This window comes from Garra rufa, chromosome 12, assembly GCF_049309525.1.
Source record: "Garra rufa chromosome 12, GarRuf1.0, whole genome shotgun sequence".
NCBI lineage: Eukaryota > Metazoa > Chordata > Actinopteri > Cypriniformes > Cyprinidae > Garra > Garra rufa.
Genome location: NC_133372.1, coordinates 25,202,263 through 25,343,732, shown reverse-complemented (window position 1 = coordinate 25,343,732; position 141,470 = coordinate 25,202,263). Strand labels below are relative to the sequence as shown.

The window sequence follows — 141,470 nt, the reverse complement described above, 5'->3', positions numbered from 1 at the left end:
AAGTGGGAAAGCAGTATAAGTGATCAAATAAAACTAAAATATTTTTATAAAATCATATCATTTACTCATGTAGCATTTATGAAAGTACAGATGGCGCTATGATACAAAGCACTTTTTCTTCACTTTGTAGGTTTTCATGTAGTAAAATGTGTTCACATGAATGTGTGTGTGTGTGTGTGTGTGTGTGTGTGTGTGTGTGTGTGTGTGTGTGTGTGTGTGTTGTTAAGTGGAGGAAACATTTTCCCGATGACCTGTGGAAGATTCAAGTTCAAGTATGTGATCTGTGCTCCTTTCAAGGTCATTTGTGGGAGGCAACAGAAGCAGAGAGGTGAACCCACCTACACCAAGCCTGTACACATGCACTGAGCCATAGAGTTTCAGTCTTTGAATAAGGTATTTGAGAATATGTCATTTCACTCTTTTTTTCTTTCTTGTAAATCATAGACAAGCTCCAACAAGTGTCTGTCTTTGCAGGTATTAATTCATGCAGACTGGGATTACTGGTTCTTGCTATGAGTTTGGGGTCTGTTTGATTAAAAAAACTCCATACATTACAGTTACATTTAGTTATAATTCAGGTAAATGTAATTATGAATGTGTAAGAACTACAAGAATGTGGTGTTTAAGCAATATATGTTTACATTGCAGCATCTCCTAATAAATCATCAGCAAATAGGTGCATGTATTGTTGTTGTGGGTGGGTGTGGAGCTACAAACATGTGCACACAAGTGCTTCAAATGGGCCAGTTGTAATCCATATAATTCCTTTCACTGCCATACATTTCATGACTGCTTTTGACGTAAAGCCCAAAGGACTTTCATTGAGAAAGAATAAATGCGTCATCACCGAACTTCTATTATAGCGGTAAAAGTGTGAATGAGCTGACATAATTGAAAGATTAATATAACTAACTTTTTTCCCAGACATTTACGTTTGAAAGAATAAGTTGACCAAAACCTGTGGGTCAACATGTCATCATCATGTAGGTCTACATTTTACGCATTTCTGTGTTCTGCAGAACACAAATGAAAATATTTAAAGAATGTTTCAACTGTTTTTGTCCATGCAATAGGGTCCAGGGTTATTATAGTTAACTAAAGACTTAGTAATTATTAAATAATAAAACAGTCAAAAGTTTACATACACCTTGCAGAATCTGCAAAATTATTTTATTTTACCAAAATAAGTGGAATAATACAAACTGCAAGAAATCTTTTATAAAGTACTGACCTGAATAAGATTTCACATGAAAGAGAAAATAATAGTAGAATTTTTAAAAATGACCCCATTCAAAAGTTTACATACACTTGATTCTTAATACTGGGTTTATACCTGAATGATCCACCGCTATAGTTGTTCATGAGTCCCTTGTTTGTCCTGAACAGTTAAACTGCCCACTGTTCTTCAGAAAAATCCTTCAGGTCCCACTTCAGGTCATTTTTTCATTGTTTCCATTTTATTACACTGAGAAATTCTAAGGGACTTATGTGCAACTATTACAGAAGGTTCAAATGCTTCAGTGATGTTTAAGACAAAAAAAATTATGCATTAAGAGCCAAGGGTTAAAAACTTTTTAAATTTGAAGATCAGGATAAATTTAACGTATTTTGTCTTCTGGGAAACATGTAAGTATCGTCTGTAGCTTCTGAAGGGTAGTATTAAATGAATAAAATATGATATTTAGGCAAAATAAGAAAAATGTACACATCTTTATTCTGTTCAAAAGTTTTCATCCCCCTGGCTCTTAGTTGCATATGAGTCCCTCAGTTAAAATAGAAAATAAAAAAATAGATATCAAAAACATACAGTCATTGTTGGAAAGAGTTCAAGTTCACAAAAAAAGCTGAAAAACCAACAAATTTATGGGACCCAAGGGATTTTTCTAAAGAACAGCAGACAGTTTAACTGTTCAGGACAAACAAGGGACTCATGAACAACTATTACAAAAAAAGCACAACTGTGGATCATTCAGGTAACAACTCAGTATTAAGAATCAAGTGTATGTAAACTTTTGAACAGAGTCATTTTTATAAATTCAACTATTGTTTTCTCGTGTGAATTACATGTAAATGTCTTTTATGTGAAATACCTTATTCAGGTCAGTACTAAATAAAAAATAACATGCATTATGTATAATCCCTCTTATTTTGGTAAAATAATCAACATTTTGCAGATTCTTCAAGGTGTATGTACACTTTTGATTCCAACTATGTTACTATACCTATACTATATACTACGCTATATTACTATGCTATACATAAAAAAAACGCACAACTAAATTTGTAAAACCTAAACTAAAATGAAAATGAAAATGGAAAATACACTAAAAAACTGTTTTTGTGCAAAAAGGTTTGGAATGGCATAAGTTAATGATGTGTACTTGAGAAGATAATTTACTTGACATAAACAAGTCCTGCTTTTGCTTCCTGGCTGGTACAAGGGAAAAGGCTCTGTATTTACATAGATCAGGCTATTGGCAAGTCCTCTGGGAGGTGCTGCATTCCAGTATAGGTTACTGATTGAATGTGGCATGCCCATGAACTGCCAGACCCCAGTTCATCAACAATGTCATACCTGTGCAGCGGCACGGAAAGATGGCAGCTTCTTGAACAGAAAGCAGACGTGCTCGTCTGTTCCCCTTCCCTTTGACACTAAGTAAACTCTGCCATTACTTTCAACTTCAAAACAACTCTTTCCAAGCTGAGGTGTAGATAGCGTGTTGAGCTGTTTGATGCCTAAACTATTCTTAGTTGTAGCTTTTTCTCAGTGCCCTTTCTCTCCCAGCCAGTGCATCATCGAGTACCAGGAGTGTTTACTTGATTTGTGTGGAACACAGTTGTGATCCAATTAAATATATCTAACCTGATAGTCTCAAAGGCTGCCAGGAGCTCTAGACGTTTTAAAAAGCAAGGCGTTTGTGGCCTCTTTTCTTTTTATCTTAGTAATGAGACTGGTTCACATTGCCAGTAGAGAGTATGGATGCTGATAAGGGTTTTTCCCCTGGCCTCTAATGTGCCTGGGATGGATATCTCTCAGCTGACAGAGGCGTGTACTACAGCGACAGCAGTGTCAAAATATAGTCATGTCGATGTAAGAGTTACAGTAAATAATTGTGATGGTGTTATTTGTGCTTATTAGTAGTCCAAGGAAATTAGCTGTCATGAGCTCAATAGTTATGGAATAAGAGAATTATTAAGACTCAAAAAAAATTTCTAAATTAAGCATACTTTTTAAATATACTTAGAATGATTCCTTTGGGTAAAACATTGCATCATGATTGTGTTTTGGTGGAGCGGTAGACTTCTCATACCACCTCTGTGTCATATTTACATAGAGCCTTTGCTCTGGAATGCAACTCCAGGCTGGAGAAGGAAACATTTTGTATAATCTAATGAATAAGAATAATAAAATGAAAATTTATCCTCTCAGGGTAACACATCTAAAGTGTTTAAGTCACTAGTTGCTCCACTGATGACTGATGAAACAATGAGAGGAATAAAAGTCTGAACTTTGTTGTGTTTTGTAACATTATAAATGTCTTTACTGTAACTTTTGATCAATTTAATTAATCCTTGTTGAATAAAAGTATTATTATTTTTATTATTATTATTATTTTTTTATTTTATTTTTTATTATTATTATTTAATCTTATTGACCCCAAACATTTGAACTTAGGACTAAAAGTATTTGTGTACCATAATGTCTTAAAGTACTGGCTTGTTTAATGAAGTCATTCGTTTATTTGTTCAGAACTGTGTCATTTATTCTGGGCTGCTTTATTTACTGCTGTGTGTTTCATCTGCAGCCACATTAGGACACAGTATGAGTTCAGCCCTGCAGCCAGGATGGCCTTTATAATGATTGATGTATGGAGAAGTAATGTACCCTATAATGTGCACGTACCAGTCTCTCTATACTGAAGTCCTCTAAAAACAAATTATACCTAATTTCTTTATGCATGAGCTGGACCAAAGTTGCTACTGCACATACAGGGTCCAGAGGCTTTAATCGGAAAGTCTGGGGTTCAAAATGGAAATAAAATAACGTTTTAGGATTTTAAAAAGAACAACAAACCCTTATGGGTTACAATTTAAACAAGAAATTTGTGTTAATTTGTAGATTAAATATGGAAGGTTGTTTCCAACACCAAAAAAAAATATGTAAAAATGTAACTGTGACTTTTTTCTCACAATTCTTTTTTTAGAGACTTGTGATATATAAAGTCAGAATTGTTAATTCACAACTCAAAACAATAAAATTGTATAGTCTAAGGCTGATGATACACTGGGCAACTTTTTGAGCAATGTCGCCGGGCAACTTTGGCAAATGTTGCCGTCAGTGGGCAACCAGGTGAGATACAGTGCCCACAATTGATCTAAATTATCCAGATAGAAATCTGTTACCCATTTTCAAAAAAAAAGTTGCCCGATAAAATTGCTCAAAAAGTTGCCCCGTGTATCATCAGCATAAGACCTGTCTGTGAAACCGGGCTTTAATCTCATAATTCTGACTTTTTTCTCATAATTCTGAATTTATATTTTGCAAGTCTCTGTTTTTTAGAATTCTGAGTTTATCCCCCGGTTTTACAGACAAGACTTAAGCCTAGTCCCAAACTAAAATGTAATTCTAAGCTGTTACAACTGAAAGAAACTTGCAATAATGTTTTTTTTCTAAGGCACGTTTATAAAAATTAAAATTAAATGTCCTAACTAAACTATGGCCTCACCCTGGCTTAGTCTAAGACCTGTCTGTGAAACCAGACCTTAATCTCATAATTCTCATTTTTTTCTCAAAATTCTGAATTTATAGCTTGCAAGACATTGTTTCTCAGAATTCTGAGTTTATAGCTCGCTAGTCAGACTTTCTCTATCTCAGAATTCTGAATTTATGTCTTGCAGGTCTTTGTTTCTCAGAATTTTGAGTTAATAGCTTGCAAGTCTGACTTTTCTATCTCAGAATTCTGATTTTATAGCTTGCAAGGCCTTGTTTTTCAGAATTCTGAGTTTATAGCTCACAAGTCTGACTTTTCGTATCTCGAATTCTGAATTTGGACCTCACAAGTCCTTGTTTCTCAGAATTCTAAACTTATATCTCACAATTTTTTTTTTTTTTTTTAGAATTCTGAGTTTATAGCTCGCAGGTCTGACTTTTTCTATCTCAGAATTCTAAGTTTATAGCTTGCAAGTCTGACTTTTCTATCTCAGAATTATGAATTTAGATCTCGCAAGACCTTATTTCTCAGAATTCTGAACTTATGGACCTTTTTCCTGAGTAAACGATAAGCACCGCCATTACGAATTCTAACGTCAGATTAAATGCTCCACTGTTCCGGTCTCCATAGGGACCCATTCAAATAGCGCCCATCTGTTTTAATGTAGCTAGCAAGTGATTGGTGCTATGGAGCCATGTGCTTTTTAAAAACATTTTAATTGGCTCAACATTAGATTATCAACTCGGAATATATGCTAATTTGACTAGAAACACTGGAGACAGGAAATGCAAAGCATTCTTCACATTAACAGTCTGGCGTGACTTCCGGCGTGTTCAGGAAAAACATCTATAGCTCACAAGTCTCAGAATTATGCATTTATACTCGCAAGTCCCTTTGCCTTAGAATTGTGAGCTTATAGTGAGATATAAACTCAGAATTGCAAGTATAAAAATCTGAATTGTAAGATATAATATCACAATTACAGGTTTATCCTTTGGCGAAAATGCTCTATAATTTACATTTTTTTAAATAGTTTTCAAATAAAAAATAAGTAAAATATATGTATACCAGTATTCTCACTGGTGATATAACACAACTAACACTGATGTTGTGCAAGCTGAGCATAGCAGGAAGCTTTTGGGTGCTATTAATGTAGATATAGTTTCTGTCACGTACATTTATTCTACTCTCTCGCCTCATGTTTCTGTCAGGTCTTACTGGAGCCAGCAGGTCAGCGGGGTGCCTGAACTCATCTCCCCAAACACAATTAGAGGAGAGATCTAGGTAGTGATGAAGAGACAGTCAACCCAGCGCAGGCTCCCAGGGAGGGACACAGCCCGAGGGAAGTGTGGGCCAGACTGACTGCATAATCAATATCCCTCCTGCTCCAAAAAAATAGCACGCTATTTGCTATTATGCGCTGAGCTGTGCTATTTGCATTCACTTATTTATAAATAATGTGTGCATTTATGTGTAAGTTTGCATTTGATGCTGATGCAATTAACCCTATGCTATTTGAATACATTGTGCCATGTAAATAGTCTACTGTAAAAGTATGCTTAAGGCTACTGTTGCAAATTAATCTGTGTTTGTAGTTATCTACGCATCTGAGCATAATGAAATGAGTTAAACTGAGAGAATATAAGCTAGTGTAACATCATATTAAGGGTGCATCAATTTCGTGAGCCGGTTATGAACGTTCAGTCACGTTGAATCAGAAAACCGGCACAAACTGTGTCACCACAAATCACTGGAAGCTAAACAAAAAAAATCTTCTCCTTTGGCTCACTTAACTTCACAGGCTGACAGGCTGCTCCACAGTGACATGTGAGAGAAACAAAAGTCAATATTGTGCTTTCAAAAGAGCTAGTAAAACGATTGGTCTTGGTGTGGAGGTAACCCACACCCCTCTGTGGTGCAACCCACCAATAGGAGGAGACCACATAAACCCCACCCTTGAAGGGTGGCTGTTTTAATGTTGTGCTGTAGTCACCCAGCCATGTGAGATTCCTAGTGATATGCTCACTAAAGATCAGTGAGAGAGAGGATAGCACAAGGTCATAGTAATCAATGGAGAGGAGTAAATGAAAGTGCATCTGAAAGACCGTTGCCAAATCTTTCAGCACTAAACCTAAATGGTGGTGATTAGTTCATATATTTCTAGAATTTATGAGATTTCATTGTAGGAGCATTAAGCATATATATATATATATATATACAGTCAAGCCAGAAATTATTCATACCCCATAAATTCAACCAGAAAGTTTTTTTTTTTTTTTTTTTTACTACCAGAAATGACACAGGCTTCTCCCAAAACATAATAAGATGATGTACAAGAGGCATCATTGTGGAAAAAAATATTACTCATCTTTTATTTACATTTGAACAAAAGGTGGCATGTCCAAAATTATTCATACCGATCTCAGTAATCAATAGAAAAGCCTTTATTGGCTATTACAGCAATCAAACGCTTCCTATTATTGCTGACCAGCTTTTTGCATGTCTCAACTGGTATTTTTGACCGTTCATCTTTAACGATGAGCTCCAACACTTTCAGGTTGGAGGGTCTCCTTGCCATCACCCTGATCTTTAGCTCCCTCCACAGATTCTCAATTGGATTTAAGTCAGGACTCTGGCTGGGCCACTGCAAAAACATTAATGTTTTTGTCTGCTAACCATTTTTTCACCACTTTTGCTGTGTGTTTTGGGTCGTTGTCGTGCTGAAATGTCCACTGGTGCCCAAGGCCAAGTTCCTCTGCAGACTGCCTGATGTTGTTGAGAATTTTGATGTATTGCTCCTTTTTCATGATGCCGTTTACTGTCGCAGATCCTCAGTGAGCTCCTTTGTCTTAGCCATGACTGTCCACAAACCAGCAGCAGGGAGCTTCTGTTTTCCACCTGTTGAGTTGATTAAAACAGCTGTTCCAAATGAATCAGGGTAATTAGGATGCTTTAGAACAGCTTGGACTATTTGGAATGGTATAGAACTTTGGATTTCCCCATAGACTGTGACAGTTTGCAAAGGGTATGAATAATTTTGGACATGCCACTTTTTGTTCAACTGTAAATAAAAGCTGAGAAATATTTTTTTCCACAATGATGCCTCTTGTATATCGTCTTATTATCTTTTGGAAGAAGCCCGAGTCATTTCCGGTCAAAAAAAAAAAAAAAACTTTAAAAATCTGGTTTAATAAAAGTAACTTTAAGTCAGAATTTGCCAGTGGTATGGACAATTTTGGGTTTGACTGTATGTATATATATATATATATATATATATATATATATACACACACACACACATATAATAATTGATGGAAAAACTGAACAAACATGGAAACCAACTGTTTGGTTACCAACCTGATCTCATGACGAAAGCGTACCTGTGGAAACTTTTTCGAAAGATGCGAAATATGTACCGCCATGTACATTTTGTGACATATGTGACCCTGGACCACAAACCCAGTCTTAAGTCGCTGGGGTATAATTGTAGCAATAGCCAAAAATACATTGTATAGGTCAAAATTATTGATTTTTCTTTTATGCCAAAAATCATTAGGAAATTCAGTAAAGATCATGTTCCATGAAGATTTTTTGTAAAATTCCTACTGTAAATATATCAAAATGTAATTTTTGATTAGAAATATGCATTGTTATGAACTTAATTTGGACAACTTTAAAGGTAATTTTCTCAGTATTTCGATTTTTTTGCACCCTCAGATTTCAGATTTTCAAATAGATGTATCTCGGCCAAATATTGTCCTATCCTAACAAACCATACATCAATAGAAAGCTTATTTATTGATGTATACATCTCAGTTTTGTAAAATTTAACCTTATGACTGGTTTTGTGGTCCAGGGTCACATATTTGATGTGAAATGTCCACTGAGTGGTGCTAAAAGAATGTTCAGTTTTTTCCCTGGAACAGATTAACGTACATATGGTACGTTTTATGTGACGTCGGTTTTGTACGTGTCACCGCAGTTCTGACTTGAACTGTCCATTGAGTGACGCTATAATACCAATGCTCCGTGACGTTTTAAAATAACATACCATCTGCACTACACCTAAACCTACTTGACTGTATGAACAAAAGCAAATGTGACGTAAAAACGCAATTGCACACATGCCGTTTTAGCATGTTTTCGATCTCTCATCTTTTAGTTCTTTCATCGTGAGTCTTGTTTTTGATAGGATTCGTAACCAAGAATTCCACATATTAAGTACAATTCTGTGCCAGCTGAGCTACTGAGAAAGCTTGTTATGTCCAGAAAGCCAAACATATGGAGCTGGAATCATAACTTTGTACAAAAAAGATTACAAATGCTGTTTTAAAGCCTTTATTGTTCATTTATATTGGAAACTCAGTTTATTTAAACTTACAATTATGTGATCATATCAGTACTTTTTTCTCCTCAGAACTGGACTTTGTAACTTGCAATTGTGAGTTTATATCTAAGTTAAGTTAGAATAGAGAGAGCAGACTTCCTTCCATCAAACTCACCATACGTCATTACTCTGTCTCACAATTCTGACCTTTTTTTTTAGAACTGTAAGATAAAACTGCACAATTGCGAGTTAAAAGTCAGAATTGCGGGATATAAACTCACAATTGCGAGAAGTTAAGTCAGAATTGCGAGTTTATATCTCGCAATTCAGACTTTTAACTAGTAAGCTTTGATAATGCTATCAGAAAAGCTCTCCACTAAAGCAAACAAATGTTATGTAGCTATTCTGTTCTACAAAAATAGCTGTACTACTTAAAAACCTATGAAGCTAGATCATGGGAGCAATAGTTAAGGTCAGATTTCAGTATGTGTTGAGCGAATGATAAAGTCGTAATTACCTTTTTTATTTTTTATTCAGTGTCGGAAACAGGCCTCCATAGGTTCAACCATAATTAGAATATTTTTGTGCCCAAGGAAAACAAAAATAACTACTTTGTTCACAGAGACAATAATCTTCTCTTTTTTGCAGCAAGTGTCTTGTTCTAAAAGGTTTTCTGAGTGGTAAAAGAAAGACAAATAAAAATGCTGGGAGCCTTCTAAAAGTCTTCTGAGGCGCGATTAGTTTCTCACCCATCATGGATTTCTCTCCCATTATTCCCCTGTCAAAGCAGTTTACAGTAAAATGCCCATCGCCTTCACCAAGGCTCTCGACACTTCTTCCGAGAAACCATGATCCATTGCTCTAATGAGTTGGGTGCCCTGGAGTCAGGCAAGCGTTTTTTGAAGAACCCTTTAATGCATGGTGGCCCTTTGACTCTTTCTTTAAATACATCAGTGAAGCTCCATTAATCAAAACAGGTCCTGAAGAAAAACAACCCCTTGAAACCGGCACTTCACTATTTGTTCTTACTGTACTTACACTAAATTCTTTACGGGAAGTTATAAATATTCATTTATATATACTTATATTCATTTCTGACATTTACCTTCATGACATGCTATTCGGTGCATATCATGACATGACACTGTTTCACATGACACTACAATCATTTCCTGTATTATGTAATGGGAGTTGAGTATTCAGAAACACGAGACTATGAAGTGGCCAAAACATTACATTTTACAATTTAGTGATCTCATAATAATATTTGTCAAACCTAGTAAGCTTTGATAATGCTATCAGAAAAGATCTCTAAAGCAAACGAGTGTTATGTAGCTATTCTGTTCTGCAAAAATAGCTGTACTACTTAAAAACCTATGAAGCTAGATCATGGAAGCAATAGTTAAGGTCAGATTTCAGCATGTGTTGAGCGAATGATAGAGTAATGACGTATGGTGAGTTTGCATAGATGAAAGGAAGTCTCTTATGCTCTCACAAGGCATTTAAAAGTTACAGTAAAGACTGTAATATTGTGAAATATTATTACGATTTAAAATCACTGTTTTCTATTTGGATATACTTGGCAAGACTGAATTTTCAGCAGCCATTGCTTCAGTCTTTAGTGTCATGTGATCCTTCAGAAATTTTAATATGCTGATTTGCTGCTCAAGAAATGTTGTGCTGCTAAATCTTTCTGTGGATACCATGGTATATTGTTTTCAGGATTCTCTGATGAAAAGAAAGTTTCGTGTTTATCAATATAATTTTTGAAAAAGTATTTTTTTTAAGTCTTACTTTAGTTGAAGTCAAAAGTTTACATACAGTACACCTTGTAGAATCTGCAAAATGTTAATTATTTTACCAAAATAAGAGGGATCATACAAAATGCATGTTATTTTTTTTATTTAGTACTGACCTGAATAAGATATTTCACATTTATATAAAGTCCACAAGAGACAATAATAGTTGAATTTATAAAAATGACCCCGTTCAAAAGTTTGCATACACTTGATTCCTAATACTGTGTTGTTACCTGATTCCTGAACGATCCACAGCTGTGTTTATTTTTTTTATTTTTTTATTTATTTTTTTTTTGTTTAGTGATTCTAGTTTTAGTTGTTCATTAGTCCCTTGTTTGTCCTGAACAGTTAAACTGCCTGCTGTTCTTCAGAAAAATCCTTCAGGTCCTACAAATTCTTTGGTTTTTCAGCATTTTTATGTGTTTGAACTCTTTCTAACAATGACTGTATGAATTTTAGATCCATCTTTTCACACTGAAGGACTCATATGCAACTATTACAGAAGATTCAAATACTGATGCTTCAGAAGGAAAAACGATGCCTTAAGTGCCAGGGGTGTAAACCTTTGAACAGAATAAAGATGTGTAAACGTTTCTTATTTTGCCTGAATATCATATATTTTTCATTTATTAATTCCCTTCAGAAGCTACAGAAGATACTTACATGTTTCCCAGAAGACAAAATAAGTTAAATTTACCCTGATCTTTAAATTCCAAAAGTTTTCACCCCCCCCCCCCCAGCTCTTAATGTTTGTGTGTCTTTTTAAAGCATCAGTAAGTGTTTGAATCTTCTGTAATAGTTGCATATGAGTCCCTCAGTTGTCCTCAGTGTGAAAAGATGGATCTCAGATTATACAGTCACTGTTGAAAAAGGGTTCAAACACACAAAAATGCTGAAAAAAACAGAATTTGTGAGACCTGAAAGATTTTTCTGAATAACACTGAGCAGGACAAATAAGGGACTCAAACATTTTTATAAATTCAACTATCATTTTACCTTGTGGACTATATATAAATGTCTTTAATGTGAAATATCTTATTCAGGTCAGTACTAAATTATAAATAACATGCATTTGGCATGATCCCTCTTATTTTGGTAAAATAACATTTTGCAGACTCTATAATAAAGATATATGGAGGCAGCATGTAAGCAGAAGTAGTGCTGGCATGTATTTGGGTCAAAGGGGTGGGGTGATTGTGTGCAGCCACACAGGAGGCTGTTTGCTCTTCCTGAAAGTGCGCCACTTAGGAGGCAGCTGTGTAGCGTATGATAACCACAAACACTCAAATTCAAAATGGCTATATGCAACCACAGGTTGTACACTGCTTGCAATATTGTGGCTGATGCTATCAGTAGCCAGAGTTTTGAGGTGCGCACGACAATTGTTGCAAAGAGAAATTATGCTTCAGTGGTGCAAATTATGATTTGCAGAGCCACAAATAATGCAGCTCTCAAGTGACAATGCAGCTTTGCTGTGAACAATAATATTTAAATTACTCGAGACATTATGTTCACACATCAATCCATTGAAAACTACAGTGCAGTTTGGCATATGGTAGCATATGGTGATCGGGCCTTCTCCATCACAGAACACTGGATTCTTATATTATACAACAAAGAAATCAACATTTTCATCTTTGAACATGTTTGTGCAAAAACTGATCAGTTATAAAACAGCATTTTGTTCAACACATCTGCACTTCAAGACTTAACAGACTGATATACTAAATAAAAATGCTTTTTCTAATAGATTTTGTATCATGACATTAAAACATCAAATTATAGCGTTATTTTTTCTTACATTTTTTCCAGATATCCTAATTTCCACTCGCCTGCAGATGTGCCATTCTCAAACACATTTGTTTTTTGAAACCTGCCCTATTTAAACAAGGGCAGACTATTTCATAGCCATGTTGCTTCAGTGATGTCCAAATAAAAAGCAGATGTGATCTGGCTTCCTTTAGTGTTGCAGGAAAAATTGTGGTTGGTGTTGTTAGTCGAGTTTGGATTTTGTGATTTTTCTAAATGATTTACTTTTTAAATGCGTTATATGTTGTGTGCAATAAATGAATACAGACTAGTGCGCAGCAAAACTACAGGACAAAAGAGCAAGAAAGAATCAATGAATGAACACTCACAAGTTTGCATTCCGCTGTCCCAAATAAAGGTGCTTTTTATGGAATGATCAATCTAAAAATACACATCTCTGTGATCTGCTCCATTTAAACTGATAAGAAACTCTACAAGATGTGACTCACACACTATTTTTGAACATGTGCAGTTATTTATTTTTGAGCTCTTTGAGAGTGGCACTTCTCCAAACAGATCAAAGTCACTGTGCCAGATGAGGACAGACAGAATTAATCTCTGCAACACAGATTTCAAGCATATTGTGGAGAAATACTTATTAATATTAATGTTTGCACACAAGGTGTCTCCACATATCACTGTAAAAATTCTGTATTTTAATAAAAACAGAATGCAAAAATGCTAGATACAAATGGTTACATGTTGGTTACCTTAGTACATTTAACAGACATTATAGGAATAGTTCATCCAAAAACGAAAATTTTTTAGCCTTATTATATAGAACCAGTCTGATACTATTGTTTCAGAGGATTATGTGCTATTTCCGAAGATTTCCGCAGGCCCTTAACAGCACATGTAAAGTGAATCTTATTATTTGTTACTTGAAATATACTTTACATGAGAGCTGCTGAAGAAGAAAGGGACTCTGAAAGTACATAAATTTCCTCTTGAAGTTGCTAGACTTGAACTCATGCTCTTAGACATGCAAAGCATGTGCTTTACCACTGAGCTACATTCCCCTACAGACCAGAAGTCCTTTACCACTACATTCTCTTTACTTGAATTACCTTATACCACCTCAAGTTATAGCCGATATCTTGGCCATAGTCACATCAAATAACATTGTGGTTATGATGATCAGCACTGTAAGACATTTTCAGTTATACCAATTATTTTTAAAGTGACTGTTGCATGTGATGATGCAGATTTCCCATTTATAAGGTCACAAATGCTTCTGCACATACTAAAAGCACTGTCAAGGCATGTGGATTACACAGTCCTTCAGGATCTCAGAAAATGTGTGCATGGCTTTGTGTGACTGATGTCTGATGACAAGATGTCCCCAACATTTGAGTAACCATTTGTCCACTTTTTCTTAGCTTGGATTTCTAAATTGTGGAAAATGTCCAAGTTTTGGCTTTGTTTTCCTTGTTTTCACACTTGCTGAAGGTAGTTTCTGAAAAGTAGTTTGACCAGTAGCGTGCAGATATTGTACTTAATCAACAAATCATGGGGTGCTAGAAGGTGGGATCAGAGAACGGGCAAAGCAATGCAGATATGTGTACATATAAAGTAGGAGTGTAGAGAGCATGTAAATAGGAAAACACAGCAAAAAAAAGTGGACATTTAGGGCACTTTAGCAGTCAGAAATGTAAAAATAGAAAAAAGGGATTTGGGGAATTTCAGCATAAACCCTTATAATTAAATAAACAGCACAATTAAAAATATATACTTTTTATTATTTATTATTTCATAAAAATATTTTTGGAAAATGTAAAAAAAAAAAAAAAAAAAATGAACAAGAAAAATACTGGAGCTATTTAACCATTTCTATACTAAAGCAGGAAGCCCCAATAAGCTGTGGTTTACAGTGAATTCATAACAGCTAAGGGGCGTTGTTAGACACGACCCTTAGCCGTTATAAATTCACTGTAAACCGTGGCTTCACTGGGCTTATTTCTTTAATAAAACAGTTATTCCATAAATGTAGTAAGGTTTCGCAAAATAAAACAGAGCAAATAAAGTGTAATTATAAACAATAAACAATGCCGTTCCTCAGAAACAGTTGTGGTTTCAACAAAGTGGTTGCCGAGCAACACACAAATGTAAACAAAGATGTAGGTTTGTACAGAGCCATTGGTTTGTAGAGTAATTTACAACAGCTTAGAATGCAGCTCAACCAATCAGAATCAAGGATCAGAACTGTTTTATGTTATTTTTGGTCTGTTGTATAATAATTTTTTTGAAAATGAAAAAATAAATAAATTAAAAATAACAGTGAAAAAGAAACAATAAAAAATAAAAGAAAAAAAATGGAGCTATTTAACCATTTCTATGCTGTAAAAAATATACCATAAAAAGTCTGAAATGGGATTTAAAAAAAAAGGTACTTAACCAATCGTGGGGGGCAATAAGGTGGGATCTACAGAGAACGGTCAAAGCAATCCAAATATGTGTACATATAAAGTATGTGTCACACCATGCAGGGAGAGGAGCCAGGGAAAACACAGGAAACAAGATATAAACAAAAACACTGATTTATTCGAAATAAACAAACAAAATCCAATGGCAGACAGAAAACGCGACGTAACGCTATCGATGGACAATAAAACTGAGAAAACAAACGACTTAAATAGGAGTGGCAGGGGGTGTAGTAAATTAACAAGACAGGTGAACCAAATCAAAGCTAATGGGAATAAACCAATAAACACCCCCCCCTCCCCGAAGGCCATGGCAGATCAAACAGTCCAGGAGGCCATGGCGGATCAGGGGGCTCAGGAAGCCATGGTCAGGTAAACAGTCCAGGAGGCCATGGCGGATCAGGGGGCTCAGGAAGCCATGGTCAGGTAAACAGTCCAGGAGGCCATGGCGGATCTGGGGGCTCAGGAAGCCATGGCCAGGCAAACAGTCCAGGAGGCCATGGCAGATCTGGGGGCTCAGGAAGCCATGGCCGGGCAAACAGTCCAATTTTCTTGGGGGAACCCAGGACGTAGCCTGCCCCGGAGAGCACGGAAGGGCGTGCTGGAGGTGTTGACTCTGGAAGGCGTGCTGGAGGGCGTGCTGGAGGAGGCGTCAGCTCTGGACGGCGCTCTTGAGGAGCGGGCTCTGGAGGGCTGGGCGTCTCCAGCAGAGACTCTGGAAGAGCAGGCTCTGGGCGAGCGGTCACTGGAGGGCGCTCTGGTGGAACCAGACTTAACTCAGGAGGTGCTGCTTGACTTGACTGAGCAGGAACAACAGCTGAGACTTGACTGTGCAGGAACAGCAGCTGTGACTTGACTTGACTGAGCAACGGCAGCCATCTTGGGTGCAGATTCTGACTTGGCAGCCATCTTGGGTGCAGACTCTGGCTTGGCGGCCATCTTGGCCGGGGACTCAGGAACGGCGGCCATCTTGGCCAGGGCTTCAGGCTTGATGGCCATCTTGGCCAGGGATTCAGGCTTGACGGCCATCTTGGCCAGGAACTCAGGAACGGAGGCCATCTTGCGTACAGACTCCGGCGTGGCAGCCATCTTACGTACAGACTTTGGCATGGCAGTCATCTTGCATGTAGACTCTGGCGTTGCAGCCATCTTGTGAGTTGACGCGGCGGCCATCTTATGAGCTGATGCGGCGGCCATCTTGTGAGCTGACGCTGGCGGGGCGGTAGACGGGCTTGAACGTGGAGAGGAAGCCGGCGGGCATGAGCGCTGGGCGGCGTAGGGGCATCGGGGGATGGACAGCGGCGGAACTTTGGAGGATGACTGGGGGATGGGGACTGGGCTGAAACGGTATGTGGAGGTTCTCGGCTTATGGAAGGCTGGCACGATGTGCTGTGTTTGCGAGGGGACTGGAAGATGAGACCGACCAGGATTTGAAAATTCTTCAACTTCAAAATCAGATCCGTTTAAATATAGAATCAAGTTGATTCAAGAGGAGGGGTCCTGTCATGAGTCTGGGCTGCGGGTTTTCCCTCCTCCACTTGAGGTCACTGTCTCCCTTCCTCCCGCACTCCACTCCTCTAATTGTACACACCTGTCTTGTTACACACACCGTCACACTCATTACACCCACAGCTGTTCCCCATTATCACAGACTATATAGTCTCCCCTCTCCCTACACTCTGTCTGGTTGGATTGTATTCTGAAGTCTGTCTTTCTTGCTTCTCGTGTCTTGCTGTGCTGTGTTGGTTTTTGTTTGCTGTTTTGAGAAGTGTATGTTAGTTTGTCTCTATTTGAAGTCTGTCTTGTCTTGTTGTGCCATGTTGGCCTTTTGTTTAAATTAAAGCACCTTTCCTGCATTTTGGACCCTGACCTCATCTCTCAGCGTGACAGCCGTGGTTTACAGTGAATTTATAACAGCTAAGAGCCTAACAACGCCCCTTTGCTGTTATAAATTCACTGTAAACCACGGCTTCACAGGGCTTATTGCTTTTATAAAACAGTTATTCCTTTGATGTAGTAAGGTTTCACAAAATAAAACAGAGAAAATAAAGTGTAATGATATAAATAAAAACATTATTCTTCCACCAACAATGTAGTTCCTCAAAAACAGTTGTGTTTTCAAGAAAGTGGTTGGCGAACAACACATGCAACACAAACGTAAACAAACAGCTTAGAACACAGCTCAACCAATCAGAATCCAGGACCAGAACTACCTGGTTCAGAGCCATTTCTAAACATTTCTAAATTTTTAATGTTATTTTATAAAAATAACAGTGAAACAGTGTTGTATAATTAAAAAAAAAAAAAAAAAAAAAAAAAAAAAAAACTGAAAAATAAACATTTATGAATCAATAAGCTTTCTATTAATGTGTGGTTTGTTAGGATAGGACAATATTTGTCCGAGATACAACTGTTTGAAAATCTGCAATCTAAGGGTATAAAACAGCCTTTAAAGTTGTCCAAACAAAATTCTTAGAAAAGCATATTACTAATCAAAAATTAAGTTTTGATGTATTTACGGTATGAAATTTACTCAATATCCCCATGGAACATGATCTTTACTTAATATCCTAATGATTTTTGGAATTAAAGAAATATCAATAATTTTAACACATAAAATTTATTTTTGGCTATTTTTCACAAATATACCCATGTTACTTAAGACTGGTTTTGTTGTCCAGGGTCACATATAATATAATATAATATAATATAATATAATATAATATAATATAATATAATATAATATAATATAATATAATATAATATAATATAATATAACAGCGGTTCCCAACCGGGGGGTCGCGACCCACTAGGGGGCCTCAGTGATCCTCCAGGGGGGCCACGAGATATTTTAAAATTAATGTAAATATTATCCTATAATTGTTTAATTTCATTATTAATGCGCTAATGAGAATAATAAAAGCACAGCCTCTCTCGTGTTCTGTGATTGATTGCTTCAGACTCGGCGCAGCAAGCCTCATCGCACTGTTAAATACAGACTGAATGGCGGCTCAAAACTTCCAAATGCTGTACGCAAACTAATGTTACATCTCTCGGCTGCACGCATGAAGCAAACCGTCGTAAAGGTAAAAGGTAAAAACGATTAGTGTCATAATAACGAACTTGCGCGTGCCTAATGTCTCGTGTAAATCAGAGTCGTGCATGAGACACGCATAAGTCTGCTATTGATTCACAAACTGTGCGCGCTCTCGGGGCTCTGATCCCTATCATATTTTTGCGTGAAATTACAAACATTTGCCTAGTTGTCCAAATTAATGTGAGTGTTTTATAATAGATGCTCACCCATAGAAGAGGAGTGAGGCTCGGTGTTTATGAGCATCAGGCGCGCACTGACAGAGTTCACTGATCCCGTCTTCATGATCAAGCCTTCACATCGATGTGTTTCAACAGATTTAGAATGTATTTGCTGTAGTTTGAATTCGTGTATTATTTTTTTAATGGATACAAACAGTAGCTATTCGGTCAGTCAAGTTCAAAGGGATGGGTTTAGTGGTCTTTTGGTATCTCCCTGTTGTAGAGCAGGTTCACTTATTTAAGAAAAAGTACTCTTAAGTTGTAAAGAATGTCTGAAGTAAAATAATTTTAAAAGTTAGAATTGAGCAGAGGTTTTCTTTAAAGATTATAAGGTATATTTGAAGTTTTAATTTAAATTTTATTTGAATTTTGAGTTTTTTTTTATAACATGCAGTAGAAGAATAATTAAGGCAAAACAAATGTTTTGGTTAATAAAAAAGTTTTTAAAATAAATTATTTTTTCTTTACTGTGGAAGTACAGTATAAGATGACATGTCAGGCATAGGGGGGCCTTGCAAAATTGGCTGGAAAAGGAGGGGGGCCCCGGAGTAAAAAAGGTTGGGAACCCCTGTAATATAATATAATATAATATAATATAATATAATTGTCACCTGAGGCTTCACGTCTTTTGCCTTTGTTTTGCACTGTTTGTCATTTGGTTTCTCCCTCTGTCTTCCCCCGTCTGTTTGTGATCATTTGGTTTAGTCCTTGGTTAATCATTATCTGTATCACCTGTGTTTCTTGATTAGTTTGCCTTTATAAGTCTGTCTTTGAGTTGAGTCCTTTGTCGGTCAATGAATGTGTATGTAGCACGTGTGTGGCAATCTCCTGTCTTTCCTTTGAAGATCACGATTAGAAGTATTTATTATTTGAGTTTTGGCTTCCGTCTCGTCAAACCAGCACCAGTCTATGACAGAATGACCGACCTTAACATGACGGCTGATGAGCGGCTGTGGAGTTTGCGTCAGGGTGGTCGGGAGTTGGAGAGGTATGTGGCTGATTTTGCCGAGCTATACCATCTGATGAGCTGGCCCGATGCTTCAATCAGCGTCGTGTTTCTGTTGGGGCCGGACAAGGATATTATCCGTAGCGACATATCCGTTCAGGATCTTCCGTTTATTGAATATGTCAACGTCATTCTTCTTTTGAACGGCTCTAACTTCGAGCTCGCCGAAATTGGTCCTGATCCTTGTCCAGTCCCCTCAGATGCACGTCGCGTCGCGCCAGCTCATCCAAAGCCGGCGGTCTCCATGTGCTTCGCCAACTGCTCAGACCACCTGCCGCGCCCCGAACGCCCTGTCCTACTCCTAAGCTCCATAGTCTCACTCAGCCCAGTACCGCCGGTGGCCGCAAAGGCTGCATCACCCAAATCTGCACGCAAGATGGATGCTATGCCCGAGTCTGCATGCAAAATGGCTGCACCGCTCAAATCTGCACACAAGATGGCTGCAATGCCCGAGTTTGCACACAAGACGGCTGCAACGCCACCGACTGTATGCAAGATGGCCACCGTTCCTGATCTCCCGGTCGAGGTGACCGCAATTCCTGATTTCCCGGCCGAGATGGCCACAGTTCCTGATTTCCCTGTCAAGATGGCCACAATTCCTAATTTCCCGGCCAAGATGGCCGATGTTCCTGATTTTCCGGTCAAGATGACCGCTGTTCCTGAGTTCTTGACCGAAATGGCCACAGTTTCTGATTTCCCTGTCAAGATGGCCACAATTCCTAATTTCCCGGCCAAGATGGCCGATGTTCCTGATTTCCCGGTCACGATGGCCGCTGTTCCTGAGTTCCGGACCGAAATGGCCGCTGTTCCAGATTTCCCGGCCAAGATGGCCGCTGTTCCTGATTTCCCGGCCGAGATGGCCATAATTCCTGAGTTCCTGGCCGAGATGGCCTTAATTCCTGAGTTCCCAGCCAAAATGACTGCCAAACCCGAGTCTCCAGACAAGATGGAGATCATTAACATGATGGACATGGCGATTCCTATGGAGTTCACTGCCCCAATCCTCTCTCCTGGATCTCCGCTGGTTCCGCCCAGCCTTCCTGAACCCCCGCTGGTCCCGTCCAGCCTTCCTGAAACCCAGTTGGTTCCACCCAGCCTTCCTGAATCTTCGCTGGCTCCGCCCAGTCCTCCAGTGACTGCGCCGCCAGAGCGCCCTCCAGTGACTGCGCCGCCAGAGCGCCCTCCAGTGACTGCGCCGCCAGAGCGCCCTCCAGTGACTGCGCCGCCAGAGCGCCCTCCAGTGACTGCGCCGCCAGAGCGCCCTCCAGTGACTGCGCCGCCAGAGCGCCCTCCAGTGACTGCGCCGCCAGAGCGCCCTCCAGTGACTGCGCCGCCAGAGCGCCCTCCAGTGACTGCGCCGCCAGAGCGCCCTCCAGTGACTGCGCCGCCAGAGCGCCCTCCAGTGACCGCGCCGCCAGAGCGCCCTCCAGTGACCGCTCGCCCAGAGCTAGCTCCTTCAGTGCCTCCGCTGGAGACGCCCAGCCCTCCTGAATCTCCGCTGGGGTCGTCCCAGCCTTCCAGAGCCTCTGCTGGTCCAACTCAGCCTTCCAGAGCGCCCTCCGAATGAACCTCTAAATTTCCCCAAGAAAATTTTTTGGGGGGGGCTACATACCCCTAGCCAACGTGGCCGGGCCGAGGACTGAGGCCAAGGCCACGGGGGCTGTCCAGCCATGGCTCCTTGAACTGTCTGCACGGCCATGGCTTCCCAACCCGCCATGTTATTATGAACTGTCTGTCCAGCCATGGCCCCCTGACCCGCCATGGCTCCTTGAACTGTCTGCACGGCCATGGCCCCCTGACCCGCCATGGCTCCTTGAACTCCCTGACCCGCCATGGCCTCCAGAACTGTCTCCCCGGCCATGGCTTCCCGAACTCCCTGACCCGCCATGGCCTCCAGAACTGTCTGCCTGGCCATGGCCGCCTGAACTCCCCGATCCACCATGGCTCTCGGATCCGCCCTGGAGGCTTTCCCTGACCACCACGTTCCAGTCCCGTTTCAGCCTCCAGGGCGCCCGCCCTCCCTCCCCGGTAGTATTGTTACGGCGCGAGACGCGCCTACCGGGAGGGGGGTGTACTGTCACATGTCACCTGAGGCTTCACGTCTTTTGCCTTTGTTTTGCACTGTTTGTCATTTGGTTTCTCCCTCTGTCTTCCCCCGTCTGTTTGTGATCATTTGGTTTAGTCCTTGGTTAATCATTATCTGTATCACCTGTGTTTCTTGATTAGTTTGCCTTTATAAGTCTGTCTTTGAGTTGAGTCCTTTGTCGGTCATTGAATGTGTATGTAGCACGTGTGTGGCAATCTCCTGTCTTTCCTTTGAAGATCACAATTAAAAGTATTTATTATTTGAGTTTTGGCTTCCGTCTCGTCAAACCAGCACCAGTCTATGACAATAATATAATAATTGGGTTTTCTGCACCATGTCCAATTTCCATTATATATTGTGTTATAATATGCAAAACTACCATATTATAACAAGCAATATTGAAAAATGAACAAGAACCAAGAAAAATACTGGAGCTATTTAACCATTTCTATACTGTTATTATTTGTCAGTTGTATTTTAATATAATATACCAGTAATAAGATATACAGGTAATATAATATAATATACCAGTAAAATAATATTTTGATTTTCTGCACCATGTCCAATTTCCACTATATATTATGTTCTAATATGCAATATTGCAACAGGCAATATTGAAGAATAAACAATAAAGAAGAAAAACAGTGGAGCTATTTAACCATTTCTATACTGTTATTATTGGTCTGTTGTATAATATAATATAATTAAAAAGATAATAGAATAGAATAGAACAGGGGTTTTCAAACCTGTCCTGGAGCCTCCCCTGCCCTGCACATTTTGTATGTCTCCCTTATTAGGCACACCCAATTCAGGTCTTGCAGTCTCTACTAATGAGCTGATGATTTGAATCAGGTGTATTAGATGAGAGAGACAAGCAAAATGTGCAGGGCAGGGGAGGCTCCAGGACAGGTTTGAAAACCCCTGGAATAGAATAATTTGGCTCTCTGCACCATGTCCAATTTCCACTATGTAAATATGTTCTACTAAGCAATATTGCAACAGTGTAGTTATACTGTCAATATTTGTTGTAATAACTAGTAATAACTTCTAGTTTGATTTTTTTTATATTCCAAAATGTCAACTATAGCACAGCTCAGTGATATACTGTGAAGCGATATGCTGTATACCAGCAAATCTTGCCTATATCATGGTTTAAATGATCACAAAATGTTACTTAATATAATACACTTTTTGGTTCTCTGCACCACATCCCATTTCCCCCATATATTGTGGTCTGAAAAACAATATTGCAACAGTATATTTATCCTGTCAATATTTGTTGTAATAACTTCTACCATTCTCCTGGACTGTTTTATGTTACATGTCTGCTTTGGGTGCAGTCTTGCATGTTTGCACAGTGGTTTATATGAAAAAGCATGTAGTTTCCTCCTGTATAATGTAAATATATTGACTTTGACTTTGGCTTCGGTCTTCAACTGTTCATTGACTCAACTTGCCTATGGCTTTGTAGCTCTGTTAGTCGCTATGGCTAGTACAAAGTTTGCTTTGCATCCAATCATTGATAAGAGAAGTTAATGTTTAAACAGAACACTATGATAACTTAAAGATCTCTGCAGAAGCCTTAAGCTCTGATTGACATATGAACTCCAGAGATAAATGTTTGTGTTTTACAAGACTGCGCCTAAGACTTATCTTCGAGATAAAGTTTTAGGGGATCAAAGGCATCTGATGTGGCCTGACATACTAAACAATCTGTTTTTATTGATACTAAATATTACATACAGCGATATATTTGGATTTTAAAAGTGAAGGGGAGGACGAAATGCAATGAAACTGCAATATAAAAGTGCTGATCCAGCAGCGGATTGAGCTGAAAACACACACATACACAAAGTTCCTCTGACATTAGTGACCTTGAGTAACTTGTGAATCAGAGGTCACTACAAGTACTCCTCTTTCTAAAGGGTTATTGCTATTTAATATTAACATACTCTGTTGTTCCAGGTTAAAATTTCAATTGCTGCCTTCAAGGCCTAGGGCAAGTTTTGCTGGTGTAACTTAATGTATTTAGGTTGATTCAGAGATGTTAAAATAACATTTTTGACTTGATTAAGAGCTTGTTTATTTAAAAAAAAATTCTAATGTAGTAATTTATATTAAATACTTTTATGTGTGCGTAAAAGGTTTCATGTTGTAACATCTAAATTAACTGGGTCATTTCAACAGATAAATGAGGTAGAAATAGCTTTATAATAGGTCAGAGATATATCTTTGTGGGTGGTACAGTGGTTTAGTGGGTAGATCTGTGGCCTCGCAGTAAGAAGGTTCCTGGTTTGAGGCCATGAGACCTTTCTGGGTGGAGTTTGCATGTTTTTCCAAGGGTTCCTGTGGGTGCTCTGTCTTTACCCCACAACTAAATTGCTTGATTGTTTGTATTGCCGCAAAATGTAAACAGCTATATATTTAAAGTTAGAATTATAGTAATGGGAATCTGTATCGCAAAATGTAAACAAGCTCTCACATAACCTATTGAGAACAAATTGTTTTATTACTACATTTTTGTTACTAAATTTCTCAAAATCTGTTCCAATGGAGAGTTAATTTTCAGCAAATTTTGGACTCTTTTAACATGGCTACATTTATCTGAATACATTTGTCTGTAAACTACCAGTAAAAGTAATTCTTAAAGGGATAGTTCACCCAAAAATGAAAATTACCCCATGATTTTTTATAAAAGCAAAACAAAACACCAGTCATGAATTAGAAGTACAAAACTAGCATTTGTAAAGAAGTCCAGAGGAGACTGGTTTTCCTTTGGTTTTCAGCTTATTTTCATTTTTGGGTAAACTCTTCTAGCACACTCAAAATTAAAGGTGCTTCACGATGCCATAGAAGAACCTTTTTTGTCTAAATGGTTCCATAAAGAACCTTTAAAATCTGAATAACCTTTCTGTTTCACAAAAGGTTCTTTGTGGCGAAAGAAGGTTCTTCAGGTTATAAAAAGGTAAGAAAGAAATGGTTCTTTATGAACCTTTGACTGAATGGTTCTTTGTGGAACCAAAAATGGTTATTTTATGGCATCGCTGTGAGGAACCTTTCAAAGCACCTTTAATTTTAAGAGTGCATGGCTACATTAATTTAAATAAATTTGTCTGTAAACTACCAATGAAAGTAATTCTTAAAAGGATAGTTCACCCAAAAATGAAAATTACCCTATGATTTTTTTTTAGAAAGCAAAACACAACACTAGTCATGAATTAGAAATACAAATTGAGCATTTGTAAAGAAAAATGTTGAAGGATTTTGATATAAGCCAAGAGGAGACTGGTTTTCCTTTGGTTTTCAGCCAGTTTTAATTTTTGGGTGAACTCTTCTAACATGGCTACAGTAATCTGAATACATTTGTCTGTAAACTACCAATTAAAGTAAATCTTAAAAGGGATATTTCACCCAAAAATGAAAATTACCCCATGATATTTTTTTAGAAAGCAAAACAAAACACCAGTCATGAATTACAACTACAAACAAGCATTTGTAAAGAAAAATGTTGAAGGATTTCGATATAAGCCAAGAGGAGATAATATTATAATACATTTAAACTCTTTGTAAATTTGTTATTACATTTATTATCGAATAGATCTTTCATTTATAAAGAAGGAAGAGAAACTACAGGCCTAGATAATAGATCAGAAAAACTACCAGTGGGTGTAGCATTGCATACTTTATCATAGCCTTTTACTGTAAATCTAACGCCATATTTATTACTGAAGTCATTATAAGATAAACACCAATTTACATCTAATTAATCATCTAATAAATCAATAAATCAATTACCCCATGATTTACTCACCCTCAAGCCATCTTAGGTGTATATGACTCTTCCAAGCTTTATAATGGCTGTGAATGGCTGTTGAGATTCAATAGTCAAATAAAGTGCATCCATTAATCATAAAAAGTACTCACAGCTCCACAGCATTAATAAAGGTTATCTGAAGCAAATCGATGCGTTTTTGTAAGAAAAATATCCATATTCATAACTTTATAAACTGTAATCTCTAGCTTCTGCTAACCATCATATGTGCGTTAGCAAAAGAGTGGTGTTCCAGTGGATGACGTAGGACGAAGTCAAGTTACAAATTAGAAGTACAAAATAGGGGGATTTTGATATAAGCCAAGAGGAGGCTGGTTTTATTTGCTTTAAACAAAATAGTGTATTTTCACTTTTCACTTGTCATAAATCATCCGTTGAAATATCACTTGTTTGTGAACACGTTACGACAGTTAGCAGAAGCTACAAATTATGGTTTCTAAAGTTTTAAATATGGACATTATTCTTACACAAATGAATCGAGGAGGCCTTTATGATGGATAGACACACTTTATTGGACTTCTATTGGACTATTGAATCTCAACAGCCATTCACTGCCATTCTAAAGCTGGGAAGAGCCAGGACATTTTTTATATATATATTTTTATATATAACTCCGATTTGATTAATCTGAAAGAAGAAAGTCATATACACCTGGCTTGAGAGTGAGAAAATCATACAGTAATTTTTATTTTTGGGTGAACTATCCCTTTAAGAATTAGATCACCTAGAAATACTTGAGGTAACAACTGGCCGTATTCACATTTGATAGTGCATTTTATTAAAATGAACTCATTTTCTCACCCCAAATGTTATTTCCTGGGAAAGCACTTCATTTCATTGCAATGTTTAACACAGTGAATGATAGATTGAAAATAAACTCATTCTGTTTACATAAATCTTTGGCCTCAAAGTGAGATTTCTCTTTAAAAAAAATCTAGCTCAGGGTCTACGGCACAGTCTGGGAGGAGGCTGGAAACATCCTCCTTAACAATACAAAAAAAGGTTCAATCTCTGACCATAACCATCTGCTCATGGTGAAAATTATCACCCCTGGATCCGGACACAGAACATCTGGACAGCACATCCCAGAGAGCATTTAAGACGGAGGAAGCATTGAGAAGTTTCACAGAGTTTGACTTCAGGATGAGCTCAGCACATGTTCTGCAGGCTCTGTGCCTGCTGATGGTTTTCTTCACAGTCAACGCTCAGTACGGCTACATGTATGATACCGGTGAGGAGTGGGTGAATACCTGGCGCCAGGGCTTCAACTTTCAGTGTCCCCACGGTGAGGTCTTAGTGGCAGTCAGGAGCTACTTTAGTGAGAAGGAAGGCTCTGACCGCCTGTGGAACTATGAGTGCCAGAGGACTCCCTATGACTGGGGAGAACCCAACGAATGCTGGTGGGACGATATCAACAGAGCCGGGATGGAATGGTATGTCTGTATGTATGCAGGGGCTGTTAAACACAGGTTCATGTCTTTTTTATATGTCTCATATAATACAAAACACATTTGTGAGTATGTTTTATATCATGACATTTACTTTAATATAAATGACCATGAAATGAAACCTTGATTGAAACATTGCAAGAATGCACATTTTATAATTACTTTTTTAGGACTTTGCAGTTTTGAGGTGTCTAATCAATGCACATAAATAAATGAAAGATAAGAAATTTCACATTTTTGGACAGTTTGCAAAAAATAATTTTTGATACGACACAGAAAAAATCCACAAATGTGCGGAAAATATATTTTGTATGAAAAAAACAACATGAAATGACACCCTATACAATTAAAAAGTCTGTTTAATATGTACAGATACATAGAGAATAGAGAACATGGAAATAAACATGTCGTTTTTATTTATTTATTATTAATTTTATAACTTTCCACAGTTTTATTTCTCCACTGAACACACATCCATGCAATATCAGGTTTTTGGACAGATATTTGGAAATATTTATTTGACGTAACACAGGCATCCCTTGTGTTTTGAATATTTTTCTACTAACCATGGCTAAAAATGTTTGATGTTTGTATGCTTGTTTCAGACTAAGTAAAGCTCTCATGCATGTATGATTAGACTCAGATGTGAATGTTTACTGAAAGCACTAACTAAGGCTAGCTTTCAGAGCTGAGTGCTTGCTTTGACAACATCATGTTAATTTGTTTGTCAAGAGAAAAACAATGAAAGTTTCTTAAATTGGACTGGAGAAACACAAGCAGATGTTTTAGGCCAATCCAGATCATAAGTGTCATTTAATCCTTGCCTCAGGTCGGCTGTTCTCAGTAAGCCACAAGCCACAGAAGAGATATAATGGCAACATTTAAGTTTAAGAGCCTTGTTTACTGCTAAAATAAAACTTTAACAAGCAGCCACAAATGTACCTCAGACATGTCTGATTCCACATTTGCGAAACATTTCAGTTCTGTGATATTCTATTAAGAACATTGACGGTTGGACTTGTTAAAAGGTTTTGCAATGTTCGTTCCAATTACAGCAGAACATCTTAGTCCCATCTAGGTTTGACATGTTATTAATTCTTCTTTTTTGTTGAAGTAATGTGGTCCTGGATTCACGCTAAGCTGCAGTTCCAAATTTCCAACACATTTCTGAGATTATCTATAGTTATTATAAAAGTTATTCATTAAAGGAACCGTATGTAGGATTGTGGCCAAAACTGGTACTGCAATCACTTTCAAAATACTGTGGAACAGTGTATCCCCTCCCGCTCCCCCATGACTCGAGGTTGCCAGCTAAGCTGCAGGAACGTAGGCTTCTACAAGGAGCTTCCGATGGCAAGTGACGAGTCCTACACAGTAATTTTTTTTTCTTCTGTTAAATATGTTTATGCTTCACAAGAGATGTTTTGCGAAGTAATTATGTATCGCAAAAATTTACTAATGGCGATTAGCCAAATATTTCGTAAGGATGTACTGTAATACCACATTTCAGTCGGAACACAGATTGAGTGGTGCGATATAAAGCTTTTTATGAACGCATTTAGCACGGGCGACCATGGAAAATCCACTGTGTACGGAAGCAAAGTTAGCCAAACATAGATGAATCTTACCTGTCCAGGAGACAATCAGCAACGTTGGCGTCTGTCTTCAAATTCTTCTCCGTTTTCAGCCGTCTCCATCTTTCATATCCTATACAAATCCTTGTTTTATTTCGAACTTTGTCACGTCTTATTTCGGATTCATAATGAGGTCTTTTAGGTTTCGTAAAGTTATACATGTTTTATCCGACACATTCGTAGCTGCAGCTGGAACAGAGCTGGCAACCCGGATCACAAAACTCTACTGACTTCGTGATTGGTAGATAGCTGGAGGGTGGAGCCTCAGACAAAACACAAAATGACAACAATAACATCAGTTGTGGGCTGCAACTCTCACTTTTAAATGACAATATCCTGGCCGGATCACTGTTGTCAGTGATGTAAGTATTTGAAATGAACATGATTTCTTAATGTCTAGTGACATGTCAGGGCCATTTTATGATTAACTGACATAAATTTCTTACATACAGTACCTTTAAATTATTTATGTATTTCTGCATGCAACATAAGAAAACCATGCTTAACTGCTTAACACCTACTGATACTCTCTAATGACAGAAAGAAGGCAAAACAAGTCAACATGAAAAAATTTGTCCACTTAGTCAATCCAACAATAATGAGTCATCACAGTTTAAGGATGCCAGACAGTCTTTCCAGAGAGAGACTGCAAAATAACTTTTAACCAAACAGAAATTAATGTTTTTATCTGTTATCTAACATTTTAACAGCTTCTCAAGTTGCATTAAAGTCTATGTAAAGGAAGGAAGAAAAGGCAAGGACTCTGCATTTAATCCATCCAAATGCTAAAACCAGCCTGACCAGCCTGGTAGACCAGCTAAAACCAGCCGCTTCCAGCTTAAACCAGCTAAGACCAGCCAACCAGCCTAGGCTGGTATTGGCTGTTTTTTTCAGCAGGGCAGTTGGAGGTTCGGTGCCTTGCTCAATGGTCTCCTCTTAGTCATGGTATTGAGGGTGGAGAGAGCGCTGATTTTTTACTTCGCCCATGGACAATCCCTACTGGACCTGAGACCTCCAACCAATTACGCCACATTTTGATCCGTTACCCGGATATGTGGCCATACTGGTGATATTCGGATTGTAAACAACAGCATGGATTGCATGTTTAATGTACTGTATTACTGTATACATTGTTCTGCTAATTTATGCTGTCTAAACCACAAAAAAAGCATGTGGAACCTGCTAAATTCTATAGAGATAGACTTAGTAAACAGGAAAGAGCAAGATATTTTGACGAACTAAAGTTAATAGGTGGTAAAGATATGTACAAGCAGTATTAATTAAGATATTAGCTAGGGTGACCATATATATATATATATATATATATATATATATATATATATTTTTTTTTTTTTTTTTTAAAGAGGAATGGGGTGGGGGGGGGTGTTCTAGTTTTGGTATTAAAATATGTATTTTCCATACCAAAACTACCAAAACTACATATTTTACAGTCACCATTATGCAGATTGAACACAGCTAAAAAGCTTCCTACCACAGTAGCCATCCTTTACAAAACTAATATCTACCACAGTTTTATCACAGGCAGAATGCAAAATGTTTCAAAACAAGCATTTCAGTCAAATGGAATTTCTGTAATATTTCAAACTTGTAACCCACGGGAGAATATGACAAGAAAAAAAGCCCAATTCCTTGGAAAAAATGCGGATTTGGCAACCCTACATCCAACACAAGCTGCATCCAAAACGATTTAAATACTAAGCATATTGATAGCGACTTTGCGATGCATGAAAATTATATTCAATATTAAAATGTTTGCGGAAGGGGGATTAAGAAAACAGTCACACGCAAGGCTTTAAAACAAAAATGCACACAATTAGAAAGCAAAAGCGGAATGCCGCCCTGCTGAAAAAACTGGTTAGGTTGGTTTTGATGCTGGTTTATGCTGGTCCTTAGCTGGGCAGACATTTTGGGCAATTTAGGTATCCAGCCCGGACACATTTTTTTAAGTCCAAAAAGAGGACGTATGGTCACCCTATATTAGCCTAATATTTCATCTTGAGCAGAAATGATAAGAACAAACATGAATGTTTTCAAGATTCTTGCCCTGGAAATCGTGGTTCAATTTGGCAAACCTCATACGCTTTTGTTCCTCAGACAGTTTTTTGCACTCTTCTGCTTGATTTGTTATAACTTTTAGTAGTCTAGACTCTATAATACTCCAGATGTTGTTGCCTGTTTGACCGATTAGTACAGCCCAAACCATGACAATAGTTGACCATTTTCAGCAGCAATACAACCTGAATGGATGTTCGAGCTGTTTTGTTAATTTTCGCAACCAGGTAATATGCACCTACATGAGGAAGGCATAGCTAGCTAGCAAACTGTAGGCTGTAGTAGCTATCAGTAATAGTGATTGAGGGGGTAAAGTTATTAATGGTCTAACTCCACAATTAAGTGCTTCATAGTTCACAGTCTTTGTAACATGTTTTCAACAATACATTTATAACATTTATAATGTGTTTAGAAACAATTCTCTAAATTGCCTTTACACAGACTTTAAAAGCTAGTATACATTGTAATGATGTGAGTGCTATAGGATGACCAGTCTTACCTATCTATGAAAATATTTCTGTTCAAAACTTCTGTACACTGGACATTTTCAAAACATATAAAAATGCCTGTCCTGCACTTCAGAAAAAGTGGAGAAGAATGACCTACTTAGCTTATTATCAATATTTTGAACAGGCTCTTTATTGCTGTTTAAGGAGGTGTTGAGAATTTTCTGATCTCCACATTTCCAAAGCTAAATCATGCACTCATCATCTTCAAACTGCATCTGCAGTTCTGGTAAGAGTTTTATAAAATGTAGAGGAAGCTGACAAACAAACAACAAACAAACTTAAAAAGGGAGTTTTTGAAAGACTTCCAAAAGGTGCAAAGGTCAATTTGGTTTACTGGTATAAACAACAACAACAACAACAACATTCTAAACTGTCATCTGCATGTAAATAAAGTAAATTAAAAAGCATTTAAATTCAATGAAAAGTAAATACACTACCAGTCAAAAGTTTTTGAACAGTAAGATTAATGTTTTTTATAGAAGTCTATTCTGCTCACCAAGTCTGCATTTATTTGATCTGAAGCACAGTGAAAACAGTAAAAATCTGATATATTTTTACTATTTAAAATAATTGTTTTCTATTTGAATGTATTTTAAAATGTAATTCATTGCAAAGCTGAATTTTTAGCATCATGACTCTAGTCACACAATCATTCAGAAATCATTCTAATATTCTGATTTGCCGCTCAAAAACATTTGTTACTATGTTGATAATAAGTAGAAGCTGGGTAGAATTTGTTTAGGTTTCTTTGATGAAAAAGTTCAGATGAAATATAAATCTTTGTAACATTATAAATGTCTTTATCATCAACTTTGATCAATTTAAAGCATCCTTGATAAATACAATTGTTTTTTATAATATAATTAAATGAGTACATTTAAAAACTGTGTATGTTTAGTAGCCTCTATAATGCTCTTATTATATGTGATTAAACTGACACAAAAGCATTACGGTGGAAATTGAGGGTTGACTTATCATTTAACTTCTTAAGGTTAAATTAACATAAATGAGACTACTAAAATATTTAGTCCACAGAACGCAACCATTATTAAAATTTATTGTGATGATCAACAGCAATTTCGATATTTTTGTTGTATAAACATGGGCTTCACAGCTCTGTCACGTTTATCCTAAAATAAAATTGAGGATATTGAAAACAGAACAATTACATCACAGTCTCCCATTCAGTTCTGACAATCAGTTACAACGAAATGAGTGAAATCTGACCAATTAAAGGCTTATGAGACATGCTTGAACTGCGTTGCACAGTATAAGCTTTGTTGTTTTGAACACATTGAGCATTACACTTTTCCTGGAATAACAAGCTCATTCTATACTTACAGGCCTACAATGCCAGGACACTCTGTGATATTTTTTCGTTTACCTTCAGTTATAAACATAATGTTCAAACTGAAGGTAAATTACAATAAGCAAAAGCATACTGTGCACTGGTTTAAACATTATACTGGCTGCTTTCTTTGTAACGCTCACCTTTGGCATGATCACTCAGGAATACTAAGGCACTATTTTTTGTAAAGCTGCTTTGGAACAACAAACCTTATGAAAAGAGCTATTCATCTAAAACTGACTTTCGTGTTCAACAATAAAATAGTCTTTCCTGCATCTAGACTCCGGTTGTCCACAGGAACGTGAATGTTTGCCCAGAATAGTCCGACATGAAAATTCATAGCCCTCTCACAATTTTTTCCCTCTACAATGAATGTAATGTCTTTATGTGAGATGATTGCCTTGTTTCCTTCCTCCTTTTTCTAACACCACAATTTTTTCACCACATTTTTTATTTTGCACAAAGACATATCTTTATGCAATACCCTTAAGATGACTTACAGTCTGTGTGATTCTCATGACAAAAGTGACCTTATTTTACCAGTTCTTCAGCTTGTTAGAACAGGAAAAGTCTGGTTGCTGCGATCAGTCTCTGAGGGCATAAGTAACAGCGCCAAGGGCCATTCAGTGTTCCGTCAAGTTTTCTCCACCCACTCCAACAGCACTGGGGGAGATTTTCCAGTGGGTTAATTTGACTCTGTATAGTTTTCCCTGATCTACTGCCCACTTTGTGAGATTTGCTTAGAGCCAGTGCCAGTGACCTCAACCCCTGTCTGCTAGAGCTTTGTGAGGGAATACTGCCTGCTGCAAACTTACAATTAAGAAATCATATTATGCAGTCTTATGCTCTTTGGATCAGTTTTGACAATTTGTGGACTGATTTAAAATATTACAATAACATGTACTTATGTACTTTTTTTTTTGGAAAGCTGTAGCTTTTTATATTTCTCAATATAGTTTTTCACATATTTCGGTCACACTTTAGTTTGGGGACCAGTATTACTAATAAAGGGATATTCTACTAGCCTGGAAAAATCCAGACCCTAATCTATTAAGATTAAGGGTCTGGCATCGAGCAATGAAAAGTGCCTAACTCGAGGGGCGGCACCAAGCATGCATTTGAAACTCTGACTGCACGCAATTGGATAACGCCACGACCAATCACCAAGTTTTCACTAAGCCCCATACGCTTAGCTACCAGCGGAGCTAACTGATAGATTAAACTCTTGTCAAATCCAGTCGGCAAAACAGCAAAAAAGTCCTTCTTACAAAGGAACGATTTGAGCGCAGTTTTCTGTTCCTCTTTTATATGAAAAGCCAAGTCTAACTTGTTTATTGTAGCGGCCAAAGCCGTTTCTAACAACTGGTGTTCATCTGTTTACTAAATGATTCCGGACGTCGGAGTGCTGTCGTCATCAGTTTAGCTCGCCTCTGGCCCGCCTACATCAGATACACCGATTTGATTGGTTCCCAGAACTGCTTACGTAATGCAGTAATGTGGATCATTGCTCGATGCCAGAGTGTCTTGCAGAGACAATTCAAAGTGTGCTCTCGCGAGACCTCTGGATTTCCAGGGTAATATTCTACACAGAAATGAAGACTTTTTTCACACAATTCTGACTTTTTTCAGATATAAACTTGCAATTGCGAGTTACAAAGTGAGAATTGCAAAATAAAACTCACAATTCAGACTTCTTTTCTCAGAATTGCGTAATGAACTCACAATTGCGAGAAATTAATTCAGAATTAGAATAAAAAAACCTCTGTAATTTAAAAACAATTCTGACTTTTTTCACAAGTAGGAGTTTGTATCTCGCAATTCTGACTTTATTCACGCAATTCTGTCTTTTTTGTTAGAATTGTGATATACAATCTTGCAATATTGTGTTATAAAGTCCAATTTTGAGGGGAAAAATACTGATATGTTCTCAGAATTGCGAGTCTCTATCTTACAATTCTGACTTAATAACTTTATTTCCCTGAATTGTGACTTTTTTTTCTCAGAATTGCGAGTTTATATCACGCAATTCTGAAAAAAGTCAGATTTACAAGTTTATGGCCCGGTTTCACAGACAGGGTTTAGACTAAGCCAGGATTAGGCCATAGTTCAATTAGGACACTTAAGTAATTTTTATAAATGTGCTTAGAAAAAACATGTACTGGTTTGCATCTTGAGACAAAATAAAGCAACACTACCACGTTCAAGGCTCAGAAAGGTAGTAAGGACATTGTTAAAATAGTCAATGTGACATCAGTGGTTCAACCTTAAAAGTAACGTCTTTATTCAACAATTTCTTCACTTCCGTGTCAGTCTTTCATGCGCATTCACAAGTGTCCTTGAACTGTGCTGCTTACCAAATATATTTAGATAATATTTTATAAAAATATACATGTCTGCCATATTGAAAGTATGTGCCCTTTGCATTTAGACATTCATTTTATTGGAGAATCATGAACTCGTAATTTGAATATACGCCCCCACCTAAATAAATGGTTGTCTTTTCAGAGGATCTTCTTTCTGTCTTCACATTATAAGAACAGTCTCTCTGATTTTGCACTACGGCATAGATGACATTCCACTGGGAGAAGGCCCTGGCCTACTTCCTATTGGTGGAATAGTTGCCCATAGCCTTAGTGTTGCTATGACAAAAGTCTGGCACTGCTGGTGGCTGGGGAGCAGTGCAGAACTCACGATTGTTTCCCTGTTGTGATGACAACAGTTTGTATGGGCCACAAACAAGCAGAAACCCTAAATAAACCTGTGTTTACAGAAAACCTTAAAAACTACTGCCAGTTTCAGACAGCCACCAGAGGTGACATTTGCTGGCTTAAAAAAAAAAAAAAAAAATCCTGTATGAAAAACAACTTCTCTGTCTTATAATTGTTGACTGGATAAAGCAATTTAAAATTATTGCAATGATGTTAAAACTTTTTTTTGTGCACTAGTTATGAAAGGGGAAACCCCTTCCTGCTTTAACGAACATGAATATTTAGCTATTTATGGTAAGTTTATCATACTGGCGGAAGTTTAATTGCATGTGGGGGATTATGACAGTTAGTTGCAGTCCTAATAAGTCTTAATACAGGACCCCAAAGTACTGGGTTGTTCACTGTATCACTCTATGGATTCCTTCAGATTACATGGTTTTGCCAACAGTGGGTAGCAAGTGACTGTCATTAAGAGTGAGTCATTGAACAATGTTACGTAATCAATTCATTTCACCATACTGCTTCATTAAGGTACAAAACAAGAGATTTGTCCAAATGCATGAGTAATTGAAACATTCACTCAACCAATTCATTCAACAAAGCTGATTTATTCAGGAATGAAATAATTGAACTTTTTGAGCAAGTAATTGAATCTTCTGTTTCACATTAAATCATTCATTCACTTGACAATCTTTTTGTTTAACAATTCTGATGCTTTCTGGAAATTAACCAGCCTATAATTGTCTATATGAATGAGTCATTGAATAATTCACTCAACTGATTCATGGAAGCCCGATTCGGCCACTGAGTTATTGCAAATTTTTATCTCTTACTGTTTTTTTCCTCAGAATTGCATGATACAGTTCTGTATTTGCAATTCTAACTTTTGCAGTTAGAATTGTGAGTTAAAAACTCTGAACTCTAAAAACAATTTTGGTAACACTTTAGAATAGGTAACACTTATTCACTATTAACTACGACTTTTCCCTTAATAAATTCCTAATTTGCTGCTTATTAATAGTTAGTAAGGTAGTTGCTAGGTTTAGGTATTGGGTAGGATTAGGAATGTAGAATAAGGTCATGTAGAATAAGGCATTAATATGTGCTTAATTAGTACTAATAAATGGCTAATATTCTAGTAATATGCATGCTAATAAGTCGTAGTTAATAGTGAATAAGTGTTACCTATTCTAAAGTGTTAGAATAACTTTTTTCTAACAAATGTGATTTTGTATCTCACATTTGAGACTTTTTTCACAGAATTCTGACTTTTTTTCTCAGAATTGTGAGACATTAACTTGCAATTGTGAGTTACAAAGTCAGAATTGCATGATAAAAACTCACAATTCCGACTTTTTTCTTAGAATTGTGAGATATAAACTCGCAACTGCTAGCTCTAAAGTCAGAATTGCAAGATAAAAACTTTTTCTCAGAATTGCGTAATAAACTCACAATTGCAAGAAAGAAATTTAGAATAGTGATAGATTAAAAAACTCTGAACTCTAAAAACAATCCTGACTTTTTTCTAACAAATGCGAGTTTGTATCTCACATTTGAGACTTTATTCATGCAAATCTAAGAATTTTTCTCAGAATTGTGAGATACAAATTCAAGTATACAAATGTGAGTTATAAAGTCCAATTTTAATGGGAAAAAATACTGATATGTTCTCAGAATTGCAAGTCTATTTCTCACAATTCTGATTTAAAACTTTATTTCTCAGAATTGTGATTTTTTTTTTTTCAAATTGCGAGTTTATGTCCTGCAATTCTGACTTTATAACTCGCAATTGTGAGTTTATATCACGCAATTCTGAAAAAAGGTCACATTTGCAAGTTTAAATCTCGCAATTCTGACACGTTTATACCACGCAATTCTTACTTTATTTCTCAGAATTGTGTGTTTATATCTCACAATTCGCAAATGCAAGTTTATATCACAATTCTCACTTTTTTCTCACAATCGCAAGAATTACAAGATAAAAATTCACAGCTTTTTTCAGTAATACCTTACTTAAAATTGTGCTGTTTTTTTCAATATATCTGCACTACCTGTGGTCAAATGACACTGATATTCAGTAACAATTTGTGAAAAATCCAAAATTGCCCTACAATGCTTAATGAAACTAATAGCGTCAGACAAAAAGGACAGAACTAGTACTGTGTTAATGCAAGTGTGTCAGGCATACGTTCCTCCTGCTGTTTTAGTCAGCCCTTTGGTATAAACAGGAAGATGCACACAATACAAGGTCAATAGCTAAAGGCAAGCACACCTCACATGACCACATGCCACATGTGAGACCCTCCCAATACAATATTCCAAGGCTTTGTTTTGAAAGATTCATATTCATTTAACAAACAAATAACAGATGTTTATTGTTCAACCTATTATAAAAGCTATATTTGTACTGTTTACAGGGACTCAGTTTGCACTAACAATGGGCTGGTTGCTGGTGTGCAAAGTAAGTACTTTGAATCGGTTCTGGATCGAGAATGGCAGTTCTACTGCTGCCGATATGCCCGTAGGTGCCCGTATTCCTGCTGGTGAGTATTTAACTAGATTAAAACTGTGCAACAGGGTGTTTTGTCACATTATTTGGAATATTTCCTTTAATTGCATTTTCATGATTTATGCACAGGAAGACGAATGATGTTCCAGAGTACTTCAAAGAAGAGGGAGAGATGGTAGTCCCCAGTTACGGCTACTTCATAAGGGGGGCTCAAACTACTTTCAGTGGTGTACTGAGGTCTGTACAAACACTTCCACTTCCTTTACAGAGGTTTTAGAGGTTTTGCCTCTAATGCATTAATGTAAAAAATAACATGTTTTATTACAGACAGATACATTAATGTAATTGCTTCAGTTGCTGTTAATGGCTTCTTTGGTGGGAGATAACAGTCTGCTTTTTTTAATGCTTTGCAGGGATCGGCAGTGGAAGTACACCTTGTGCAGAATGACAGACTTTGATTGTCAGTTTGAAAACTTCTAGACTGCATTCACACTTCAATGCTAAAAGAGCACCTGTACGTCACCACATAATAATAGCACTCACTGAAAACTCCCATTTTTTGATTAACTTTACAGCTTACAAATGTTTGGTTTGCTCTGTATAAGCCTGCATGGATTGCCATGTTGTCATATTTTGCAGTAAGTTCTGTTTTACAAGTTTTTTGTAATCATTTTTAAAATATAAAGGACACAAAAAGGGACAAAACCATTTTTTTATATTTTTGTGTATTATGAATATGCTCCACATGCATTTATGTCATACAACCATGTAATAAACAGCATAATGTTTGAACACTTTGAGTATCACTCAACACTTATACATCAGTACTTTTGCTGACCAATTCAAATTTGAATATGGTTGTTGAAAAGTCCAAAATATTCCTTTTGTGTATTTTTTTAAAAATCCAAGTCTCAAATACTCAGATGGAGTAACAAAACATGCTGAATTCTTTGAGAAAAATGGGCAGAACTAATATAACAGAGTTTTCTCCCACAGTCTGCTTGTTTTTCTGCATTGTGCAACACACAACGGCTGTTTACCTCTTCATCCATTCTCCATCTGTTTTCTGCTTTGCTTGAACAAGTGACTTATTTCTCAGACTTTATTGAGCGGATGTGGTCAGATTACATCTGATCTCTGTGTATATGTGTAAATATGCACAGATGTATTTTTGGGTGTTTATAAATACTGACATCATCAACAGTGCAGTTTCTACAGAATAATATTATACTGTATATGTTACATTTAAAGTATGCTGAATATATACAAACAATATACATTTTAAAGTATTTTTAATAAAAAAAGAATAAAATTTTAACTATTTTACCAAGAGGGATCATACAAAATGCATGTTATTTTTTATTTAGTACTGACCTGAATAAGATATTTCACATAAAAGATGTTTACATATAGTCCACAAGAGAAAATACTAGTTGAATTTATAAAAATGACCTTGTTCAAAAGTTTACATGCACTTGATTCTTAATACTGTGTTGTTACCTGAATGATCCACACCTTTTTGTTTGTTTGTTTTTGTTTAGTGATAGTTGCTCATGAGTTTCTTGTTTGTCCTGAATGAGGGTGTGTACATTTTTCTTATTTTGCCTAAATATCATAGTTTATTTCATTTATTACATGCTCCCCAGAAGACAAAATAAGTTACATTTACCCTGATCTTCAAATTCAAACAGTTTTAACCCCCTGGCTCATCATGCATTGTTTTTTCCTTCTGAAGCATCAGTGAGCATTTGAAACTTCTGTAATAGTTGCATATGAGTCCCTCAGTTGTCAGTGTGAAAAGATGGATCTCAAATAATACAGTCATTGTTGGAAAGGGTTCAAATACACAAAAATGCAGAAAAACCAAAGAATTTATGGGACCTGAAGGACTTTTCTAAAGTACAGTGGACAGTTTAACTGTTCAGGACAAACAAGAGACTCATGAACAACTATCACTAAACAAAAAAACAAAAACAAACAAACAAACAAACAAACAAACAAAAAACAATCAAGTGTATGTAAACTAGTCATTTTTATAAATTCAACTAGTATTTTTTTCTTGTTGACTATATGTAATCATGTGAAATATCGTATTCAGGTCAGTACTAAATAAAAAAATAACATGCATTTTGTATGAACCCTCTTATTTTGGTAAAATTATGAACATTTTGCAGATTCTGCAAGGTGTATGAAAACTTTTGACTTCAACTGTATAAGTAATCAGTGTTGGGAAGGCTACTTTGGAAATGTAGGTTACAGATTTACAAGTTACCCTATTCAAAATGTAATAACTATTTCAATTGCCTTATTTAAGTAATGTTACATTTGATTACTTTCTAATGAATGTCTTCAGCTGTCTTCAACTTTTAATTTTAAAGCACAGCCACCACAAATTCAGACTTTAGCACCTTTTTTTTTACTCTGAGATCATTCTAAGGTAACACTGTTTTTGCATTAAGCCTGTAAGGAAACAGTAGAAATTTCCAGCCGTTTTGTCATAGTACGTGGCCTTTGTATTACATCACAGATTGCACACAATTCAAACGCACAAAGATTATTTTTCTCTTAGGTTTCCCTGTTTGAAGATCCCTCTCTTCTGAAAAGTGTTGCGGGAAGCAGTCATATGTGTTTGTCTGGTCTGGGCGTGTCTTTCTCAATGAGTGAGACAATTATAGGTTGGATGAGGGTGTTAGGGATTTAAATAGCATCCAAGACAGTTTAAATAGAGAAAACACGTTCCTTTTTATTGTCTTTCTTTATATTCCTCTTTATTGTCTACATTGTCTTTTCAAACATTTTGAATTGCAGTATATTTGTAAACATGGTGTACTGTGGTTTTCACATGTCTATGTTTTGTTAGAAGCCAGAAGCCTTTTTATGAAATATAGAATTGATAGCATTTTTGGATTTCCTTATGTTTATGTTTTCTTTTCCTTCTTCCTTTTGCTCTTAGTGAGCATTTTTCAGCCATTTTGGTTATGCACTTAAATGAATGAGGTTAAGGAGAGGGTCACTGCCTCCAGTGCAGAGCCAGATTCTGTCTAGTAGTCTTTCTGCTCCCCTCTAGTGTAGACGTGGTTGGGTGTAAGCCAGTGGCTCTCAACACTGTTTATTTATGGCAGCTGCCGACTTGAGGCATGGAGCCAAGCATCACAAAATGACATGGCTGTACCCAAGTCTCTGGGGACAGCCGACACACTGTCCTTGACTTACTGCGCACTCCTGCTGGAACTGACCACTGCGGAGGGTTCAGCAGGTCAGGCCACACGTTCATTCAGCTGCTCTGCCGGTTTCTTCCACCTTCTGTTTTTGTGAGTTTTAATTATGCAGGCTTACATGCATTATCAATAGCCAAATTCTGTTTGAATGGCAATGTTGTAATTATGGTTGTTTGCGGGAACGAGAATAAAACTTTGTTAGCGTCGTGATGGGTTTTGGAACCTGCGCAAAGCTGCAATTATGGGATAAATACGATGAGACGCTACATTTAAGAGCAGGAGAAAATAGACAGATGCTAAATCCGATGAAAGCTCTTGAAAAATGTCAACTGAGAGGGTTTACTTAAGACAAACAGATTTAGCCAATAGCATGTTTGAGAAGAAGTTAGGCTAACATTTAGTGTATTCGCCTTTGTGTACTGTAAATTGAAATGCAGGTTCTGAAAGAAATTTTTAGGAAAACAAAAACAAAGATAGGAACTTTCTGACCCTCTTTTCATTATGCCATAAACTTCAGAATATCATCATCAAAGAAAAAACAAACATACAGAGCCTTGCGAAAGTATTCATACCCCTTCATTTTTTTCACATTTTATGTTACTGCCTTGTTCAACTGTTTTAAATAACTTCTTTTCCCATATCAGTCTACACTCCACACACCATAATGGCAAAGCAAATAACAGGTTTTTAACTTCTTTGCAAATGTATTAAAAATAAAAAACTGAAATTATTCCATTGCACCCTTATCTGGGACAGTTGAAATTTAGCTCAGGAGCATTCATATTGCTTGTAGATGTTACTACACTTTGAGTGGAGGGAACCTGTGGCAAATTCAATTGAATAGGTGTGATTTTGGAAAGACAAACATCTTAATAAAAAGGTCTAACAGCTGTAAATGCATATCAGAGCAAATACCAAGCCCTGAGGTCGAAAAAACTGCCTGTAGAGCTCAGAGACTCTGCAGAGGATTGCATCAAGCCACAGATCTGTGGAACAGTTCAGAAAAAGTTCTGCTGCATTGAAGGTTCACAGAAGCATGTAGTCTCCGTTTTCCCCATAATCAAAGAGGTTTGAAACAACTTGGACTCTTCCTAGAGCTGGCCTCCTGGCCAAACTGAGCAATTGATAGAGAAGAGCTTTGTTAGACTGGTGACCAAGATCCTGATGGTCACTCTAGTTGAGCTCCATGATCATATGTGGAGATGTGGAGAAATCTACAAACATCAATGCAACACTCCACCGATCTGGGCTTTATGGCAGTGTGGCAAGACTCAATTCTCTCCTCAGTGAAGAAACACAGTTGGAATTTGAAAAAAAAGCATCTAAGGGTGCTTTCACACCTGCCTTGTTTAGTTCGGTTGAATCGCACTAGAGTTCGTTTTCCCTCTTGGTGCGGTTCGTTTGGGCAGGTGTGAATGTAGCAATCGCACTCGAGTGCGCACCAAAAGCGGACCAAAAAAAGCGTACCGAGACCTCCTTGAAGAGGTGGTCTCGGTACGCTTTCAAATGAACACTGGAGCGGTTAGTTTGTGGTGAGAACATGAACCGAACTAGAACAGACCCAACCGCAAAAAGTACTGCGCCTTTTTGGACTAATCCAGCTGCCGTAGTCCGCTGCGCTGTTCATTATGGGATGAGGACAAATATTTGTTGACAGTTAGTGCTTTAGCAACATAGCCCCATGACAGCTCCCGGACAAAGTTGTGAGGAGGTGCGGAGCTTCATAAATTTGGTCTGATGATCATATAGGTCCCAACTTTCGAAAACTCACAAGAACATCACAAAAAACGTGCGTGTCGTGACCGCGTCGCTTCCATTCTGAGCGCGCATACCACGCGTCTACATTTGAAATAATGAGATTGAGCGTGCAAAAGACGCGACATGTGAATGGCCCCTAACAGTTTAGAAAATACGTTCAATATACTGATCTGTATAATTCTCTATTATAGATCAGTGGTTCAATGACACGATCTGGCCAACGAGTGATGTGGATGTTGTCACATGACTGCATTTTGGTTCGTTTCAACTGGTTCGGACCAGAGCAATCAGTGTGATGTGAAAAGGACCCAAAACAGCAGAAAAATGCTACAATGTATCATTTGTTGCCCTTGGTCCGGACCAAATGAACCGAACCACAGATGTGAAAGCACCCAAAAGGACCCTCAGACTGTGAGAAACAAGCTATTCTGGTCTGTTGAACCTCAATTCCGAGCATCATGTTTGGAGGAAACCAGGCACTGTTCATCACCTGGAGAGTACCATCCCAAAAGTAAAGTGTGCTGGTAGCAGCCTCATGCTGTGGGGCTGTTCTTCAGAAGCAGGGACAGAGGGACTCACCAGAGTAGAAGAAAAGCTCAACACAGCAAAATATAGCCTTAATGAAAACCCAGTCCAGAGCATTCAGAACCTCAGACTGGGCAGCAGGTTCACCTTCCAACATGATAATGACCTTAAACACACAGTAAGAGTGGGTTATAGACAACTCTGTGAATGTCCTTGAGTGGTCCAGCCAGAGACTGGGCTTGAACCCAATCAAACATTTCTGGAGAAACCTGAAAATGTGCGTCTGTCCTCATCCAACCTGACAGCTTGAGAGGTGATGAGGTGAGGTGAGGTGAAGAATGGCAGATAATTGCAAATGCTGATGTGCAAAGCTTATCACATCATACTAAAAAAAGACTTGAGGTTGTGAAGGTGCTTCAGCTAAGTTTAGCTCTTTTCAGCTTCAGCTTTTGCTTTGTCATTATAGTGTATGGAGTGTAGATTGATGTCATGAAGTCATTTAAAGCAGTTAAAGGTAAAGCCACATAAAGCTGTAACATAACAAAACGTGAAAAAAATGAAGGGGTATGAATACTTTCGCAAGGGACTGCATAGGTTATCCAAAGGTTGATTGAAGCAATTTTAATGTTTTGTTAAATATTTGTGCTGAGAAAACATTCAGATAACTAGATGCAAATAAATACATTCCTGAAAACTGTAAAAATGTTCCAGTAAAATCCAGTTAACTGCACAGTAAGCTAAGCTGAAACTATACAGTAAATAATTGTAAATAGTTTAACTAGTCACATTATATCCTTTGGTTAAAAAGTATATAAATTTGTATTTTTCGTAGAAAATGACTAATTGTTTTACTAGATAAGACCCTTATTCCTCGGCTGGGATCAAGTTGAGCCATGTGAAGCTGAGTTGAAACTTAAATTTGGACCTTCAACCCGCTGATTCCTATTGAAGTCCACTTTATAGAGAAAAATTCTAGAATGTTTTCTTCAAAAACCATAATTTCTTCTCGATTTAAGAAAGACATGAACATATTGGATGACATGGGGGAGAGCAAATTATCAGATAATTTTCATTCTGGAAGTGAACTTCTCCTTTAATATACACATATGAAATATTTAACAGTGAATTTCTGGTAACCACGCCTGCATGTTTTTACTATAAATTTAACAGAACATTTTTTACAGTGCTATAAACGGCATACCTTTTTATGTGTTCCACGTAAGAAAAAAACTACGGTATGGAATGCCATGAGGATGAGCAAACAATGACAGAACGCTTTAACCTCATCCGCTAGCTAAGCACAGGTTGATCCTGCCTCTTTTCCTCTGTTGTTCACCAGAAAGAAAAAAAAAAGATCTAAATGGCTGAAGAGAAAACAGGACCTTTCCAAACTCCTACTGTGGTATAAGTCAGAATAAATACCACCATCCCATTCTTTCTGCAGGAGTATATATCCTCTTACAACTCTGAGGGTCTAGGTTACCTATTAAAAATACTACACCCCTAACCACTTCAATGTGTGAACACTTGCATAAACACACTGCACACTGCTAAAGTGTAAGTGGCTTCCACTCCAAAGATTTGACAACGACCTCTGCCTGGACAATGATAATGTTTCACTCAGAGAAAAAAAGCATTATTGAGATTATTGAGAGGCTGGGCCCTGAGAATTGACCTTAGTGACCTCTTTGGTAACCTCTAAGGTTAACAGTGGGAGCAAAGTGGACGCCTGAGTCACTTGCGTTAATGGTTATAAAGCAGATTTCAGCTCAACCAGGAAACCTGACTCTGCTGACCTTACATACTCCACGACCTGCTTGTTCCCTCCTCTTTCCTCCTTTCTGTCCTCCCTCCTTCCTCTACTCACCTCCTTACTCCATTGTTCTTTGTGTCCAGTCACAAGACAACTCAGTACAGGAAAGGTGAAAGCTGGAATCCTGCCTGATAATGTCTCATTTCCAAACTGTCATCAGGTTTTCATTGCCTTACGCTCATACCTGTACAACAACACAAAGATACATGCTGAGTACAGAAGAACACGCCACACAAAACAGTGACCTCTGCATTTCAAGGTGACACAAGAATCACTGTTTCTGATCTTTGCTCTTGTCATTTTCCTCCTTCACTCAGTCAAAATGTACATTTTTGTGTTTTTGATCACATCAGTGAGCTAAGTCCTTGACAAAGTTCACTGACTTCAAGGCACGTTCTGTACCTCAAGGCGCGTGTTCACGAGAGTAGGCAGGACTAACAGGTGAATGAACCATTTCTGAGAAATCTTTCATCATTCCTAGTAGAATACACTGAGAGTCTCCAGGAATTGCGTTCTCCTTGAATGCAAGGTTATTTTCTGTGAACGGCGTATTTGAATTTTATTGCAGCCTATTTACGATGTTTCAAAGGGAACGGAACACGCAAAGTATGTTGATTTCAGCCTCTGATAGAGCTTTGCATATCAATAGCTTGTTTCCAAATGAGTGGTTTGTGAATGTTTTATTCACCATCACATCTATCTAAGCAAAGTCAGCATTAGGTCACATCTATTGTGGACCTTCGGGAAGCAGCCTGCTGATGCATTCTGGGAAACAGAGAGGCCCCTAGTTATAAGATGAACCAGTACCGCCTGTTTGCTCTCAGTGTGATTTGAGAATCAGCTGACAAAGGGCTTATTATTAGAGGCTGCATTGTGTAGTAGTGACTGCCTGGTTGCTAGATTGAAGTGCATGAATCACAGTTTTACAGCCTGTGATGGCACAACCAAATGAGATGCTGGGACGGGCCCCAAACTAATCTTTATTACCCCAGTTTAGCTATTGTGTTGCCACTAAACAGAATAACTGGAGAAGACGGTGATACCCCCTGATTTATATTATGTTGTTGGATTTAAATAGCATGTATTTATGTGTGTATTTAGTTTTAGTTGTGTATCAGTTTAACGTCTTAACTTAATTAGTTCTGAAAAAATAATGCGATTAAAATATTTTAACGCAGTTAATGCACTGGCCCCGTTGACTGATGCAGTTATGCCCCTAAAATTCAAGATTTTGGGGTAAAAATGTCCCTGTATGAGTTTTTGCCTCATTTTAATATCATATGATAAGGTATATTACATGAGCCGCAAGAGCGATATCACACAAGTGCTGTTTTGTCACGAATATCACAAGTTTAAATGTGATTTTATTCAACAGTTCAGTAAAAAAACGTAATAGTGTTGTATTTTAACTGTTTTGCTCTATTTTGCAGAGAAAATATTACCTTTAAAGCCCCCACAGACCTGAATTTGCGTCTGTGAGCAACACGTAGTTGTTTAGTTTCTGAATGAATCTGCATTTTGAACGAATCCAATTATTCAATAGCCTATTCATAAACAGAGCCATTTACTTAATTCCTGAACGAATCAGCAGTTTAAACGAAGCAAATGAATTATAAAGACATTTGCCGCCACCTGCTGGCAGTTTTAGTTTCTTACTTGGAATTAAAAAACTGAAAAATAAGACTGTTTTGGACTTCCTATAGATGTTTCTCAAATTATCTTCTATGTTCTATAGTTTAGGTTTGACCGTTGTAGCCTAAATGTTTGTGTGTAATAGATTTTATGTTGAATCAAATAAAATAGTTCTCTCTAAAGCTACTATTTGAAATGTCTACTTGATACTTTCTCATTCAACACAATAATGGCTTTAAATAATCTTCTGTCTGTAATTTAAGCCAAATTTAATTTGCGATTAATTAGATGAATTATTCGACACATCGTAATTATTTACATTAAATATTTAAAAAGGTGTTTATTTAGAGTGAATGTGATATTGTAGTAAAAGTATGTTGAATGTTGAATTTATTTCCAGTTCAGTGCCACATAATCCTTTAGAAATCATTTTAATATCCTGATTTGGGGCTCAAGAAATATTTCTTATATTTTTATGTAAGCCGTGATACATTTTCCCCAGGATTCTTTGATGAGTATAAAGTTCAAAAGAACAGCATTAGTAGCCTAAATGTTTGTGTGTAATAGATTTTATGTTGAATCAAATAAATATGTCTCTCTAAAGCTACTATTTGTAATGTCTACTTGATACTTTCTTATTCAACACAATAATGGCTTTAAAAAACAAAAACAAAAAAAAACTGTTGAATGACAATAATATTCCATTTATTTTGTATTTTATCTTATTCTGTTGCATTTTTAGCTCTGTTTTTTTAGCTCTTGTTGACTCCTGTTTGAAAACACCTGTACATTAGTTATGAGAGACAGTGATGTCAATGGAAACAGTAGTGGTACTTTGATCCTGCAACACTTTATGAAATCTCAGCTCTCAAGGCATGGGAGTCCATGACTGGCTTGCGTAATGGAGTATAGGGGGGGTGCGGGGTAATTTCAGGGTGTTACTAATCCTATGCTTTGGCTATGAGCCCGTGGAAAGAGAGCATCTCCATTTTCCCAGCATGGTCTTCAACTAAACTCATCCCTGTTCTCTTACCAACTCTCCCTGTTTCCCAAAGCAGCATAAATTATTCTGACCAAACCACCAACAAAAGAAACCATTAATAGAGTCCATGTGTCTGTTTTAGTTTTATTATACACATCTTAAGTTCTGTTATATAAGTATTAGGTTACACAAGTGCAGTTTATATTTTGACATAAAATTGTTTTTTAACGCAAAGATAAAAAACTAGTTATTTGTGTTAATGATTATTTTAAGTGTGATTAGTCAGTTGTATGGGTTGAATATCATAAACATGCTTTCAGGAGGTTTCACTGGTCTTTCAAGGTTACTTACAGGCTCGTAAACTCCTGGTGCCTCTGTGATTTTTCCAGGAGTTCAGAAAGTCACCTTGTAGCATACATCGTCCTCTTCTGGACACAGTTTGTACAGGACACTTCTTCACATGACCTTTTGCACCCTTTAAATGCAGTCTGAGACAGATAGATATTGTTACTGTCTATCACTTTAAGCAGCTTTGCCAGCATGAATGCTGTGCAAAAACATTTGAGGAAGCTTTTATACTATTCAAGAACTTAAAGTTTTGATCAACTGACATATCTGGAGAGCTGGACACTTAAAAAGCCTACATTTTATAAGCTGAAATGAACTTCTGGTGAACATCATGGTTGGATGTGTTGATTCAAGACCCCAGTTCAGACTGTACTTCCTCTGAAAGAGTTTACAGTTTGTCTTCCTGTGTGACCTCAAGGAAACCTCATATCCTTTTACTTCCTCACAGGAAAGGAGAAACCAAATTATCATCTATTGTGCCCTGACTTTAAAGAATATACTGGATTTAGTAAAAGTATTTACAGGTTTGAACCCTTTCCAACAATGACTGTATGATTTTGAGATCCATCTTTTTACACTGAGGACAACTGAGGGACTCACATCCAATGGTACTCTAAAAGGAGACACGATAAGAGCCGGGGGGTGAAAACTTTTTGAAATTGAAGTTCAGGGTAAATGTAACTTATTTTGTCTTCTGGGGAACATGTATTTATCTTTTGTAGCTTCTGAAGGGCAGTACTGAATGAAAAAAAAATGATACTTAGGCAAAATAAAAAAAAATGTACATTTTCATTCCATTCAAAAGTTTACACACCTGGCTCTTAACGCATTGTTTTTCCTTCTGAAGGATCAGTGAGTGTTTTAACCTTTTGTAATAGTTGCATATGAGTCCCTTAGTTGTCCTCAGTATGAAAAGATGGATCTCAAAATCATACAGTCATTGTTGGAAAGGGTTCAAACACACAAAAATGCTGCAAAACCAAAGAATCTGTGGGAGCCAAAGGACTTTTCTGAAGAACAGCGGACAGTTTAACTGTTCAGGACAAACAAAGAACTCAGTAACAATTATCACTAAACAAAAAAACACAGCTGTGGATCATTCAGGTAAAAACTTATTAAGAATCAAGTGTATGCAAACTTTTGAACAAGGTCACTTCTTATAAATTCAAGTATTATTTTCTCATGTGGACTATATGGAACATCTTTTATGTGAAATATCTTATTCAGGTCAGTACTAAATAAAAATAACATGCATTTTGTATGAACCCTCTTATATAGGTAAAATAATTAAGTGTAAACCTTTGACTTGAACTGTATATATAAAGGTAGCACTTTATTTTACAGTCCTGTTCCGTGTGTACATACTATTTTACAATTACAATAACTGGGTAATAACTGGGTACTAACCGAAACCTACCCCTAAACATAACCTTAACCCATAGTTTCTTATAATACAGTACTTTCTTGGGTAAGTACACTTTAAGTACACTGTAAGAACACATACTGTAAATTAAAGTGTAACCAGAAAAGTAGCTGTGTGTTATATGTAACATTTCTGTACTAATATGTGCCCTTGTGAATGAATGGAATGTATCAGAACGTTCTGGCACCCACACACTGTCTGTAGCATTAGAGACACTGTGACGTCTATAATGTTCTGAACACAAGAGCAAACACAGACGCATATTCAAGCAGACTTTAAACTGCTACATACAGTACGTTTATCTCTGTCCCTGAATGACATAATAGTCCATGTCATACTCTTCCACTTTCTGCTGGTCTGCCCAGAGAGAATACATGCATGTCTTATAAATAGGTTCTCTGATTACAGAGAGAGAAATCTAAGCAGATGCTCTCTCTCTCTCTCTCTCTCTCTCTCTCTCTCTCTCTCTCTCCCAGGTGACCCCTGATGGAAAACTACGTCTGCTCAGCCAGACATACTCAGCCTTGTTTGATCCCATAGGAAAGAAATGTGACGTAATGAGACCTCTTTAGAAGTAAGGGGAAATATCTGAGACCTTTGTTTCCGGGTAAACTGACATGTATCTATTTGTTTCTGTTGTGTCTTTTTTAAAGTTAGCTTTGAATAATATTCAATCCTGTTGACTTTGACGTTGACCGTATGTAAACACACTTGTTTGGAATGTCATAAGCATTAGAATCTAGATTTTTGGGTGAACTATCCCTTTAAATGAAACTGAACTCAGTCTCCCAAGCTATAAGAGAGCAACATCCATTCACTTTGTCTTCTACATTGTCCTTCATTCAGGCTTCCAGGAAGAAGATTAATTCATTCATCCCTGTCAGTGCTTAGTCTTTAATTTGTAATCAATGCAGCTCCTCTCTGGTATCTTATGCCTGTTTTTGGCTCGCTGAAGCTGGGGAAATACGGAGTCTGAGCCTGAACCAGTTCATTCCAGTGAAAGGAAGTGTTAGTCACATACCCGGTATTTATTGCAAGCCACTTCACTTTACAAACAAACATAAAGTGCTGTGGCTATGGCTAATTCAAAGGTAAAGTGTATAATTTCTATGCCACTAACATTGCCGAAGGTGTTACAAAAACAATCTTATTAGGGGTTCAAGCCTGTAGCGCTGAAACCCTATTGTAATTGTTAGAGTGGCCAAGGTTTAGCAATCTCCACATAAAACTGATCAGGCAGACCAAATCGTAAGTTGTAGAGACTTGAAACTTGGAGGGATGGTAGTACTTCTACCGTCTACAACCTCTCCAAGGCTCGCCTGATGGGAGCACTACAGATCAAAAGTATGAAATCGCTTATAACTCCTTAACTGTTTGTCGCAGGCTCAAGTGTCTTAATCCATAATCACATTTTTTTAAAGATGTAAAAGATTGTATATTGCGTGGTTTTTCACACATATGCACGTCAATAATTATTATTATTTATAAAAAATAAAAAAAGCCCTTTGGCAAAGGGCCTGTCCAAATATACCCAAAAGCCTATAAAGCCAAAACAAAAACTCAAAACTTCACAAAACCTGGTGGGTATGCAACGGATGATTCTAAACAAGCATGCAAAGTTAGGGAGATCGGACCACAGCTGGTGCTGTAACAGTCATAAATGTTCAAAAACATCATATTTCTGTGGTAAATAACCAGGATTTGATTGGTTTAGGTGGTTACAGTCTGGCTAAATATGTCTTTTAGTCATGTCTTTTTTTTTTGCAGCTACTATATTTAAATCTTGAAAAAAAAGTTATACACTTGAGCTTTAATATTGCTACATACAACATTGCTATTTCCCACAGTGAATCAGTAGGATATGATGAATTTTGCACTAGCTGTCCAGCAACTGTGAACATGTGTTTACCCTACATACAGTAAGCGTACAAGTATAATGTTAATAACATGATATGATTAAAAAAAAAGTGGTCCAGACATGGTCATAGATAACCAAAACAATTGTCATTATTACTGCTATTATTTTCACCATAATCAATATAATTATTGAATTAATTAATTATAAATAACTAAATAAATAAACAAGTAAATAGTATTTCTTTTTAATTATTTTCTAAAAACTATTTTTACCATCAAAATCCAGAATCAATTTCCATAGACATCTACATCTGGGTGTGAGAAAGTCAGACAAACATTTTCACAGCTCAATTATTGTTAATTTGGAGCCAGAGAGACAAAGCAGCCTCTGTTTTTAAGAGAACATGGAGGATTTTCCACCACACCAAACTGCTGTGAATTGGCCTTGGTGTTTTTTTCCACATTATAAGTTGCAATTTGTTTCATGTGTGTTTTATAAATCAGAAAAGGCTGGCATAAATAGTCATAAATCTCAGATTATACATTAGTCAATACATATAACATAAACATCCCTGAATCCATTCATATAGGTGAAATATATGTTTACATTATACATCTTAAAGTCATCCAAGTGACTCCCAGGTGCCATTACTAGCTGCCAGGTGCTGACACAAATGTCTTCCTTTTTCTACTTTCCCTCTTTTACATTTAAAATGACACTTAGGAGTCAGTCATTTATAATGTACTTCTGTTTTTTTCTTCTCTATGTACTTCTCTCTGCTCTGTATCAGCACTCCAGGTTCGAATGTTTGCTGTATAGGCTATATCAGTGCAGCCGTACTATAAATCCACAGCAAATATGCTTTATATTTCACAACCCTGTATATTAGTGGAATGACCTTTCCAGCTCCATAACAATTCTACCCTATTTTTCAAATAAAGTGTAATAAAAAATGTGGAAAATGCATATTTAATAAAGGTGCACAGGAGGCTGGTGGTGAAAAATTTAGTCTTGTCCAAGGTAATATTTCATGCGTAGAGCACAAACGTAGGCTTACCATAAAAACATGGCAAAAAAGAGTGAGCTAGGGCGTTCTAGGTGGTTTAAGTGTTGCCAAGTTGTTTCGTGGGTATTTTAGCTAGCTAGCTTGTTAGATTACTAAGTGAGAACAAGCAACATGTTATTCTATGAATCCATAGATATGTTATTGCCTTTATTTTTTTGTGTTTACCGCTATATGATTCATGTCAGCATCCCATGTGAAAAAGTTCAAAAGTTTACACACACCTTGCAGAATCTGCAAAATGTTAATTATTTGGCCAAAATAAGAGGGATAATACAAAATACATGTTATTTTTTTAAATCTTAATCCAAAAGAGAAAATAATAGATGAATGTATAAAAATGACCCTGTGCAAAAGTTTACATACACTTGATTCTTAATACTGTGTTCTTACCGGAATAATCCACAGCTGTTTTTTTTTTTTTTTTTTTTAGTAATAGTTGTTTATGAGTCCCTTGTTTGTCCTGAAGAGTTAAACTGCCCTCCGTTCTTCAGAAAAATCATTTAGGTCCCACAAATTCTTTGTTATTTTTAGCATTTTTGTGTATTTGAACCCTTTCCAACAATGACTGTATGGGACTCATATGCAACTATTACAGAAGGTTCAAACGCTCACTGATGCTTCAGAAGGAAAAACAATGCATTATGAGCCAGGGGGTGTAAACTTTTGAACAAAATGAAGATCTTCAAATTCAAAAAGTTTTCACCCCCTGGCTCTTAATGCATTGTGTTTTCTTTTGAAGTATCAGTAAGTGTTTGAAACTTCTGTAATAGTTGCATATGAGTCCCATACAGTCATTGTTGGAAAGGGTTCAAATACACAAAAATGCTGAAAAACCAAAGAATTTGTGAGACCGGAGGGCAGTTTAACTGTTCAGGACAAACAAGGGACTCATGAATAACTATCACTAAATAAAAACAAATGAAAACAAACAGCTGTGGATAATTCAGGTAACAGCACAGTATTAAGAATCAAGTTTGTGTGTGTAAACTTTTGAACAGGGTAATTTTTATAAATTCAACTATTATTTTCTCTTGTGGACTAAATGTAAACATCTTTTATGTGAAATATCTTATTCAGGTCAGTACTAAATAAAAAAAAATGTATGTACGATTCCTCTTATTTTGGTAAAATAAGTAATGTTTGGCAGATTCTGCAAGGTGTATGTAAACTTTTGACCTTAATTGTATGTGTATTTCAGTCATTATGAAGTGCTACTTTATCAGTTCAGCAGGTCCGAAATGTGCATGGCGACTATGGGTCTTCTCAATGGAAGGAATGTATCAGTGATAAGGACGGACGAATGGGCTGTGGACAAACTGATGCTGCTCACAAGCCTTCACTGAAGAGAAGGTGATGAGTCATTTTGGTTGCCTGGCAACCCGCTACAGAGGTGCTGGCTTTTCACTTATCTCTGTCAGACGGTGTTCCAGCTGCTCTAGAGAGAGAGAGAGAGAAAGAGAGGCTGAGGGATAAAATACTAAATCTCACAATCCATTTCATGTGAAGTTACAGCTTTGCTCAATGCAACCACCTGTATGATTATTATATGGATAAAAAAAGATTCAAATTTAGGTTGTGTCTATTTACATTAAATGCAAATCACCAAACAGGTTGACAATGGCTGTTTTTGCTAACCATCTACTACTGCTTAGACAATTTACCCACTGCACATTTTATGTGAGTAGCATGTATAAGTTTGGTGTAAACTAGATGCTGTTTGTTGCTATTTACACTTGTTTGACAATATTTGGCAGAGGTAGAATTATTTGAAAATCTGAAATCTGAGAGTGCAAAAAACCCAAATATTGAGAAAATCACTTTTAAAGTTGTTCAAATGACGTTCAATGCATATTACTAATAAAAAAATGTGATATATTTAAGGTAGGAAATTTACAAAATGTCTTCATGGAACATGATATTTACTTAATATACTAATGATTTTTGGCATAAAATAAAAAATGATAATTTTGATCCATACAATGTATTTTTGGATATTGCTACAAATATACCCATGCTACTTAAGACTGGTTTGTGGTCCAGGGTCACAAATAGTGAATATATATTTAATTTCTTAATAGTTCATCAAGAAAATATGTAGGCTAGCTCACTACAACTAACAGCTTTTGCCTATTACTATGGAAGAAGGGAGGGGAATGAAATGAATTAATGAATAAATGGTTATGTTATTAAATAAAAAGCATAAATCCTTATTTTTATTGTAAATGTACACTTTAAGTTATTATTCCAGTAAGAATTTACAATAAGTTGCCACTTGTTAACATTAGCTTAACGTATTGACTAACATGAAATAACAATAAACAATACATTTATTACACTATGAAACAATCTTTGTTAATGTTAATAAAAATAAAGTTGTTCATTGTTAGTTCACAGAGCATTATTTAATGTTAACACACACAACTTGTGATTTTGGTAACACTTTACAATAAGGTTCATTATTTAACATTAGTTAGCTACATTGATTAACATTAACTAAGAATAAACAATACTTTTACAGCGTTTATTAATCTTAGTTAATGTTAATTTCAGCATTTACAGATGCAGATAAAATCACAAGTTGTGTTTGTTAACATTGGTCAACGCAATATAAACTAACATGAAGAAACAATGAACAACTGTATTTTTATTAATACATAGTGTAATAAATGTATTGTTCTTTATCCGTTTATGTTAGAGTTACCAAATGTTTAGTAAAATGATCTTACTGGTAAGCAGCGCTCTCTGCTGTTACCATGACCGTCCTACACGTGAAGTGCTCATCGCTGCTTCCGCCATTTCAAACGCAACATCCGGTTGTGCAGCAGCCATTTTGTCTGTTCAGGCAAGTCCACCCCACACGGTCAAGAACTGACGTTCCCCCTTGGAAAATATTTCTGAAATATTACCCTCGATACTTTTCCGTGTCATCTATGGAAGTGGAAACGGGCTGAAAAAATACCTAATTGAATTCTACGCTTGAGAATACCTCTCACTGGCTGATGTGTGCTGTTTCTGTTGAGTGAGCTTCATTAATCGGTGTTATGTCGAGCGAGGAGAGCTACTTAGCCATCCAGCGCTACTTGACTGATGAACGTGAGCCTTACGCACCGGGCACGCACGGTAACACCAAGAGAAAGATCCGTAAGGCGGCTGCTTGTTACATAGTGCGCAATGGGATTCTTTATTATCAGAGGAGGCAGAAAGGCCTGGATGAATTCACGGAGCTTGAAGTGGTGCTGCAGGCCGAGAGACGGAAGGAACTCATCACGGAGGCGCACATCACGTCCGGAGGGGAACACCTCAACCAGCAGCAAACATGGGAAATCATCTCCCAGAAGTACTGGTGGAGAGGTACACTAATCACAGCTTTAATGACAGTAGAGCTTTCCAGACCAAGTTAATGTGACACAGCTTTACGCAGTGTCACCGCTGGAAACGCTTAAATATTTCTTGTCAGTATGATGAGAAGCTACAGTTGAATTCTGCCTCTAATAAACGTATTTATAAACATATGCATACATATGTTATGAACATATAGGTAATATTTCATTATTACGGCTTTTTACCAGCATTTACTTTACATCTTCAATCTTCTTCATACTACTTTAGTTTAGTCTCTATGAATGTTGTTTATAAAACATCTATATATTCAGTTGAATTCAAAAGTTACATACACCTTGCAGAATCTACAAAGTGTTAACTATTTTACCAAAATAAGAGGGTTCATACAAAATGCATGATATTTTTTATTTAGTACTAACCTGAATAAGATATTTCACATAAAATACATTTCCATACAGTCCACAACAGAAAATAATAGGTGAATTTATAAAAATGACCCCATTCAAAAATGTACACACTTGATTCCTAATACTGAGCTGTTACCTGGATGATCCACAGCGGTGTTTTTTTGTTTAGTGATAGTTGTTCATTAGTTCCTTGTTTGTCCTGAACAGTTAAACTGCCCACTATTCTTCAGAAAAATCCTTCAGGTCCCACAATTTTTTAGTTTTTTTTGTTTTTTGAGCATTTTTGTGTTTTTTAAACCCTTTCCAACCATGACTGTATGATCCATCACTGAGGACGACTGAAAAACTCAAATGCATATATTACATAAGGTTCAAATGCTCACTTTTTCATTTTTGGTCTGCCTTTTAGAAGCTACAGAAGATACTTACATGTTTCCCAGAAGTTTTACCCTGATCTTCACTTTCAAAAAGTTTTCACCCTCTGGCTCTTAATGCTTGTTTTTCCTTCTGGAGCATCAGTGAGCGTTTGAACCTTCTGTAATAGTTGAGCATGAGTCCCTCAGTTGTCCTCAGTGTGAAAAGATGGGTCTCAATATAATGCAGTCATTTTTGGAAAGGGTTCAAATACATAAAAAATGCTGAAAAACCGAAGAATTTAACAGTTTAACTGGGGACTCATGAACAACTATCACTAAGAAAAAACAAAACAAAACAGAGCAATGAATGAAGTGTATGTAAACTTTTGAACAGGGTCACTTTTTATAAATTCAACTATTATTTTCTCTTGTGGACTATGTAAACATCTTTAATGTAAAAAATAACATACATTTCGTATGATCCCTCTTATTTTGGTAAAATAATGAACATTATGCAGATTCTGCAAGGTGTATGTAAACTTTTGACTTTAACTGTATATATTTATATGTGTGTGACAGACTATGCAAGCAGTATATAAAAAAAATAAGTGGATCATCATACTCAGAATAGCTTTTTATTTTCTAAGTACGATTGTGTATGAATTTAACATGGCAGTTTCTGAGATTGAACAGGTGATAAGAATCCTCATATATTGAAATAGGTGGAACTTATTGTTTTTAAAAACAGTCTGTTATTATATGTAGTCTAAACCTAATTGTCTTATGACAGGTGTGCTGAAGCAGGTGAAGGATTGCATCAGAGAGTGCAGTTACTGCCAAAGCAAGCAGGAGAAGGGAAGAGGCAATTCTGAAGATACCACAAAACAAGCGGCTGCCCGACAAGCGAAACGGAAGACCTCGGCCTGTGCCAGTGAGGAAGAGGACGATGAGGCAAATGATGATTTGGATCCGGAGCAGTCCAGTGCAGTTGATAAACACGAATTGGTGTTTGTAAGTATAGTATACCATTTCAGTGTCACTAAATCAAAATTGGTTCACTAAACATTTACATTTCTTGATATTAAAAGATGTTAATAAATAGTATTTATTTTAAATTACAATTAATATAAACACAAGTATTATATTTTATGTTTTATACAAATGTATCTAATAATGATATTATATTCCCCTGTATGCATGCTTATAGGTGGACAGTAAGGGAATTGTCAAGCAGTTCTTACCGAAGCATGGCCAGACGATGCTGGACAAGTTGAACCAGCAGCGACTGAATAATGAGTTCTGTGATATCACCCTGCTTATTGAGGGTGAGGAGTATCGCGCGCACAAAGCTATCCTGGCCTCCTGCAGTGATTATTTCTACGAGCTCTTTGTGGAAAAGGGTGCTATGTCCAGTCATGAAGCTGTCGTTGACCTCTCTGGTGAGAAAAATGCAGCATGCTGTTTACTCAAATAATCAAGCAAACTGAAAGGCAAACCAATTCAAGGATTTATGTTTAATAATATGAATAATATAAAGGTACAGTTAACCCAAAAGTGAAAATTCAGTCATCATTTACTCACCCTCATGTCGTTCCAGAGCTGTATGACTGACTTCAAAGTTCAAAGTGACTTCTGTGGAACATAAAAGACAATAATTTTTTGCTATGGTACCTAAACTTTTTTTTATGACCACGTTTTAGTGGGCAGTAATCGCAATAATTTTGTGATTTGCTGCTTTTATATTACACAGCTCAGCTTTCAAATTCTGTCAGTTTTACCATGAAATACAAATTATAGATGTGTTTTTCCTCTTTATTTCAATTTTATAGCATGATATAAACATGAAGAAACATCATAAGGAATGGAAAAACAATAGGTAGCCTAATTTAATGAAAATAATGCCTCACTGTAATGGGAAAAGAAAACAAGTTGCTTAAACAGAGGCAAATACAGTGATTTTGTCACGCCACATTAAAGAGCGTGAAAACACATTATTGTAGTAGACATATTTTTTGTATTTCGCTATGAAACTGACAGATTTTGAAAGCTGAGACTTTGGAATATGTTGCGGTGCTCCCAATCCGGGCCATTTGCATGCGCAATAGGCTAAAATTGGCTATCAAAGTATAGCTTTAATCTCGTAATTTTTGCTACAAATTAATTCTCGTAATTTCGACTTTATTCTCAAAACATTTTGATTTTATTCTAATATTTTTTACTTTATTGTCGAAATATTTTGACTTTATTCTCAAAATATTTCGACTTTATTCTTGAAATATTTTGACTTCATTCTCTTTAATTTTGAAATCTTAGATTTCTTTTTTTTCTTTTTCTTTTTTAATGTGGCATTAAAATGCCGTCCTACTGTTTGGGTACCAGCATTCTTTAAAAAAAAACTGTTATGTTCAACAGTAGAAAGTCATTACAGGTTTGGAACACCATGAGGGTAAATAAACTATAACAGAATTTTCATTTGAGGGTGAACTTTGCCTTTAAAATATAATCTCTGTTTTAAACGTCATAGTTCATAGACAACATCTAAACCAAAATATGACCTTGAAGTGACTATAAGTGACTATGAATATGAAACTCTATTCATGGGCAGCAACTCTGTTAACACTTTGAGAATGGTTCATATACAGTGGGGATCGAAAGTTTGGGCACCCCAGGTAAAAATTTGTATTAATGTGCATAAAGAAGCCAAGGAAAGATGGAAAAATCTCCAAAAGGCATCAAATTACAGATTAGAAATTCTTATAATATGTCAAAAAAAGTTAGATTTTATTTCCATCATTTACACTTTCAAAATAACAGAAAACAAAAAAAGGCGTCTGCAAAAGTTTGGGCACCCTGCAGAGTTTATAGCATGCACTGCCCCCTTTGAAAAGCTGAGACCTGACAGTGTCATGAATTGTTCTCAGTCATCGTCTGGAAAGACCAGGTGATGTCAATCTCAAAGGTTTTAAATGCCCAGACTCATCTGACCTTGCCCCAACAATCAGCACCATGGGTTCTTCTAAGCAGTTGTCTAGAAAACTCAAACTGAAAATAGTTGACACTCACAAAGCAGGAGAAGGATATAAGATGATAGCAAAGCGTTTTCAGATGCCAATATCCTCTGTTCGGAATGTAATTAAGAAATGGCAGTCATCAGGAACAGTGGAAGTTAAAGCAAGATCTGGAAGACCAAGAAAAATATCAGACAGAACAGCTCGCAGGATTGTGAGAAAAGTAAGTCAAAACCCACGTTTGACTGCACGATCCCTCCAGAAAGATCTGGCAGACACTTGAGTTGTGGTACACTATTCCACTATAAAGAGATACTTGTACAAATATGGTCTTCATGGAAGAGTCATCAGAAGAAAACCTCTTCTACGTCCTCACCACAAAAATCAGCGTTTGAACTTTGCAAATGAACATGTAGACAAGCCTGATGCATTTTGGATACAAGTTCTGTGGACCAATGAGGTTAAAATATAACTTTTTGGCCGGAATGAGCAAAGGTACGTTTGGAGAAGAAAGGAAAAGAATTTTATGAAAAGAACCTCTGTCCAACTGTCAAGCATGGGGGTGGATCAGTCATGCTTTGGGGTTGTATTGCAGCAAGTGGCACAGGGAACATTTCACGAGTAGAAGGAAAAATGGATTCAATAAAATTTCAGCAAATTTTGGATGCCATCTGTGAAAAAGCTGAAGTTAAAGAGAGGAAGGCTTCTACAAATGGATAATGATCCTAAACACACCTCAAAATCCATGGTGGATTACATCAAGAGGCGTAAACTGAAGGTTTTGCCATGGCCTTCACAATCTCCTGACCTCAACATAATTGAAAACCTGTGGATAGACCTTAAAAGAGCAGTGTGCGACAGACAGCCCAGAAATCTCAAAGAACTGGAAGACTTTTGTGAGGAAGAATGGGCAAAGATACCTCAAACAAAAATTGAAAGACTCTTGGCTGGCTACAAAAAGCGTTTACAAGCTGTGATACTTGCCATAGGGGGCAGTACAAGATATTAACTCTGCAGGGTGCCCAAACTTTTGCAGACGCCATTTGTTTTCTGTTATTTTGAAAGTGTAAATGATGGAAATAAAATCTAACTTTTTTTGACATATTATAAGAATGTGTAATCTGTAATTTGATGCCTTTTGGAGATTTTTCCATCTTTCCTTGGCTTCTTTATGCACATTAATACAAAATTTTACCTGGGGTGCCCAAACTTTCGATCCCACTGTAATATGCATAAAATATATTGCACATACACAATTTAGTGAGATGGGTACTATTGTTCTTTTTAATACTATTCTTTTTTTTTTTAACAATTTTATTCAGCCTCATCTGCCATCATGGATTCAACTTCTTACTGAGCAAATTGTTAGGAAAACGTTTTTTTCTGTTAAGTTGATAAGTGGTGGAAGCAGGACTTTTATTTTGAAAGCACATCAACATAGACACACAGTAGCGCCCTTGTCTTTATTAGTTTACTGTCTAATAGATAATTAGACATATTTGATATTCAGCAAATATGGATTTACATCATTTAAAGGGAAAGTTCACCCAAAAATGCAAATTCTGTCATTAATTACTCATCCTTATTTCATTCCAAAACTATAAGACCTTTGTTTATCTTCAAAGCACAAATTAAGTTATTTTTGATATAACCCAAAAACCCCTGATCCTGCATAGACAGCAACGCAACTGACACGTTCAAGGCCCAAAAAGGTAGTAAGGACATCATTAAAATAGTCCATGTGACATCAATAGTTCAACTTTAATTTTATGAAGCTACGAGAATACGTTTTGTGTGCAAAGTAAACAAAAGAACGACTTTATTCAACAATTTCGTCTCTTCCGTGTCGGTCTTTGATGCGTGTTCATGAGTACCACATTGCATTTGGTGAATCCTTTTAAATAAGTGTTTTTACATATTTAATTCCACAGACCTCGCAAACGATAGTGAATCCAGCGGTTAAATCCTCAGATTTATCCCTACTTTGTGGAAATACTATAATAGGATCACAAAATTAAGAAAACTGCTGTCTAAAGTAAAAGTCTGTTTATTTTATAGACTGACAATGGCTATTAAAAACTACATTAGTCAACCACTATTGTGTTAAATGATGCCTAGATAGAAATGCTCCCTAACTAGTTCGTAATTAGAACATTAACCATTTAATTTATTGATGTGTTATTTGAGAATATTGTATGTATTTGAATTGCCTTTGTTTCTTTTGTGTTGTTTTTCCTGCCAGGCTTCAGCAAGGCCAGTTTTCTGCCGTTATTGGATTTTGCCTACACCTCCAACCTGACCTTCAACTTTTGCGTGATGGCAGAGGTAGCCACTCTGGCACGGCATTTATTGATGGCGGAAGTGCTTCAGATCTGTGAGTCCGTGCATAAGAAAGTGGAAGAGCAGAAGCTGATGGTCTACCAGAGAGGAGACATTCACACTGTGGTATCCAGCCAACCCGCACCCCCTCAGCCAGTCACACCCACCGCTTCTGAAACATATGTGGTGACTATGCAGAGTGAAGGCACATCTGAAGAAGGACAGTCTCTTGCTGTCATCACAAGTGAAATCGGGACAGCTGAATCGCTGGCGTTGCTTGCTGGTGCGACCGTAGATGGTGAAACTATGACTGTAGTCACTCATAGCGGACAGGCTGGCTCAGCTGAGTCTCTTGCCATGGTCGCCCACAGCGGCCAGGCTGAAGAGGGCGAGACCATGACTCTGGTCACTCACTCTGGACAGGCAGGTTCAGGTGAGTCCCTGGCTGTAGTACAGGCTTGTTGGTCTGTAGAGGAGCCACAGCTTGGTGACACACCTGTCGCAGAAAGCATGCAGACAGGAGCCTTTCTCATTAGTGTGGATCCTGGCAAAACAGATGCTTCTGAGATTGTGCATTTAGCTGCAGCAGCACCGCCTGCTGTGCAGGATGAGCCCCAGGCGGCTGAACCAACACGCCAGCCTGAGCCTGCCGCAGCAGCACCACAGCCAGCTCCTGCACCAGTAAAAAGGAGGCCAGGAAGACCACCTAAAGTGAAGCAACAGGAACCTCCTCCTTCTCTTCCTTCAGAAGAAGAACCCATAGAAATGGAGGGTGTTGAGGATGGATCCTCTGCCGATGGAGAGAAAAAAGAAGAGGAATGCGTAGATCCCAACAAGAGATACCTGAGAAAACGATCTGTGAAGGAAGGAGGGTACATTCGTCTTCATATGGGACTTGAGACAGAGGAGGAGGAGAAAAGCACCTCGCCTCCTGCGAAGGTACGCAGCTCTCATTCACTCGACATACGATTCATTTGTAAATGTGACGATGGCCTTGTCCCAAATGGTGCCCTTTTGGACTTGGCATGTCTGTGAGGCCCACAAGACCGCAGGGGTGGCCCATCTGTCATTTTATAGCTTAAAAGGGTGCTCAGGAGTGCCCCCTATGTGGCCTTGATTCACCTTTTTGCAAAGCCTCTACTGGTGTCCTGATGTCATGTCTTAAAATCATTATGAGGAAACAAACTTCATTAAAATAATAGAATGTTTTAAATGAAAACCTTAAGTAATTAACACATTAACAGTAACAAATAATAATACTAAAAATGGGCATATTCAAATTTATTAAAAAATATATATATTTTCAGTCAAGTCTTTGATGTGCCAACTTGTGGAAACTTAAAAAATGTAATATTTTTGTATGAATAATAATTGTTAAAAACAAAACGCTTTGCCTTAAAAAGTATGTTTTGAAACCATTAAAACAATTTAGATCTGACTTAAAATAAACTTAAAATAAATGTATTTATTATTTCTTGGAAAAATGTACACTACCAGTCAAAAGTTTTTGAACAGAAATGTTTTTTTTAAATAAGTCTCTTCTGCTCACCGAGCCTGAATTTATTTGATCCAAGTACAGCAAAACAGTAATTTTTTAAAATATTTTTACTATTTAAAATAACTGTTTTCTATCTGAATATATTTTAAAATGTAATGTATTCCTGTTCAAAGCTGAATTTTCATTACTCTAGTATCTAATAATATTCTGATTTGCTGTTAAAAATACATGCATTATTATTATTATTATGTTGTAAACAACAGAGTAGAATTTTTTTCAGCTTACTCTGATGAATAGAGAGAACAGCATTCTATTTCAGCATTTATCTGAAATAGAAATCTTTTGTAGCAATTTATAATTTATAATAATCTTTGATCGATTTAAAGCATCCTTGCTAAATAGAAGTATTCATTTCTATCACTTCTTTCACAAAAAAATTAAAACAAATAAAAAAACATTATACTGTCACCAAGATTTTGAATGGTATAGTGTTTAATGTTACAAAACTTCTTAATTTCAGATAAATGCTGATTTTTGCATCTTTCTATTGATCAAAGAATCCTGAAAAAAATGTACTTGACTGTTTTAAATATTGATAATGATAATAATAATAATAATGTTCCTTGAACAGCAAATCAGCATATTAGAATGATTTCTGAAGAATCATGTGACACTGAAAACTGGAGTAATGATGCTGATAATTTAGCTTTGATCACGGAAATAAATTACATTTTAAAATACATTTAAATAGAAAGTAGTTATTTTAAATAGTAAAAATATTTCACAATATTACTGCTTTTGCTGTATTTTTTAATCAAATAAATGCAGACTTGGTGAGCAGAAAAGAATTCTTTAAAAAACATAAACTCTTACTGTTCAAAAACTTTTGACTGGTAATCTGCTTCACCGCTTATTAATATTTGAAAAACCATTATATGCCAAGTCATGCAGAAACACAAGCTTGCGAGGAAAAAAGTCATTAATTATATTTATAATCAGAAAGTAATCTTTAAAAAATATTAGATAAATTAGATAAATAAACTGCTTTTAAAATATTTAGATGTTTACATTCTTATTTATTATTTAAGGTAAAATGTTATTTTGTATTTTTAAATGTTGCATATTTTCATCAGATTCATTAGATTTAAACTTTTCTTAAAAATGGCATAAATATATTTTTTTTAAAACACAAAATTGAAATGAAAACATTCAAATATAAACATTAATAGTTAAACTTGGGACATGCATTTTAAACTAGATTTTAGATTTTATTTAATTTATTTATGTTTTAAATCCTTATCATAGACACTGTTATTTGTTATTGACCCCAGTATTATGATGTTGTTCAGTGAGCCAAGGATTAGGACAGAAACCAAAAAAAATGCACTCAAAGGCAGGCAGTCAGCCAGATTGTCTTATTAGAATCACACTGTGTCCACAGACACCTCAGAAATTTGCCAGAAGAGGCCGACCGGTTCAGTCTGCGAAGAAGAATCCTGATGAGTTTTTAGAGCTAAACCTGGAGGCTGCTTCTGAAGCCGAAGCTGCGTTAGCAGAGGAACCGGAGCCTGTTGCAGACCAGCCAGAGACTGTGGAGGAGGGCACACTACAGGGAGAGCCAGGAGGAGCTGCGGAGGGAGAACACGCATGTAATGAGTGTGGCATGGTGTTCCAAAGGCGGTACGCCCTCATTATGCACGCTCTGAAACATGAGAAGACTCGCAGCTTCAAGTGCAGTGTATGTACCCCTGGGCTTAATTAACATTAACAATTCTATCCTAATCATTAAACATTTTGGTTATTATTTCAACTTTTATTTTAACCTTATAGATTTGCAATAAGGAGTTCCAATACGCAGCTTCACTCCGTGCGCATTTGGCCCGTCACAAGCATCAGAAGACCCAGAGAGCCAGTATGACACGAGCCATGGCCGCAGAAGAGTCTCAGGGGTCAGAAGACCAGTCGAGGTTTCGCACCAAACGGGAGTTTGTGTGCGACATCTGTGGCAAGACTCTGCCCAAGCTGTACTCCCTACGCATTCATATGCTGAACCACACAGGGGTGAGGCCACACACCTGCAAGGTTTGCGGGAAGAGCTTTGCCACAAAGCACAGCCTGAAGATGCACAGGGCTCTGCACGACTCCCTCAAGAGATTTCAGTGCACTGTCTGTGAGAAGTCTTTCGTCACCAAGAGAAGCCTGGAGGAGCATACAAGCATTCATACAGGTAAACACACACACACTCCTTTCACCCTCATGTCATACAAACCCGTAAGACCTTTGTTCATCTTCAGAACACAAATTAAGATATTTTTGATGAAATCCAAGAGCTTTCTGAGGCTGCATAGAGCGCAACGCAACTGACACGTTTAAGGCCCAGAAAGGTAGTAAGGACATCTGTAAAATAGTCCATGTGGCATCAGTGGTTTAACTGTAAGCTACAAGAATACTTTTTGTGCGCAAAGAAGACAGAAACAAGAATTGCTTCTCTTCCATGTCAGTCTCTGCTGCACAAGAGTACCACAACACAGCCAGCGTTCTGACTCTTGTAATTTAAGTGTTTTTTTTTTGTTTTTTGTTTTATTCAGTTAAAATTGAATTGATCAAAAGTGACAGTAAAGACATTTATAATGTTACAAACGTTTTCCATTTTAAATTAATTCTGTTTTTAAATTTAATCAAAGAATCCTGAAAAATTGTATCATGGTTTCCAGATACAATGGTTTGCAAAATATCAAGAAGCTTAAACTGTAATAATATTTCACAATATTACTGTTTTTACTGTATTCTTGATCAGTTAAATGCAGTGATGTGGACCATATTAGACTTTTTTAAATGTGTTCACACTTGTAGTTTGGTTTGTTTGGTTCATTTGGTCTAGACCAAAAAGGTCAATTATATATTTGGTCCTGGTGTGCTTAGCATTCACACTGGCATTTTTTAAAAGTGAACCTAAAGATATCGAACCTAAAGGCATAGTGAAACATTTACAACCTGATTGGTCGGGTTGAATGACGTATATTTTGTGACGTAACTCACAGAACACTCCAAATAAAAGGAAAATGTGCGTTCCGTGCTTTAAGTCGAATAAACCTAATGCCGTCTGCTGGACTAAGATTTAAAAGACAGCATTTATTCAAAACAAAAATGTTTTCTTACAATACAGCTCTTCACTATCACTTTTCATGAATTTAACATATCCTTGCTAAATAGAAGTATTCATTTCATTCAGAAAAAGAAAGAAAACTAAATACTGACCTCAAACTTTTAAATGGTAGTGTATGTTGTTGCAAAAGATTTCTACTTTAAAGTAAATCCTGTTCTTTTTTTAATAATTTTATTCATCAAAGAATCCTAAAAAATTTTTCAAAGGTTCCGAAAACTATTAAGCAGCACAATTGTTTCCAACCAAAATGATTTCTGAAGGCTCATATGACACCAAGGACTCGAATGGTGGCTGATAAAAATTAAGCTTTGCATCACTAAAAATAAATTGTATTTTATTGTATATTAAAATAGAAAAAAAAAATCTATTGTAAGACTATTTCACAATATTAATGGTTATTTCTGTATTTTTGATTAAATAAATGCAGGCTTGAGCATTACAAACTTATTTAAAAACAGTAAAACCTTACTAATCCCAAACGTTTGGCAGTGTATACAGTATATAATTGTTTTGCTAAATTATCTTTTCAAGAGCCAAACACATGTATTTTTGTAAATAATAATAAAGCATAATGGTCTTTTTTTTTTTGAAAATGAGATTTATACATCATCTTAAAGCTGAATAAAATAAAAATAAATAAATAAGCTTTCCATTGATGTATGGTTGGTTAAGATATAATATGTATGGTTGGTAATATTTGGCCAAGTTGCAACTATTTGAAGATCTGAGGGTGCAAAAAATTTGAAAAATCGGAAAGGTACACGATTTTATTTTCACCACCTGCAAACTCACAAAGAGCTCATAAAAGGCCTCCTCATTGCTCCACGTTTGCCCTCTGCTCATTTTGTTTTGGATACACCCCTTGTTCCTTTAGTGAAATCACGTCGCATAGCGTCGCATCTTGTCATTACTTCCTGTTTTTGGTTCGTTTAGAAGTATTTGGTCTGTGTTGCATTCATATTTCGATCGAACTGCACCAGAATTTGTTTGGACCATCTTTTTAGTGGTCTTAGTCCGCTTGTTTGGTGCACACCAGAGTTTGGATGGCAGCATTCACACTTAATAAACTGCACTACCAGAGCAATCGCACCAGAGTTCATTTTAATCTAACCAAACATGAAAAGTTTAAACACATCCTTAGAAACGTAAAAAAAAAAAATCTTGCTAACCCTAAATTTTCAGAACAGATTTCTCACACAATGATAATGTAAAGCAAGCAAAATAGAAACTTAAAATTAAAAAGTAAAATACAGATAAAAACCAAAAATAAAAGAAAATGGTTAAAAGACATGCCAAAAAGCTGAATAAATTCTGTAAATAAAATATTAAGTGTTCTTAGTTTTAATGATCTAAAAATGTTGATTCCATCAAAAATATGTTTTCTGATATGCGTTAATTTGTGTTTCGAAGATGAATGAAGGTCTTATGGTTTGGAATGATATGAGGGTGAGTTAGCAATGACAGGATTTTTATTTGTGGGTGAACTATCGCTTTTCAGTCAAAGTATTGTCTGAGCAAATATTTAATGTAGTTATTACACTGTTTGTAACATTACGATAAATGCTAAATGTGTTAACAGGTGAATCAAAGTACTTATGCACAACCTGTGGAGCATCTTTTCACCGTGCATCCGGACTGAGCAAACACCTCAAGAAACATCAACCCAAACCTGAGGTCCGCTCATTCCACTGTTCTCAGTAAGTGCCTTATTCTTTGACACATGACAGCTTCCTGCAAACACCCGATTAGACTATTAATCTACTTATTTTTCACTATAATGGTTTTGTTCTTTCTTTTGTTCCTTTTGTTCCCTCATTATAGCTGTGATAAGAGTTTCTTTGAAGCAAAAGACCTACAGCAGCACATGAATAAGCACTTAGGCTTAAAGCCCTTCCAGTGCCAGGTCTGCGGCAAATGCTACAGCTGGAAGAAGGACTGGTACTCGCACGTCAAATCGCACACCGTTGCAGAACCTTTCAGGTGAGAGAAAAGGGGCTTTGAAAAGATTAAATTTTTTTGTCCTAAGAAGAAGAAAATAGATTAAATAGATTTCCATTTATCTGTAAAGATCAAGTTTTTTACACTGAAACATACATGACATGGCCTTATATCTGAAAAGGACCTGTCATGGAAATGAAATTCTGTATTCTATAATATCTGAACTCTAGAGAGACTCAAGTCAACCTAAGGTAGACGTCAAACTAAATTGTATGTTTTGTCCTTTTGGCAGGTGTAATGTGTGTGGGAAGGAGTTCTTTGAGAAGGCCCTGTTCAGACGGCATGTCAAGAAAGCCACTCATGGAAAGAAGGGCAGAGTGAAGCAAAACTTGGAGAGAGAGTGTGAACACTGTGGGAGGAAGTTCACACAGCTCAGAGAGTACCGTCGTCACATGAATAATCACCAGGGTGAGTGGAGAATCACACGTAAACTTATGGTTTGTAGAATGATAATAAATCATTTATAGGCAGATTTATGAACGGTTTCGTTCAAAACAAACCAAAAATGTATATATACACTGCTGTTCAATAAGTAAGATTTGTAATGTTCTTTAAAGAAGTCTAGAATGCTCATCAAGGCTGCATTTATTTGACCAAAAATACAGAAAAAAAACGGTAATATTGTGAAATATTATTACAATTTAAAATAGTGGTTTTATATTTTAATAAACTTTAAAATATAATTTATTTCTGTAATGTAAAGCTGTTTTTTTTATCAGCCATTAGTCCATTCTTTATCCAATCCTTAGTGTCACATGATCCTTCAGAAATTATTCTAATATGCTGATTTATTATCAATGTTGGAAACAGTTGTGCTTCGTAATATTTTTGAAAAATGTCATCCTTTTTTCCCCAGGATTCTTTGACGAGTAAAGCTTTTAAAAGAACAGCATTTATTCAAAACATAAATATTTTCTTACAATACAGGTCTTCACTATCACTTTTCATGAATTTAACATGTCCTTGCTGAATAGAAGTATTCATTTCATTCAGAAAAATGAAAGAAAACAATACTGACCCCAAACTTTTAAATGCTAGTGTATGTTGTTGCCAAAGATTTCTACTTTAAAATAAATCCTGTTCTTTTTTAATCATTTTATTCATCAGAGAACCCTAAAAAAGGTTCCAGAAAAATATTAAGTAGTACAAATGTTTATGATAATAAATCAGCATATTAGAATGATTTCTGAAGGATCATGTGACACAGAGGACTCAAATGGTGGCTGATGAAAATTTAGCTTTGCATCACAGAATTAAATTATAATTTAAAATGTATTAAAATATAAAACCATTATTTTAAATTGTAAAAATATTTCACAATATTCCTGGTTACTTCTGTATTTTTGACAAAATAAATGCAGCCTTTTGCATTAGAAATGTTCTATAAAAAACATTAAAAACCTTAAAAACAGCAGTGTTAGATTGTTTTGCAAAAAAATTTTTTGTTTGCTTTGTGAACATTCAGGATCCAAACAAATGTATTTTTGTAAATAATAATAATAATACCAGTCATAAGGGTACTTTTTTTTAAATTGAGATTAATACATAAGCTTTCTATTGATCTATGGTTTATTAGAATAAGACAGTATTTGGCCGAGATACAACTGTTTGAAAATCTGGAATCTGAGAATGGAAAAAAAATCGAAATATGGAGAATATCGCCATTAAAGTTGTCCAAATGAAGTTCTTAGCAATGCATATTACTAATCAAAAATTAAGTTTTGATATATTTTCGGTAGAAAATAGACATAGAACATGATCTTTACTTAATATCCTAATTAATTTTCGCATAAAAGAAAAAAATGATAATTTTGACCTGTACTACTTAAGACTGTTTTTTTGTTTTTTTTGATCCAGGGTCATGTATATAAAACATTTTATATTATTATTTATATTTTTATATTTTCTGTGTACTCCACAAAATGCCTTTTTGCCACTAAATTCTAAAAGTACAATTTATTTATTTATTAGCATTTTTTAATTTACTTGTTTGTTTATTGATTTATTTATTTTTGCAAAAATATACATTGTTTTACACGTCACTCAAAGCAAATTATGATTTGCTTTTAATGAAAAGATTCTCTACTCTGTACATCTGCAATGCCTCTGTAGATGGCACTGCAAGTCTCTGTACAGTCCCGGCAAACAGGAAATAATCAACGTGAGTCATTATTGGGATTCAGTCATCATCCTGTTGAGATGTTCAGTCTAATCAGACATCCTACACACTTTCAGGCTTGTTTGTGGCAATTTTACAGTCAGCTGACATTTTGCTTTGGGTGTCAGCCACTTGAAATGCTTATAAAAAGCCGAGCATAACAGATGTCATGCTGCTGTTTTTTTTTAAGGAGTGAAGCCCTTTGAGTGTCTAACCTGTGGGGTTGCATGGGCCGATGCTCGTTCACTGAAGCGCCACGTTCGCACTCACACGGGCGAGCGCCCTTACGTCTGCCCATTGTGCCAGGAGGCCCACATAGATGCCAGAACACTCCGGAAGCACATAACAAAGTTCCACGGAGATCAGTTGCCCGGTAAGATCATGCTGGAAAAAGACACTCTTCAGTTTCACAACCAAGGTACGCAGGTGGAGCACGCCGTCAGCATTCTCAGTTCCGAGCTGCCGCCTGAACTCCAACCTCCACAGCCTCCCACCACAGAGGAGATCGAGACCGTGCTCATCACAGAAGAAACCGTGGAGGCCGTTCAGGCTGTGAGCGAGGGAGCCGTGGCCACGTTGTCCGATCAGAGTATTATGCAGGTGGTGAACTACGTCCTGGCACAGCAGGCTGCAGTCAAAGTGGAAGACACACCAGAAATCATCCAGACCATGGAAGTGGAGGTGGCCCATGTGGCAGAGGTGGAATGAGACACAAGTACTCAGATCTGGCATCTCATTAACCACCTCAACAGAACCTGACTTGTCAGAGCAGGTTTATTCTTTTTCTGTTGTCATATAAATCCTGTGTGATAATGTAAAAAGTGCTCATTTATTTTTGTTGTAAATGTAAATTAAACTAAGCTCAAAGGACTCTTGAGTTCGCAGACGTCAGCCTTGCCACAGCTGGAGTGTGAGTGTGTTTATGTGTGAATCAGTGCATGATGTGGATGTGTGAATATGCTTGATTTGCATTGTAGTACTTGTGTACATGTGTACATAAACAGAATAATTTGCATTGTAATACAGTCACAATCAAGCATAGGACAAACAAATAAATTCCAATATAAACACATTTGGCTTTTTTGTAACTAGGCTTATATTATTCGTCATTATTAAGGCTGTTTTTTCTTTCGATTCTTTGTAAAGCTGAGATATAAGCTCTAACAGTCTTATCAAAATGGCCATAGGCTCTTGTCTGTTGTATAATGCGGTGCCTCTCGGTCTCAGCTGAGTACTATGTATAGCAGCAGAAATGACAACCAAATAAAAAAACTCCCTGTCTGCAGGGATGCACCATGCGCTATATTTCTTTGCTGTTTTTCATTTTATGTGTCTTGAAGTGTAAAAATTTGTAAATGCACTACCACCAGAATCCTAAAATTTGTAAGAGCTCATAGTAAAAATGTACTATGGTTTCTATTCTAGTGTTAGCTGTTGGCGGACATTTTGTAAAATAAGATTAAATCTATTGGTGTTCCGACTGCCGTTTTTCTTAAAAGATTAGTTCACTTCCAGAATTAACATTTCCGGATCATTTACTAACCCCTATGTCATCCAAGATGTTCATGTCTTTCTTTCTTCAGTTGAAAAGAAATTAAGTGTTTTGAGGAAAACATTCCAGAATTTTTCTCCATATAGCGGACTTCAATGTTAGCCAACGGGTCGAAGGTCCAAATTGTAGTTTCAATGCAGCTTCAAAGGGCTCTACCTGATCCCAGCCAAGGAATAAGGGTCTTACCTATCAAAATGATTGGTCTTTTTATTTATAAAAAGAAAGAACAATTCTACACATTTTAACCACAAATGCTCATTTTGCACTAGATCTGTGATGCACATGCATGTCAGGGTTGCCAGGTTTTCATAACAAAATCCGCCTAATTTTTACTCCAAACTATCGTTTCAAGTGGGGTCCCCAGTTAAAAATCGTGATCTGGGGGATAAAATACATGCTTTTTGTCGGGTTCTCCTGGTGAAAGTTGTATTCCAGGGGCTAAATATCACATTATTGAGGTTGCAGCAACAATAAAACCGTGGATTTGGCAACACTGATTTGTGTCTTCACGCATTATGTAATCATGTTGGGAAAAGTCACGTGCGGTTAGTTCTTCGTCTGTTTTTTTGGTTCAAAAAGGTAGGGCATGGCAAAAAAACTCCACCTCATTTCTTCAAAATCATCCAACATCTTTGTTTCACCTTTTTTCTAAAGGGCGTTTGACTTTTTGCGTTGTAAACACTGGGCCGGTAGTTCCGCCTACATGATTAAGTAATGCGTGAGGTCGAGCTAGTGCAAGACCAGCATTTGTGGGTAAAAAGTATAGAAATTGTCATTCTTTTTAGAAAATGACCAATCATTTCACTAGATAAGACCGTGTAGAGTGTCCTTTGAAGCTGCATTGAAACTGCAATTTGGACCTTCAACCAGTTAGCCACCATTGAAGTCCACTATATCCTCAAAAACCTAATTTCTTTTCAACTGAATAGACCATAGATGTATGTAATGTTATAGACATTAAAAAAAAAAATCATTAATACAGCAAATCGTGCCCTATTTGTACGGATTTTGTAATAGTGTAAAGTAAAATTGTTTTAGCCACCCATGATTTTAGCTATGCACTGCAAAAAATAGTTTTTTTTATGTTAAATTGATGGTAAATGATGTGGTCCACATTTGATGTTACAAGTATTTCCAGTGTATTTTATTCATCTACGTCATTAAATTTGGAAACTTTTCCAAAAATTCCCGAAAGATTCCCAAAAATCTCAAAGCTATTATTATAAATTTATTGCTAATAACTAATTAGTTGAGTAACTCCTTTTTATAAAAATACTAATCTATTTTATGGGGTAGTGGTTATTTACTACCATAATTTACACAAGTAGTTACACAATTATTATCTTTTTTTTTTTTCATAGTGTGTGACCACCAGAGCTGGGTAGTAATTGAATACATTACATGATCATATTCAAAAAATTAAGTACTTTAGATTAGAGTACATTACATTTTAAAATACTCACAATCAGAATACAGTTACTTTTGTATGGATTACATGATTACATATGATTTACACAATAGTAATAAATTATACAGAATTTATTGATTCTCCCTAATTCCTCTGTTTCATCTTTTAAATTTTCTTTTAAATTCTAAAATAGCTTCCTGCTTATATACATTCAGAAACTCCTCAAGTTTTGCGGACATTCACACAAAGATCATTCATTAGGCAGTTGGCGACACAGCATTTGACCACTGGATTTACAAAACTCATTTCAGGTTTAAGAAGTGTTTTAATATTGCATCCACTACTGATGAACACAATGATTTTTATTTGAATTATCACTCTATAGGTTGTTATTTCTATGTCTAAGCCTTTTGTCTTTCAAACACATTTAAATACACAAAGTCACAATCTTTTTTTGTCATCTGATTTTCTTTCAATTATATATTTAATATATTTACTTGATTCTAAAATATATTTAAGTATCACTTTTTATGTTCTTTTTAGTTATTTGGCATTGGTTATGGTCATGCAGGTAAACAAATAAAATATTTATTTTTTAGTAAGTTTTTTTACTAAAAATTATTATGATTAAATTAATTATTAGTTTTTCATTGAAGTCATAAATAAATCCCCTACATTTCCTTCACAAATACCAGTTTGGAGAAACATTGACTTAATATAATATTTAATGCACTTCATCTTGTTAATAACAACAAATTAAATATGTTTTCTTACTTTTTGTATTTTAACATTATTATGGTACAAGATTATCCTATTTAAGCCAATGTGAAAAACGAGTTAGGACAAAAGTAATCTAAAAGTAATCTGATTATATTAACTAAAATGTGTAATGTAATGGATCACGTTACATTTCTGACTTTTTCAAAAATTCCCGAAATATTAAAAAAAAACAGTTTGGGAAACATTGACGTAATATAATATTTAATGCACCTAATCCTGTTAATAACAAAAAATTTAATGTTTTCTTATGTATTTTTACACCATTATGGTACAAGATTATCATGTTTAAACTAATGTAATAAGTGAGTTAGGACAAAAGTAATCTAAAGGTAATCTGATTATATTAACTAAAATGTGTTGTGTAATGTAATGTATTACGTTACTTTTCTGACTTTTCCAAAAATTCCTGAAATATTCCCCAAAAATCTTTTTTTTAATTAATTAATTTATTTATTTATTATTTTTTAAATTATTTGTAAGTAATCTACCCAGCTCATGGTGACCACTAATTCATAAAATATGCTATAATCACGTATTTATTTCAACTCGTGTTTATTTGTTCTTAAATGTTTAGGAAGGCGAGATTTTTGTTCAATAAACATTTTCACACACTGGTCTGACCTTATTTGGAGAAAAATATTGACCACATTAGCCCACCTGCGTGAAATTTCATATCCGGATGTTTATTTTATATACTTAATTTTAATTTTTTTTTTTTCAATCGACACTGATATCACCAAAGCCCTATAAATGTGCACAAACTTCCTCAGACTTCATCTGGTTGTCAAAAATGAGGCTAGTTCGCGTGGTCTCTCGTGTTGATGAACGCAAGCTCATCCAGTGGATGTAAGCGCAGATGTTGCTCGTCGCGCGTGAGGTGCGGCGCCTGAGGAGCCTCACACACTCTTCATCCTCCTCTCTCCCCATGGCGAGAAAGACCTTGGCTTGGTAAAGGACACTGCTTGTTACAATTTGTGTTTTGTCATTATTTAAACAGCTTTCACCGAACACTAATGATGTATCTGTGGTAGGTTAGTGCTGTGAAATGTGGTGTTTCAATCATGGCACGGGGTCTGATACCGTGGATCTGGCTGAAGCGACCCGTCTATATCCAGGTAAGACGCGAAACCAGCATCGCATGTAACGTTAGCTAACGTTAACTTGTTCATAAATCGTACCAAGTATTTCGCTTTAATAGCCATCCGTGTACTTGGAATAATTTGTGTGAGATTTGAATGAACGAGGCGGGGACGCTGTTATCCCGTTTGGACTCTGAAGTTTTTGAAGCCTTCATCTCTTCCTAAAGCTTCACTCCATCTAACTAGCTTTAGTGCAACGACTGAATGCGTCGTGCGGCTCTTTTCAACCATTTTTCGACCCATGAGCCTCATTTTAATATTTTATCCTACTGAAAATACCGAAATGGCATGTTCGCAACTGTATCCGTTGCTTTCCTCCTGTGGATTTCATAGATGTGATGGATGAAACTGATGTTGCTGCGTTTTATACATCGTCGGGTCAGTCGTTGCTGTAGCAACCGCGCTGCTGTATAACATTTTTATAGTCCTGCTGAAAACATTTCTCTTGCCTATCAAGAATGTATTGCAAAATATAAACCACGAATTCCCAAACTCGTCGGGGCGCTGTGTGTTCATGATGTGCGTCAAAGATTGACGACCTCATTTTACACTTCTATTAATACTGAGCAACGTCAATAGAAGCTCATATGTATTTAACTCAAGAGAATAATACACCTAGTTGCATTGCGAAAGTCTTTTCAGGGACATCTAGCCTACTTGTCTGAGTCTTTATTAGACTTCTGCAGAGTTTTGCTAATGATTTAATGTCATATTGCATTGAAATATTAAATTAAGAATAAAAAAAAAAGAATACATTTAAACACATAGGCTAAGAGTAGCTAAGAAGGTGCAGACTGATGTTATTGCAGAACTGTTTGTACAGAGCCCATGTGTCTGTAGGATGTGATATTAAGTGCTTTTACTATTTCCACCCTTGACGTGGAAAGTTTGAGAAACTTGGACTCTACTAATTGCACATAAATTGGTCTGACAAAACCACAGCTCCTTCTTTTTCATTTTAACGTGAGCACTGAATGAGTGTTTTTTACCAGTACTTATGAAACATTCACGGCATCATAAAAACCAACTTGTTTATGCTTATATTAATATCTTTTATAGTTTAATGGCAAATTATTAAGGCTTTTAAACCATAGATATAGACCATTCTACACAATTGATGCAAACTGCTGTCCCACAATCAAAAAACACATTTAAAAAGCATCTCAAATCTTAAATGTTTACTAGGATCCTGCTATTATCTAACCTACAATAATATTTAACATGTCAGTAAGCTTAATATATATATATAAAAAAAATCATCATTTATTGGGTACTTTCATTTGGAAGGTGGCTGTCCCGAACCCTAACTCCTAGATTTCTTAAGGAAATTATATTTAAATATTTTTTGTATTTTTACCATTGTTGTTTTTAAATGTATCTTTTTATTATTGTTTTTTTATATTTTTAATATTTGTTTAAATATTTGTTTTATATTTTCTTTGTTATAAATTATAAAATTTATTTTTTTGACAATTAAGCACACTTTTTTGGTAGTTATTCCATGATAGTTTTTATATATGCACAACTGATTTAAAAACTAGATTCAAATTGTCACAAAACAGTTGCGACCGAAACAGTTTCGGTAGTGACATCTTTTTTTTTTTTTGGGTGTTATCCAATAAAATTGTCAAGACCGTAACATGTCATCATTGTTTTGGTAGTGGCAAAAGGGAACACTTTTTTCGGGGAAAATAAGCAAAATTTTAGTGCAGTTATTAATTTATTTTAGCATTTTAGTATGTTTTAGTAGTTTGGGTTAAAACCGAAAATATAGTCCCGACCAAAACATGATGTTTTGTCAAAAATAAAGTATACCGAATTAGCAACTAAGATGTTATGATAGCTTTTGGTTCAATGCATATTCAAACTAATAAATCATTAAGTTTGAAATCAGTATAATCAACTTTTTTGCCTTTACAAAGAAAAAAAAAATGATTAAAAATAAAACAAATCTCATAAATCCTACTTGAAATATTGTTAAAATTGTAACTGTTATTGATTTGCCTCTAAAAACCTTTAATAAAATAGCAAAAATATATTTACAAGGTAAATGTAAACAAAATCTTAATATGTCAATATAACCCTTCTAAATAAATTATTAATACTGCGTTTCGATCGTGAAAAATTTGGGGAGAGGACAAAATATATATATATATATATATATATATATATATATAAAAAAAGCATACATACAAATTTTTGGAAAAAAAATTTTTTTTCAAGATGTTTTCAACTCTGACTTTGAACTAATTCTATAGAATGGCCCATATAAGCATATATTTACAAATATTTATTATTGTTTTACTTTCTTATTCTTTGGATTTCTTTGCTCTATGTGAATAGCTCATAATTCACCCAGTTGTTCTACACTATGAAAATGAATAAATAAATAATTAAAAATAAAATAAATGGGCATTATCTATTCATTTTTCTAAATAATTCAAAATACAGGTAAAACACAATGTATGGAAAATTCTTTTATATTACTACAGTACATTGTGACCCATTTTTTTTACAGATTTTTTATTTTTCAGTGTGTGTTTTCTGTGTGAAATAAACACTTTTTTTAGCCGAAGAAGTCTTGTGCTACAAGGTAAAACCTGGTAATCCATTATGGAAATACAGTTATTGTAGTATTTTACGTCCCTCAAAATGAAGAAAATGGCGTCGTCGTTGTGGCGTGAGGGCTGAGCGGTTCAGACACTAGGACGTCAGCGCTCCTTTAAGCATTTTGTTTATTTTCTGAAGACCGTAATCCTGCATGCTTTCAGCAGCTTACTGAGACTTCCTCAGCTCTCACTGTCCTCACACCCAGAGTCTGGCTTGCTGTCTGGTGTTTGCTTGCCCAAGTAAAAGATTGATGGAGAGTGTGAACATGAATGTGAGGTATGTGCTTTTTTTGTGAGCAAAATTAATCTTAGAGGCAGAAAGTCTTGCTTTGCACTGGTCATTGCACACTATATCAGTTTAAAGCAATGGTGGCTGCACCCTGTGAATAAGACTTAGATTTAATTTGAAATATTATACAAAGTACAGCCTCTCTCTTAAATCCCGATGCTCCCTGAGCAGATTTCAGTTTGTATAGAAAATGTAGGAGCTATATTATATTATAAATCTGTTTATATGGCCTAAGCATCTGCCGTGATATTTTGGCCTCTGGAGCTGTACTGTCCTCTCTAAATGGATGAACTCTGAATACAATGCTTTATTTTATCTACATAAGGCATTCTGTTTAGAGGTCATGCGCTCAGAGAATTTATTATAACAGCTTTATGCTCTCAAACATTATATGGAAGGAATTAGCTTGCCTTATAAAATTCACGAGGTTACTGAGACTAAATGCTTCAGGACACAATAGTACTTGTTCAGGAGGTGAGTTTTTCTGGTCTACGTTTCTCTCAGTCAAAGGCATATATTTCAGATACAAAAAGCTGCAGTGAGATCCAGCTTAATATAGTATATGTGAACACAGGTTTATGCTTTGCTTTTCATTCGTCTTCTCAAGTTAACAGAAACATATTACAGAATGATATTCGTTACAAATTGATAATTGATTTTTTTTGTCCAATTTTATTAATCTATTTAGAAATACATTCAAATTATAAAATGACTTAAATACACTACCAGTCAAAAGTTTTTGAACAGTAAGATTTGTAATGTTTTTTTTTAAAGAAGTCTGCATTTATTTGATTCAAAGCAAAAACAGTACAATTAAAATAACTGTTTTCTATTTGAATGTATTTTAAAATATAATTTATTCCTGTAGCATTACTCCAGTCACTTGCTCCTTCAGAAATTATTCTAATATTCTGATTTGCTGCTCAAAAACCATGTATTATTATTATTATGTTGAAAACAGCTAAGTAGAATTTTTTCAGGTTTGTTTGATGAATAGAAAGTTCAGAAGAACAGCATTTATGTGAAATAGAAATCTTTTGTAACATTATAAATGTCTTTATCATCACCCCAAATGCTGATCTATTCATCAAAGAATCCTGAAAAAATTACTCAACTGTTTTAAATATTGATAATAATACATTTTCTTGAACAGCAAATCAGCATATTAGAATGATTTCTGAAGGATCATGTGAAACTAAAGACTGGAGTAATGATGCTGAAAATGTAGCTTTGATCACAGGAATAAATTACATTTTAAAATATATTCAAATAGAAAACAGTTATTTTAAATGGTAAAAATATTTCACAATATTACTGTTTCTGCTGTATTTTGGATCAAATAAATGCAGGCTTGGTGAGCAGAAGATAATTCTTTAAAAAACATTAAAAATCCTACTGTCCAAAAACTTTTCAGTGGTAGGGTTGATCTATTTTATAATGAACATATTTTAATTTAAAAAAAATTTTAAATACATTTTTAAATTATGTGGGGTGCATAACATTAAAACATTAAACATTTTAGAGTAACAGACACGGTCTTGATACCATATTGGAGAAAAACAAAATCAAAGTCAAACAACATGCATTGAAAGAATCATAAAACAGGAATTGATAGCATGGAGAAGGAGCACAATACCTACATAACTCTGTAAAATATCAGATTATTTGACCTTTTTATGATACGGAAAAGTTAGATTTGGTTGTAAAAAATATTGTAGAGCCCCCAAAAACATGATAATGATATTAATAAATTAATAATTTGTGCTTTCAACAATATTTAAAAGCTTTTTAGCTTTTTATGACTTATAATTGGCTTTTTACTTAATGGTTATACCAAGTCATTTAATTTAAATTATTGGTGTTAAACGATTAATCGTGATTAATCGCAATTAATCGTGATTAATCGCATTCAAAATAAAAAATTTTGTATAAATATGTGTGTGTATACTGTGTATATTATGTATATATAAACGCACAGCACTTACAGTCTATATTTTGAAAACATTTACATTTAATTGATATTATATGTAAATATTTCTAATATTTAAACAACATTTTCTTAAATATATACATGCAAGCGTGTGTATTTATATATACGTAAAAAATTTTTGGATGGATTTGGACGTTTGGACATATTTCGGATGCGATTAATCACGATTAATCGTTTGACAGCACTAGTTAAAATTTTAGTTTTAACAAATCCACATGAAGCCACCTTAACAATTGTTAATAGTTTTTCCTTTTTTTGGACAGCCTTTTTTTTATAGACCCAGATGTCAAAAGTCTTCTGTGACAGGCTACTCTTGTGCAGGTTTCCCGAGACCTTAAAATCCTTTTTGCAAAGGCTGGGGACTAAAACACTGTGACCACCCAGCCATGAGGGAAAGAGGACATTCAGAAAAGTCTCCACAGGGAACCTTCAGACAACAAGTCCAGACAAACTTTCAGTTATCAAGGACAAGAGGGCAAGTAATATGAGCAGTGACACAGTTACTCCATTGCAGTGTATTGTAGACTTCCTGGACTCCGGTCCCATAGGATGGAACATTTCTTCACTCAATTCTCACCCTGGATTAGTTTCATTACACTTTTCATACGCAAGTGTATGACAAAGTATCAGCTGTTTGGTGTTAGTCATTATAGAGTCCAAATATACTGCATTGCAGTTCCATGCATTGCAAGCAGTGATTTGTGGAAACTGAGAGAAATGTTTGAAGATATGTCCATGTTTCTTACTCGACTGACTCACTATGACTCAAAATCCATACAGTGCTCTTTTAGTCAACAGCAGTCGATTACTTCATGGTAATATCATGGTGTGGTATGAGCAGAGGATTGCTATATCTAGATATCATCTGATGAAACAAGATCTTAGATGCTTTTAAAAAAGAGTGCCTCTAGGCTTAAAGGATTTTAGTGCATCAGAAAAGAGCTTGAAAATTTCATGTGCCTACTTAGATCTGTGCCTACTCAGTTTCTGTGCACACTGTTTTAATTCCTCTGTTATCCTACCTGGTTGTTTCTTGTGTAGTTAACCTAGTATTTTTTAGAGTTTAACCTAATATTAGATACACCAGTTTTTTTCGTAAACAAGAAACCTGGTCCTCATTTCCGCCATATTTCAGCATTGTTTAGGGTTCTGTCACAGTCAGACGGCCATTCTCCTCCATTTTGTTCTTGTGGGAATAAAAAACCAGTGCTGCGTCCTAATTCGCCTACTTATACTATGCTCTTTTTGTAAAGAAAAAGTACATACTTTTGAGTATGTAGCAGAATAGTAGGCAAGCTTTGGGACATACTACTTCATCATAACTGTCTTTAACGGACGCTCTGTTGCTTAGTTACCTGAATCCTGTCACTGTTTAAACTGCCCTGTCAATCATCACAGTTAACATTATCTACATTTCGTTTAATTTGTTTTCCTACCGTATTAGAGAGAAATGAAGAGGCATGTTCTTTCACGAGTCTTTCATGTTGAGAACTCTGCTCTTGTGTTTGCATAATGAAGCATTTAAACATTAATGACCAAACATATCATTATAAAAGTTCATAATGTTGCTGCACATGAAATATAACGCGGATAACATAAAATAAATATTTTTATCAGGTTACACATTGATTATTTATCACTCAAACCCCTTTCTCTACCTGTCCGTTGGTCGCGCATGTCCTCCATGTTTGTAGTTTTTTTAACACTTTTTATGCGTGTTTGTAGTTCTTATCGAATCCTCGTTCACCGCGCAATGTGTTGTGGGCAATATTAGCCGTTAGAGTGTGCATTCATCCGCACTTCGAATTCTGAAGTTAAGTAGTAGACCATCCGGGAATCTTTGGAATACTTTTTTAAACATACTACGATTTGGGACATACTAATTCTATTTTCGAATACTATTTAGGACGGATAGTATGCAAATTGGGACGCAGCACAGGTCTCCTATGAGTGTCAGGCTGGCTCTCTTTGCTTCCAGTGCAGCCCAGAGGAACTGTGTCACACACTAAATGAGGTCATATTTAAATATATCAAATATATATTATGAGGACAGCAGGAAGACAGTTTGGGTGTGTAATATATTATTTTGGTGAATTATTTTAGACTCTTAAAACTGAAATTCTTGATCATTTGTAGATTAAATTTACAAAATATACTACAATGTATTTCAAATGAGACCAAATTTCTGATTCAGATATATCTATCTATCTATCTATATTCAGTGGGGATCAAAATGAGAGAGCAACCTATAATTTCCTAAATTTCAAGGACACTGCTTAGTTCTCTTCAAAATGATCCTAACAGGAGTAGACAAGCAGTTTTTAAGCATATTTCCTAAATTAATCGTATAAAACTTAAATGGGATATTTGAATAAGAACTTTGATGAAAATTAGAGAACACTTACAGATACCTCCAAGATTTTTTGTGTTAATCTGGCACCTGGTGCTAATTTCCTTAATTATATGACAAATCCTATTTAACTGAGAGCATTCTTCCAATTTTCATTGAGATTGCAATTTGGCAGGCCGCTCTAAGGTCACTAAAACCCTGTGACCCTGTGATTCTTTCAGCCAATGCAAGAGAAGTTGGTCATTCCAAATCTGTGATTTCTGGAATATTGCAGGTTTACAGTGACATTAATTCATTCAAGTCTTCCAAAAAGGCTGGTAATCCACGCAAATGCACGAGCAGACAGGATAATGCAGTGACTCTCAATGGGGAATCGGTTCAACACTGCAGCTGGAATTGCTAGCCAGTTCAGTGCTGAACAAGGTAAGGATTTGTTTAAGAGAAGTCAGACTGAAAGTGCACTCCGCAGTGACCAAGCTCCAGTGATTATCCTACACTCTTAAAAATAAAGGTGCTTTAAAAGGTTCATCACAGCGATGCCATAGAATAACCATTTTTGTTCCATAAAGAACCATTCAGTCAAAGGTTCTTTAAAAAAGCATCTCTTTCTTACCTTTTTATAATCTGAAGAACCTTCTTTCACCACAAAGAACCGTTTGTGAAACAGAAAGGTTCTTCAGATGATTAGGGTTCTTTATGGAAACATTTAGGCAAAAAAGTTCTTTCTATGGCATCGTGAAGCACCTTTATTTTTAAGAGTGTATGGGCCATTCTACAGAATTGGTTCAAAGTCAAGAGTTTGAAACTTGTGTTGTTTTCAACGATGACGATGACGAAATCATTTTGTTGACGCCACTTTGTTTTTCATGACGATGACGAGATAAAAATGGCTCGTTGATGACTAAAACATGACGAGACGTGTGAGTTTTCGTTGACGAGACGAGAATAGACGAAAATGTTAGTGGGTGGTCCGTCAGACATTTAAAATGCATGACATTTCTGCTTATTGTGCTATACCAATTAAAACCGAAAAAGTATCTGCCGCTATGGCAATCCGTTTTAGCATTAAATACTCTTTGCCATATTAGTATGGCAAGCCGTTTTAGCATTCTATCCTTGTTTGGTTACGCTCAACACGTCACATTGTTGTCACACAGACAGACAGACGATTAACCATGATGGCGGCAGTTTGCACACAGGGTGGTCGCAAACGGTGAGAGGACCTATGGGTGTATTTCAAATATATGTCTTTTATGTCTAAAACCATTCCTTCATTATTGTATTTATTGGTGAAAATAGTCGATCCGGAAGCTCGCATTGTGTTGAACTATAGATCTGCTATTTTCACAACTTATAAATGACTCAACAGCAAAATACTTACTGACCTACATTAATTTGTTAAAAGACTTTTTCCCCTTTTTTGACTAAAACTAGACTAAAACCTTTTTGACTTTTCATCGACTAAAATTGGACTAAAACTATCACATTTAGAAGTGACTAAAATTTGACTAAAACTAATAAGCATTTTAGTCCAAATGACTAAGACTAAGGCTAAATCTAAGATGGTTGTCAAAAACAACACTGTTTGAAACATCTTGAAAAAATGTACTTTTTCTACAAATTTTGTTTGTATGCAAATAGTATAATATCCAAGATACACATTTCTAGTAACTGTGCAGTTAATTCTCATATTGTATGTTCACAAACTTTGGAATTTTCTCTTCCCAAATTTGTCACTACCGAAACACAGTAATATATAATTACTATAATTATAACAATTGCAATTAACAATATTTCAAGTGTGATTTATGAGATTTTTTGTATTTTGAATCCAATTCTTCTTTTGTAAAAGGCAAAAAGTTGATCATACTGATTTCAAACATAAGGATTCATTAGTTTGAATATACATTGAACCAAAAAATAACATAACATCTTAGTTGATTATTCAGTTTATGTGTTCCCTTTTGTCACTACCAAAACAATAATGGCATGTTTCAGTCATGACTGTTATGGTAGGGACAATTTTATGAGATAACACCCCAGAAAACAAAGATGTCACTACCAAAACCTCACTAAATGTTTCGGTAGTGACAATTTTAGATGCTTCTGAACCTTGTTCAAAGATGCTTATTAGCACAGTTTTAAACAGTTGTACAGATATAAAAACTAATGTAATGGGATAACTCACAAAAACGTGTGGTTAATTCTAGTTAATTGTAGAAAAATAATGTTCATAGTGACATTCTTTAAAGATACACACAGATTTTTTAGACTTTTGAACACATTTACCTCAAAATGATGGGGCCTATCTACTCACCATGTACAGTAGCTATGAGAGTGAGGGACCAAATCAGTCTCAGCCAAAGGACTAAAACATACAATGTTTCCGTAGTGACATGAAAATGTGGGACACATTTTTTTTTTTTTTTTACATAAGATTTCATAATTTACAAAGAAAATCTAAAAGATATTTTTAAAAACAAGAATGGCATAAAATGCAATAATTATTTCAATATCATTTTCAGGGTTAGGGTTCGGGACAGCCACCTCCCAATAGAAAGTACCAAATAATTGATCTAGATCTAGTAAACATCTAATATTTGAATACTCAAATGCTTTTAGTTATTTCTGAGAATTATTCAGATTTAAAATATATTTAATCTGATCCCGAGCATGTGGAAAAAACAAAACAAACATTTGTGACGTAAGTCTTTCCGTCTCTTAAAAGAGCAGCTGCTTTGAAATGACAGCTTGTGATACAGTGAGCAAGATGTTGCTGTGTCTAGATTATTTGTTGCTGTTGGAGTCACATCACTGCGCAGCGGAACAAGGAGCAACTGATCGTCATTGCACATTAATCTTGTGTTTTGTTTTTTTTTCATGTGAATCTGGACTGCTTTAGTCACCCTGAATCACAACCTTTCCTGAGCTCCAGCGGTTAGGTTGATGTAAACATTTTGGACTGTTGCAGTGTTGAGTCAGTGTGTAGACGGATGTGTCCCATGGGGCAACAGGAGTGAGAGCAACGGGATGGGGTGCCTGATTGCTGGTTGTTCTCAGAGAGATGAGTCAAATTAGACCTGCAGTGCCTGTGTGACGTCTGCTTCCATCAGAACGCCGCCGCTTGGGAGGAGAGAAACGGAGAGAGAGGGAGAGCGGGAACTAACACTATCTCCCATCACACTTATAATGCACCAGAGAAGCCTTTTCTTGTTCTTCATGCCATGTATTTCCTTTAGAGAGAGAATATTCTTGTAAATGTTTTCTCCACAGTCCAGGTCATCAAAAAGCCTTTTTGTTTTTGAGGTCACGCCTGACAACAGCCATCTTCCTCGCACTCTCTGTCTGTCTTTGTCACTTTTCCTTGCTCTTTTTGGTGCTTTTTTCCATCTATCCGTCATTCATTGGTCTAAAAGGGAGGGGGGCATTAGGGAGAAGGCAGCAAGAAATCGCTTTATGATCATGAATTATGGATGAGTAGAGAGCAAGCTATGAAAACAAGTGTCAGTGCAAAAATTCTCCCCCACTTGATCCGCTTCTTCCGTCCTATCATCTCTCACAAGCCACTGAGGGGTTTGAGGATTAAAAGCAACAGACATGCTCCATATTCCTATTATGTATGGCAGAGTACCTGAAATCGAAGGCTAGGCTTTTAGAGAGCGAAGAGTAATGTTTGAAGCTGTGGGCACTAGGATGTTGATTACATAGTAAGCTTCTGAAGACCTATCAACTGTTGGTCCCTCTGCGGTTAGTCTCATATGGAATAGAGACACTGCTGTCAAACCAAACAAGCTGTCAAAGCCTTAGGGGAGACAGCGTAATCTTTTCCGCTCACATTTACATTTCTGCCTTTGGCAGATTTAATCTTCAGTCAGATTCCAGAAACCACATGATTTATTGCTTATTCAGAAGATTCCTGAAAACAACAGATAGCAGATCCATTTACGTCAGTTTTGTAATACGTCTGCGTAAATGGTTAAAGGGCCCCTTCAGATATCATGTTTCCTTGTTATATCCTTCAAATTAAAAAGTTTCAAAACTCAAAACATCTTGTCCCACTCCAAATAGACCATCTATTGAAACCAAACTGCTAGAATGGCTTGTAACTTTAATAACTTTCTGACGTCAGCTAGATGAATACATTAACATGTGACTGCCCACATTTGCATGTGAGTTATGCCTGTTTGGTATTCAGAAACCTGACCTGCACAGTCACAATGAAGCAAGGTGAATTGTATTATTAATTTCTGTATTTTTGGTAACACATTAACTAAGGGAGCATGCTTATTTGCATTATTAGTACTTATGAAGCACATATTAGTGCCTAATTCTGCATGACCGTATGTGACCCTGGACCACAAAACCAGTCTTAGTTGGCCAAAGTATTTTTGTAAGCCCAAAATGCATTATATAGGTCAAAATGATACATTTTTCTTGAGGATATTAGGTAAAGATCATGTTCCATGAAGATATTTTGTACATTTCCTACAGTAAATATATCAAAACTTACTTTTTAAGTAGTAAAATACATTGCTAAGAACTTCATTTGGACAACTTTAAAGGTGATTTTCTCAGTACTTGCACCCTCAGATTCCAGATTTTTAAATAGTTGTGTCTTGACCAAATATTGTTCTAACAAACATCAATGGAAATCTTATTTACTCATCTTTCAGATGATATACAAATCTTAATTTCATAAAATTGACCCGTATGACTGGTTTTGTGGTCCAGAAATGCATCCATACTGAGTAAAATAATTTCCTTTGAAACAAAAAAGGTTATACGTGACCACATATAACCTTTTTTTGTTTCAAAGGAAATTATTTTACTCGGTATGGATGCATTTCTGAAGGATTGTGTGACAATGAAGACTCACGTAGTGGCTACTGAAAATTCAGCTTTGCCATCACAGGAATAAATGACATTTCAAATATATTAAAATAGAAAACAATGTCTTTATTGCAATAGTATTTCATAATATAACTGTATTTTTTAACGAATAAATGCAGCTTTATTGAGCATAAGAGATTTTTTTTTTCAAAAATATAAAAAAAATGTTACAGACCTAAACCTTTAAACAATACTGTCTATAGAGTACAGATAAAAATAAACTGCACCATAAATCGGTACTAAAAGATGCAGAAAAATACATAGTAAAAGAAAATAGTAAAGCCAAAAGAATGACTAAGATTTTGATTGATATATTTTGATAGATGAATGAAATTTTCTTTTCTATAACACTCTTTTTTTTAAAACCTTCTTTTGTATATCATCCTGAATATTCACAACATAAAAATAACTTCCTAAGGTTTATTTTTAACGAGGTCCTTGATCATTTCATTCTAACCTAAACTCTAACAGTTTTTCTAGCACATTTCAAAGCTTTTATCCTGTCACGATGTTATGCGTGCATTGCAAAGGACTGTTTTTGATTGTCCTACAATATTGGACATCAAACTCACAAAAAAATGTATTCTCAGGGTCAGAGCGAGTGTGAAGAGTAAAAATGGAAAAACTCAATTATCAAACTAAAATCTTGACTAGTATTATAAGAAGTTGAATGTAAGGTAGACTCTCTCACTTAACACTCACTCCGTTTGCCTGTAAGTCTTTACCACATTTCTGATTAAAATGTTAGATGAAAGCCTTTGAGGGTCATTGGGATACCACTGTTTCTGCCCACCTTTTCCACAACCGCTGGTCTTCACTCACTCAGCCACTAATGAAAAGCAGACACAAAGCCTCAATCAATAACCTCTCATTACCTACTTCTGTTGGGCTCTCCCTTTGGTGATGGCCGATGTTGTCCTGAGGATGAACATGCCACATTAGCCGAGTTGAAATTAATGTCTCTCTGCATTGACTGAAAAGGTCAGGTGTGGGTTTGCTTTGTTTGTGAAGTGCTGCACTTGTAATGGAGCAGGGATACATTTGTTACACCAGGATCGATCTGGAATACAATGCATTTTGGCAATGAGCATTACGGCATGTCTCAATGAGCCAAACGATTGGAGTACTTACTGGTTTAAACAGACTTGTGTGCATACACGCTTGAGTGCATATAGACGTGCAGACGGACTTAACCTCATGGGAGGGCAGTGAAGAAAATGAACCACATGCAGACAGTAGGCTTTTAGCTGTACATTTAAAGTTGAAGCAAGTAATTTCTTTTGTGTTTAGAAATACAATCCAATGTCCCAGTTACATATACTGAGACAGATAAAAATAAGCTAGTAATTGGCTGATTTCCCTAAAAAATAGAAACACTGTGGCTTAGTGGAGCTATCAAAACATTGCTCTGTTTGATTAAGCATCATAATCTGACACAGCAAACTGGTTCAACCAATAGTGTGAGTTTGGAGCAGATGTATTTGTCAAGCAGTGTCAGACGGGGAGTATTCAGAGAAACCTATTTTAAAAACCATTGCATAAAATTACTATTTTTGCAATACCATTGCAAAATTGGTGATTCCAAAAGTAAGTATGTAGATAAATAAATGAATAAGATTGACCTTGTATTGTGACAAAATGTTAGAAGAATCTGAGATTAATGTTATTCTTGGGTTAATGTCATCACAATCCTTTTTTGACCTATATATATCTATTAAAGGCATAGCTCATCCAAAAAATAAACTGCAAAATAGCTAAAAAAAAAAAACAAGTTTGCAACTTCATATTTATCATTCATATTTAGCATTACATCACTTGCTCACCAATGAATCCTTTGCAGTGAATGGATGCCATCAGAGAGAGTTCAAACTGCTGATAAAAACATCAATCCATCAGCTTCCATCAGTCTATCAATTAGCATCTTGCATGTGCATGTTTGTAAGAAACAAATTCAACAGAATAGAGTTCAAAGGGCACCAATTATGCCCCTTTTTACAAGATGTAATATTGGTCTTAGGTGTCCCCAGAAAATTGTTCTGGTCAACTAGTAGTCATTCATTTTAAGCATTAGTCGACTAATTGCACAATATTAATAAACCATCTAAATCATAGTAATGAGCCTTTAATTGCCTACATAGACTAATAAGCACTCAAGCACACGCATAAAGCTTGCCACAGCACACCAGCAGAAGTAATGATTATGAATGTGTCAGGGAAAAGCAGTAAGGAGACTGCACTAATGTTTTAATAATTTATTGATGAACTGCTTTCTTTGTTTTCAGTTTAGAGATGAAGTCGGCGACACTGACTCGTCATCTCCGTGTATGTAGCGATGCACCTGTCTGTATACATGTTTCATACGGATTACATAATCTGAGAATATTTATATTTCTATTTGAACTGGTTCATTTAAAAGTAAACATTTCACTCTTTGTAGATATTTTTTTTATGTATAAGGCAAGTATACACTGAGTTCTGAAGTTTTGCGCTCAAGTTAAAAAAAGTTCACAGAAGCGGCAGAAAGCGCATACTGTTTGCTTGCATTATTTTACAAAAATGTTTTGTTGTTATTGAGACCACACACAAATAAACGTAGTCTTTAAAGATTCAAAAGATGTATTACCCTAATCTGTATGACCAAAATGAGGAAGTATTTTACAGTAAGAGCAAGTGACCACACCGGTGCCTCCATCTGTCATGCAGTGAGTGCGCTACTATTCACCTTATACCACTCTACACACAGACACATTTTTCTAGGTTAACATTAGATTGAGCTGCCATGTAAAGTTGTTGCTACTAACATATTTCAGATGATAAGCCATATTTGAGGTTGATGAATGATAGGCGAGTGTTTGAATGTCCTTTACGATAAATTGTATTACCACAAAGACAAGCCGTTAATGATCTGTCCATCTGTCAACTTCGCCTGTAGATGGGTTTTTTTTGGCAACTAAGTGACTAATAAAATTTTGGTCGACCATCGGTTAGTTGACTATTAGAGGGCAGCCCTACTTTAAATGCAAATGAGCTGCATATTCCCACCCCATCTTCAGAAGTGTGCGTATAGCATACACATGCTTTGCATACCTACAGCAAAAACAGTCAGTAGAAGCAAGATGACTGAGAGGGAGAAAACTGGTGTTCAACCGGTATAGGAAGCCAAACACACTGAAAGTGGGACAAAACAGAGCGATGCTACAGAGCTAGCACCGCGCTGACCTGTCATGGACAGACTCGACAGTACAGAGAAGACAATTGTTAGCGACACAGAATGGACATGACGCTGTTTAATTAAAATGCAATGTTAGCCGAACACTATAATGACATGACATTCACAAAGTCTAGAGTGAAATGATTTGCACAGACATAACCATATTTAGGTAGATTTGGAGGCACATTACCTTCAAAAATAAAAGTAACCCCAGTGTTTCCCATACATTGATTTATTTGTGACGGTCTGTCACAGTTTTTCGATTTCATTATTATTTCATCTTGCCTGTAATGCCTGATAAGGCAGCATTTGTGAGCGCAGTTCTTCTTTGTGTACATCCAGTGTTACTGGGGACACCGATATTTTTGTCGCTCCAAAGCGGCACCTACACTGTAAAAAGTTTTCACCAGATTCAACTTAAAAACCTAAGTTCAACAGCTGCCTTAAAATTTTAAGTTAAATCAGCTTAAAACTACAAGTCGTTTTAACTTATTACACTAAAAATGAGTTGATTTAACTTGTGAGTTGAAATGACTTAAGTTGATTTAACTTAAAATTTTAAGGCAGCTGCTAAACTTAAGTTTTTAAGTTGAAACTGGTGAAAACTTCTTACAGTGTAGTGGCAAAGACTGAATTTGCATTTTCATTCAGACAAACGTGAATACCGACTGATGGTTTTACGCAGCAAACACGCAGAGTTGTAAATGTGAACCGGTATATCCCACAGGGGAAGCCCCACCACACAGAGTGTAAGTCTGTGCGAAACACTGGTAATCCACTACAACCTCAGTGGCGCAAATGTTGGGAGAAAATGACGACTCTTATATTCTGTCTTACATCCAAACACAGAACACCGGAATTGCTTACAAGACATTGTTGATGTTACAGCTGCTCGAGCGAGGAGAAAATGGAGGACAGCGTACAACCAAACACAACTAGTTGAGGGCAGAAACTTTGGCAATGCAGAACTGTCAGTCAGCAGCCGTGGGTGGGGCCTAAACAGTGTGATGTCACACTGCTTAGAGAATCAAAACATCATGCCTAGTGAGACTGATTTGGTTTAATGGGCATTAAAAAATAATGAGTGGGTGGATTTTTATCGTTGTAGGGTTGTTTTGTTAACACTGACAACCTACATTTATGTCCAAACACCATTTTAAAGTGGATTTTGCATAACAGGTGCCCTATAACTTTAAATACACATTTTGTATGATGAGCTATTATGCTTATGATCTATTAAAATTCCTTTTCAGTTCTGATATCAAAATGAAATATTGAGAATGAAGTTATTGAAGCAAAACAGAAAAAATTAAATGGAAAGTATCGACAGATCTTTTCATCTGTATTGTGATGCACTTCCAGGTAAAAAGGATTATCAGAAAATAAAAAAAAAATAAAAGAAAGGGGCAGACTAATTAATGGAAAGGATGTTCGGCTTAATTCACTAGAGAAAGATCTGACAAAACGTCAACCCTGTCAGCTTGAGTCATGACATTTTGATTAAACATGCATTTAAAAAAATAGTATGTGAATTTTCATTTTATACTGACTTTAAATGCAGAATATGTAATTTTCGCCACTAGAGAGCACATATTCAAAACTAACGATGAAACAAAGGCGTGGCAAAGCCAATAGAAGGCAAGCCTGCAATCTTTAGCCAAAAAAAGCATAACTGCTGAAGTTAATGGTTCCAGTTTGGGAAAGGGGACCAGAGGCCGTTTTCTTTGAATGGATGTAAATAAATAAGTCACTGACTTTTTGCGACAGGTGGGTTTCAGCTTACGGCACTTCTTATTCATTCCTATGGTTTCTGTAAACTGTGTTTGATTGTCGCACAACTGTGAACTGAAATTCAATGATGTCAAGGCTGTAAGCTGATTGGTAATCAAGGCATGCATGATCCAAGTTGACCATTACACTTTCTCCAATAGTAAGTAATACATACCCTCCAGTGGCGATTTCTTTAAGACTGCAAGGGAAGCTCAGCTTCCCCTATAATGTCACAAAATTAATGGTCAAATTACGTACTATTGTATTAACATTTTATTGACTAAAAATGCGTTAGAAAACGTTCATCTCAAAGACGAATTCGTTCAGAATCAGTTAGATATAGCAGGTCGGCTGACTTGATTTTCTTCTCATACATTCCCGTAGCGTCACAGTGCATTTCCCCATTGAAGCCCAGCGTCCATTGACTTCAATGGGGCTGCTTTGAACGTTTTTTTTCAGTGCTTTGAAACTAGACGGTCATTGGATAAACGCTGCGATTATGTCCCGCCCACGGACGCTCAGCGTCTCTGGGAGTGAATGGGGAGTGGGCTGGCCTGGACGCTGAGCTTCTGCGTGATGATTGGAGGGTCTGTCGAAAGATTGCATGTCCTTTTGACTGACAGCGATTTTGTCCTATAAGGAATCGCTGAAGCTATTCGTTCGCGCTCTCTGCGGCCGCTCAGTCCCATCGTGGATTTCTCAAGTTCAGTCGAAATAAAAACTGCTGCAACCTATTTCTTTATATTTGCTTGGCGAAATTGCTTGATTTTCATCATACATTTCACACAATTATACACCACATTCCTTGTTTCACTTTTACAGAGTTTAATATTTTTTTTAGATCATTCATTCATATGAAACTGCACACGAAAAGTCACTGGAAAAGACGCCTAGTTGGTACGACAGGGTCACAGACCATTTTCTTGAAAAGGAACGTAGGGCAGAATTTACTTTTAAATAAATAGACAATTTTATGATGTAGACCGAAAATGAGCTTCCCCTATTTGACAGACCAGTAGCCGCCACTGATACCCTCTCATTTCCCAGTAGTAAGAAAATCTCTAGGCGTACTTTGATGATGCCGTGATTGAGTGTGAAATCATGGGAGGTGTCCTCTTCATCCCCACAGCTGATGCAATCCGACTGGACTCTGCAAGAAATCATGTTCATGGATGAGCTAATATATTAAAGTTTTATTAACGTCACTGTAGTATAAAGGAGGGTGGAGCTGAAAGCCGTGGAAGCGAAACAAGGCAGCTGAAGTTATTGATAATGAGAGACAATCACACATGGCACGTTCAATTTTGAACGCGATATTGCGTAGCTTTTCAGTGATCTACGGCTTAGTGTTTTAAATACCGCGCCATCTGAATGCAGATGATGGAGATTTACTACTAATCACAGGACCGGCTTTACTGATGAAATACGCATGAAAATTGTGTTATAATGCTACTCTGTGCGTTTGTCACCTGTCTAATACAACGCATAACAAAACAAAGCGTCTTTAGTTTTTCCACGTTTTCTACAAAATAGAACTGAAACGGAAATCAAAGGTGTTTGACGTCATTTTCAGGCGACGCAATGACATGGTCTGTTACATTACTTCAATTCTAATTTCTCTGGATTTAAACATTCTTGGAAACATTTAGGAGTGATGTAAGTACACAAGACAACAAAATACAGTGCCTTGCAAAAGTATTCATACCCCTTAATTTTTTTCACATTTTGTTTTGTTGCAGCATTATGTTAAACTGATTTAAATTACTTTTTTTCCCACATCAATCTACATCTCATACACCATAATGACAAAGCACAAAACAGGTTTGTAACAACTTTGCAAATTTATTAGAAATAAAAAACTGAAAAGATCCTGTTGCATAAGTATTCATACCCTTTTCTGGGACACTCGAAATTTAGCTCAGGAGCATTCATATTGCTTCTAGATGTTACTACACTTCAAGTGGAGTTAAACTGTGGCAAATTAATTTGAATGAGTCTGATTTAGAAAGGCACACACCTCTCAGAAAAGGTCTAACAGCGGAAAATGCATATCAGAGCAAAAACCAAGTCCTGAGGTCAAGATAACTGCCTGTAGAGCTCAGTGACAGACTTGCGTTAAGGCAATGATCTAGGGAAGAGTTCCGAAAAAAATCTGCTGCATTGAAGGTTCACAGAAGCATGTAGCCTCCATTATCCATAATGAAAGATGATTGGAACAACTAGGACTCCAGAAAATGTCTGCCAGCCCCCATCCAAGCTGACAGAGCTTGAGAGGTGAAAAGGTGAGGCAAAGAATGGCAGATAATTGCCAAATGCAGATGTGCAAAGCTTGATCATACCCAAAAAGACTTGAGGCTGTAAAGGTGCTTCAACTGTGTACTGAGTTAAGGGTATGAATACAGTACTTATGCAATGTACTTATTTCAGTGTTTTATTTTTAATAAATTTGTAAAATTTGCAAATCTGTTTTTTGCTTTGTCATCATGGTGTATGCCATGGAGTGTAAATTGATGTGGGGAAAAACTAATTTAAAGCAGTTTAACATTTTAACATGATGCTGCAACAAAACAAAATGTGAAAAAATGAAGGGGTATGAATACTTTTGCAAGGCACTGTAAAAAATCTTACATATTGTGCTGTAGTTCACTGCTCATGCTTAACTGTTAACAAAAACTCCGCCAAGTGGTCTGACCAACAAAGTCATGTGTTGACACTTTGAGGTCATGTGGTCGGAAAAAAAATAAATAGGAAATGGTATCATAGGGAGAATGCCTGCAGACCCTCATGACTGTGTGCCAAGATTAGTCAGTCTTTTAAAATATCCTGTTCTATCTATTAATCACATGACACAATTAGTTTTGTTTGTAACATGTCATATGGTGCCAATCTACAAATATGTAAAGTTAAAAACTTTTCTGAAAAGTTTCTGATGTGTACACTTATGCATCAAGTCTTTAAATTGTAACAAAACATGAATACAAAAAGTACATTTCCAGGAAAGATTTTTCTTTTTTTTTAACCGGGACACTCTTATTTGCCATTGACCCATTTCCATGATGATGTCTCGCTAACACATCATCAATAGCGACCTAATTAAGACTCTTAGCTCAGAACGCCAGTTAAAGAGAGTTCACCTCAAAGTGCCGACAGACAGAACCATGTCCTTAAAGCCCGTAATTATAAGAGGAGCTGACAGAGCACTCCAAAGTACTGAATGAAATATCTAATTAAGTGCATTGGTCCTAATGTGGCTCTCATCCTCCGTACATGGATAATAAAGTCTGTAAAAACTAAAAAAATCAAATCGCACTTCTACCTCTGTCTTATCTACTCCCCCATAAAAGGCTCATGTTGTGGACTTTTCGCTCTGTCTTGTCATTGAAATTCCACGCAGTCTTCAGTCGGGCTGAGAGCTGAGAGTGATGTGGGGGCCGCTGCCGAATTTTTCACACTGTCTCTGCCACATCGTCTGTGACTTCACAGCAGCAGAGCATCCAAATACTGTTTGACACATACAGACACGTGTCCCCTGACCAGCATGATCTCAGTGTACTAAACGATGAGAGATTTCTGACACTGCGATCCTCTGTTAATTCAAAGTGCTGCCATGGAAACACTTCCTGTCACAAGAGGGAGACCCGTCATCCAGAGTGGCAAACTATAATGCTATTGATGTCAAACTCCCTCTGTTTGATATATGAGCTACTGCTTGATACACAAGAAGCAGAGCGTTGCTGCTTGGGTTGTCTTGTTGAAAACAATGAACTGTTTAACTTGATTTCGGCTACAGTTTACCAAGTTTTTCAGGGGGTTATGGATAATGTGTGTTTTTCGTAGCAACGAGGTTATGTATTCCTGGAAGATAAGACTTGATCGGATTAATAATGTTTGTGGACTGACTGATTTGATCATCTCCGCTCTTGTTATCTTTGAAAAGTCTTTATCTCCTTTCTCATTATACAAGATATGAGTATATTCGCCGTTTACTGTTACAAATGTGAAAACATAATGAACGTGAGAAAATCAGAAAAACGCATAGTGCTAACTGCAGACATTAAACTAATTACACGCAGCTGCAGCTTAGTTTTGTGAATCGTGCTGGAGAGAAATGGGTCATTGTAAGGAAATGGTGTCTTTTGTAGATGAATTGTATTTTATGAACATACAGTCAAGCCTGAAATTATTCATACCCCTGGCAAATTGTGACTTAAAGTTACTTTTATTCAAGCAGCAAGTTTTTTTTTTATTAGAAATGACACAGAGGTCTCCTAGAAGGTAATAAGATGATGTACAAGAGGCATCATTGTGGAAAAAATTATTACTCATCTTTTATTTACATTTGAACAAAAAGTGGCTTGTCCAAAATTATTCATACCCTTCTCAATAATCAATAGAAAAGCCTTTGTTAGCTATTACAGCAATCAAACGCTTCCTATAATTGCTGACCAGCTTTTTGCATGTCTCCACTGGTATTTTTGCCCATTCATCTTTAGCGATGGTCTCCTTGCCATCACCCTGATATTAAAATGTTAATGTTTTTGTCTGCTAACCATTTTAGTAATATGCATTGCTAACAACTTCATTTGGACAACTCAGATTCCAGATTTTAGTTGTATCTCTGCCAAATAGTGTCCTAACAAACCATACATCAATGGAAAGCTTATTTATTCAGCTTTCAGATGACGTGTCAATTTAAAAAAATTGACACTTGTGATTGGTTTTGTGGTCCAGTGTCACATATGGTTTAGGAATCAGATTGGTAAAGTTTTAAGCCAACAGACATCATCCAAATAAGAAGTAGAGGATGGCAGTGGGAGGAATTCAATGACGAGAGACTGTGAAAGCAGAAAACTGATTTAGGTTTGATGAATGAACCTCTTCTCCCAAACCTTGACTTTGGGCTCAGAGAGACGCAGCCTACAAAACTGAGCATTCTGTCAGCCCATTGCCATGGCGACAGCTCCTCTGGGCCTTGCGAGGTATGAAAGGCTGTACAGGACGCTGGCCTGCCACAACTCTCTAACGCCTGTCATCCTGGTTTAGCGAGGCAGTGAGTTTGAGACGGTGGTGAGGAGGGAGAGACCCTGAAGGGCATGAGATTTAAAGAATAGAGTAAGATGGATTCTCAGATGGAAATGGCAGAATTGCATCTCACTGAGTGCCTGTAGCAGAGAGGGAGTGATGGCCTGTCATTAGGGGAGCCACTGAAGAAAGAGACAAAGAGAGAGAGAGATCAGATTAAATTAGAGACAAACTAACAGATGAGACCAATGATAGGGTGACTAAGAACCTCATTTTAAAATGTGTAGGAAAAAACACATGTATCATCTCAGTTGTGCTGACTGTAGGCACATTGGGCTCTCTGGACCTGACCAAATTTTATATTGGAAACTGGAGGGGCAGTTGAGAGATTGAGGTCTAGTCCAACCGGTTGGGGCTAGAAATCAATCTACTTTACATTATTGGCATTTTGGTTATTGGTTTAGATCAGCTCGGGGTAGGATATTGGTGTTTGTACTTCTCCAGGCTCTGAAAATAACTGGATTTGCTTTATCAAAATAGAGTACAGATTAAATCTTACTCAGGCTTGTACCATGAAAGAGGCTGATTAAAAGAGGCTTACTGTCAGTTAGAAATTTGGATGTTTTCTGAGATAAAACGTCAGAGCATGAGAGAAACTGGAGAGCTGATACTGTGCCATAAGCCAAATAGACTGAAGAAGAAAAAGAAAGTCCATCACTGTCCAACTCATGTCTCATCATCATTAAGAGAGAGAAGAGGCTCCATCAGGTCTGTTATTTGTCAGCTAAGCTCTTGCTGTACGCATAATTGGCAACTATTATTGATATGGTATGAGATCATTCACTCTAGAGCAATTAAAGATTGAAGGGCAAATGGGACCATAACAACAATATATTACCATCAACTGTATGCCTGTGTTACATCCAATCACTACAATCTCTCTCTCTATAACATTTATAAATAAATAAATGCAGTATGTATATGTTGTAGTTCATTTAGCTTTATATTACATTGACGTATGGTTTGTTAGGATAGCGCAATATTTGTCTGAGATACAACTATTTGAAAATCTAGAATCTGAGGGTGTAAAAAAAAAATCTAAATATTAAGAAAATTAAAGTTGTCCAAATAAAGTTATTAGCTATGCATATTACTAATCAAAAATTAAGTTTTGATATATTTACAGTAGGAAATGTACAAAATATATTAATGGAACATGATCTTTATTTAATATCCTAATGATTTTTGGCATAAAAGAAAAAAAATTACCTCTACAGTGTATTTTTGGCTGTTGCTACAAATATATGCTGCTGCTTAAGACTGTTTTTGCGGTCCAGGGTCACTAATTTTAGTGCTGTCAAAATTAGTGCGTTAACGCAGGCAATACATTTTTCCAGTTAAACAGCATTTTTGTGGCTTTAAAGGGATAGTTCAGCCAAAAATTAAAATTTGAAGGTAGTCTGCTTACCCCCAGGGCATCCAAAAAGTAGGTGACTTTGTTTCTTCAGCAGAACACAAACAAAGATTTTTAACTCAAAGCGTTGCAGTCTGTCAGTCATATAATGTCAGTCAATGGGATCCATGGCTGTGAGAGTCAAAAAAACATACGCAGATAAAGCTAAATTAAACCCAGCGTCTTGTGGCGGTTTCCAACAGGAATGAACACTAGAGGTGGCAAAACAGCAAGCATTTGTAATCGTTTTCATACACAGTTATAATTACAGCTCCATTTGTTTCGCTTTCCAAAAGTAAAAAACTTGCTCGGTAGCTTAGCCGGCACAGAATTGGACTTTGGATGTGGAATTCTTGGGTACAAATCCTGTAAAAAAATATGACTCATGATGAAAGAGCTAAAAGATGAGAGATCAAAAAAGGCATGCCTGCAATTGTGTTTTTACATCACATTTGCTTTTGTTCATACTATCGAGTAGGTTTAGCTGTAGTGTCACAGAGCATTAGCGTTATAGCGACTCTCAGCGAACATTTCAAGTCAGAACTGCGATGATGTAGAAAATCAACGTCACATACAACGTACCATATGTATGTTCATCTGTTCCGGGGGAAAAAACGAATTCAGAATTAGTGCCATTCAGAGGCGGTACATATTTTGCATCTTGTGATAAAGTTTCCCACAGGTATGTTTTAGTCATGAGATCAGGTTGGGTAAATAATGGGTTTATATGAAGATTGTTTTAAGTTCACTTAAATTAAATATTAAAATTGATAGCTCTCAAATATACTGTAATGTTAAATGGCTACAGTCAGTGGTTACATTGTTAAAAGTCTCTTTAAAAATATTAAAAATATACTGTCTTTATGTTGTTTCTACATTAGTTTGAAGATTGAATTTGTAATTACCATAATATAAAAGTATATTTAAAAACTTTAATGTTAGGTGGGATTATTTGCAATTAATTTTAGAAAAAAAATGGTCAGTTAATGAATAATTTAATTTTTACATCGATTGACAGCACTAATACAGTGCCTTGTGAAATTATTCATACCCCTTAATTTTTTTTCACATTTTGTTATGTTGCTGCCTTATGTTAAACTACTTTAAATTACTTTTTTCCCACATTAATCTACACTCCCTATTTTATAATGGCAAAGCAAAAAATAGGTTTTTAACATTTGTGCAAATGCATTAAAAATAAAAAAACTGAAAAGATCCCGTTGCATAAGTATTCATACCCTTTTCTGGGACACTTGAAATTTAGCTCAGGAGCATTCATATTGCTTCTAGATGTTACTACACTTCGAGTGGAGTTAAACTGTGGCAAATTCATTTGAATGAGTCTGATTTAGAAAGGCACACACCTCTCAGAAAAGGTCTAACAGCTGAAAATGCATATCAGAGCAAAAACCAAGTCCTGAGGTCAAGATAACTGCCTGTAGAGCTCAGTGACAGACTTGCGTTAAGGCAATGATCTAGGGAAGAGTTCAGAAAAAAATCTGCTGCATTGAAGGTTCACAGAAGCATGTAGCCTCCATTATCCATAATGGAAGACGACTGGAACAACTAGGACTCTAGAAAATGTCTGCCAGCCCCCATCCAAGCTGACAGAGCTTGAGAGGTGAAAAGGTGTTGCAAAGAATGGCAGATAATTGCCAAATGCTGATGTGCAAAGCTTGATCATACCCAAAAAGACTTGAGGCTGTAAAGGTGCTTCAACTGTGTACTGAGTTAAGGGTATGAATACTTCTGCAATGTACTTATCTCAGTGTTTTATTTTTAATAAATTTGTAAAATTTGCAAATCAGTTTTTTTGCTTTGTCATTATTATGGTGTATGGAGTGTAAATTGATGTGGGGAAAAACTAATTTAAAGCAGTTTAACATGATGCTGCAACAAAACACAATGTGAAAACAATGAAGGGGTATGAATACTTCTGCAAGCCACTGTATATTTATAACAGAAAATATGCTTAGACCAAGACACACACAAACAGGGTGTAATGTTTTACGTCAGTCAGCACAGTTATCAGCTAATGCAATTCTTGGCAATTTTAAAATGATGATTTATTGCTCCAATACAAATGTTTACACAAGATTGAATCACAGTTTTTAGCAAGGTTGACATCATTTACACTCAAGCACAGAATAAATTACGAATGAATTCACTGAAAAAAAAAGGTTTAAATGTTGCAACATCTGTACTTTCTGTCCTCATTTAGAATATCATGTGACCAAACTCTACTTCATAATTATATTGCCAACAATGCCAAGGTTATTCTTATCGTATACACAATAGTTAAACACTAGCTACATTAATACAGAGATGCATAGCTGCAATCGTTGTAATTAATAATTTAGCATTTCTTATAAATTTTGCAAGCAGTATAGCAGTTTGCACTGAGCCGTGCAAAGTTCAGCAAACTGTTCCTCTGAGGTTTGGTTTGCACTGACAAACAATGTGTGTTTTCCAGTTCCAACCAAATAAGAATCACATATGATCACTTTTACACCATATTTTACGTCACCTCAATGCCTTCATTGTACTTTCATACTTATCTGATTTAGATGATACTTCAATTTGGTGAATTAAACATTTTTTATTATGTCATTATATTTATTTATACATAGATCAGCTCTGCTACTGGAGACATTGTTTTTTATTTGTCATGTTACCATGTACTGCCCTCCTCTTCCTTAGTTTTTGCTCCTGTTGCTCTTGGTGAATGTGTTTGCATGACGATCAGCTTAAACAAACTCTGTATACAGGTGGTAAAGCACTCAGCAAACAACTGCTACACACAGAGTGCCTCCTAAAACACAAAACAGCAGACACCAGATCTACCATGTTTCCCATGGAGCTACTGCAGGCTATCACACTCAGCTACGAGTCCCGTTCCTCCTCCTCCTCCTCCTCATGCCGGAGGAGAAGTTCTGTCAGCTCAGATTTTGCAGATAAGGAAATGTCAGACCACTGAGGGCCGCGGTGGTGCTGAAATTAGCTGGCTGTGTGCTGCCCCGCTCACTCAAACGTTTGCTTGTAGTTTCAGGCGTGCTTTGACTCCAGCTCCTCATTTGAAATCTCTTTCTAAGTCCTGACAGTAAATCTTTCTCTCAAATGTTTGCGATTATTTTGAAGATGAAGGTGTAACATGCATTAGACGTCATTGCTTCTCATGGCAAAAGCAAGTTCTGCCCACAGGAAAAAGAAAATTGACCTTATAAGACTTTTAGAAAGTGGTGTGGATTTGGAAAAAAATGCCTGTTGCATCATAAGTGTGTGATAAATTCTGACCTCTGTTGTTTCTAGAAATCAAGAGAAAGTGATATTTCATGAAGTGCCCTCAGCGGTTGAAGTGAGTAGGCTATTTATAGTGGATAACGCATCCTGTGTGGCTGTCAAGAAGATAGTTTCCCACTGTTCTGAGCTTTAAAAGGTCACACATGAATAAAAGATGATAGGATTTCCCTGGGTTTAGTACCTCATGGTTAAATAAATGAAATAAATGATATTGTTCAGTTCTGCAAGTAACTAAAGATTTAGTTCACTCAAAAATGAAAATCACCCTTATGTTTCAGACATTCATTCATCTTGATCTTCGGAACACAATGTAAGACATTTCTGATAAAATCTGAGATGTCTCTGACCCTTCCATAGACAGCAAGGGTCCTAACACTGTAAAGGCACAAAAATGTAGTAAGGACATCATTAAAATGGTCCATGTGATCAGTGGTTCAACCGCTACGAGAATACTTTTTGTGCACAAAAATACAAAAATGTGGAGCTTAAAACTGGATTTTTAAAATGTCTTTTCACTGAGCTATGTTCTTTTCATCTGGTTTTTAGAAGTCCTACCTCCTTATCGCTACCATTGCAGAGGAACCACCAGCAAACTGTATCGGCTTATAATCAGCACACAAGCATCTTCAATACCGCCTTTTACTGAAATCGAACCTTCACCAGATAGTCAAAAACAGTCCAAGTGTTCAGCACATGTAAAAAAGAAAGATAAGATAAAAAAGAAGAAAGATTACATTTGGATATTTTTTGTTACAGGACAGCATTTTTGCATGGTTACATTGTTTCTCTTTGTTTGTGCACAGGCCCGGTTCTCCTACCTACACATGAAGTACCTGTTTTTTTCCTGGTTGGCTGTTTTCGTGGGAAGCTGGGTGGTTTACGTGGAATACTCTTCATACACCGAGCTGTGCCGTGGACATGAGTGCAAGAACTCAATCGTGAGTTTCCAGTTCTTTGCTTCCATTTTGAAGGGATATTTCAAGCAAAATGACAATTCTGTCATTAATTACTCACCCTCATGTTGTTTCAAACCCGTAAGACCTTTGTTCATTTTCGAAACACAAATTAAGATATTTTCGATGAAATCCGAGAGCTTTCTGACCCTGCGTAGTCAGCAACGGTACTACCATGTTCAAGGTCCAGAAAGGTAGTAAGGACATCGATAAAATAGTCCATGTGACATCAGTGGTTCAACCGTAATTTATTAAAATACTTTTTGTGTGTAAAGAAAACAAACAATGACTTTATTTAAGAATTTCTTTTCTTCCATGTTAGTCTTTGATGCCCATTCATGACAATACCACACATGTTTGTGGTGCTGCTGATGCAGGAGCCGGCATTCTGGCGTAGAACCTAGATGCACTGCACCTTGTTTACATCAGAGGAATGCACATTCATGTGTCATGGTACTTTTGTGAATGCGTGTCGAAGACTGAGACAGAAGAGAATAAATTGTTCACTTTTAAAAATAAAGTTTAAAAAAGAGGGGTTTTACTGCAGTTCTATAAAAGAACTATTTTTGCTTCTTCAAACTAAAATGGTGGTTCTCTTTGGTCATTTGAGGTTAGTGTAGAGAACATTTTAATAATCTAAAGAACCTTTTGTGGAATGGTAAGATTACATTTACATTAAAGCATCTTCATGGAACCATAGATGGAGGACCATTAGGAAACCATTTTAGATTCCCCATAGAACCTTTCACTTAACAATTCTTAAAGGGTTAGTTCACCCAAAAATAAAAATTAGCCCATTATTTACTCACCCTCAAAGCATCCTAGTGTCACAAATGAGCTGGTGGTGATTTAAAGGAGATGCCGGGAGAAACGGAATTATAAAAGAAAACACTTTATTAAACGAAATAAACAGAAATCCAGGAAAACAGAAACATGAAGTAACAATCATTGACGGACAGAAGGGAGTGAACAGACACAGACTTAAATACACAGAGGACAGGGCGTGGTTACAAACCAGATAACAAGATAACGAGGGGGAAGTACAAATATGGGCATGACTGAACCAAAAGGAAACAAAACCAAAGGGGACAACACGGACTAAACCAAAAGCATGGGAAATATGGGGGGAAAAAACACTAGGAAAACAGAACAGAACAGGACAAAATGCTGACACCTAGGTGTATATGACTTCCTTCTTTCAGATGAATGCAATCAGAGTTATATTAAAAATTGTTCTGGCTCTTCCAAGCTTTATAATGGCAATGGGCATGTGTTTATTTTCAATAGTCCAAAACAAGTCCAATAAAGCGCATCCATCCATCATAAAAGTATTCTATATAGCTTTGTAAGAAAAATATCCATGTAAGTTTTAAGCTTGCGCTAACTATTGTACACAGAAGCTGTTCCGGGTGGATGACGTAGGATGTATGCATTTTGAATCCACCGATCAGAAGTGACGAATACAGACGCGCAGTAGAGAAAGCAAAACAAAACAAAAATGTTGGAGGATTTCAATATAAGCCGAGAGGAGACTGGTTTTACTTTTCTAAAGTAAGGAAGCTTTGCTTCCTTTGCTCCTGTAAACAAACATTGGTTTTCGCAAGACTCACAGGCATATGTGCTAGGCATACATCCTGCCCGGAAAAGCTTCCTTGTACAACAGTTAGCACAAGCTAGATTAAAGAGATTATTAAGTTATAAATATGGAGATTTTTCTTACAAAAACACATCAATTCACTACAAGAAGCCTCTATTCACCCACCTGGTGCCGTGTGGAGTACTTTTTATTATGGATGGATGCGCTTTATTGGAGTTGTTATGGACTGGTGAAAAGAAACACACGCCCATTGCCATTGTAAAGCATGAAGGAGCCAGAACAATTTTTTATATATCTTCGATTGGATTCGTCTGCAAGAAGGAAGTCATATACACCTAGGATGCCTTGAGGGTGAGTAAATAATGGGCTAAATTTAATTTTTGGGTGAACTAACCCTTTAAAAGAACCATGTTTTTCCTACATTCTTCAAAATGAAGATTCCAAAAGTGGGTTTTTACAGCAATGCCTTAGAAGAACCACTACTTTCTTAGTGTGAAGAACATTTTAAAAACCTAAATAACCTTTTGTGTAATGGTAAGATGCCAGGAATATTAAAGGTTCTTCATGAAGATGTAGAACCATTTGAGAAACCATTTTAGGTATTTTAGTCATTTTACCTTTCGCTAAACAGTTCTGAAAAGAACCATGCTTTTCTCACTCTTAAAAATGAAAGGTTCCAAAACTGGATGGTGATGGTTCTTCATAGAACCATAAATAGCAATAAAGAACCTTTACTTTTAAAAATGTTTAATTCTTTTTTTTTTTTTTACTTTGCACACAAAATTTATTTTTGTATCCTTTTTGAACCACTGATGTCACATAGACTATTTTAATGATGTCCTTACTACCTTTCAGGCCTTGAACATGATATTTCCACTGCAGGGTTAGAAAACTCACAGATTTCATCAAAAATATCTTAATTTGTGTCCCTAAGATGAACAAAGAAAATTAATGATGGAATTTTAATTTTTGAGTAAGCTTTCCCTTTAAGTATTTACTGAACTCTATGGCACAAAATTTTGATGCTGCTGCAAAGCTGTGCATATATGTTCAATAAAGAGGGAAAAATGACTTGGTGCACCTCTAACAGCTGTTGGATGCCTTTTGCAAACATTATTTACTAAAGGGAGCCATCTAGAGGAGAGTTATTACATAAGAGTCACTGACTAAAGAAATGGATCAGGCAATCATTGGGGAGTACTGTGTCATGGAATAAAATAAATAATGCAGCATAGATTCTGACGTATGTGTTTTTCTATGTCTTTCCAGTGCGATAAATTTCAGAAGGGGGTGATCGATGGTTCAGCCTGCAACAGCTTGTGTGAGAAGGACACTCTTTACTTGGGAAAGTGTCTCTCTGCCAAACCCAGCAATCAGGTCAGACACAACAGATTGTGGTTGCTCCGTAATATGACACTGTAATTCTTGTCTGATCTTTCGAAAAATTATTTATTTAGTTGTTATTCACTGTTATCTAGGTCTACACATTTTTGGCATGCACAGTACAGTCATGGCCAAAAGTTTTGAGAATGACACAAATATTAGTTTTCACAAACTGCTTTTAGATCTTTGTTTCAGTTGTTTCTGTGATGTACTGAAATATAATTACAAGCACTTCATGCGTTTCAAAGGCTTTTATCGACAATTACATGACATTTATGCAAAGAGTCAGTATTTGCAGTGTTGGCCCTTCTTGTTCAGGACCTCTGCAATTCGACTGGGCATGCTCTCAATCAACTTCTGGGCCAAATCCTGACTGATAGCAACCCATTCTTTCATAATCACTTCTTGGAGTTTGTCAGAATTAGTGGGTTTTTGTTTGTCCACCCGCCTCTTGAAGATTGACCACAAGTTCTCAATGGGATTAAGATCTGGGGAGTTTCCAGGCCATGGACCCAAAATTTCAATGTTTTGGTCCACGAGCCACTTAGTTATCACTTTTGCCTTATGGCACGGTGCTCCATCGTGCTGGAAAATGCATTGTTCTTGTTCTTGTTCTTGTTGTTGGATTATTGGAAGAAGTTGCTGTTGGAGGGTGTTTTGGTACCATTCTTTATTCATGGCTGTGTTTTTGGGCAAAATTGTGAGTGAGCCCACTCCCTTGGATGAGAAGCAACCCCACACATGAATGGTCTCAGGATGCTTTACTGTTGGCATGACACAGGACTGATGGTAGCGCTCACCTTTTCTTCTCCGGACAAGCCTTTTTCCAGATGCCCTAAACAATCGGAAAGAGGCTTCATCGGAGAATATGACTTTGCCCCAGTCCTCAGCAGTCCATTCGCCAAACTTTTTGAAGAAGATCAATCTGTCCCTGATGTTTTTTTTTTTTGGAGAGAAGTGGCTTCTTTGCTGCCGTTCTTGACACCAGGCCATCTTCCAAAAGTCTTGGCCTCACTGTGTGGGCAGATGCGCTCACACCTGCCTGCTGCCATTCCTGAGCAAGCTCTGCACTGGTGGCACTCCGATCCCGCAGCTGAATCCTCTTTAGGAGACGATCCTGGCGCTTGCTGGACTTTCTTGGACGCCCAGAAGCCTTCCTAACAAGAACTGAACCTCTTTCCTTGAAGTTCTTGATGATCCTATAAATTGTTGATTTAGGTGCAATCTTAGTAGCCACAATATCCTTGCCTGTGAAGCCATTTTTATGCAACGCAATGACGGCTGCACGCGTTTCTTTGCAGGTCACCATGGTTAACAATGGAAGAACAATGATTTCAAGCATCACCCTCCTTTTAACATGTCAAGTCTGCCATTCTAACCCAATCAGCCTGACATAATGATCTCCAGCCTTGTGTTCGTCAACATTCTCACCTGAGTTAACAAGACGATTACTGAAATGATCTCAGCAGGTCCTTTAATGACAGCAATGAAATGCAGTGAAAAGTTTTTTTCGGGATTAAGTTAATTTTCATGGCAAAGAAGGACTATGCAATTCATCTGATCACTCTTCATAACATTCTGGAGTATATGCAAATTGCTATTATGAAAACTTAAGCAGCAACATTTCCAATATCCAATATTTATGTAATTCTCAAAACTTTTGGCCACGACTGTAGCGTGAGAGTAAGGATGGATAAAATCCATCCACTTTCTTTCTGTTTAGGTATATTCTGGCAGTTGGGGGGATATGGAAGGAATCATAAAGTGCCAGATGGAGGAGGACCCTCCTTACGATCTGGGTGTAGAACTGGAGCCCCGAAAAGAATCCGCCTCCTTTAACAGGCCAACCAAAGGGACATCAATGGAGAAGTTCAAAGAGATGGTCTTCAGCCATCTTAAGGTCTCAAATCCCATGCTGTATTGAAATACATTATTAATTTTAACAAATATGGATCCTTTCTGGGATTCGGTAATATTTCAGCAATATTTTAAAGAATTTGGGCAATAATGTTAGCATTATTTGTGTTCTTTTCTTGTGAAGAATATTTTTCTAAAAAACTACTAGACTTAAGTTGAACTTAACCCCATTAAACTAACTATTCTACACCCATAATAATTTAGACTCTGCTCATATGTGACATTATTTACCAGAAAAAAACAAAATTCAGGTCTCTTTAATAGTGGTGGAGAAAATGGTTAGTAGTATCATACTTTTTATTATTATTTTATAGTCAGGGAGAAAACTGTCAAGCTTTACTCAACCTCGTCACATAAAATTAAGATGGAAAATTATTCTTTTTCCACATTTTATTTTAATCCATAAGTATATACAGTATACGTTTTATTGCTGCCATATATGGTCTACTCAATCCCATCATAAATTCTCATATTTATATATATACCCATATGTCTTGGTTTCAGCATATATACTTACCAAAATCATGAGAAATCATGAGAGATATTTTTGTTATAAATAGGCTTTTTAGATGTAATATGTCCACTTAAACTTTGACAAGCATCCTACATCAGAAACTGCACCCACAAAGACAGTGTTGGGCATGCACATATGTTGAAATAAGAAGAGATAAGGGGACAATATGAGAGAAAAACAAAAGCAAAAATTAAAATTGAAGGCAATGTATCCCTTCAAATGTGTTACAGACTTCAACCCTGTCACACCTTGTTACATTAAAATTTTTGGAAAAATATAGGGAAGACAATTCAGAATGAAACCATTTCTTGCTGATTGATTACTATCTGACATGTTAAGGACTAAAACAATAAAATTGTGATTTTAGTTAAACTTCTACAGTAGATTAAAAATCTATATTTTTTTTTACAAAATAAAGAGACCATATTTAGTGTATATTTAGCTTCAGTTCTGTAAAAATGTGAAAAATATGATAAATGTTACATTTGTTATTTTTAAATTGTTATCAGGGACACGTGAGCAGTATATAGATGTTTGTTTTATAACAAGTTCTGTGTAAAATTCTTTTTAAACCAATTCCATTTTGTCCATTACAGGGTTGAGAAAAAAGGTGTCTCAATTTGAAAAAAAAAAAAAAATAAATAAATAAATGAAAATAATAAAAGATCGCTAATGCCAGAGGTGGGAAAATATGATTTTTTTGACATGTGACTAATTATGTAGGGTATTTGGAAAATGAATATGTAGCTAAAAAAATGTATAATTCAGGTTAAAACTTTAATCGAATCCTAGGAATGCCCCAAATGCATTTGCTACTGTTTTAACATAATATACTTTTAAAAACATCTGAATAAAGTGATTTTTTATAGCCTCTCTTCCAGACAACGATTAGTTCAGTCCAGAATAAACATTTTCTGATAAATTACTCACCCTAATGTCATTGAAGATGCTCATGTCTTTCTTTCTTCAGTCAAAAAGAAATTAAGGTTTTTGAGAAAAACATTCAAGGATTTTTCTCCATATAGTGGAGGGTCCAATGGGTCCAAATTACAGTTTCAATACAGCTTCAAAGGGCTCTACATGATCTCAGCTGAGGAATAAGAGTCTTTTCCAGTAAAACCATCTGCCATTTTCTAAAAAAAAAAAATAAAAAATAAAAAATCTATACTTTTTAACCAAAAATGCTCATCTTGCACTAACTCTGCAATGCACATCTATGACTTAACGCACGTTGGAAAGGTCACACATGGTTAGGTCTTCGTCAGTGTACTTTGGTTCAAAAAGGTAGTGTAGGGCGAAAAACTTCAAAATTGCCCGACATCGTTGTTTCACCTTTTTTGTAGAAGGAGTTTGAATTTCTTTGCCAATCCATTTGTAAACACTGGGTTGGTACTTCCACCTACGTCACGCGTAATCTTTCCAATGTTACTGTAATGCGTGAAGTCTTGGGGTGTGTTCACACTTGCCATGTTCGGTTCAATTAAAACGAACTCTGGTGCGATTGCTCTGTTAGTGTGGTTCATTTGAGTAAGTGTGAAAGCTGCCATCCGAACCCTGATGCGCACCAAACAAGCGGACCGATACTGCTAAAAAAATGGGTCCTGGTGCGGTTTGAATGAAATATGAACGCAACAAGGACCAAATACTTCTAAACAAACCAAAAACAGGACGTAATGCCAAGATGCAACGATATGTGACATGATTTCATGAAGGGAACAAGCGGTGTATCCAAAACAAAAGGAGCATAGGGCAAACATGGAGCTTTGATGTCAGTGAGCCACATTAAGTCCAAAGCATTTTTTTTTAGTTTGAAGTGTTCGGCGAGTTCAGTCACAAAATATACATCATTCAACCTGACCAATCAGGTTGTAAACATATCACTATGCCTTTAGGTGCGGTATCTTTAGGTTCGCTGTCAAAAATGCCAGTGTGAACGCTAAGCGGACCAGGACCAAATGTATTATTTGACCAACTAAGTGTGATAATTCCCTTGGTCGCAGAGCTAGTGCAAGACAAACATTTGTGGTTAAAAAGTATAAAAATTTAAAGTTTTAAAAGAAAAAGACAGATCGTTTCGATAGATATGACCCTTATTCCTTGACTGGGATCATGTAGAGTCCTTTGAAGCTGGATTGAAACTGCAATTTGGACCTTCAACCCTTTAAAACGGTCATCGGATGCAAAACTCACTTTTACATGTTGTTTGAACATTAATGTGTGTTGGCAGTTTGTGTACACAGCCACCCTACAAAGAAAAAAATCCACCCAGTGTTTTTTTTTTTTTTTTAAAGATATATCCTCTTTTTAAAATCAGGTCATTCTCAGCTTCTTGCTTCTTGTGACGACACACCAACAGAGGCCGCTCCCACGATAGTTGATTGACATGAGCGCCTTACCTTAGACCCGCCCTCACCGAGCTGAAACAGTCTGAGTCCGATCACCATTGTGTGGACTCAGGTGCAGGGGAAGACAAGAATGTCTCTGATTGAGCGATTGAGGTGTTCTGTTGTTGGATGTAATAATGAACATAGCAGTCGTCATTTACTCCCAACATCTGAGCCGCTGAAGATGCAGAGGGTTGTTGAAAGGAAAGCGCTGATCCCGATCTACATATGCGTCTATCTTCGTGCAAATCATTCCTGATGCAGCTTCACCCACAGCAGAAGTCGGTATAAAGGTTTTTATGCATCTTTGCAAATGGCCTTTCTTAATAATGTGCTAGTTAGCAAGTTTCGCAGCTAAATGCAGCTAAAGTAAACATTACAGCTTGTCATCCCACAGCAGAGAGGCGGGCAGAGTTCATAAGCATTTAAAGGAACATGCAACAGAATAGCTCGCTCTAAAAAGGGCTGATTTTGACAAAGTAAAAAGAGTGTTTTTTAAACAGAGTGAAATTTTAACCAAAGTATGTTATAGACCTCTCATTAAGACCCTAAAAAGCATATAATTTTCTGGAAAATGGGTCTCCGATAACCCCTTTAATCCCCATTAAAGTCCACTATAGTGTTGTCAAAAATATCGATATTTCGATAAATATCGATACTGAAATATCTGAACGGTACCAATACTAATTTCCCGAAGTATCGATACTAGCCGAGCTGTCACTTTCACTTCTCCACAAAGGCGTGTGACCGCAGTGCCTGTCTCGTCTCATTCAAGTGAAGCGAATAGAAAGGCGAGTGCGGCGCCCCCGCGACCGGCTTTGTTTGATAAAGAACACAGCAGGAGTGCTATCTGGAAATATTTCGGATATGAAGCAAATGAACATGGAAAGCCGAAGTACACAAGCAAGCCAATATATAAGAGTTGCTACAGAGCAGTGCTAACAAAAGGCGCTAACACCACTAATTTCGCAAAGCACCTGAAAGACAGACACCCGGATCTATATAAAGAATTTCGAGAGGTTGGTAACTGTTCTCATTTTAACATTACTGAATCATTAAATAAGATTGCCTATTATTGTTGCTGATATGAGTGTTGTCCCGTTTTTTACCGTAGTTCGTTAATATAATCTGATTGAGGAATCTTAGACGAGTAAATACTTTAACTGCGGTCAAATGTAAATTAACTGCGCTTTTTTAACTTTATTTAAAAAAAAAAAATCAATACTTAAATTCTGCAATTTGTCTTAATGTCTATCCAGAGCCTTGTTTTCGCGTGTGATGCACGCATGTTTGCTTGCATGGATCGGTGATTATAAATTCGGCATTAAGATGAGCAATGCATTTGTTACAGTAAATTTTACATTTACATTTACATTTATTCATTTAGTAGACGCTTTTATCCAAAGCGACTTACAATTGGGAATACAACAAGTGATTCATCCTAAGGAGGCAGATCAACATAGGAAGTGCTCAAAAATACCATATGACAGGCGTTGTTAGATGAGTACGGGCTAGAAAGGGAAGATCAGGAAAGAGAGGAAAATAATTTTTTTTTTTTTTTAATTGAGTCAGTGTCGAAAAAGATGGGTTTTCAGCAGTCGCTTGAAGACAGTAATGGAGTCTGCGTTCCGGATGGGGATGGGAAGATCATTCCACCAGGCAGGGACGTTGAAGGAGAATGTTTTGGAAAGTGAATTTGAATTTGATGCAAGCCGTAACCGGTAGCCAGTGCAGGGATATGAAGAGAGGTGTGACATGGGCCTTGTTGGGCTCATTGAAGACGAGCCGTGCTGCTGCATTCTGAATCATTTGTAGAGGCCTGATTGTACATGCTGGAAGACCAGCTAAAAGAGCATTGCAGTAGTCCAGCCTGGAAATGACCAGGGCCTGTACGAGGAGTTGTGCAGCATGCTCTGTTAGGAAGGGCCTGATCTTTCTGATGTTGTGCAATGCAAACCTGCAGGATCGAGCAGTTTTAGCTATGTGGTCTTTAAAAGTCAATTGGTCATCAAAGATTACACCAAGATTTCTGGCTGAAGTCGATGGGGTAATTGTTGATGAACCTAACTGGATGGAGAAGTCATGTTGTAAAGTTGGAGTGGTAGGAAAGACAAGGAGCTCAGTTTTAGCTAGATTGAGCTGAAGATGGTGTTCCTTCATCCATGCAGAGATATCCGCCAGGCAGCCAGAGATCCTTGCAGCTACTGATGGATCATCTGGTTTGAAAGAAAGATAGAGCTGTGTGTCATCAGCATAGCAATGGTAGGAAAAGCCATGTGCCTGTATGATGGGGCCCAGAGATGTGGTATATATGGAGAAGAGGAGGGGTCCAAGAACTGATCCCTGAGGGACCCCAGTGACCAGTTGATGAGTTTTGGAAACCTCCCCTCCCCAGGTCACTCTGAAAGACCTGCCAGAGAGATAGGATTTGAACCAGCGAAGTGAAGTCCCTGTGATGCCCAACGATGAGAGGGTAGACAGAAGAATCTGGTGATTTACCGTGTCAAATGCTGCAGATAGGTCCAGCAAGATGAGTACTGATGATTTGGAATCAGCTTTTGCAATCCGCAAGGCTTCAGTGACAGACAGTAGTGCCGTCTCAGTTGAATGGCCACTCCTGAACCCTGACTGGTTAGCATCCAATAGGTTGTTCTGTGCGAGAAATAAAGATAGCTGGTTGAAAACAGCTCGTTCCAATGTTTTTGCTATGAACGGAAGGAGAGAGACAGGTCTATAGTTGTCTATAAGTGAAGTGTTAAGTGTAGGTTTTTTGAGCAGTGGGGTTACCCGGGCCTGCTTAAATGTAGTGGGGAAAGTGCCTGTGAGAAGAGATGTGTTGATGATGTGTGTGAGCGCTGGTAGGATTGTAGGGGAGATTGCTTGGATAAGGTGTGAGGGGATGGGGTCTAAAGGACATGTTGTCGGATGGCTGGAGAGGAGAAGTTTGGTTACTTCTGCCTCAGAATGGGGATGGAAGGAGAAGAGGGGAGTTTCAGCCATGGGTGTGGTCAGTTTTAGTTCCTGTATATGTGGAGCTGAGAACTTATTACTGATAGATGTAGTTTTGTCTGTAAAAATGTGGCAAAATCTTCAGCTGTTATAGAAGTGGTGGGAGGTGGTGGAGGGGGACAGAGCAGTGAATTAAAAGTTTTGAAAAGGTTGCGTGTGTCCGGAGCATTGTTGATCTTGTTGTGGAAGTATGAAGATTTGGCAGTATGGACTTGGGTAGAGAAGGATGAAAGCAGAGACTGATACATACTAAAGTCAGATGGATCCTTAGATTTGTGCCATTTTCTCTCAGCTGCCCTAAGTTTGGACCGATGCTCACGAAGAACATCGGATAGCCAAGGGTTGGAAGGAGCAGCCCGTGCTGGCCTGGAGGAGAGAGGGCATATATCATCTAGGCAAGAAGTAAGAGTGGAACATAACGTGTCAGTTGCTGCATTAGTATCCAGGGATGTGAAGTGGGTAGGAGAGGGAAGAGAGGAGGATATTGAGGAAGAAAGATGGGAGGGTGAGAGAGAGCGTAGGTTTCTTCTAAAAGTAACAGGTAGGGGGGATGGGGGTGCACAAGTAGCAAGATGTAGGTTTAGTGTAATGAAGAAGTGGTCAGAGATGTGTAGGGGTTTGACCACAATGTCGTCTGAAGTACAATTTCGTGTGTAAATGAGATCAAGTTGGTTGCCGGATTTATGAGTGTATGCAGTGGTAGTGCGTTTTAGGTCAAATGAAGCAAGGAGTGAATGGAAGTCTGCAGCATATGGTTTGTCCAGATGAATGTTAAAATCTCCAAAGACTAGAAGTGGGCTTCCATCTTCTGGAAAAGAGGATAGCAGCCCATCCAGCTCTTCTAAGAAGATGCCAAGTTGACTAGGAGGGCGGTAAATGACCACAACATGGAGTTTGATAGGAGATGTTATAGTGATTGTATGAGATTCAAATGAGTTATAATTGCATAGAGGAGAATGGGTTGAGTATTTCCAGTTGTTGGAAATCAGAAGTCCCGTACCCCCACCCCTTCCAGTCTGACGAGGGGTGTGAGAGAAGGAGAATTTATTAGATAGAGCGGCTGGGGTTACAGAGTCTTCTGGACGTATCCAGGTCTCAGTCAAACCTAGGATGCTCAGGCCAGATTGCAAAGAAAATGCCGAAATGAAGTCAGCTTTGTTGACGGCTGATTGACAGTTCCAAAGTCCAACCGTGAAAGAGAAGGGTTCAGTGGAAGAGGTGTTTATAGGACGCAGGTTAGAGAGATTGCGTCGACGTGTGCGTGTGATGTTAGTGCGGTGTGTAGAGAGCACCGGAATGATTTGGAAACACATGATAGAGAAGGACAGAAAGAAGAGTGAGAAAAAGGAAAGGAGTACTCAAGTGCGTTGTCAGTGTCGTTGCTCGGATAAGTCGCGCAGGAAAAGTCGCAAGTCTTTACTCTTGTCGGTCTTCACGCGAGGAGGCTGAACGCTTCCGCTGACGCTTCAGCGTCAGCTGATACAACACAGTTAAATACACCACCAATCAATATTTAGGTGATAGCAGCTGGGGACGCCCCCTGGGCTGACTCAATCCCAAATGGATGGTGCGCAAATGGGTCAGACCGAAACGAAAAACTAACACCCTTTGCACTTTAAGCGCGCTCAGGAAGGGAGCGATCTCACAAACAAAAGCTTCCCTTGGCCGAATGAGAGCAATCAAAACTACAATTTACAACGAAATCACCAGGAAAACAATTAAACAGAAACGAATAAATGAAGTCTAGCAACAACTGAATCAAATAGAAACGAATTAATCAAATAGTTTAGAAAACAAGGACGTGATTCTCTAGCAGCAACAAATGTAACAACCGCCTATTTAAACTCTACAGCATTTAAGTACTCACTTACGCGCTGTCGTCCTGTCCACGCCTGAGGGCTGAAATTCACTTATCCCCACTTATTCACTTAAATTTTAAACTTTGATAACAGTAGGTAATACAAATACAATGGATCATGTTAGTTCTGGTCCAATAAAAATATTAACAGATAGAACTTTAGATTTTAATTAGTTCATGTATTAGTAAATGATAGTTTAAAGGTCCACTGAGGTGCCTTGAAACCATAGACTGTAAAAAAATATGGACGTAGTGTCCGTGACGTCATCCGTAGGTTTCTGAAGAGCGATTTTGAAGCCTATAGTGGGCGGGATTCGCCGTCGCCATCTTGGAATTGCGTCATCGCGCGTCACTCCCGGATAATCGAAAATGGACAAAGAGGAGGGATGTGGGTGGAGCTGGGTGCTGAAACCACGCCCACCTAGCGTGACAGTGGTGAGAGCAGCGGCAATCCCCCTGTCACTCAAGTGGCCACGCCCTTAATTATGCAGAACTTTACGGCTTAATATAACTTAAACGGATGAGTTGAAAAAAAATTCACCCCCCTCACAGTTGACATGAAGGGCGAAATTATCTATATAGTCTAAAACCACTTTTTGAACCAGGCTGTAAACATTTTTTTTCTGCTGTAAAGTTGGGCATTTTAACATGGAGCGTCTATGGGACTGACTCCCTTTTGCGGCCAGTCGATGAATTGCAGTTTAAGCCACTTCCGTGTTTCAATAGAGAGAGCGGGAGGTTGCCGCTTACTTGAAACACGCAGCGTTATTCTATGTGGTGACATACTTTTAACTGAAACCAAAACATATCGCCCAGCCCCGCCCACTTATTTTGAATAGCCAATAGCGTTCCATTTATATCTGCTAGGGCCAGAGCCGTTGAGCTCGGTAAAGCCGCATTTGTAAGCTTATGACTGCCACAGACTAATAAATTACCCCACAGATTCAGTATGAAACTCTTGCTAAAACAAAATAGTGATCATAATCATGCTGAGGCTGTGTATTTTAATACATGCCGATCGCACATATGATCTGCTCCGTGTTACTGCATCTCTGTGTAGGGGGCGGGACACTACGGACTCTAGAGAGCATTTGATTGGACAGAACGTTGATGAGAAAGCTGAAGTGCATGGTGATATCATCAAAAACGCTGATTTATTTTGGCGGAGGTGACGAGACTGTAAGTTTTGAATGCCCATATCTTGTAAATGCGAATTTTGTCGTTGTTTTATAGATAATCTTAAAGCTAATATATTCATACTAAAAGCCAAAAAACTTTAATTTTGATTTAAGGGGACTTTAAATTAACCTTTAACTGAGATTAATAAATGTTTTGGAAGTATTTTTCATTGTTTAGTCATGTAAACTAATGTTAACAAATATCTTTTACCATTAACTTAAGTTCTGAGATTAGTTAGATAGTTCAGTTAATTTTAAAAGTGTGGTCTAAAAAGAAAAACAGCTAAGAAAGTATGAAGCAAACTCAAATGAAGCTAAGAAGCTGAACAGGGGTGTAGCAGTGTACATATGCATATACTGTACCTCATTGTCATGTTCTAGACTTATTATATGTTATATTTATCTTTAAATTAAAAAATAAATTTATCCCCTTAATATTGTGGCAGTTTTTTTTTTCTCTGTGGTATCGAAAATAGTATCGAATATCGATATTTTTCAAGGTATCGTATCGAAGTTAGAAATTCCAGTATCGTGACACTAGTCCACTATATGGAGAAAAATCCTGGAATGTTTTCCTCAAAAACCTTAATTTCTTCTCGACTGAGGAAACAAAGACATGAACATCTTGGATGACACAGGAGTGAGTAAATTATCAGGAAATGTTCATTCTTGAGCGAACTAATCCTCATTACTATTGCACTTTTTCCTTGCAGGCAAAAGTAGGAGACCAAGCCAACTTAGCCAATTTGGTGACCCTTGTGCTTGGAGTTGCAGACAGCAACAAGGATGGCCAGATCTCCCTGTCAGAAGCACATTCGGCTTGGGCTTTACTGCAGGTAAACGAATTCCTGCTATCCATTGTTCTGCAGGAACGAGAGCACACTCCCAGACTGCTGGGCTTCTGTGGGGACTTGTATGTAATGGAGAAGGTGCCTTATGTACCACTCTATGGCGTCAGCCTACCATGGTTGGTAGAGCTGTGGATTCCAGCTAGCCTACGGCGAAGCATCGACCAGTGGGCTGCTCCATCCTGGCCTCGCAAGGCTAAGATAGGCATCGGTCTATTTGAGCTTGTTGAGGACGTCTTCCACGGCACATTTGGAAGTTTCCTCATGTGCGATGTAAGCGCCACAGGGTTTGGTTATACAGAACGCCACGATATAAAGGTGGTAGACGCAAGGCGTATTGTCCCCGAAGCTGCTTTTCAGGAAGTGATGCGTGAAAGGCGGTGTGAAGAGGATAGTGACTGTATGTACGGACGGGATTGCCTCACTTCCTGTGATCTCACTAAACATCGCTGCACTACGGAGGTCACACAGCCCAATCTGGCTAAAGTATGTAGCACACTGAAGGACTATCTCCTATATGGCGCACCATCAGACATTAAAGACGAACTTGAGAAACAGTTGTACGCCTGCATTGCTCTCAAAGGCGCCAGCGAACAGATGGAAATGGAACATTCCTTGATTCTCAACAACCTCAAAACTCTGCTTTGGAAGAAGATATCTCACACAAAGGACTCATAATGATATATAGCTAAGTTATTGTTCTTATATACAGAACACAAAAGATATTAACAAGACTGGCTGGCTGATATCGGACCACCCATGATTTGCCTAGCATAATTACGTATTTTTATTTTTGGCCCGCATTTGCAAAGTACTGTCAATATAGCCTTAGTGGCATCTTGTTTTGTTTCATTACCCAGTCTTGACTCAATCCCAAATTATAAAAGCTTCGGCTGCAGAGAGATACTGCCTCTGCTAATGCATGTCCTCCACTGCCAAGAGAAAATGCCAAATTTTAGTTCTTCTTGCGGATTCTTGTTCAGGAACCTGAGACAATCAAACTGTGTCTAGTCCAGAGGTTTTCAAACTGAGACCGAGGACCCTGATTTGACAATGAAATAGTTTTTTACAAAATGTTTTTTTAGGGCAGTCTAAGATAACTTAAAAACATAGTTCATCCAAAATTAAAACCTGTATGATCTTCGTTCTTCTTCGGAACACAAATTAAGATATTTTTGCTGAAATTCGACAGCTTTCCGACCCTGCAAGGACAGCAACACAACTGACACGTTCAAGGTCCAGAAAATTAGTAAGGACATTGTTAAAATAGTCCATGTGACATCAGTGGTTCAACCACAGTTTTATAAAGCAACAAGAATAATTTTTGTGCAAAGCAGCTGTGAACACATGTTGAAGACTGACACAGAAGAGAAGCTCGTAGCTTCATTAAAAAAAAAGGTTGAACCATCAATGTCCTTACTACCTTTCTAGGCCTTGAACACGGTTGTTGCATTGATGTCAGAAAGCACTCAGATTTGATCAAAAATATCTATATTTGTGTTCCGAAGATGAACGAACGTCTTAAGGGTTTGGAACAACATGAGGGTGAGTAAATAATAGCAGAATTTTTCGATTTTTGGTTGAACTGCCTCTTTAAATTAAGAAATAAGTTTAACAATTTTAAACATTTTTTACATGTAATTTTTAGTTTTTTATGCTTTCTAAAGATTGGTCAAAAATGATTTTGAAATTAATTTTATTTTACTGATATCCCAGTTTTTAAATCTGGCTTTTGTTTTAATATTATATACATATTATTAATAGTACATAGACAAAGTGGTTCTAAACCTAATACAAAGTAAATACTGTTCATATAATTTAACAATTAGCTTTAGAACAGTGAGAACATTCCATTCTTTATAAATTAAAAAACAAATGTCATTTTGACAGGGATAATTTAGAAATGACTTGGCATCAGAAATTGAAAACCCCTGCTCTAGTGTGCAGAAGATACACAATTCAGATTTCAGAACGCTTCTATCCTCTATCCAGTTTAGCTACAAAGGATCTGAAAATTACATGCATGAATTATAATTTCCGGACTGAACAGTTACTCAACACAATAGGTTAGAACGATTATACTGTCAATCAATTTTCTCAATTCAAGTAAAACTGCCACAAACAAAAGTATTTTAATTGTGTTTTTAAAGAGGCAAGATGTATGCATAAATGTAAATGTTTATTTTTAGGCCATTTTCAGTTAATGTCAAGTGTGTGCATCTTGGTTTTGAATGCATTGGTATATACACCAATACCCTTATATCTAAGTTAGGACTCAGGGCCCTTTACAACATTTAAAAAATATTTTGAACTTCAAATCTGCCTGTGTTTCTGGTTTATTCATTCAAAGTACAGTGATGATTGAAGTATAGTGGATTTTGCCATTGTTTGATTAATTCTGTCAATTCTAGTGGTTGCAGGTGCTACGACAAGAAAATATGCATAAATCATCCAAAAACATTTGCAAAATCATGCTTAGCCTCCTACTCAACGTGACAAGCAATCAGACAGACGCAAGAGTCTTTTTTGATAGATTTATTAGAACAAATGATTTCTGCACAAATACGAGATGGAGCTCTAGTCCTCCTCTGCAGCTTGAGCCCGAAGGAAGCTGGCCTTCTTTTGGGCAACACGGTCTTTTCTCTGAGCCAGTGTGAGCTTGGCGCGGTTCCATCTAGAAGGAAAACCACTCAATTTCAGCAAACAAGTAGAAATTTCTCACAAGATTTTTAACTATAGCACTACATTCCAATGAAACAATCATTTCGTAGGCGAGACTACCCATGTTTTTTCCTGGGCAAACAAGCATTAGTCAAGTTCATTCATTTATTTAGTCCCAAGCATAAGATTTATATTTTCTCCACAGTAGATGGTTTAAAATAAAACCTTCTCTAATAGGACTTCTGACACTAAATGCCCAACAATTAACCAAAGCTGCTCTCAGATCCGTCTTGAAATATGCTGGCATCAACTGTGCAAATGTAGAACCAACTACAATTTGCTCAGTGTGAAAGGGTATCATCAACAAGCAGCAGAACCGTTATTGTGGACATCAAATGTCAGTTCTAAATGGTTGAAACGTCAAAATAACTTAAGGAAAACATTGCTTCTGAGTTTGTAATATGGTTATGAACATCAGAGAGCACAAGACATGAAGCAATCAAATGATAGAACTGTACCTCTTCTTCTTGACTTCCCGCTTGGGCTTCTTTTCATGGACTGGGTTCTCCCGGATGGCTGCATGTGCCTTTTTGTACATTTCCTCCATCTGACAAAGAAACATTAGAATAAAATAATGATTACTAGTTATAACCATTATACAGCAGCCAACCATATTGTAATATTGACATGTAACCCTGGACCACAAAACCAGACCTAAGTCGTATTTTTTTGAAACGGGACTTATACATCTGAAAGCTGAACAAATCAGCTTTCCATTAATGTATGGTTTAAAAATCTGGAATCCGAGGGTGCAAATTAAATCTAAATATTGAGGAAAATTGCCTTTAAACTGTCCAAATTAGGTTCTTGGCAATGCATATTACTAATCAAGAATTAAGTTCTGATATATTTATGGCAGGAAATGTACAAAATATCTTCACGGAACATGATCTTTACTTAATAACCTAATGATTTTTGGCGTAAAAGAAAAATCAATTTTGACCCATATGTATGTTTGGCCACTGCTACAAATATAGCCATGCTACTTATGACTGGGTTTGTGGTCCAGGGTCACATATTGAACAGTTTCTTACTGTTGGGGGCAGCCATGGCCTAATGGTGAGAGAGTTGGGCTTGTTACCCAAAGGTTGCCGTTTCGATTCCCACACCGGCAGGAATTGAAGGTGGAGATTGTGAATGAACAGCGCTCTTTCCACCTTCAATACCATGACTGAAGTGCCCTTGAGCAAGGTACTAAGTTTTAAGGTACCCAGTTGCTCCCCGGGCGCTGGAGCAATGGCTGCCCACTGCTCCGGTGTGTGTTCACTTCTCACTGTTGTGTGTGTGCACTTGGATGGGTTAAATGCAGAGGTCCAATTTCGAGTATGTGACAATACGTCACAACGACTTTCACTTTACTTTTTACAGCTATCATTCCGCCTAAATGAATAGTTCGCTCAGAAATGAACTTATTAACTACTCACCCTTGTGTCATTCCAAAGCCATAAGTCCTTCCTTCATCTTTAGAACACAATTCAATATATTTATGAAATCTGAGAGCTTTCTGATTCTGCATATACAGCAAAGCAACTGGAATGTTTTATGGCCCAGAGAGGTAGTAAGAACATCAATAAAATAGTCCATGTGTGACCATAAGTAGATATTTCTCAAAGCTAGGACCACACACATGCGTCATACTCTTGTAAACACTGACAGGGAAGAGAAGGAAAGGCCGAATAAAAGTCGATATTTTTGTTTTCTTTGAGCACACAAAAAGTTCTCATAGCTTCATAAAATAAAGGTTGAACCACTGATTTCACATGGGCCATTTTAACAATGACCTTACTACCTTTCTGGGCGTTGAATGTGTCAGCTGCGTTGCAGCCTATGCACGGTCAGAAAGCTCTCGGATTTCATCAGAAATATGTTTCGAACAACATGAGGGTGAGTTCTCTTTGTTGGGTGAACTATCCCTTGTCTTAGAGATGGCTTATTTTTCTAAAAAAATCTTGGTGTGCCACAAAAGAAAGTCATATACAGCTACAATGGCATGAGAGTTGGGTATCATTTGAATTTATTGGTTCTGATTCCGAATAAGAAAAAAAAAAAAAAAAAAAAAAAAAAGTTAAGTCAAACATTTAGATGTCAAACATATTTATTCTGTCTCTTACCTATGGTTTAACCAAAAAAAATACCACAGAAAAAAAAAACTACACTAATATGAATTTTAAACATTAAATTGTTAAAGACAATAAGCAATTAGCAAATAAGCAATTAGCAATAGCATAAATAAAACTGAACAAATGTCAGGTACAGAAATCTAAAACAAGTTTAAAAGCACTTCGTTTTCTTCTCATTAAATTTACGAAAGTTAATGATTTTCTTTAGTGCTTTGATTAACATTAATGACAGGTAGCACTTTAATTAGATTGCTGTCTTTTTAACAACAAAAAAAAATACTGTTACACATACATGTTCTTTTTCTCGATACCCAACCCTATAAAAGAAAAATCGATAATTTTGACCCATACAATGCATTTTTGGCTATTGCTACAGATATGCCTGCGCTACTTAAAGGATTAGTTCACTTTTAGAACAACAATTTTTAGATAATGTACTCACCCCCTTGCCTTTTTTCTGCAGTCGTCAAATGTTTTTTGAGAGGAACATTTCTGGAAATTTCTCCATATAATGGACTTAAATGGTGCTTCGAAATTTGATCCTCCTAAATGCAGCTTAAATGCAGCTTCAAAGGGCTGTAAATGATCCCAGCCAAGGAAGAAGGATCTTGTCTTCCGAAACAATTCGTCATTTTCTTAAAAGGCATATAAAAAAAAGATTCTAAGCACTGAAACTCATCTAGCACTAGGGCTGTGATGCACGTTCGCTTCTCTACGTAATCACCACCACCACGTCTAGTTTGAACGCGGTCTGCCCAACGCTTGTCGCCGCCGCGGGTCTTTCATTCTGCATACGTCACGTGTGACCTTTCGACGTGATTGCATAGTACGAGAGTCGCGAACGTGCATCACAGCCCTAGTAATGGACGAGTTTCAGTGCTTAAAATGTATAAAAAATATATTTTTCTAAGAAAATGACAGATCGTTTCAATAGACAAGACCCTTCTTTGTCAGCCCTTTGAAGCCGCATTTAAACTGCATTTTGGAAGTTCAAATTTAAAAGCACCATTTAAGTCCATTATATGGAGAAATTTCCAGAAATGTTTCTCAAGAAACAATTTCTCAACGAATGAAGAAAAAGACAAACATCTCGATGACAAGGGAGGAGTAAATTATCCGTGAATTGTTGTTCTGAAAGTGAACTAAGCCTTTAAGACTGGTTTTGTGATCCAGGGTCACATTTTGGGAAAAACATAAATGCACATACCGAATCAGGGGTAACGCCGTTCTTGATGAAGCGAGAGAACTGCTTCTTGTAGGCGTCCTCATCCTCCTCCATCAAGAATCTCATGTATTCTGAGACGTTGATGCCCAGGATGTGCTTGCGGTGAACCTCTGCATTGAACTCCTTGCTCTCAGTGTCATAGCCAGGGAAACGCTTGGTGCTAAAACAGAAATTAAAAACTCAAACATTGGGCATACCGGATTCCAATAACATTCAGTATTAATGAACAGACCTCATGCACATTTTGGTGCTCCCAATGTAAACAAGTTTTGAAAAAAAAAAACCACATTAAGTTCAGCAACTGTAGAACCAGGGCTGCTCGATTTTGGCAAAAATCATAATCACGATTATTTGTCAATATTGTAATCACGATTTAAACGATTATGACAGGGTCCAATACTTTATATAGTGATTAATTTAAAGATGGCAATACAGCGAGAAGATAAAAATAAAAAAACAAAACAGTGCTTTAAAAAGATACTGAATACTTTTATGCAAGTCTAAAGTAGTCTTAAAACAACACTACAGAAAATGAATGTAATTATTTGAATGTAAAATAAAACCGTGCATTCACTGTAATAGTTAAACATGTTTTGTTTCTTATTAAAACTACAAACGTCCTTCATTCAAAAGCAGTGAGTGAGGTTTCTTTGTATTTTTACGTTTTATTCATATTAGGCACAGAGACGGCAGAAGGAATCTTATGTGTTGCGCTTAACCACACGGGTCCAATATACTGTTTCACATGTATTTTCATTTTCAACTGTTTATGGTCATTTAAGACATAACTGACAAGCGTTTACATGAATAATCACCAAGCGCCTCATCTTGAAATATTTTTGCGTGTATTTGAGCGTTTAGGCGGCACCTTGAGTTAATAGATTACTTTTCATGTCCGTGTTCTGCTCCGTCTCTGAGCGCATAAACGGAACAGCGCAAGTTCTTACGCGCTATTAAAACACAACATCAAAGAAACAATAATAAATCAAGCACGTGCCGTTTTATGAAAGTCACGTTACATGATTTTGCAGATTTGCATTTGAAATTAGGCTTTTATGGAGGAGCGAAAGTGCACCACTGGAAAGGGGCGGAATGGGGTGCAATAATCGTTTCATTTCGATTATTGCATTTTCATGATCGTTTGAAGCAGAAATCGAAACCGAATTTCAATTAATTGCACAGCCCTATGTAGAACATCTACAAGCTGTTCAGTTTCAAACTGTGTCATCACCAAGACGACAGCTTTTGAAATGGAAGTAGCCAGAACAAACTGCTCACATCTAATATTTTGAGCATATAAGCAGTATGACGAAGACCTACCTGTGAGGAATGGACAGACCTCCATCCACTGCTCCCTTCAGGGCACCGAACACCTTATTGCCAGTGGTGGTTCTGGCCAGGCCTGCATCCAGGTAGCAGGAGAAGGCTCCTGGCTGCCCATCAATGCTCTCCACATTAAACTCATCCCCGGTGATCTCAACCTGGCCCTCGTACACCTTGTCAAGGCCAAATTTGTTCAGCAGCTGGAAGACAGCACACAGTGGACCAGTTAGAACCAGTCTATCATCTTCCTATCAATTATCCTGGATTAATTAAAGCCTTTCAAAACTGCTAGGGGACTCATTTACTCCTGGCATTAACAGTTACTGTTGATTGAATTATAAGTAGACAGCACTCAATACAAGTGTAAATGGGCTGCAAAACATTTTGCGATTACACAAGCTACATTGAGGTTTTGAGTTGAAACCACATGACCACATTGTTTGTATATCAAAGCTAATGGGTCCTGTACTGTTCTGCTCAACAGTGAATGACTATCAACCTATCTAATAATCATGGTGCCAGTGCAAATGGTTAAACTTTGCCCACTATAAATGAACTCCCAAAAAAATTGAACAACCCACTCATACTTGCAAAAAGACCTTATGTAACATCTTCAGCTTGTGACAACATGCAGTGAAACAGATCACATGATGCACACTAATCTAAAGTTCAGGTTGTACAAATACTGCACTTGAGAGCATCTTGGTTCCATATTTGTACCACACTTATGTGGCAAGTGAGATATGTAATTAGGACTTGTATGGCTTAATATAGCAAATGATGCTAAAATTATGTAGTAGAAAACCCATGAAAGATCCATGTAATTTAAAAAATATATATAAACATTTTTTAGTTACTTTTGTGTCATACATATCTAGTTACAACGCAACTCAAAATAAAATACTAATACGATGCCACATTGTATGGCTTTTGGTTGTAATTTTCAGTCGAAGGGTAACGAGAGGAGAAAAGAATAGGAAGATGCCTGTGGACAAATAAAACTTTCTAAAGACCTGCATCTTTGCTCTCTTCACTTTAGCCCTGATGCCTTTGAGGCTTTTAGTAGACCACAGCTACTAAACGAGCTTACAAAAGGCAAAGACAAGAAATGCTAGATGCCATCCTGACAGGATGCAAACATGCCGCAGCCACTGAAGCAGTTGCTCAGTGTGGTTTTCACTCAATATCCGGGAGAGTTTAGACTCTGTATGTGGTCAAATCGAAGTCCATAATATGAAAAAAAATTAAGAAAGTCTTTCAAGGGTTTTCTACTATATGTGACCCTGGACCACAAAACCAGTCTTAAATAGTAGGGGTATATTTGTAGCAATAGCCAAAAATACATTATATGGGTCAAAATTATCGATTTTTCTTTTATGCTCTATTTATGTTCTACCACAAATATATAGAAACTTGATTTTTGATTAGTAATATGCATTGCTAAAACTTCATTTGGACAACTTTTAAGGCAATTTTCTCAATATTTAGATTTTTTTGCACCCTCAGATTCCAGGTTTTCAAATAGTTGTATCTCAGACAAACATTGTCCTATTTTAACAACATATCAATGGAAAACTTATTTACTCAGCTTTCAGATAACGTAAGAATCTCAATTTCGACAAAATTACACTTATGACTGGTTTTGTGGTCCAGGGTCACATATATTTTAGTAAAACACGTCATTTACGTTATATGCCATACAAGTCTTAATACCCAGGGTTTACTTTAAGAAAAACTATATCAAGTGGTCACAGTAAGATCATTAAACGCACCCACTGTAGCACATTCATGAATACCACATTCTCACCACATGGAAAAATAATGAATTACTCTTACACTACACACATTAATTTATAATTACCAATTACATACATTTGCTCTCATTTGATCTCAATTCAAATACTTCCCTATGTCTGTCAAACATATCAAAATTAATGTCCAGCATGTTCACTTTGCAAACACTGGGTTGGTATTTGTGCTGCGACGAAGGATGATTTTGAAATGATTTTTGAAGTTGAGGGCAAAAAATAAGATGGGAGTTTTGCGACATACCCTAACTGCCTTAAACCAGAAAAAGCAGTGTTCAGGCAGAGCGAGACAAGCGTTCGAGGTTAAAAAGCATATAAATTGTTTAAAAAAAAAAAAAAGGATAGTTTTGCTGGGTAAGACCCTTCTTCCTCGCCTGGGATTGTTTACAACGGCATCTGGGATTGTTTGAAGCCACATTTAAACTGCATTTTGGAAGTTCAAACTCGGGGCACTATAGAAGTCCACTATATGGAGAAAAATCCTGAATAAAAAAAAAAAATTTGACTGATGAAAGAAAGATGAACATCTTGAAAGACAAGGGGGTGAGTACATTATCTGTAATTTTTTGTTCTGGAAGTGAACTACTTTAAAATTCAGCATTTTACTGCTACACAATAGGGCTGGGCGATATGCAAAAAAAAAATATTTTTGATAATATCGCCTACCCAAGCCCAACCTCCACCACGCCCCGCACCCGCCGAAACGGCATTGCCTACATGCACAAACACACCATGTTCAGTTTGGCCTTAATTATTACAGGCTGGTTTTACTTTTCCTTGTTTCTGCTTAAACTAAAAACATCAGCTATGCTGTTACGTTGGTGTTGCTAATCATTTTAACTCTGTTCTTATCAAATTTGTTTTTCAAATGAATTTCATTTTGTGTGGAAAACTGAGGAAAAATACCACAATTTTACTGTAAGTTTAATTTCCTTGTTTATAACAATTGTAGCATTGTTTTCAAACTTGTAGTCAAGCTATAATGCATTTAATATAGATCATGATTGAAATCAGGAATGAAAATCGAATTCTGAGCAAAAACGGCAACTTTTTTTTTTTTCGTTCTGGTATAGTTCGGAGGTCTCTTTTGGCCTGTTTATAACGAAATAAAAATAACTGCTTCATTTAAGCATTAGCAAATTTTTTAATTTCTAGAATTTGTATTTTATTACCGGTAATTAAAATACAACTCCCACAATAACGGCTGCCAACACTGAAACTCCGAACGCATTTAGAGATGCGCGGATGAGCTCAAACGTCACCCGAATCCGCAGCTTCAAATAAATGATCTGCCCACCACCCACCCGCACAGATATTTCTAACCTCACCCGATCGTCCTAATACAACTATTTTAATTCTTAGTTATGCATGATGATATGACAAATGGATGGTTCATTCTAACAGCGGTTAGAAAACCACTGCATTACCGTACTCGATGGCATTAACACACAAATGAAATCGTCTGCCTGACGAAAAAGTATTTATAACAGGTTCATATTTTAGAAAATGTAGTTATTTGCATCATTAATTTATCTCATGCACCCCTGACTCACCCGAAAATAATCAGAATGCATTTCAGAACGAAATCTGAGCATCACTAGAACGTGTGCATGTTGAGGGGTGAGCTGAAAGCACTATATTTGTCTTTATTCGTTGCAAAAACTTAGTTTTGTTGCAAATGAATTAAATGTATAATGCTCTATCTCAGCTTAATTATAATTATAGTGTATACACTGTTTAAAAAATATTTAAAAATGGGGCACTATGCGCTGTACAGGCTGTGAAGGAATTTGATATAACATGTTTATCATTATACAACCCGTATAAAAAAATATTCAGAAACATGTGCAGTGCTACTATTTATCTCTTTTTCTGTTTCAATTTTATTAAACTGTAGATCAAAATAAAATTTATCACGGATAAATGATGTGAACCCATTTCCGAAATAATCGCATACACAGTTGCACGTTGCCATTATAGTAGTCAGTGCCGAACAACAGGCATATAAAATATAGAGGTTACAAAAGTGATTTAGTCAAGATAAGGATTTTCTTTTCTTTTGTTTTTTTGAGTAAAATTAATGACAGGCGGCAGCGGCTGATGTCAATGCATGAATCCAATACACACTTGTTTTCTTTCTTAACTCTTTACATTCACTTAAGACATAAACGATTGTATCAACGGGATATTTATATAATTCTGTGTGGGTTCTTTTTCATTCGAATATGTAAGAATGCGAGAAAGAGAGCTCAGTCCAGTGTTGGTGTTTATGAAAGGTGGTTTTTAGTTTAACATGCGCAGCACAGAAAAACACGCTAATGCAGAAGATATATTTTCGTCTTCTTGCAGTTGAATCTTTTAAAGTCACATTAAATGCGCATACAGAAATAAAGAAAACAAAATAGAAATTTTATTATATAACAAGTAATTCGATTCCTGACCTTAGCTATCTGTTTTCTCAAACAGCTTTTTGAAAATAGCTTTAATTTCCAAAAATACCTTTTCGATTCCCAACCATCCTACTACATATAAAAAAAAAAAAATTATTATTATTATTGCATGCAAAAAGACCTGTTTGGTAACTATGGGGCTATGTAAAATGTTTTGGCAACTACTTACTAGGTTTATCTTTTTTCCCCCTTTTTTCACCTTCATAACACAAGTTAAAATATTTTTAATAAATCCTGAGAGCTTTCTGACCCTCCATAGACAGCAAGGGTCCTACCACAATCAAGGAACAGAAACTCAATAAGGACGTCATCAAAATAGTTAATGTGACATTAGTGGCTCAGTCGTAATTTTACGAAGCTATGAGAATGCTTTGTGTGCAAAAAAAAAAAAAAAAAAAAAAACACCTTTAACAATTCAACAATTCTCTGCAATTTTGGAGAGTATCACAATTCACGACACATGCACACACTTTCCGCTGAACATCAACAAAACATGGCACACACGTGCTTCGTGTCAACAGCACCATGCACGTGTTGTTTACATCCATATGGAAGCATGTGCATGCATCGTGATACTCTCTAAAATGCTGTTAGGGTGACACAGCAGAAGAATTGTTGTTATAGTTGTTATTTTTGCCCACAAAATGTATTCTCGTAGTGTCATAAAATTACAGTTGAACCACTGATGTCACATTGATGTTCTTGGTACTTTCTGGACTTTGTCCTTGGTAGGACCCTTGCTATCTATTGAAGGTTAGAGAGACCTCCGATTTCATCAAAAATATCTTAATTTGCGTTCCGAAGAAGAACAGTGGTCTTATGTGTTTGGAACAGCATGAGAGGGAGCAATTAATGACAGTTTTTATTTTTGAGTGAACTATTTCTTTAATGCCCAAATCATTTATGTTGTGTCTTTTCATTGCTAAAATCAGGTTTCAAATATAGTAAAACATTTAAATCTGGACTGACTTAAATCATGTGGCAAATCTTTAAATATGAATATTTAATTCCAATAAAACATTTGGGATTGTAAATGCTGGCATTTCACATTACTGCAACACAATCCATCTCACTAATTCAATCTCCTGCATGTGAAACGTCCCTATAAAGTAATATTTCTTTATTTCTGTCAACATGACAAATGTCTAGAGAACAGAGGTTAATTTGTTTAATGCAACCACTCTGCAAGTCCATGTCGAGATAGAACTGTAAGGTAAAGTTGGATAAGATCAGTTTGAGGGGAAAAGTGTGAAATAAGTGGCGGAAGTGAGACTCACCCTGCGGGCCAGCAGCAGCCCAGTGCAGTAGGCTGCAGCATAATTTGTCAAACCCACAGTGATGCCATACTTGGGCAGCTCATGGGAGTAGGCTGCACACACAATCACATCACCCTCAATCTTGGCATAGGCAATCTGAAAATCAAAAACACCCAAATCACCTTTGACTGTCAAATCAATCCTCAGATATACTTAAGTCAGAAAGACAAGTGAGAGCCATGTTGTGGAGCACAATAATGAGGATGTGCATGCCATTTTTGCAATGCGATTAAAAAAAAAAAAAAAAAACTACATTCAATGCGCACATATATATATATAAATATATAACTATAAAAAAAAAGATCACTTTCAGTGCTAAGTAATCAGTCAAAAGTTTATGAACAGTAGGATTTTAATTTTTTTTAAGAAGTCTCTTCTGCTCACTAAGCCTACATTTATTTGATCCAAAGTACAGCAAAAACAGTACAATGTTGAAATATTATTACATTTTAAAATACATTTTCTATTCGAAAACATTTTAAAATTGTAATCTATTCCTGTGATTTCAAAGCTGAATTTTTAGCATCATTACTCCAGCGATTAAAGCCAAAAAAAAAAAAATCTTCTGACTGAACATTTTTCCACCAAAAAAATCTTTGCCAAACACATTCCACACATAGATATATATACGATTCCACAGCCATACCCGACACACACCCACTTTATAAGCAGTTTTTTTCCTTCTTATAGTGTGTGTCCTACTAATTTAAAACATGAAGCATCTTCTGATCAATAATAAATTGATAAAAAATTAGCCTTGAGGTGATAATTGACTCATTAATGTGATTTACAGTGGCAGTTTCTTTTTACCCTTGTAATGGCATTTTTTAATTAAAAGTCATTGTCAAATTAAAAAAATATATATTATATTTTATTTTTAAAATTTCTAATTAAAACAATATAATAGCAGAATAAGACAACTATATTACCAATCATATAAAATTAGTATTAATAAAAAAATAGTGTACTACAGAGGTGGCACAAAGGAACACAAAAGTGGCTTGTAGGTGCAATTTCAGACATTTAATAAGGCTCAGATGTGGCATAAGTGCAAATAAATTCATGTCGAGATAAATGTAATAAATATACATTTTTTAATATAGAAATATTACGTTTTAAATAACTAAGTATACGTTAGAATGACACTAAATCTGCCAGCAGGCGGCAGTAAGACCAATGATTCGTTTGAACGGCTGATTCATTCGGGAATGAAGCAGGTGACTGTCTTTATGAATGGATAATCATGAACTGAAGATTCGTTCAAAACGCGCTTTCATTCATGAATGAAACACCGCTGGTTTGCTTTTAGAGATGCGCAGCAGCAGAGCTGTTACTCATTTAGAAATATTTTCATTTAAAGAAATGGAGTAAAATCAGGCAATAGAGATATAGTCAGACAACGCAAATAATTTTAGATTTTCTTGTTATTGTACTGTTGTATTACATCAATATTACATTTGCTTACTCCCTTAACAATTGTTTAAATCTGTCACTCTCCTTTTCGCGTTCTGTGGGCGCACAGACAATAATCTATAAAAAAAGCGCGCAAATGAGTCTCTCTTTCACTTTAAGCAGGACTCAAAAGCATGTGCAAATGATAGATTCCAATGTGTATTAATACATGTGCCGAAATTCTAGTTCTGCTCTGTGTTCTCTGCTAAATAACTAACTGTGAATGATGCCAGCGGCGTCACTATGTTGTCACTGAGAAGCTGCAGCCGCGGTTACATGATCACTCAGAAATTAGGGATGCACCGAATTGAAAATTCGTGGCCGAAGCCTAACAAAACTACACAATCACTGGGCCAAACGCTGATTACCGAACACCCTTTCTCTTCTCATCGAAGACATGCGATGTGATACTAAACGGTCTCGCAGTGTCAGTTCTTGTTATGATTTTTGCATCTTTGAGTTTTAAAAGCTTCCACACTGTCGACATGTTTGCTGAATTAGTGCACGCCTCTATTTGATCGAGTCACGTCATTGTTCAGTATAATTTATTCAGCCATTCGCTTACTTTTTCGGCCATATAGTTACAGTTGCCAAACATTCGGTGCATCCTTATCATAAATTCTAATATTCCAATTTTCTCCTAAAAAAAACATTACTATTGTTGAAAACAGTGGAATAGAATGTTTTCAGATTTCTTTGATGAACAGAAAGTTCAAAAGAACAGCCTGAAACAAACCTTTTGTAACATTATAAAACATCTATTTCATCACTTTACCAATTTAAAGCAGCTTTGCTAAATGAAAGTATTAGTTTCTGTAATTTTTCATTAAAAATAAAAGTTACTGATTGTACATAATGCTACAGAAGGTTTTTCAGATAAATGCTGATCTTTGGATCTTTCTATTCAAAGAATCCTGAAACGACGTACCCAACCGTTTTAAATATGAATAAAAGTTTCTTAAACGGCAAATCAGCGCATTAGAATGATTTATGAATATTCATGTGACACTGAAGGCTGGAGTAATGATGCTGAAAATGTAGCTTTGATCACATGAATAAATTGCATTTTTAAAAATATATTCAAATAGAAAAAAGTTATTTTAAATAGTAAAAATATTTCAGTTTTACTGCTTTTGCTGTACTCTACTGGAACAAATAAATGCAAAGAGCTGTCAAAAAAAAAAAACAAAGACTTTCCTATCATGTCCCATTATACACAAGTACAAATCTTCAGCATTTTAGCACACCATAACTGATCATGGAGCAAATGTACATCTTTGCACCCACCTGGCAGATGATGTCCCTGTTGGAGAAGCGGACAATCATCCTGTACTTGGGTGTGTTGTACTTGTTCTTGTCTTGGATAACCAGGCGCTTCCGGGCAAAGTAATCAGTTTTTCCCTCTGGGAAGCAAAAAGACAAAACAATGAAAACCAAACCTGTCTGTATGACTTTGTATATCAGTTAATGTTCAAAGTTCTGCACTTACCTCTCCTTCTCCTGAACTTCACCTGGTACCTCTTGAAGTAGGCCTTGCTCTTTACTACTTTAACGAATCCCTAAAACACAACACAATATTTTAAAAACTCATTCACTTTAGAGATTCAAATCAAATGCACACTTTTGCTACACTGAAAACGGACGTGTTACAACTATAAAGGGTTGAAAGGCCTCCAATAAAGTGTTGAAGTCGCAGCATGCTAGCATCTATCATCATGCAAACGCTCGATTAGGTGTTTAACACTATATTGTGCTTTTCTGAGAGCATGTCAGGTTCCGAAAACCACCTACAATGTTGCGAATATTCATTACACTGTGCATCGGTCTCAGAAACTCATGTGGGAAGGGCTTGAAATCAGCCATAAGGCCACGTTTGAACTGTGTCTATCCGAAAAATCTTAAGCCATCCTTTTATTATCTGCCATCATTCTATAACGTAAAGGCACCAAACAGATTATTAACCTTTAGGGAACATAATAATAAAAGTATTTCGGCGCTGTACTGACCATTTTGCAGACTTTTCAGTCTCCTAAGCCGGAGCCTGGAGTCAAACTACGGAGTTTTGACTCCGCTGCACTGGAAAAAGAAAGAATGATGTGCGCATGCGTGGTAAATACTGTCGAAAAATGACACTGTGAGGAGAAAAGAACAGCGACACCTGCTCTATTGGATGTATAACGGCAAATATGAGCGATACTATGTTTATGTATGAGCAATGCTTATCAAAAAAGACATCTGTGCAGCATATTGCTTTGTTCCTAGAACGACTGGCGTTATGTCATAACATGGAAATGCAGTTTAGCTGTCTACCTTATAGCCTTATCTATGCTGTGCTGTACTGTATTTCTACTATTTTTCAAATGTCTGTTATGAAAAGTAAAAAACAAAAAATGACTGATGTTTATTAGATTCAAAGTACAGCAAAAACAGCATTTTTTTTTACTATTTAAAATAACTGTTTTCTATTTAAATATATTTTAAAATGTAATTTATTCCTGTGATCAAAGCAAAATTTTCAGTTTCATTACTCCAGTCTATAGTGTCAAATGATGCTGATTTGCTGTTCAAGAAACATTATTATTATTATCATTATTATTATTATCAATATTTACGGGAGAAATTATAGACATTAATACTTTTATTTAGCCAGGATGCTATAAATTGATCAAAAGTGATGATTAAGCATTTATAATTTTACAAAGGATTTCTATTTCAGATAAATGCTGTTCTTCTGAACTTTCTATTCGTCATAGAAACCTGAAAAAAAATCTATTCAGCTGTTTTTAACTTAATAATATTAATAAATGTTTTTTGGGCAGCAAATTCGAATACTAGAATTCTGAAGAATCGTGTGACTGAAGTAATGATGCTAAAAATTCAGCTTTGAAATCACAGGAAGAAATTAAATTATAAAATGTATTCAAATAGAAAATTGTTATTTCTTTGTAAAATTTTTACTGTTTTTTTTCTGTACTTTGGATCAAATAAATGTAGACTTGGTGAGCAAAAGAGAATTCTTTAAAAAAAAACATAACATTTTTTGACTGGTAGTGTCTTGAAATATTTGATTTGTGTTTATTTAGAATACTATATATGCATAATTGTGTGATTATTATTACATTATCTACATTATTAATGCCTGTTTGTATTCTAAATTAAGAGTTCTTAAATTAGTTGGTACTTTACATGTGTTTCATTAAAAATATTTGCATATGTGCAGGGTTTATTTTTTTCTACTTAATATTTACTAGGACAACAAGCTGTAATTGTTTTTCCATAATTTTTTATTCATTATTCAGTTTTTGTTTACATAATATATATGTATGTGTACTGTGTATATTTATGTATATGTAAACACACACACATATGCATGGATATATTGAAGAAAAATATTTTATATATTAAATATATTTATGTATAATATTAATTATATGAATAAAAATATATACATGTAAATATTTTGAAAATATATACTGTATGTGTGTGTACATAATAAATATACACAGCACACATATATTTTGTAAACCAAATATTTTACTTTGGATATGATTAATCGTACAGCACTAAATTGCATAAATATTTACTTATTTAGAATAATGTTAATTGTATTATTTAAATATAATTGATATAATATTATTATATTAAATATAATTTTCCCAATTGTTATTCCTTTCCACCACAGGATGCTATTAAACACACAGAATTTGAGATGCGGTGGAAGTAACATTGTGATGGAACCAAATAAAAAGTGGTCATTATCTATGAGATCTGAAAGAATTATTCTTTCAGAATCTCAACAGAATTCTCCTAAATGTGTTTTCTTTTTAGAAATTCTGCAAAAATGTGTTTGACAGCTTAACTTTTATAGACACACCTTCAAAGGAGAAGACATTAACCTCAATACATTACATGGAGAAAGTAATTCTCTTTTTTTGTGCGTCTTAAAATAGGTCCCACGTAAAGCGATTCTAATAGGCTGGATTGCTGCGTCAGTGATGCATTGTTGGAGAGGGAAAGGTGTGTCCTACATCAGAAAGAAATGAGATTTACGTCAGCCCAGCCAAGCAAAACCAGAAAAGTTAGTTGCTGTGTTTCGTCTTCTGCCACCAGTGTACCCAAAATCTCCATCTATTCACTACCAACCAAGAGAAATCTCCCTTTTGCAGATCTAATGGCCATCTAATGGTGAGTTTATTTAATTTTCAGGGCTATTTTTTCAAAAGGGCCTTTTTTTAAGAGAATATGATAGGCCTACAACAAGGACAATCTTAAGGTAGCATGTAAATCAAAACAGTGAAAGGATATAGTGATTACAGTATTAAATACTCTGGGGGATTATTCTGAAACATTACAACTTTGAAATATTGAGTTGAAACTTGTCTTAGATACAAAGAAATGAGGTACTGCTTTGAAATCACTTATTTGTTGTTGACAACGTATTAGTAGGCTAAGTTATTCAAGCTATCTTGCTTATGGTTGTGTATTGTGAAGAATAAATACATGGCTCATTGTTATATCAATGATTATGAAATAACCATTTTGTTTATGTTCTCCCATATTGAGTAGTTCCTTTCTCTATAGCCGTAACGTTACATTTAGTCACTGAAGACGTACAGTAAACAAAACGTAGCCTAGAATGTGGACCCTGAAATTGTTTTATTACTTTATTCGTTTTAAAATGTATTGTTTTATGTTCATTTTGTCAAAGCTAGTTGGCAAGAGCTTGTGTTTACATGTACTGTTTACAGCAGAGGGTAGTAGAGAGCTGATTTTGTACGCATGCGCAGTTCTTTCCAGCGCAAACCCCGTCTTCTGATGGCATGAGTGACTGCTGGAGGAGCTGCGGCAACTGCCTTGCTGTCTGCGCACACACAAGCTTTATACATTCAGCCTCTCTATGGACTGGACTGTTGAAATCCTGCCCCGGTGTGAAAACTGACCGCTGACGTCGGGCTTGAACCCTCAGTGTGCGTGTGTGTGCAAGGTTATGCAACTTTACCTCGCTCCATGGAAAGTTAATATTTAGACAAAACCCCTGGAACTGAAAAAGACGTCAAGGTAAACAGTTTGAGACCGTTTTAATCCAGTATGTGTCTGTGTGGCTGTGCCTGTTGCAGCAGGGAGGTGAATGCCGACCAGCGTCCGTTGTTTGTTGTGGTTGTTGATATAGTTGTCCATTTAGTTCTTTATGCTCAGTTCATGTTGCTACGTGTCAACTACTAAAACACCATTCAAATACTTTAATGTGCTTTAGTAGTTGTCAGTTTTGAGACTCTTAAAACAGTCAAGTTGAGGACTAACGTTAGAGACTCTCCGTTAGCCACCACTGCTAACTCCTTTAGCCAGAGTCTCAGACATCTCAATAAGACACAGCTAATACTATTTAGCACATATGCGTAACATATGATATTTTTATAAAAGCAACATAGACATAGTCCACCATATGTTGTCAATTGATCACTTTTACATTGAGATTTACCCCAAATAATGCAAACATATATTGTATGTTATGAGCTACACGATAGATGGGTTGTTTGCCAACAGATATTTAAATGCCAGTGGATTTGTTCTCAGTTATTATTTTGAGTTTGGAATAACATGTCCATATTTGTGGGCATACACGACAGTCCCAGGTCAGCAGAGGTTAATGCACGTGCGTGTGGTCACAACATTGTCACGGATCACACTGCCACGTTTAGATGTCTTGTCTTGTCTAGGGTGGGGTGAGAGTCAGTATGCATTGATCAGGGGAAACTAAAGGAGTGCCATGATAAAGAGCGTTAATTAATTGTTTTTATACTTTTGCACAACGCAGGCATCAAGAATCTTGATGATCTAATGCATCATGGGAGGTTTTCTATTGCATGCACCCACTTTAATATGGTGTAGGTTTAATATTATTTGCTTGGCACTACCTGAATGGTTTTGGAGATGTTGAGCAGGTTACCATTGAGTACTAGTACTAAACATGATATCTGTACTTAAAGAAATGGTTAACCCAAAAATTAAAATTCTGTCATTAATTACTCACCCTCAAGTTGTTTCAAACCTGTAAGACCTTCATTCATCTTCGAAACACAAATTAAGATATTTTTGATGAAATCTGAGAGCTTTCTGTCTGCATAGAAAGCAATGCAACTGAAATGTTCCCAAGCCCAGAAATGTAGTAAGGAATTGTTAAAACATGTCCATGTAACATCAGTGGTTGAACCGTAATTTTACAAAGCTACGAGAATACTTTTTGTGTGGAAAGAAAACAAAATGAACAATGTTATTCAACAGTTGTTCTCCAAATCACGTCTTCCGCCATTCTCAAGAGTGCCTCTGCATGTAAACAATGCATGCATCGTGGTACACGCGATAATGATTTGGAGAAGAATTGTTGAATAAAGTCATTGTTTTTCATTTTCATAGCTTTGTAAAATTTAGGTTGAACCACTGATGTCACATTGGCTGTTTTAGAGATGTCCTTACTATGTTTCTGGGTCTGGGAACATTTCAGGGTCAGAAAGCTCTTGGATTTAATAATATATACAGTTGCAATCGAAATTATTCAACCCCCTTGACATGCAAGACATTTTGTTCCAGATAATTTGTTTTTCTAAAAACAAATCTACAAAGGCATTAGTATACTATTAGATAAAGTATTTTAATACGCATTTGAGTAATTCTGAGAACATAAATTGATAAATAATGGGGAAAAAAATCTAATTGGCTCTAAACGTTCATGTTCAAAATTATTCAGCCCCCAAAAGTAAAATTTGGTGCAGAATCTTTTATTATTAAAAACCACCAATAAACGCTGTTTGAAAGTGTTACATTATATATATTTTATATATTGACATTGTCACTTTTAATATGCTAGTACACTGTTGTAGATGCAATTTTTATAAAGTCCTGAAACTTCAGACAAGCTTTTATTTGTAAGGTACAAATAACTTGCATATTTTGGTGGTTATTGCTGCTGAAAATGGTCAATTATTGTCATATTTTGGACTGTGCTAATCGGGCGGACCGGGAAAAACCTTTAGAGTACTATAGACTAGGGCTGCACGATTAATCGCACAATGTTGTGAGGCGCTGATGATTTTGAGCAATTTTGAGTGTGATTTGGCGTAGCTTGTCAGTGATTTATGCCTCTGCGTATTAATTGCCGCTCCAGCTGAACGCACATGATGGAGATTTACTACTAATCAAAGTACCAGCTTCATTGACTAAACGCGCCTCACAACATCGAGCGATTAATCTAGGGATGCACCGATCCTTATCGGCCGATCACGTTTTGTCAGTAAAGCCAGTTCTGTAATCAGCGGTAAATGCCATCAGGTGCGTGATTTCACGTTGAGCCGTATATACTACACACAGCCGTTGTTCACTGACTACGTTTACATGGACACCAGTAATCTAATTAATGACCTTATTCTGAATAAGACAATAATATGATTAAGCTGTTTACATGAGTTGCTTTTAGAATATTCCTTTCATGTTCCCGTTTTACATGTTATATATGGACATATGCAACATTTTTTAGAATGTGTGAGTTAAAATTTGCCGTGGTCGCATTTGTGCGAGTGCGTGCTGTGCTGCTCCAAAGCGTCTGCTCCATACAGCGAGCGTTTCAGAGCCAGTCAGTTTTTAGGAGAAAAAAAAAACACACGCAAGCACAGTCACCGAAAGCCAGTTTAGTTTTACTTTTTTTGTTTGTTTTCATTTTGAAAACCCTGTTATCTTTGCCGTTTACCTCACATTACGCTTTGGAGGCTTTCTTTTATTAAGTATTTTGATTGCTCAGTGTTTGCGCGCCCTGTAATAAATTGTTTAGTCGGCATATAACAGCATGTGATGGAGTCCATGCCTCGTCTTATTAGTTTTTGTTAATAAATGCTATATAAGTTTTAATTTATTTTTGTAGTGCTGTTTAATTAAAAATAACAAATCCATCTTTTAAGAATTTGTTTTAATTTTAAAATTGATAGGTGTAGCCTTATATATGCAAGCAAAACCAAGATCATGAATTCGAAAGTAAGAGTAGCATCCTAAGACATTCCAATAGCGGAAATCCCGTTCACAAAATTAAAATAAATACTTACAAATAATACTAATGAAAATGGGGGTTGAATATTAAAAAACGTTTCCATAAAACTAAAAATTATGATAACAAACTAGGCTATTTATCAGCAATGAGCATTGATTAAGCCCATGTTGTAGCAAAAAATAAATAAATAAAAATGAAACCAAAGCGCGACCAACTGAGAGCGTTACTATGCCGCGTTCCAGACAACCCGTTACCCGTGTTTTTCCAAACTTCTACCCGTGAAAGTGCACTGGAACGGCACTCAAACCCGTGAATTCCCACCCGTGAACTCGTACTAGATCGACGATGTACTCCAAGTCCCGAGTTCTGACGTGACATAGCCCGAGAAATAACAATAAAGCCTCTAGGGGTACGGTTTTTAGTGGCACACGGTGGAAAAATAGAGTTTAGGACAATATAACGTTGCAATCAAATTATTAATACTATAAAAAATAATAAATGCTTGGCGTGACTTGCCTGGAACGCTACAAAGTCCTGAGTCGTGGTTTGAACACGTGATTTACGAGCTCAAAAACCTGCCTGGAACGCAGCATTAGTGTGTATCCTGTCACAAAATGTGGCGAAAAGTCCTACACAAGGGGAATAGTGTGATTAAGGTGTGTACATGTCTTCCATAATGCGGCTAAAATAGGAATACTCCACCTGTCTTAATTCGATTTGTGTTTACTCAGATTATGACTTTAGTCGGATTAAATTAATCAAAAATATCAGTTTACATGGTTGCTTCTTAATCAGAGTATTGACTTAATCGCGTTAAAATCGGAATATTGTTGTCCATGTAAACGTACTCACTGACGAGCTGCGCACATTCACACTGATAATGAACATTGATTTGCGCAGCTTGTCGGTAAACAACGGCTGTGTGTAGTATATACGGCTCAACGTGAAATCACGCACCTGATGGCATTTACCGCTGATTACAGAACCGGCTTTACTGACAAAACGCGCAAGCATTATCGGCCGATTCGTATCGGTGCATCCCTAGATTAATCGTGCAGCCCTACTATAGACTGGTAAAAGTTATAACAAATCAAGAAAAAGAGTGCAGAAAACTGCCTGAGGTTAGGGCTGGACAATATATCGAACGATATTGTGAGGCGCGTTTAGTCAATGAAGCCGGTGCTTCGTCTGACAAGCCATAGCGCT

General features: G+C 36.6%; 5 protein-coding genes across 7 annotated transcripts in view; 4 read left to right on the top strand and 1 right to left on the bottom strand.

Moving 5' to 3' along the window:
- Window positions 1-26,294: 26,294 nt before the first annotated feature.
- dpt (dermatopontin) lies at window positions 26,295-38,327 on the top strand. The gene is made up of 4 exons (XM_073852411.1): window positions 26,295-26,739; window positions 37,444-37,569; window positions 37,665-37,772; window positions 37,949-38,327. Exons 1-4 carry the CDS (start codon window positions 26,450-26,452, stop codon window positions 38,013-38,015), a joined length of 591 nt encoding a protein of 196 aa, XP_073708512.1. The 5' UTR covers window positions 26,295-26,449; the 3' UTR covers window positions 38,016-38,327.
- Window positions 38,328-54,944: 16,617 nt separating this feature from the next.
- Window positions 54,945-71,708, top strand: zbtb11 (zinc finger and BTB domain containing 11). Its single transcript, XM_073851696.1, has 10 exons — window positions 54,945-55,509; window positions 57,054-57,274; window positions 57,471-57,702; window positions 61,514-62,529; window positions 64,530-64,826; window positions 64,919-65,315; window positions 67,834-67,951; window positions 68,076-68,234; window positions 68,485-68,660; window positions 70,601-71,708. Exons 1-10 carry the CDS (start codon window positions 55,200-55,202, stop codon window positions 71,116-71,118), a joined length of 3,444 nt encoding a protein of 1,147 aa, XP_073707797.1. The 5' UTR covers window positions 54,945-55,199; the 3' UTR covers window positions 71,119-71,708.
- A 3,298-nt stretch (window positions 71,709-75,006) lies between these two features.
- Window positions 75,007-120,136, top strand: dipk1ab (divergent protein kinase domain 1Ab). The gene is given in 7 exon segments (XM_073851251.1): window positions 75,007-75,048; window positions 75,051-75,098; window positions 75,182-75,265; window positions 102,977-103,111; window positions 105,993-106,100; window positions 107,830-108,006; window positions 117,680-120,136. Coding segments are annotated over 7 exon segments (1,407 nt in total). The 3' UTR covers window positions 118,493-120,136.
- A 198-nt stretch (window positions 120,137-120,334) lies between these two features.
- On the bottom strand, window positions 120,335-134,322 carry rpl5b (ribosomal protein L5b). Its single transcript, XM_073851252.1, has 8 exons — window positions 134,236-134,322; window positions 133,719-133,788; window positions 133,517-133,632; window positions 130,739-130,873; window positions 125,201-125,403; window positions 123,863-124,040; window positions 120,994-121,082; window positions 120,335-120,488 (listed from the first exon to the last, which is right to left on the bottom strand). Exons 1-8 carry the CDS (start codon window positions 134,236-134,238, stop codon window positions 120,392-120,394), a joined length of 891 nt encoding a protein of 296 aa, XP_073707353.1. The 5' UTR covers window positions 134,239-134,322; the 3' UTR covers window positions 120,335-120,391.
- A 1,991-nt stretch (window positions 134,323-136,313) lies between these two features.
- evi5b (ecotropic viral integration site 5b) overlaps window positions 136,314-141,470 on the top strand; it is a 65,065-nt gene continuing 59,908 nt past the window's right edge. For 2 of the 3 annotated variants that reach the window (XM_073851172.1, XM_073851169.1), the window contains exon 1: window positions 136,314-136,414. In XM_073851172.1, coding sequence (XP_073707273.1) covers window positions 136,412-136,414 — 3 coding nt within the window. In that variant the 5' untranslated portion in view covers window positions 136,314-136,411. Of the gene's footprint in view, window positions 136,415-137,044; window positions 137,288-141,470 lie in introns of those variants that run through there. The other variant, XM_073851170.1, reaches the window with a different exon arrangement.

Bases quoted from the DNA above. Each gene is read 5' to 3' on its own strand.
- dpt (XM_073852411.1), top strand. From the start codon at position 26,450: ATGAGCTCAGCACATGTTCTGCAGGCTCTGTGCCTGCTGATGGTTTTC. The intron at 26,740-37,443 runs GTATGTCTGTAT...TACTGTTTACAG, and splicing joins AACAGAGCCGGGATGGAATG to GGACTCAGTTTGCACTAACA. The intron at 37,570-37,664 runs GTGAGTATTTAA...ATTTATGCACAG, and splicing joins AGGTGCCCGTATTCCTGCTG to GAAGACGAATGATGTTCCAG.
- zbtb11 (XM_073851696.1), top strand. From the start codon at position 55,200: ATGTCGAGCGAGGAGAGCTACTTAGCCATCCAGCGCTACTTGACTGAT. The intron at 62,530-64,529 runs GTACGCAGCTCT...CTGTGTCCACAG, and splicing joins GCACCTCGCCTCCTGCGAAG to ACACCTCAGAAATTTGCCAG. The intron at 65,316-67,833 runs GTAAACACACAC...ATGTGTTAACAG, and splicing joins GCATACAAGCATTCATACAG to GTGAATCAAAGTACTTATGC.
- rpl5b (XM_073851252.1), bottom strand. The intron at 121,083-123,862 runs GTATGTGCATTT...TTTCTTTGTCAG, and splicing joins ACGGCGTTACCCCTGATTCG to ATGGAGGAAATGTACAAAAA. The intron at 120,489-120,993 runs GTACAGTTCTAT...TTTTCCTTCTAG, and splicing joins CGGGAAGTCAAGAAGAAGAG to ATGGAACCGCGCCAAGCTCA.